Source organism: Trachurus trachurus, assembly GCF_905171665.1.
Source record: "Trachurus trachurus genome assembly, chromosome: 18".
In the NCBI taxonomy this organism is placed as follows: Eukaryota; Metazoa; Chordata; class Actinopteri; order Carangiformes; family Carangidae; genus Trachurus; species Trachurus trachurus.
In genome coordinates, this window is record NC_139909.1 from 4916251 (window position 1) to 5060429 (window position 144179).

A 144179-nucleotide genomic window follows, 5' to 3' on the forward strand; every position below is an offset into this window, starting at 1 on the left:
TAAGAGTAGGGAAGAGGACTTTTAAGTGGCTTAGGAGTTCCCTAAGCAGAGGACAAAATGGTGGACAGAAGAGGCAGGAGAGATATTCTCCAAACACTGGATGACAGTGAATTAATGAAACGCTACAGATTGTTCCTGTTCCTCTGTCCAGTTGGATTTCCTTGTTCTTTTCTTCTCCATTGCTGTTCACTGGTTTGTGGTAGATTTCAAAGCCAACCAACACTGCTTCTTATAGGCCGGTCAGCAAACACAGACACTGATGAAAGCTGAGCCATTTTACCCTTGTTAATACCAAATTGAGTTGGAAAGTTGAAAGTGCAAAAATTACCAGCATGGTAATTAATATAAGCAAATACATCTAAGTTTCACTATGTGAATACTGTGCAAGTTTTCACACATTTTGTAGGATAATTTTAAAGTATAGCATACTATTCATTTAACAGATATTTTCTTTTATGTGAAATATTTTTTACAATTACACAGTCTTAATAAGATTGGATTTTATGGTTAAATGTATCGATTTGAGGGTCCATCCTTTGCCCATTATCACCAAAAGTATATTTTTTATCTAGCTTTTTTTTAAAGTATATGTTTTGGGCATTTTGGCCTTTAATTGACAGAACAGTTGAGAGAGAGACAGGAAATGGGAGGCAGAAAGACATGCAGGATAGGACTGCTCCACAAGGGATTCGAACCGGGGCCACCTGCAGTGAGGACTATAGCCTCAACACATGGGGCGGGTGCTCTTTATCTAACTTTTAGGATCAACCAATCACAGCGTTTGAAATGATGACTCATACCTAGCAACGGGGGTCAACCACACCTCCTCACTAAGATAGGAGTTTCTGTCCACTCCTTGCTCAGAGTTCTCTGAGAGTGTTCTGGAATCACTCCTAAGCTAAGACTCCTTGCTAGGAATTTTTAGGTTAAGTTAGGAGCTCTCTGAGAGGATTCTTAGAATCTTTAGGAATACGGGCCCAGATTTTCTCTTATGAAGCAAAACAATTATCGTAACAAATCACCAACATTTCCATGCTGTCAAGATGCAGAAGATCAGACAGAATTTCTGACATTTTGACAATTCTTGAAATCTGCCTTGACAACTGCTGCCCGGACGGTGACTCCTTGAGTGTATTTGAGAAGCCAAATGTTTGGATTTTGGTTGCATTCCTTCTCTGTACCCAGGAAAGGTAGGGGCTGCCGAGTTGTACAAGTCAACAAAATATAAGCATTAACAAAAAAAAAATGTTTCAGGGAACTTGTTTCATACAACACAACGAACAGTAACTCAATAAGGCCATAATGAGCTCAACGTCTCTCAATGCCGCTGATCTCACTGACTGTTTGTGTTCACAGGCCACATTACAGCTGTGCTAAGATGTGAATTGTTTGCTCCTTTAACTGCTAGTCAGAAAACTGCTTGCTCTCCTGTGTGGATTCTCATGTGCGTCTTCAAAAGCTTCTGCCTGTGGAATGCCGCCCCACAAACATCACAACTATAAGGTTTCTCTCCCGTATGGACTCTCGTGTGGATTGTGAGTTCTGCTTGTCGTGTATACTTATTCCCACAGATGTCGCAAACAAATGGCTTATCCATTTTATGGACTCTCATGTGGATTGTGAGAGCTCCTCGTCGTGCATACCTTTTCCCACAGACGTCACAACTATATGGCTTATCTCCTGTATGGACTCTCATGTGTGTCTTGAGATTTTGGGGATGCTTACATCTGTACCCACAAATATTACAACCAAAAGGTTTCTGTCCTGCATGGACTCTCATGTGGATTGTGAGATCTGCTTGTCGTGCATGCCTTTTCCCACAGACGTTACAAACAAACCCTGTCTCTGTGTGGACTCTCCTCATGTGCATATCCAGATGTCTCTTTTTGTAAAAGTTCTTCCCACAAACTGTGCAGCTGAACACACTCCCTCCTGTGTGGAGTTTCATGTGGACTTTAAGATCCCACTGTCTCCTGAACTTTTTCCAGCACACATTGCAGCTGAAGGGTTTCTCTTCAGTATGGGTCTTCATGTGCCCCCTAAGATGCGCTGATTGCCTAAATGTTCTGCCACACATACTGCAACCATATGGTCTCTCTCCTGTATGGGTTCTCACGTGTACCTTCAAATCCCAGGATGTTTTACATGTTTTCCCACAGTCTAAGCAGCGGTGAGACTTCTTACCAGTGTTCCATTCTTCATCACTAACATGAACAGCTTTACTGTTCAAACCTGACTCAGGTGGTCTCCAGTCATCATCACTGTCTTCAGCTTCACTGTTCAAACCTGACTCAGGTGGTCTCCAGTCATCATCACTGTCTTCAGCTTTACAGAACGACTCTGTGACCTCATCATCTGTATCTGGTTGAAGATCTTCAGGTTGATGTGAGTTCCTGGCTGGTTCAGATCCTCCATAGTTGTCTCCATCAGCCTCTACCTCTACCTCTATATATTCAGCTGAGCTGCTGGATGGAGACTCTGCCTCAGCTTGTCTTTGATGAAGTTGTAGGAACTGAGGTTCCCCCCCCTCATCCTCACTCTTCACTTGGACAGGAGCGAAAAGAGGCCAGGCGTTGTCTCCAAGCTCCTCCAGAAGCTGCTCTCCTTCCTGACTGATCCCCAGGTCACTCCTGTACAGATGCTGAACATCTGCCGGAAGCAATAACACAAACATACACACATAAACACAGGTCACATGGTTTTTTTTATATACAGAATATACATATATATACAGTATATATATATATTTTAAGTATATTCTGGGGGGTCTTTTGGCCTTTAATGGACAGTACAGTTTAGGGGTGCACCGAATGGCATTTTTTGGCCGAAGCCGAATACCGAATAAAATCAAAACGCTTGGCCAAATAACCGAATAATACCGAATACCGAAAGTGGTTATAAAGTTTTTAAATAAAATATTTTTTTAAACTTAATTTTCAAAGAAAGTAAATGTTTATTGACTATTCTGACAGATTTTGAATATTCCAGTTGCCGTTGCTCATCAAAAAAGCACAACAAGTTTAAAGTTTTTCATTTAGGCCTATATCGGCCCATTGTGAGTGCTGAAAGATCTATGCAAGTACATTCCAAAAAAAAAACAAGTGTCTTTTAAAACAGTGGTTCCTAAATTTTCTTGGTCAGATTTTTTTAAATTCATCAATTAGGCTACTAGACATTTCAGGTGACCTCATGTGAATTTCAGGCGACCCAACGTGGGGTCCCGACCCCAAGGTTGGGAAACACTGTTTTAAAAGTTACCGAATATTCGGTGCATCCCTAGTACAGTTGAGAGAGAGACAGGAAATGGGAGGCAGAGAGGGGGGAAATGACACGCTCGATAGGGCCGCTCGGCACAGGATTTGAATCGGGACCGCCTGCAGTGAGGACTATAGCCTCAACACATGGGGCGGGTGCTCTACCAACTGAGCTAAACACAGCCCCAATGTCTTTATATTTAATTAAATAATATTTTGCTTATTACTGCCAAAGGGCTAATGCTCCATGGCACTAATGTTATCCCACGTGTTCCTCTGTCTTCTTAATATTAATATCTCCCGTGTCAAATTTGATTTGCTACTCCTCCCACAGCTTTGAAAGGACTTCCTATATAAAATGTTGAATAAACAAAATAATTATATATCAAAATGTGCAGTTTGATTGGGATCAGTGTGCTGTTACTTTTCTCTATTGAATACCAATTTTTAGCATTGTAAGTTGGGAAAAACTGCTAAAAAAAAAGGAGGAAAAAAAGGAACAAATTATTGGACTTTTTAAAACGTCTGGTATATTTAGTGCGAATGCTGAAAGCATTCACACTATTGTTCTTCCTCTCCGCCATTTTTCTTTATACTTATTATTCTTACTACTTTCCGCGGTTCTGTGGACTGCTTTTTCTGGACATGAGCGGCATTACTTTTCTCTTTTCAACTATTTATACTTTTTCAAATATTTAACTTTTTCTGATTTTTTTGTCCCATTAGAAATACATTGGAACAGTCTTCAAACTCTGAAACTACTGGTCCTACTTTGAACCTCATTTGCTTCTACATACTTTTACCTACAGACTTCATTCAAATTCTGATCTGTAGACAAATGTCTAATGTATTCAACCTGTGTACAACTTTTTCATATCTTGTACTGTTTTTGAGATAAATCCTTTAAAAGCACATGAGGATTTCTGACAAATTTCACACTTTTCAATGAGTGTGTATTGCGTTGGCTAGAGTGAGTGACATCATCCTCAGAGTGCAACAGATCCAAAAAAGCGACTGGAACTTTTCTTCTGAAACTGCCACCAAAGCTACAAATGACACTCTCACTGGGCTGACGTCCTGAAGGTTGCTCATTGTAACTCAGGTCCTCTGTGGCCATACGGTTAGTGTGTCAGGTTACCAGTCATGAAGTTGTGGGTTCAATTCCTGCCTTAGACATGTTTCTTGCATGTCATTCCGCATGTCAATTTATTCTGCTAATTCAGCATGGTTCAGCAATGGCTTTCAGCATTCACACGCATTTTCCGTAAGGAAATGCTGTTTCTAGTTTAATCTAGAGACTCCCATTAAACTTTAAAATATAGACACTGAATGAATTGTAAACATATGTTGCACACTTGGACAAAGTACACTCCCAGGCATGCATGAAGTTTGTGTCTTTCTTTTAAAGGGATACGCCAACTTTTTTTCTTTTTTTTTACGTATCTTGCCTTACTCCCGAGTCCATGACCAGCTGATAGACACCATCCTTTCGACTGTGTGTGCAGTAACAAGGGAGATGCGGGCAGAGCTGGCGCACCGCTAATTAGCTTAGCTCAAACGCCGGACGTTGACGGGTAGTGGTATCCTGCCACCTCCCAAAGTCATCAGAAACACTCTCAATGGACCAATGTTCGTCTCAGAGCTGACAAAACTCTCCGGTAAGGCATCTTGAGCGGCCAAATGCTGGTAACGGGACGAGATCAATCAAAACGGAGGGTTCAAGCAAAGACGCTTTATTTTGGTTCAAGCTAGCTACATTGAGGGTAGGTTAGCTTCCTATTTCAAAGTAAAAGCACTTCTGTATGTAAAGGGCAACGGGTGTTTTATTTTGTGAAAGCAACAGTAACCGGAAGTGCGTTGGTCACAACGGCTAGCTTTAGTAGCACCGAAGCTGATTTCATTTTAGCTCTAAATATATCACTTTATCAACATTTCAAACATTTTTAGGTGAGAAAGTAGCCGTTTAGATCAGCAGTGTGTCGTTAATTTGTCTAAATACCAGCTGTTTACAATTTTGTTCGGACGAATTCAGCACTACTCAAGCTAGCCGTTGTGACCAATGCACTTCCGGTTACTTTCACAAAATAAAACACCCGTTGCCCTTTACATACAGAAAACCATGACGATAGAATTTGTGCTTTTACTTTGAAATAGGAAGCTAACCTACCCTCGACGTAGCTAGCTTGAACCAAAATAAACCGTCTTTGCTTGAACCCTCCGTTTTGACCGATCTTGTCCCGTTAGCGGCATTTGACAGCTAAAGATGCCTTACCGGAGAGTTTTGTCAGCTCTGAGACGAAGATCGATCCGCCGGTTTCCATTTAGAGTTGCTGAAGAGTTTCTCTGATGACTTTAGGTGGAGGCAGGCTAACACTATACACTTCCAGCGTTTGAGCTAAGCTAATCAGCTGTGCGCCAACTCTGCCCGCATCTCCCTTGTTACTGCACGCACAGTCGAAAGGATGGTGTCTATCAGCTGGTCATGGACTCGGGAGTGAGGCATGATATGTAAAAAAAAAAAAAAAGTTGGCGTATCCCTTTAATATCTGACAACACAGGAACACAGACACGGTAAGATAACGTGGTCGCTCTCTGCGGCGCTCTGTTTACTATGGCACGTACACGCCTTCCTTCAATGTTCAAAAATGATTTGACTAATGTAGCGTAACAATTGTTTAATCCTGGTTGATTTAATACGTTTTTTTTCTCTTCCCTGTTGTGTTTGTTTAAATATTCTACTCATATTATCTTATTTTTTGTTTATTTAATGTTATTCATGATTCTTATCTCTGAAACATGATGTCTGCTCTTGTTAAATTTTGGACACAGATATTTGCCTGACTAGTTTTTAAATGCATTTGTTTAAAATAAAGGAAAAAAAACAAAAAAAAAACACGCATTCCTGACCCTGAGGACCCCTAGCTGGACCCCAGGCTGCCCACAGTGCCTGCACTAATCTCTATTATCTGCCTCACATGAACACACACACACACACACTGTTACCGTTACATAAATCAGCATACAGACCAACTACTGTAAATAAAATAATGGTGAATAATAATAATAAAATAAATAATAAATGCAGATGGGGGGTGCCCAGGTTTCATAAACATCTGTAGGCTACTTATGGGTCCCACACATAAAGTATCCGTCAAGTATCTCGACACGGGGCCATGTGTCCTCTTCTTTGGAAATCACACAGTCGAGCATGTAAGCATGTAAAAAAGTAAAAAAAAAAAAAAAAAAAATTAAATTAAATTAAATAAACTGTGAATATGTAAATAACAAATAAACGAATAGCTGTGACATTGATTGATTTAAAACTGAATCACCGACCAGTTTTGTTGTGAACGGACTGAGGCTGCAGGAGAACATCCAGCAGGTTCCTCTGCCGCTCGATCTCCTGTCTGAAGCCCGAAGCCTCCGCCTCGTAGCCGGCTACGACTCTGTCCACGGCCGCTAAGATTTCCTGGGAGGCGGCGGTGAGTCTCTCGGTAACGAATCCTCTCAGAAACTCGATCGGATACATTTTTTTTTTACTCAAACTCCCCGTTGTTCCCGCCAAATGACTCTCCTTCTTCTAGGTTGTACGGCGGTTATGGGTTTCTGAATCGTCTTTGTTATGGTGCATTCCTCTTCCTCTTCTTCCTCTTCTTACTCCTCTTCTGCTGGGTTTGAATGGCGGCATCCAGCTTAAATCTGCATTAACGCCACCTACCGGACTGGATCGTGGTACATTCAATTAATTAGCAGGAAAATAAAGAAAAGAAACAAAACAAGAAATATTGCATTTTTCTTCCAGCTTGGTTACGTGCATAAACAACGTCCGAGTAGAAACCGTAAACACATTTTTTTTTTTTTTTTAAAGGGACAACGAGGAGTTTGTCTTTGGTTATAAAAAAGTCCCACATTAAAGGGACAACGAGGAGTTTTGGAAAAGTGAAGCGTTTTCACACTACATTTATGAGCCTCCACGCGTACCGTGAAATTCTTTGACCGGCGCAAGACGGACTCATGTTTTCATTCATCAAGAATTAAAGTCAGAGGTTGGAAGACGATCACATACAGTAGTAGTTCCGACCATAAACGGCGATTCAGCTGCGTTATTCTCATGACTCGCCACGAAACCGAAAGTAAAGAAACGCTGTTCGGCTCGCCCAGCATTTCCACCACCACTAATAATAACAAAATAACGATAGAGACAGAACGACATATTTATCGAAAATGGGCCCATTAACAAGTGGTAACGTAGATTCATCCACATTAACATGAGACTTTTTTATAACCGAATAGAAACTCCTCGTTGTCCCTTTAATGTGGATGAATCTACGCTACCCACACTTGTTAATGGGCCCATTTTCGATAAATATATCGTTTTGTCTCTATCGTTATTCTGTTATTTTAATTAATGGTGGAAGTGCTGGGCGAGCCGACCAGCACTTCCTTACTTTCGGTTTCGCGGACGCTGCCCAACGGGTCATGAGAATAACGCTGCCGAATCGCCGTTTATGGTGGGAACTACGACAGTATCTGATCGTCTTCCAACCTCTGACTTTAATTCTTGATGAATGAAAACATTCTTGGCAAGACGTCCGTCTTGCGCCGGGTCCAAGAATTTCACTGTGCGCGCGGAGGCTCATGGTAAATGTAGTGTGAAAACACTTAGCTTTCCAAAACTCCTCGTTGTCCCTTTAAATAAGCTAATTTTATTGCCAGGGATAAAAAACAGAGTACAAAGATTAGTACAAAAATAGAAAAAAATAAAACATATAATAGACTAAATGAACTATTGAAAATTACCAAAAAATTGAGTCAGTTTTCAGTGCCTCGTTGTTCTGTAGTTGATTTGATGATGATTCATTTGGTTTTATTCTGTTATTTGCCACTATTTAAAGTAATGGGACTAAAAAAACATTTTCCACATAGAAAAGAAACACCCATAAAACCACTGACAGGACACATATGCATATAGATGGACATAGTTTTCAGAAGGCTAACATTTCTAGATTAAAAATGCTTTAAAAAAATCCTTTGCAATATTTCCATTTTGGAGATACTGATTTTTAGGTCTTCACTGAATGTTAGTCATAATTATTACTATTAAAATAAACTGAATAAATAAAGACATGGGATGTTTCATTCAGTGTGTAATGGACATATAGGCCTAGGCTATATAATGTGTTAGTTTCACTTTAATTGAACACATTCTACATTGCGGAGGCGACGTCTTTAAGGCTTCCTTCACCTCTGAAACGGGGCATGTCCGGTGCACAGCTCCACGGACATGCACCGTTAATATAATACATCCATGACATGCACGGGGGGAAAAACAGCGTCGCCGTCGCACCGACTGCACGCGGATACGCGCCGCGGCTACATTGGAGGTAGGCTGGTATAATCAGAGACAACCATGAATGAGTTCGCCTCAGTTTCACGTGATTGTCACTGTCAGCCTGTTAGAAAAACATTTTACTGACCCCAGCTGAGACGCTGAGACCCCCCCCCCCCCTCCCAAAAACAAAAACTCTTCGGATCTGAATGATTCACACAAGTCACCTAATTGGTCATGAAAAAAGCGAGTTTCGCTTTTCGGCGCGCTGTTTGCATCCCTGGCTGTATATTGTTAAGCCATGGACGTAAAATCTAAAAAAGTTGAGTTCCTGTCAACACATTGAGGTCATCAGGGGCCGGGCAGTGTAAGCTGCCAGCACAATAAGCGTTCTTTTTTTTTTTTTTAATTCCTACCAAACCAACAGTACAGTATGCTACAGTTTTTAAACTTTCACCAACATATAGCCCCAATACTTAAGAAATGTTTGTCCACTCACTCATTACAAATTAATAAGTCTGTTATTTTCAAAAACTGTTAAACTTATTAAACCCATCTCCTCCCACATTTTTGCACAACTGACACCAAAGTTGCTAGAGAGCATCTTCAGACTGTCCTCCACAAGCGATCCACACGGATTTATTAAAAATTGAGCCCACAGTGCATGAAAACGTTTGACTGTAAACAGTACTGTAAACATATATACTATCCAATTCTATCATTTCCATGCTGTCATGATGCAGAAGATCAGATTTTTATTTAGATCACAGAATTTCTGACATTTTGACAATTCTTGAAATCTGCCTTGACAACTGCTGCCCGGACGGTGACTCCTTGAGTTTATTTGAGAAGCCAAATGTTTAGATTTTGGTTGCATTCTTTCTCTGTACCCAGGAAAGGTAGGAGTCAAAAAAATATAAGCATAAACAAAACAAAAAAATGTTTCAGGGAACTTGTTTCACAACACAACGAACAGTAACTCAATAAGACCATAATGAGCTCAACGTCTCTTAAAGGGAAACTTCGCTTTCTTTTTCAACCTGGGCCCTGTTTTCATATGTTTTTCTGTATAGGTGAGTGATGGATAATACTTTTATTGAGGTGGCTCCAGTATTGAACCGGGCAGGCAGCCTGCAGCCCAGCTAACGCTCTTCAACCGGGCAAGTGGCTCCCGTCAAAGTTCGCCCTATAAACGTGCATTTTTTTCACACAGACAGGCTCAGATAGTTACAATGTGTCCGACAACATACTAGAAAGGAGAAATTAACGTAATAGTCTCTACCTTTAGCACGTCTCTTCTTCTTCTGACTGGCAGTAGTCTTATACCCCTTTCCCACTGGCCAAAAAACCCGTTTAAACCCGCTAACAATCGGCTTTTGGTGGCAGTGGGAAAGGCGCACCGAGCCGCGTCGACGCAAACGACTCGGCAAGCGACGCGGGTTAAAATTGCCTCCAATCGGCTTGGCTCCGATCGGCTTGCAGTGGGAACGCCAGACCCGGTAAACCCGCTAATTTACGTGATGACGTTGAACGTTACGTGACGCCATGTCATTGCGCCAGTCGCGTCTCATATCACGTACCAAAACAAAGCTCTGCTCCGCTCTGCTCTCACTCGAGACTGGGAGGATCAAAAGATCAAAGAACACTGACCGAAAACGATTGAAAAAAAAAGAAAAGAAACGACAGTGTGTTTAACTGACGTGTTGTGCCGCGGACGAACCGTCATATGGCCGCGGCGGACTCGCTGTCCTCCGCGGTCCTGGTGCTCCGCAGGTCGTCTTATTTTGGTCAATGGGAAAGGGGCCAAATGCCGATTGTTAGCGGGTCGACCTGCGTTTAAAAAACCTGCGTCGACCCGCTAATTTTAGTGGGAAAACGGCTATAGTTGGGGCTAACAGTTATCTGTGCTACAAATGGATGCTAACACTCCTGTGGATGCACTGCGCTGTCGCTGTGCCGACCACAGGGTCTGCTGTGAGCACTTTGACTGGGCATGACTACTGCCAGTCAGAAGATGAAGAGACGTGCTAAAGGTAGAGACTATTACATTCATTTCTCCTTTCTAGTATGTTGTCGGACACATTGTAACTATCTGAACCTGTCTGTGTGAAAAAAATGCACGTTTATAGGGCGAACTTTGACGGGAGCCACTTGCCCGGTTGAAGAGCGTTAGCTGGGCTGCAGGCTGCCTGTCCGTCTCAATACTGGAGCCACCTCAATAAAAGTACTATCCATCACGCACGTATACAGAAAAACATATGAAAACAGGGCCCAGGTTGAAAAAAAACGAAAATTTCCCTTTAATGCCGCTGATCTCACTGACTGTTTGTGTTCACAGGCGGTTATTGCAGCTGTGCCAAGATGTGAATTGTTTGCTCCAAAATCCCAAAATCTGCAAGTCAAAAAACTGCTTGCTCTTCTGTGTGGATTCTCATGTGCACCTTGAAATGCTTCTGCCTGTGAAATGTCTCCCCACAAACATCACAACCAAAAGGTTTCTCTCCCGTATGGACTCTCATGTGGATTGTGAGAGCTCCTTGTTGCGCATACCTTTTCCCACAGACGTCACAAATATATGGCTTATCTCCTGTATGGATACTCATGTGTGTCTTGAGATTTTGGGGCTGCTTAAATCTGTACCCACAAATATTACAACCAAAAGGTTTCTCTCCCGTATGGACTCTCATGTGGATTGTGAGATCTGCTTGTCGTGCATGCCTTTTCCCACAGACGTTACAAACAAACCCTGTCTCTCCTGTATGGACTCTCCTGATGTGCAAATCCAGATGTTTCTTTTGGTAAAAGTTTTTCCCACAAACTGTGCAGCTGAACACACTCTCTCCTGTGTGGAGTTTCATGTGCACTTTCAGATCCCACTGTCTCCTGAAACTTCTCCAGCACACATTGCAGCTGAAGGGTTTCTCTTTAGTATGGGTCTTCATGTGGTCCTTAAGATGCTCTTTTCGCCTAAATCCTCTCCCACACATACTGCAACCAAATGGTTTCTCTCCTGTATGGGTTCTCATGTGCCTCCTCAAAGCCCAGGTTGTGTTAAATGTTTTCCCACACTCTGAGCAGAGTGGAGACTTCTTACCAGTGTCACATTCTTCATCACTCACATGAACAGCTTCACTGTTCAAACCTGACTCAGGTGCTCTGGTTTCTCTCCAGTATTCATTACTGTCTTCAGTCTCAGAGGACGACTCTGTGACCTCATCGTCTGTACCTGGTTGAAGATCTTCAGGTTGATCTGAGTTCCTGGCTGGTTCAGATCCTCCACAGTCGTCTCCATCAGCCTCTATCTCTACTTCTACCTGTTCAGCTGAGCTGCTGGATGGAGGCTCTGCCTCAGTCTGTCTTTGATGAAGTTGTAGGAACTGAGGTTCCTCCTCCTCATCCTCCCTCTTCACTTGGACAGGAGTGAAAAGAGCCCAGGTGTTGTCTTCAAGCTCCTCCAGAAGCTGCTCTTCCTGTTCTTCTTTGATGTGTGGACTCTCTGGATCCTCTTGCTCCAGACTGGAGCTCCACTCAGGGGGAGTCTCTTCTTTACTCCTGTACGGATGCTGAACATCTGCTGGAAGCAATAACACAAACATATAATCACAGGTCACATTGATATCTTTATATTTATTTATATCTAGATCTTTATATATTTCAGTAATTCTGTTGCTTATTAGTGCCAAAGGGCTAATGCTCCTTGGCACTATTGTTATCCCATGTGTTTGTCCATCTTCTTAATATGTGACGTGATTTAGCAAAATGAGTCAGAGTGACCCAAGTTTCAAAATTGAGATTTTGGTATCAGTGGAAAGCGCTTTAAAATGATACCCTAGTGAAAGTCATACATTGGATGGTTTTCAAGATATGGTCATTTGAGTTATGATCTTCCACTCTCTTTTTCCGATTGAAAACCAGAGAAAATTGCGTTTAAACAATATGGAACGTCTCTGAGGAATACCTCACATCCGTGACTCTGGGGTCTGTTCCTGTACCACGTGATCACACACTGTCACAACTTCAATCATTATTTACGTGCCTTTTCTCAATTATCTGGACTTTGGGAGATTGTTTTTGAATGCAAGAGCGGGTCACATATTATCATCTTCAGTGTCAAATTTCCTTTCAAATCCCAGCCCATTCGTTTTTGGAAAATCTCTCCAGCTCCTCCAGATTTGAGGCCTCCTGGTATGGACCTTGGTGTTCAGTCCACCACACAGATATGATTCATGTGCAGGATGGTCACTAACATTCATTTTGTTCTTCTGGAGGTAGTTATTCATGAGCAGTGACGTTTACTGTCATGGTGGAAGAGACAGAAACAACCCAGAACCAATATTACTGACTGCTTAAGGTTTTCTTTCAAAAATCTTCACATATTCCTCTTTCCTCATGATTCCTTCCACCTTGACGAGGTTCCCAGTTCAAGACGCACTGAAGCATCCCCACAGCACAATACTCCCACTACCAGGTGGGGGCGGGTAAGTCTGGGTTAGTCGCCTCTCCCTTTTTTCTCCAAACATAACCAATGTTTCTATGGGGCTAAAGAGTTCTAGTTTCATCTATCTGATCTGACCAAAGGACATGCTTCCGGTATGCATTATCTTTCTCCTGGTTGTCCTTAGCATACTTCAGCCTGGCTTGAAGGTGCCTATTCTTCAGAAGTGGAGTTTTTCTTGGTCTGCAACCTTGCAGTCTATTCCTGTGCAGAGCTCTAATGATTGTGAAAGTAAGAGGCGACCAACCCAAAGAACACCGTGCCCACAGTGAAACGTGGTGGTGGGAGTATTGCTGTGGGGGATGTTGGGAATCTCATCAAGGTAGAAGGAATCGTGAGCAAAGAAGAATATGTGAAGATTTTGAAAGAAAACCTTGTGCCTGGCGATTCTTTCCGTTGAGGACATCGAAGATATCTACATATTCGGAACCATGATAACAGGTTATCTGCTGATTGGATTAGGCATTGCCCTGGTGTATCGAAAGATACACCAGGGCAATGCCATGACAGCAGTCCAAAGCCCCATGAAGCTGCCCGACATGATTGATGGAGTGGGCAGAGCTGTTAGCGCTCAGACTTTGGTTATAATCCGCAACATGGAAAACATCTTGGAGAAGATTCCGGCTTTACAAAGGCGAATGGATCGATTTGGAGACCAGAATGGACAAACAGAGTAAGTCGAGTCTATTGAAATGCGACTACTCGCCCTAACCCAAACAATCATAATCTAATCTGCATGTCAGCCCCCCGCGCGGCACCAGCCTCGCAACTCCCCCAGGAGATAGCTGCAGTGCAGTGAGACGCTCTCTGTATTCCTATTCCTCCCTCCCTCCCTTCCTTCACGGACACCTGTTGATTGTTGACTCTGGCAACCTGCTGGGTTATCGCAATGACACCCTGCGAACTGAGGCACTGATTGTGAGGCTAGACAAAGCGACTCTCCAGGCTTATGTACACACATGCATCCATGGACACATGCACATATGCAACACACCCCCCTACCCCGCCATCCCACGCCTTCGCCACTTTTAACCTCCAGTGCGACAAGCGGGGTCCGTGGGCTGCTCTGAAGATGGCTGCGGCTGCGCTGGACACCTCCCCCAGAACACTGGAATAAGAGAGTAACGACACGCATTGGTCCAATGGAAGCACCTCCTGGTGGCGGAATATGGGTTTTGCAAAAGTGCCCAAGAACTGACATCTCTGCATTGTTGGTGAATGAGCAAGTGTGGTATTTTCAATAATTTAAGGACATTTATAGATCACCCACGTTAATAGCATCATTGAGGACCCTTTACAGATAAACCTTAACACATAGGCAAGTAAAAAAAACAACAGTTTTCTACATGAATGTTTCAATCTACATTTTATAATAAACAAATTATAAGTGTAATTTGATATGACCAACACACCTAAAAACAAAAACACGGCCGTTTTCATCAATTTACAAGCAAGTGGGCAACACAAACATTGGAGTGAATGGGTTTTCTGGGCTCTTTTGCAATAGCCATATCCTGCCACTCGTGGCGCAAAACCCTTACAAGGGAGTCAATGGTGGTGTCGTTACTCTCTTATTCCAGTGCTCTATCTACTGCCTCCTTTAAAGCAGAAGTGAGTGATCCGGTCGTTTTCGCTAATGCTGCGTTCCAGGCAGGCTTTTGAAATCATAAATTACAGCTTCAAGTCACAACTTACGACTTTGTAGCGTTCCAGGCAACCCACTCATGTTTTTCCGACCTGTTTTACCGGTGAAAGTCACTATAACGGCCACTCGTAACTTCCGACCCGTGAAATCGTACCAGTACGTCTTTTTGTACAGTCTATGTACCAGATCGAACTGGTACGACTTCACAGGTCGGAAAAAAACGAGTTTCCTTGAACGCACCATAACAGTCCTCGTCCCTACGTCGCCACATTCACGGCGTCCCTTGGCTGCACACACAGCCCTGCATGCCGTTCTCTCTCCTCATTGGATAAAAACTGTAGGATACGATAAATGTTTTCTCCTCGACTCAGAGCAGAGCAGAGTGACTGACAGACCCGTGTTTCGGTCCAAACACTCTATGTAGCCTAAGTGATTGCTGAAGATATAACTATTTAAGACTTATATTAACACAAATATATCACTTACTTCTGCTTTAACCAGGAACTCCTGCTCTGGCAAGGCGCTTATATCATCAATGATATATGTAAGAAATGATTCTCCAGAGGTACATTGAATAATTCACACAAGGTGTTTGCTTACTTACTATTTGGATTAAAATGTGTAATGTGTAAAATGTTTAATTAGAACATATAGTTAAAATTATAGGGGTAGGATTTGATAAGTTTATACTTCTTCCTACTCCTTTTCGCTCATGTAAACTGCGTTGCTTATGAGATGTTACTTTTTTTGTGTATACATTTTTGCTGTTCACTTATTTCCTTATTATATTATTATCTTATCTTATCTTTTTTTTTTTTTTTTTTTTTTTTTTTTTTTTACATTGTCGTTTACATGATCGAAATAAAGATATCAATCAAAGATATCAATCAATATCAGTATCATTCAAGTATCTCGAGACGGGGCCATGTGTCCTCCTCTTTGGAAATCAAACTATGGCCACCAGTAATGAGCAATCCTATAGTGTAAACATGTAAATAATAAGTGTAATTATGTAACTAACAAATAAACGAATAGCTGTGACATTGATTGATTTAAAACTGAGTCACCAACCTGTTTTGTTGAGAGCGACTCGAGGCTGCAGGAGAACATCCAGCAGGTTCCTCTGCCGCTCGATCTCCTGTCTGAAGCCCGAAGCCTCCGCCTCGTAGCCGGCTACGACTCTGTCCACGGCCGCTAAGATTTCCTGGGAGGCGGCGGTGAGTCTCTCGGTAACGAATCCTCTCAGAAACTCCACCTCAGACATTTTATTTACTCAAACTCTCGGTTTTATCCGCTGTGATTCTAATCATCCTCAGTGAAAACAAGTAGTGGAAGTTAACTACTCGCATTCCGGTTTGGAGCATAAATGTCGTCCGAGTAGGAACAAAGTGGTTTTTTTTGTTTGTTTTTTAAAGGGTTCCTTTTTCTTATTCCTTCACAATACATGAAGCGTTAATGACATTAAATGAATGAAAAGTGCTATTTCTGTTTTTAATTATGTCCACATTTCTTTCAACGAAGGAGTTAAAAAGTAAAAACGAATGAAATTGTAGAAAGAGTTTAGAAAGTTGAAGAAAAAAAAAGTTCAAAACTGTATCCCCAATAAATACACATAGTTACATTCATTTTTGTTAAATAATATATATTTTTAATAATAATAGCCTAAATTTTATTTGTAAAGCACTTTTCATAAAGTAATCTCAAAGTGCTACAGAAACCAGAAACAAAATAAACAGAATTAAGACTAAGAGAAAAATCAGACACGATTCAAATCAGCAGAAGATAAAACAGCTAAAGGAGGAGATTAAAGTGCAGAGAGAGAATAAAAACATCTAGGAACGACCTAGGAAAGCCTGTCTGAACAGAAAAGTTTGAAGCCCTTTTTTAAAGGTAACGACAGACTAAATATTTAAATATAATTTCCATTGACAAAGTTCTGATCAAACGCTCATCAGCTGAACAATTTTAGTTTTTAATCATCATGTCATTATTACAGTAACAGACAACAACCACAGGGGGGAGCCGCCCACACAGAGCATCATGCTTTGATGTGTATGAATGAACATTGAAAGAATGCAGATTGTTTTCTCTAAAGAGCAAAAGGGTTTTAATCTTATAAAGTTACCCTCTATATGGTGGCTGTTCAAGGCCAAAATTCATGAAGCTGTCTAAGGGTTTCATGTTTCAAAGTTTTCTCTTTTTAACAGTGACGTCAGCTCATCAAGAATTTAACTGCAGCCACAATGTGAGATCTATTTGAAATGTGTAGTGTAAACCAACATGACAGGGTTTTTACCTGAAGTTCATAACTAAATGTGATGTTTTAAAGGGATAGTTCAACATTTTGGCAAATTGGCCCATTGCCATAATCGCTATAGTCATAGCAGTAGGTTCGTTACCTTTAATTGTTGGTGCAAGCTATTTTTAGAACGGCGGAGCAGAGCCGTGAGCTGCTCAGAGCTACGCTACGGAGGCTCATTATGGGATTTCTTGGTTTCCCCTCATCATCAAACTCATCAAATACACAATCCAACAACTCCACAACTCTCTGGTGGACAAGTTGTGAGCTGCACATTCACCACGCTATGAGATAATAACACAACGTTACCAGACAGAGTTGTTTTAGAGGGAAATTCATGCAAAACCACTGATGCGTGTTGCCTTCAGGGACAGTTTTTCATCAAGCAGTCTCTGTATTTCCCTCTAAAACAACTCTGTGTGGTAACGTTGTGTTATTATCTCATAGCGTGGTGAATGTGCAGGTCACAACTTGTCCACCAGAGCGTTGTGGAGTTGTTGGATTGTGTATTTGATGAGTTTGATGAGGGAAACCAAGAAATCCCATGAGCCTCCGTAGCGTAGCTCTGAGCAGCTCACGGCTCTGCTCCGCCGTTCTAAAAACAGCTTGCACCGACAATTAAAGGTAACAAACCTACTGCTATGACTATAGCACGATTATGGCAATGGGCCAATTTGCCAAAATGTTGAACTATCCCTTTAACTTTGTTGCTGAGGGATGAAAAAAAAAACAACCTGCAGAAGTTCAACATTCATCCTCTTCCAAGTTTCTCCTTCCTTCAAGCTCTCTTTCTATTTTCACCGGCATGCTGGACTTTCTGGGTTTCTTCTTCGGCGTGGTGGCTTCACCCGACTCCCACTGCCGCCGCCGCTGCTGCTGATTGGTCCGTCCTCTTTCTCCTTCTCCTCCTCCTCCTCCTCCTCCTAATCCTCCTTCTTGTTGTGGAGGAGCCGGTGCAATGTGGTCCGAGTCGAAGCCGACCAGCTGTTGACGATGCTCTGTTTGCTCCGCCACGGGAACGACCAAGGGGATAAGGGAGGGAGGAGGAGGAGGAGAAAGAGGAGGAGGAGGAGGAGGAGGAAGAGGAGGAGGTGTGACATGGGGTTGCAGATCGGACCTATAGGTGGAGTCGCTCTGGTTCTGGTTCTGGTTCTGGTTTGGAGAAGCAGGAGGCGAGTCAACTTGTGCGAGTGGGTTTTGCCGGCCGCCATTTTGGGGATTTGTATGATTATTATAATTCAACCCATTCCTAAGAGTGTGAATGTGTGTATCATCATCATCATCATCATCATCATCATCATCCTGTTGCCAAAGTGTTGTGTTTCTGTGGATCTCTTTCTCCCGTTTGTGTGGGTCAGAGTGTGTGTTTCTGTGCGTGTGTGTGTGTGCATGTGCGTGTGTGTCTCTGGCGGCCCCGGTGTGCAGACGGGGGTTTGGGTTGGCGCTGTGGCGGTTGCGGCTTCGCAGCGAGCTGAAGACCATCGTGCAGCCGGCCACCGTGCAGCGGTGTTTGATCTTCAGGTGAACCGCGTTGTAGTGGATCTTCAGCGTTCCTGCACAATCAAGAAGGAAGATGACATCCTTGTTAAAAAGTTGGTGCCGAACCGACCCGACATAGCACAGCAACTACTTCACTGGCTATAGGACATATGACGTGGTTGAAAGTTCCCAGATAAACCTGCTGGAGCTCCAAGACACAAGATCAACAGTGGATGCCAATGGAAATTTAGGGCGCTTTCACACCGCTAGTTCGATTATTTAGTCCGCACCAAGGGGGCAGTTGTCGGTCTGAGAAGTGAAGCTCACTTCTGCGTTCAAAAAACTGCAATTCCCTCGGCTTCCTCTGGGGGCTGGTGTCAGAAGGGAGCATTCCCCATAGACCCCCATGTTAAAATAGCCGACTTTACATCCTCAGTAAACATGTTAAAAGCCTGGTGTCAGAACGTTTTTTGGTCTCAATCGATAGTTTCTACCCCCGCACACACTCTGAGGGGGGTGAATTTTTTTTTAACTCTACCGTTTTACTGTTATAAGGTTAAAACTCTGGCCAATTAGGGCGCGGAAACGTTGAGTGACAGGTCCGAGCAGCTCCGTGGACAGCTGCTTCGAGGCCAGTGGGCGGGTTCTCGGCCGGCCAATCCAACATGGCGCTGTTCAGGGCCGCCATATTGGAGTCACAAAAACGACTCCCCAAAACCAATGGGGGACGTCACGGACGCTATGTCCATTCTTTTTACAGTCTATGGTTCACCCATGCAAACGAACTAAAATTAGTCTGAATGACGTTTTGTCATCTTCCGGTAGAAATAAGCGCCAATTTGGACTTTCACAATGGAGACAACACTGTAGAACACTGTACAATTAGCGCTTAGCGGTCAAGCACGACCTCTCTCTCTCTCTCTCTCTCTCTCTCCCTGTGTGGTTGTGTGTGAGTGTGTGTGTCTGTGTGCGCGGTGCGACCACACACGAGAGAGACGGCAGGTGGAGGGGCAGACTGGCAGAGATGATAGATGGTGAAACGCGGTTTCTTTTTTTCCGTGAGAGACTGTGGCGGGCCCAAACACAGCCCACTTTTCATTGAAAATACACCGGTAGACCTGAGTTGGTCCAGGTTCATGTTCACACCGGAGGGACCGCACCAGATGTTGGCATTTGGTGCGGAATCAAGCGGACCGAGACCCCTAACCCCTTTTTGGAGGTCTCGGTCCGCTTGATTTAGTGTGAAGCCGAGTGCGATTGATGCTTTCACATCGACAAAAACGAACCGAACTAAGAGCTTTTGGTTCGAATGGACCGTTTAGTGTGCACCAACTGCTGTGTTGATGTGAAAGCGCCCTTATACACAAATATAGGAGCTCTTGAACTGAACCCTGTAGTCCCCCAGGACAGGAGCATGTATGAGACATATTGAAAAGTGAAAAGGACCTCAACAACTCTACCGGCCCTATTCCCTCTGCAGCCTTGCAAGGCAGTTTAAATGACGTAGAAACACCTCAATGGAGGACCTCTAATTGAACTTTCCTAGGACACAAGATCAGTTGACGACATTAAATTCAACTCATTGGAATCTGAAGGAACATGATCAGTAGTGGGCCTAGAATTGAACCCTGAGGAACCCCAAGACACAAGATAAGTAGAAGACTTCATCACACATAGACTTATAAATATTCATATTTCTATTTCAGGACTTAAAAGAATAGTTCACCCAAAATTCAAATTTCACTCATTATCTCCTCCCCCTCATGTGGACTAAGGGCTGGGAGAAGTTTCAGAGTCCTCCGTGGCTTCTCTGAGTTACAGGGGGTCTCGGTGTAGCAGTGCATGTCCATATAACGGTTGCAAATGGATACCAACTGTCTTCGTAACAAAAAGACCCACCAAAAAAACATCCAAATACCTCCATGCTGCTCGTATGTAATGTCCCGAAATGCGAAATTGTTCCGAAAAAAATTAAATAAGTCTATATTTCAAACTTGTTTGCAGCGGAAGTTCCTCTTCCTGGTCCGTCCAAATCTCGCGAGGTTTGTGCCGTAAATCGTGCTGCAAACAAGCTTGAAATATAGACTTATTTAATTTTTTTTGGGACAATTTCGCATTTCCGGGCTTCAATACAAGAGGGACATTACATACGAGCAGCATGGAGGTATTTGGATGTTTTTTGGTGTGTCTTTTTGTTACGAAGACAGTTGGTATCCATTTGCAACCGTTATATGGACATGCACTGCTACGCTGAGACCCCCTGTAACTCAGAGAAGCCACGGAGGACTCTGAAACTTCTCCCAGCCCTTAGTCCACATGAGGGGGAGGAGATAAGACTATAATATGGTGGACAGACTCTAGAAGACGTTGAACAATCACACTCTCACCTTTGTCGTAGAAGCTTTTCCCACAAACGCCGCAGCAGACCCTCCCCTTCCGACCTCCCGAGGGCGACGGAGAGGTCAGGGAGCAGGGAGTGGGTGGGAGAGGATGAAGGGAGGAAGAAGAGGACGATGGCAGAGGATGGAGGGACGAAGAAGAAAAGGAGGAGGAGGAGGGAAGCGGACAGAGGAAGGAGGAGGAGAACGATGGGAGAGGATGAAAAGAAGAGGGCGCCGAGCCTTGCAACTTCTGGTAAATCTTTGGAGGAGAGGAGGCGGAAGAAGCGGAGGAAATCGACGGGTGGAGCGACGAAGACATGGGAATAAACGAAGAGTTCAAAGAAGGAGAGAGTGAAGAGAGAGTGTTCTCCTGTTTGGTGACGACCCCATGAAGGTCGAACTCGTGGTCGCGGTGGATGCGAGGGCTCAGATGCCACAGCAACCGGGCCGGGTTTGTTGGCTTGTCAGGATCGGCTTTGATCTTTAAAGCTGGTTCCCCTTTGGAAAGATGCAACATCGGATCATTATTCTCTTGTTGTGTTCCTCTTCCTCTGTCCGGCCGGTGTCTCTCAGAGAGTTTGGTCCCATTAGGCTTCTGTAGACACGGCGTCGGCCTCGTAGGGGGAGCAAGATCCTGATCAGAGGAAAACAAGGGCGGAGTTGGGTCAAAGAAAATGATGATGTGTATCAAAAATGTATAAAGAACTTTTGAATACAGAATCCTGTGCAAAGGTTTTGGAGAATAACACGTTTAGAGTCGCATTCATGTTTTAATGTTTTGGCATCAACTATAGCACATGAGTTCAGCCAAAATTGAAATTGCACTCATTATTTCCCCCCCTCATGTGGACTAAGGGCTGGGAGAAGTTTCAGAGTCCTCCGAGGCTTCTCTGAGTTACAGGGGGTCTCGGCGTAGCAGTGCATGTCAATATAACGGTTGCAAATGGATACCAACTGTCTTCGTAACAAAAAGACACACCAAAAAACATCCAAATACCTCCATGCTGCTCGTATGTAATGTCCGTCTTGTATTGAAGCCCCAAAATGCAAAATTGTCCCGAACAAAATTAAATAAGTCTATATTTAAGCTTGTTTTGTAGCGGAAAAATCTTGCGAGATTTGGACGGACCAGGAAGAGAAGCTTCCGCTGCAAACAAGCTTGAAATATAGACTTATTTAATTTTTTTCGGAACAATTTCGCATTTCGGGGCTTCAATACAAGATGGACATGGATGGATGTTTTTTGGTGTGTCTTTTTGTCCGTCTTGTATTGAAGCCCCGAAAAAAATTAAATAAGTCTATTTTTCAAGCTTGTTTATAGTGGAAGCTCCTCTTCCCAGTTCGTCCAAATTTGACGAACCGGGAAGAGGAGCTTCGAGAAGCTTCCACTACAAACAAGCTTGAAATATAGACTTTTTAAAAAAAATTTCAGGACAATTTCGCATTTCGGGGCTTCAATACAAGACGGACATTACATACGAGCAGCATGGAGGTATTTGGATGTTTTTTGGTGTGTCTTTTTGTTACAAAGACAGTTGGTATCCATTTGCAACCGTTATATGGACATGCACTGCTACGCCGAGACCCCCTGTAACTCAGAGAAGCCACGGAGGACTCTGAAACTTCTCCCAGCCCTTAGTCCACATGAGGGGGAGGAGATAATGAGTGCAATTAGAATTTTGGGTGAACTATCTCTTTAATGCAAACTATATGATCATTACTTTTGAAGGCACCCAGGCTTTACTTTCAGTTTCTAAAACCTCTGCACAGTGCTGTACTGTAGGTGGCAGGATGCCGTAAATCCGTCATAATGACCTTTGTAGGAGAAGCCAAACACTGGACTGCCGAGCTGGGAAAATGGAAAGGCAGAAGCAACGACAGTCCGCCCGGAAAGTTTTCAAAATGGTGGTGGACGGGGTCGTTGCGTTCCGGCAAACCGCCTTTCTCCAGGCGGCAGACGCCCGCCGCCAAACACGAATCTCCCACCGACTTCTTGGCCGTCCCCGGCGTTCCTCCTGAGAGGTAGTTGACGGCCGCCAGGCACTGAAGCGTCATCAACTCAACGATCGGGCGGGTTTCGCCAAAACGAAGGAACTGTTTGAGGACGAGCAGCTCTTCCTCAGGAGTCACCATGGTCCAGCGGTCCAACACTTTCCCACTGGGCAACTGGAGAAAAGGAACAGCGTTGACCCCAATTTGAGCTTTGGAAGAAGGCAAAACTATTCAGCAAGCACTGGATTTGATCAAAATAGGCTACAAGTTTGCAAGTTTGCCCTTGGGCTTCTATTCCAGTTTTTTGTCATTAAAACATAACGTAACAGTAAAAGAGCTGGTGCTTATTGGTGTTGAATAATGTCACAATGTCTCATAATAATCAGCACAAACCTATAATATATTAAAGCCCCAGTATGTAGGAATTCCCCCCATCTAGCGGTGCGGTTGCATATCTGAACGTATTCTTGATGTTGCATTCACCTGAAATCGGGCGGATGTCAGACAGACAACAGACGCTGCATGTAACAGGATAAACAAGCCTCTATGGTTGTCATGGTGATGTGGTATTGTTTTACCGTCTTTCTCTGGTGGAGTAAAATGACATCCGGTTGGTTTGCCGACGGCCGTCTGCCTGACTGCACCTGAATGCAACACCAGTGCCTCCGTCCTTCCTCACACTACACAGTGGTGACAGTTTTAACAGGCCGAGCCCACAGCTCCGCTGAGTTTCCGTGGTTACCTACGGTCACGATGCAACATGGCCGCCTCGGTTCGGTGCGTCGCCCACTTATGTATTTGTAACGACTTGTAACAACTCATTCTAAGGTACCAGAAAGCTTTCATTTGTATGTGGGTGTGATTCCACTTCAGTGAAATACGGATTTATGAAATACAGATTTGATTTTTGATAATAAAAAGCCAAATAAGTTACATACTGGGGCTTTAAACAAATTTGTCGTATACACTCAGTATCAGATATCACATTATTGGTAATGTAGTAACTGTACAAGTGTTAACCTGCAGCATGTAGCCTCTGACATAATCTCCCAAACTCCAGCCCAGTGTGTGGAGGATGTGACTGACCTGAAAGACACACAAAGGAGTTACACAGTTAATATAATGTATAGCACTACTAATATACTATATATACGTGTCCTTTAGGATAAATGTGTGTACCTGCTCTGGGGTCAGGATGCTGTAGAGTCGGTCCAACAGTATCTTCAGCCGGACGGGAATGGCCTGAGCTCCGTAGAGAACCAGGGAGCTCAGGTCGAACACCAGCCCAGGAAGAGCCACCTCCACTGGGCCGCAGCTGGAGGACGACTGGGCCTGGAGCTTCTCCACAGCTGCAGAGAGAAGGGAAGACGATAAATTATGCTGTAATTCATTGAATATAACATTAAATATATACAATTTAAACCATATTACCCAGGGGGCAAAGCAAAAAAACAGACACAGAGCGTTGTAAAAGGTTTGACACCAGAAATGATATCTACTGTAGGAACTTCAAGGATTAAAACCTGGGTGGACAACCCGGTCAACTAGCTGCTGGAAAGCTACAGGGGCCAAAACCCCTTTCTTGGGTCATTTTGGTGGCGAAATTATGTAAATGCAAATATTTAGGCACTACAATGGCATAAATAGTCATACAACTATAAAATTTGGCAGAGAGTATCTTGACACATAGGGGAAGGCAGGAAAAAAAGATTGTGGGGTTTGTTGCAACTCGATTTTAAGATATCACCCTCAACATCCCAAAAAAGACAAAAAAAAAATACTGTTCGCCTGACAAATTGTCATGAAAATTATTATTTTTCAGCACTTTATGGAGAATATCTATGCTTAATATATAGAAAACTTCCTTAATTCATAAGCTTCCATTTGAGTCCAAGATAGCCTTTCTACTAGCTACTGGAAAGCTACAGGCTGTCTCCAAACAATGCAACACCTATTGTGAAAAACTACATGTTAACTGACATGATCAGAAAACATTCTATTTCCGGTCTCCTCTAAGTGAACAGATAGATAGAGAAGACCGTTGGCCACAGCAAGTGGGGCTTTGGAGATAGAAAGGCTATCTTGGACTCAAATGGAAGCTTATGAATTAAGGACATTTTCTATATACATGTTAGGCATAGATATTCTCCATAAAGTGCTGAAAAATAATAATTTTCATGAGAATTTGTCAGGTGAACAGTACTTTTTTTGGTCTTTTTTGGGATGTTGAGGGTGATATCTTAAAATTGAGTTGCAACAAACCCCAGAATCTTTTTTTCATGCCTCCCCCTATGTGTCAAGATTATATCTGCCAAATTTTATAGTTGTATGACTATTTATGCCATTGTTGTACCTAAATATTTGCATTTACATCATTTCGCCACCAAAATGACCCAAGAAAGGGGTTTTGGCCCCTGTAGCTTTCCAGCAGCTGGTTGACCGGGTTGTCCACCCAGGTTTTAATCCTTGAAGGTCCTAGATATCATTTCTGCTGTCAAACCTTTTACAACGCTCCGTGTCTGTTTTCCAAAAAACTGGGATTTTGCCCCCTGGGTACTACGAAGTCTGTGTATTGTGAGAAAAATATTAATTATTTACAGTTAAACACGATCGTGGTCACAATGTTTCACAAAGTTCTGACACAACCTGTTTGTTAGAGCAACAGATTTGTTTACCACATATTCCAAACGCCACCTAACAAGACAGGTGTGTGGTGTGTGTGTGTGTGTGTGTGTGTGTGTGTGTGTGTGTGTGTGTGTGTGTGTGTGTGTGTGTGTGTGTGTGTGTGTGTGTGTGTGTGTGTGTTGTGCAGATGCTCCCTCCAGCTGCTCTCTGTGATGCGATGACAGCGACACCTGACTTCATGTCACCGTAGCGACTCTGCACATCTGCACCATGTTTTGGCTGAAGTGTTGCTGAAGTCCGACACTGTCAAACTGATTTTTTATCTACGTCAAGTCAAAAAGGAGTGGATTTTTATTCTATTTTCTGTGTGTGTGTGTGTGTCTATGTGTGTGCACTGCAAAAACCCCAAATCTTTCCAAGAATATTTGTCTTATTTCTTGTCAAAATGTCTCATTTCTAGTCAAAACTAATCTCTTTCCACTTAAAATAAGACTCATCACCTAAAAATGAACTTGTTTTTAGATCATTTTCACTTGTTTCAAACTGATTTTCACTTGAAATAAGTAGAAAAATCTGCCAGTGAAAGTAAGTTTTTTGTGCTTGTAATAAGAAAGAAAAACTTGCCCCATTATCACATTATTTCTAGTGAAAATCAGCTTGAAAGAAGTAAAAAGTGTCTAAAAACAAGCTGCTTTTTATGTGATGAGTCTTATTTAAAGTGGAAAGAGATTAGTTTTGACTAGAAATGAGACATTTTGACAAGAAATAAGACAAATATTCTTGGAAAGATTTTGAGTTTTTGCAGTGTGTGTGTGTGTGTGTGTGTGTGTGTGTGTGTGTGTGTGTGTGTGTGTGTGTGTGTGTGTGTGTGTGTGTGTGTGTTACCGTGTGCCACCCAGCCGTGTCCACAGCGATCACATGACCGGAGTTTGGTATTCCCGGGTCTGAAACACCCACAGCTGCAGCCGGACACGGTGCACCTGATGGACTGGTCAACAGAGCAGCTCATTAATATTCATCTCATCATATTTAAACTAATTAATTTGTATAACATTTACAAAAATGAGTTATAAAATGTGTGATATTTGTGACCTAAATAATACACTGCAAAAAATAAAAATCTTACCAAGAATATTTGTTTTATTTCTAGTCAAAACAAATCTCATTCTACTTAAAATAAGACTCATCACATTAAAAAGTAGCTTGTTTTTAGACAGTTTTGACTTATTTCAAGTCTATTTTCATTTGAAATAAGTAGAAAAATCTGACAGTGGAGCAAGTTTTTCTTTCTTATTACAAGCTTATTACAGATTTTTCTACTTATTTCAAGTGAAAATGTGTTTGAAACAAGTGAAAACGATCTAAAAAAAAGTTCATTTTTAGGTGATGAGTCTTATTTTAAGTGAAAAGAGATTAGTTTTGACTAGAAATGAGACATTTTGACAAGAAAGAAGACAAATATTCTTGGTAAGATTTTGAGTTTTTGCAGTGTTAATGACAGAACACACAAACACATCTGTACCTCCTCGGTGTCCGGAGTCATCCTCATGCCTCAGTCCTGCAGAAACAACAAACACATGAGCTCAGATTCTGATTGGACAAATGAAACTGAACCTTCCTCTGATTGGACGGTTCAACAAATAATGTTCGATTTATATTTCTTTTTCCCCTGAACAATCTCAATACTTTTTCTGGACTTGTTTCTCAGACGCATAAAATACTAAAGGATTCAGATTTAATATATTTTAAATTTTATTTCTACATATAATAATAATAAATCTTATTTATAATGCACTTTACATTTAAGCAATATGATAATATCTAAAGTATTTAGAGTAGACATATTTATTTATTCATTTTATTTTATAGGACATTTTTATTCCTTTGTCATTTGGAATCGTTCACAAAAAGCTTAAGACTCAAACTATGACTTTTTTTGTATTAATATAATATTATATTAATGATTTGACATTTTTATATTTTACACTTACAACACTGCTATTTCATTTTGATCAGTGATTTTGTTTCTATTTTATATACATTGATAATGTAAATAAGAATATAATCTTTCAATCAAGCAGTTTATCAACTTTATTAATATGTAGTTTATATATAAAAAATATATATATATATATACTCACCTTTGTCTTTGATATTGATTCACCACAGATAAAAAAAAAAAACAATCTTCTCCTCTTCAGTTCACTCTTTTTCCTCAATAAATCAACATTTTCTTGAAGTGATTTCTTCCTCTTCTGAATCTTAAAGTTTTTTTTTCCTCTTTTGTCTTTTGTTTCCCGACGTTTCTTCACAAAATCACATTTCCTCCCATAAATCTCCACTTTTCTGTCTCTCTCTCTGTGACATAAACACCGTATATATACACACTCTTTTTTTTTCCTCTTATCCATCCTTCTTCGACTCCTCCCTCCGACTGAATCAGTGTGATTGGACGAGGACGGATGAACGTGGATCTTCACTTCGTTCCCTCCTTTTTTCTTCCTTCACTCTTTTGTCTCCAGTCTCACAGAAGAAGGAGAAGATGATGATGAAGAAGGAGAAGATGATCAGGGCCGGCCCTAGGATTTTGGTGGCCCCCTAATCAAGGTTTTTGTTTGTGGCCCTGCACTCTAAGCACAAACACCAAATCACTGGTTAAAACTGAATACAGACGTGTTTATCCCTCTGAGGTTTGAGGCCATTTTCTCGACTTTTACATATTTTCGTAAATTTATCTTTTTAAGACACTTGCAGATGTAACAATACTCAAGTGTTTTATGTCTTTTTGAAAAATGTCAAATCCCTTGTGAAAACACTCCTTCAGTCATGAGAATGAACTGTTTTGGTGCTTGAAATAGGATATGAATACAGTAATAGATAAGTGTAGAAAACAATACTAAAATGAAATGTTGTAAGATTAGCCTGCTTTTTGAGCACAAATGTTGTCATTCTGCCGTTCTATTTTCACCAAATGTCTCAAATGTGAGATAAAAGAAGCTGAATATTGACTTCACATGACATATAAAGCTCATAGCTGCACGTGCAGACCTCAGGATGTTTAAATGACTTGATGAACCCCGGTACCTTTCTGATCATGTGGCCCCCCACCTAACGGCTGTGGCCCTAAACAACCACAGAGAGGGTTTATGCCAGGGGCCGGCCCTGGGGATGATGATGAAGGAGGAGAAGAAGATGAACAAAAGCAAAAGCTTCAGGTCCTAAATCATCCATCCATAGGTCCAAAACAGAGGAAGAAAAGATAGTTTGTGAAAACATTGCACAGTTTCACATCCACTCTTCCTCAACCACTCCCGAACGTCTTCCGTTCCTTACAATGATGGAGGAAAGATCCTAAAAGTATCTTGAAACAGATATTGCCAATTTGCAATAGCCATTCTACATACAATGCAACAGTGTACAAATAGCTGATAATATAAATACATGTTTTGACATTTTGTTCAATATTACGCCATAAATACAGAGACTGCTTGATGAAAAACTGTCCCTGAAGGCAACGCGCATCAGTGGTTTTGCATGAATTTCCCTCTAAAACAACTCTGTCTGGTAACGTTGTGTTATTATCTCATAGTGTGGTGAATGTGCAGCTCACAACTTGTCCACCAGAGCGTTGTGGAGTTGTTGGATTGTGTATTTGATGAGTTTGATGAGGGAAACCAAGAAATTCCTTTAGCCTCCGTAGCGTAGCTCTGAGCAGCTCACGGCTCTGCTCCGCCGTTCTAAAAATAGCTTGCACCGACAATTAAAGGAAACAAACCTACTGCTATGACTATAGGGATTATGGCAATGGGCTGATTTGCCAAAATGTTGAACTATCCCTTTAATAAACTACTTTTTGCTAAGGGAGTTTAGCACAAGTACTAAAGCTGCACTAAATGTAGTTACAGTTCACCACTGGTGTTGCACTCAATGTCTCACAATTGTGAAAAACAAAAAAAACAAACATGTATTGTTACTGTAAAAATGAAAGAAACTTTTTTGACTAAAGTGGCAAAGTGTGAAAATAAATCAGTGAACAGATTAAACTCGTGTCCTCTGTGTGTCCATGAGCCCCGTGTCCCCGGGGAAACAGCTCCCCCGTGGCAGGAGGTTCCTCCCCTGAGGGTCGGATTGAATCAGGGCGACAGTAGGGCACCTGGCACCTGGCCGGCCGCCACACACACACTCATTAAAACACTACAACACAAGGTTAAACGGATTATAAAATCCAAAATGTCTTTGTCTTTGTGCCTCCACTGTCAAGTTTTCACACATCTGGAGTGAAAACGGCAGAAAAACGTCGTCCGCGAACCAACAAACGAAAAACAAAAGCATCCAGATCAGAGACACCACAACTCCTGTTAGAGATTTTTTATTAAATTACATAAATAAAATATATTTGCCTTTGTTTATCATAACTGTGTGAGTTATTTTCATTAATTGTAATTGTCAGGCCTCTCTATAGAAATGATTCAAACACAACAAAGGACATGATAATTGATTTTCCGTAAGAATCCACCTGTCACAGCCCAAACCTTTGTCAAAGGCTCAGCTGTGGACATAGTCAACCATTATAAGTATTTAGGCACCATCCTGGATGATAAACTGTCTTTTGAGAGCAACTCAGATGCCATCTGCAGGAAAGTAAATCAGAGGTTTGTCCCATCTGCCGTTAGATTCCTCAATACGCTGTAGGCAAACCTGTTGGGAAGGATGTACAGTACTGTAATCTGTGATGACTATATGTATTTATTGTATTATTGTGTGTGCTATGTGAGATCTACTGTGTTTGACTCTGAACTTTTGTTGCAAACCAAATTGCCCTTCGGGGACATTAAAGATTGTCAAATCAATCAAATCAAATCAAAGGGAAAAACTTTCAACATGGGCGATGCGGTTAAATGTGCACAATCCTTGGTTTTAAAAGGATTTCTTCAAATCTAAATCAAATAATTTCAGTTGAAGTTGACATTTTTACACAGTTAATGAATGGAAAGACGATGTTGATCTCTGTTTTGCATATTTTACATTTTAGTCACTGATTCAAACTTGACCCGCTGTCGGACAACGGAAACAGAAAAACACATCAGTGGAAACAGATTTACTTTTATTTAAATACTTTCCTTATCAAAATATTGCATTTGTGAGCACAGAGCTGATCAACAGATGAACCTCTGATATCTTTACATGGATCGTGTTCTCTTTTCAGGTGTTTTAGTTGTTTTTAATCTACCGACTTCAATGTAATTTAAAGGGATAGTTCAACATTTTGGCAAATTGTGCCCATTGCCATAATCCCTATAGTCATAGCAGTAGGTTCGTTACCTTTAATTGTCGGTGCAAGCTGTTTTTAGAACGGCGGAGCAGAGCCGCGAGCTGCTCAGAGCTACGCTACGGAGGCTCATTATGGGATTTCTTGGTTTCCCTCATCAAACTCATCAAATACACAATCCAACAACTCCACAACGCTCTGGTGGACAAGTTGTGAGCTGCACATTCACCACGCTATGAGATAATAACACAACGTTACCACACAGAGTTGTTGTAGAGGGAAATTCATGCAAAACTGCTGTTTTTTGTCGTTACGTTACTTCACATTTAAAGTTTCCTGCAGCCTCGGTGAGTTTCCCTCCGCTGATGTTTCACTGTGTGTTTTTTTGTTGGTGTGACCTGGTTCATTGAGTTTAGTGAAGACCAAGCCAAGAATACAGGACCAGGACACACACACACACACACACACACTCACACACACAGGACAGCGAGGAGGTGTGGTACCGCTGCTGTGTTTCAAATACGACCCCTCTGAGAGGTTCTGCTAAATAAGTGTGTCAACAACGAACAGCGTTGATCACACACACACACACACACACACACACACACACACACACACACACACACACACACACACACACTGTTCATCGTCTGATATTCTAATTAGTACGACATCAAAACAGGAAAGAGGTCCACCAGCTCCCAGAAGACACGCAGTCTGTCCAACAGCCCCACCTTCACTAAGCGTGTGTGTGTGTGTGTGTGTGTGTGTGTGTGTGTGTGTGTGTGTGTGTGTGTGTGTGTGTGTGTGTGTGTGTGCATCTCGTATCAACAATATAAGAAACTTTTCAGGTTGTTTCAGCTCCGTGGAGAATAAAGTCTGTGAGGTCGTCGTTGCTTCCAAATGTTCAGGTTTCATTTTAATCGTCACCACACAAGTGAAAACATCTTTTTGTTCTTGTTCTTGTTTTAACTTTATTAAAAACTAAAAAACTGAACTCTCTGCATTTATAAAAGACTCTGGACTCTGTGTTTTGTAGAGCTGCAACAATTAATAGATACATCGCACAATAATCGATTATTAAATTAACCGTTAACTATTTAGATAATCTAATAATTGGTTTGGGAAAGAAAGAAAAAAAGTCAAAATTCTCTGATTACAGCTTCTTAAATGTGAATATTTCTGGTTTCTGTGTTCCTTTATGACAGGGATGTCAAACATGCGGCCCGTGGGCCAAAACCAGCCCACCAGAGGGTCCAGTCCGGCCCGCGGGATGAATTTGACAAGTGTGAAAACTACATTAAAGACAGAAGTGGCATAATATTGTTGAAATTGCATGTGTTTTTCTCATGAAATTTCAGGTTGTTCATAACATGTTTTGTAAAAGGATAATTCATTTAATGTAAACATCTTAATAATGTACTTCTTTGCACTAAAACAAAGAGAAACATTAAGAATTATTATTTATAGGTTAATTTGCTCTTATTTTACCGGCCTGGCCCACTTGAGATCAAATTGCGCTGAATGTGGCCCCTGAACTAAAATGAGTTTGACACCCCTGCTTTATGACAATAAACTGAGTCTCTCTTTGGTTTGTGGATTTTGAGTTTTTGCAGTGCAAGTGCAGCCTATATACAGTATATATGTATTTTCTTTTCAAATGTAGCTGGTGCGGCTTATACTCAGGTGCGCTCTATAGTCCGGAAAGTACAGTATTCCTTTAGATAATCGACAGATGAATCGATAATGAAAATAATCGTTAGATGCAGCCCTAGTGTTTTGACCTCTGTGGGCCACCATATAAAAACCCACATGGGACTTTTTTCATTAAAACATAACAACAAAAGTTCCTCTCAGTCCTGATTTCATGTGTTTTTTTTTGTTCTGTTTTTGTTTCCACTCTCTAAACTTTTTGCTCTCACGCCCTCGAGCGTTTTCCCGCCGAGCTGTCGTTTCCCCGTCTGTCGCTTTTCTGTCATTTGTCGCCACAAACGTCGGCTTCAGGAGGTGAATTTTACATGACGCTAAAGTCTCTCTGTGTGTGGTGAACATCATGAATCTAACAGGACGTTTTATTAAAGAGTGTGTGTGCGTCCCCCTCACATATGCTTTCTTTTGCTTTCTCAGTGTGTGTGTGTGTGTGTGTGTGTGTGTGTGTGTGTGTCCTCTCTTTCTACCTCCCTCTTCCCATCCTCCCCCGTGTGTGTGTGTGAGATCCCTCCCCCCTTTATATCTGTGTCATTACACCAAGCGGGTGTGCGATGGTTTCTCTTTGTTGCCGCTCCAACTTGGCACCGGCGCAGTCACTGTCGAGGGGAGAGTGTGTGTTTTTAAGAGTGTGTGTGTGTGTGTGTCTGTGTGTGTGTGTGTGTGTTGTCGCAGGTACAAGTAGGACAGCAGGCAGGCAGGGAGGAACAACGACTTCGCCGAGATGAAACAAACGTGAAGTTTTTTTTTTTCTTTTTTGAAATATAAAACGGTGGTGAATATTCATACGGGAGAACCAGAACAAAAACAGGACGCTGACACTTTTTAATTTGTTCTTTTGTTTTTCTTTTCTTTTCTTTTCTTCTCTTCAACTTTTCATTTAGCTAATCACAAAACCAGGTCAGATTCACCCCCGCCATTCAAACTGATTCAGGAAATATGCACGAATCTGCATTAAATTGTCACTTTCGACCTTTAAGATGAAGTTTTGATTGAATAAATCCAATTTAAAGGAAAGGGATAGTTCAACATTTTCGCAAATTGGCCCATTGCCATAATCCCTATAGTCATAGCAGTAATAATAATAATAATAATAAACTTTATTTATATAGCACCTTTCAAAACAAATGTTACAAGGTACTGTACAACAAGGTAACAACAATTAAAATGACAACCAGAACAAGTAAATAAAATCAAATAAAATCAGGAAAGGCTTTCCGATAAAAATGAGTTTTGAGGAGTGATTTAAAACACAACACTGAAGAAGCTGACCTAATGTCCTCCGGTAGATCATTCCAGAGCTTTGGGGCCCGAACTGAGAATGCTTTTTCCCCCTTTGTCATCAGTCGGGCCCCGGGGACAGCTAAAAAACCTTTATCTGAGGATCTCAGAGTGCGAGCAGAAGTGTACACAGATAAAAGGTCAGTGATGTATGCAGGACTAAAACCGTTGAGTGCTTTAAAAGTGATTAATAAGATCTTAAAATCAATCCTAAAACGTACTGGAAGCCAGTGCAGGGAAGCTAAAACAGGCGTAATGTGCTCACGTTTCTTAGTTCTGGTTAAAAGCCTGGCAGCAGAATTCTGCACCGACTGGAGTCTGTCCAGGGATTTTTGATTAAGACAGGTAAAAAGACTGTTACAATAATCCAGTCGTGATGAAATAAAAGCATGTAAAATCGTTTCTGTGTCTTTAAAAGATAAAAAGGATTGAATCTTTGAAATATTTCTAAGATGATAAAAGCAAGACTGAACAGCACACGTCGTGTGCTGTTCAAAGTTTAAGTTGCTATCAAACCAGACTCCAAGGTTTTTTGCGGAGGGTTTGATGCCATCTATTAATGGCCCAGCAGCTGACAGGATTTGTTTAGACATCTGCTGGGACCCAAAGACCAGAACCTCTGTTTTGTTGTCATTGAGTTGGAGAAAATTTTTTGACAACCAGTTTTTAACAGCAGTAATACAGTCTAAAAAAGCACTCAACTTCCCAGGGTCAGTGGCATTTACGGGCAGGTACAGCTGAGTGTCGTCAGCATAAAAGTGAAAAGACACATCATATTTTTGTATTATGTGCCCCAGGGGAAGCATGTATAATGAAAATAGGATTGGTCCTAAAACAGACCCCTGAGGCACGCCGTACTTCAGAGAGGAGGAGGAGGACTTGAAGTTATTTGCTGTGACAGAGAACGTACGATTTAAAAAGTATGAATAAAACCACTTCAAAGCTGTACCTGAAACACCCACCCAGTGCCTCAAACGATTTAAAAGAATCATATGGTCAATTGTGTCGAACGCCGCACTGAGATCCAGAAGTACCAAGACTGAGCACAACCCACTGTCGGCTGCCAGTAAGAGGTCGTTGGTCACTTTTAGCAGAGCCGTTTCTGTGCTGTGGTACTTCCGGAATCCAGACTGAAATTTATCAAAGATAAAATTTTCCTCTAGGGCTGCTAAAAGCTGTAAAGACACAATTTTTTCTAAAATTTTTGACATAAAAGGCAGTTTGGAGATTGGCCTGTAGTTGTGATGCAAGGAAGGGTCTAGCCTTGGTTTTTTCAGGAGGGGGGTTATGCATGCAGTTTTAAAATAGTCCGGGACACAACCAGTAGTCAGCGAGCTGTTAAAAATAGAGAGCAGGCTGGGCCCAACAGAATCAAATACTTGAGTTAAAAACCTAGATGGAATCACATCAGAAGGGCAGGTTGACACTCTAGTGTGTGAAACAACATCTAAAAGTTCAGGTAGCGTTATTGGGTAAAACTGGTTTAAAATGTCCTTTGGGGGATAAAAGGCATCACTAAAAGTATCAGTAAAAGCATCAGTAAAAGAGGCACTGGGTGTAATCGAGGCTCTGATAGACTCCACCTTATCGTTAAAATAAGATAAAAAACGATTACAGTCAGCATCTGATTCAATGGGGACAGAGGGGGGCGGAGTATTGACCAGGGAATCAACAGTCTTAAATAAAATCCTGGGGTTATTTTGATTAATGAGAATCAGATTCGAGAAATATTGTCTTCTTGCCTCTTTTATCATACAGTTAAAAGTAGATAAAAGGCTCTTCATAATATTAAAATGAATCTGGAGACCTGATTTTTTCCACAAACGCTCTGCTTTTCTACAATCTCTTTTAAAACTGCGGATACTTTCATTTAACCAAGGTTGCCTCTTATGTGAGGACTTGGTTATAAGCTTCTGGGGGGCAATAGCATTGAGGGTAGAAAGGCAAACAGAATTAAAATGAGCAGCCAAGTTGTTGGTGTCGGCAGGTTCAGGAGCTGGATAATAGTTGAGGTTGAACTGGGCGCTGAACTCTGCTGGGCTATTTTCATTAAAAACACGGGTACTCCAGGAGCGTGTGGTAGCTGTCTCAGAAACTGGACATTCACTATTAAAAACTATACATTTGTGATCCGAGACCGTGAAATTTAGCACATCTAAAAATGCTAAACTCATGCCAAGGGTAAAAACAAGGTCCAGTGTGTGCCCACGATTATGTGTCGGGCCATGGACATGCTGTTGAAAGTTAAAAGAGCTGGTAATATTCAGGAAATCAGCAGCCTGAGTATTGGTGGGGTCGTCTACATGTAGATTAAAATCCCCACAGAGTACCACTCTGTCAAAATTTAAGACAAGGGAGGATAAAAACTCAGGAAATTCTGCTAAAAAGCTACTGGCAAATTTTGGAGGGCGATAAATAAGAACAAATAAGATTGGATAAGAACCAGCTAGTTTAAAAGTCAGAGCCTCGAAAGAAGAGAACCCGTTAAAATGTAATAAATGGCATTTAAAACTCTTCTTATAAACACAGACTAAACCACCACCACGACCACTGACCCTGGGTTGGTTAAAACACTCATAGTGAGGAGGGCATAGTTCCACAAGCTGGTTACAGTCAGCACCTTGCAACCACGTTTCAGTTAAAAACATCAAGTCCAAATTTTCAGAGGAAATAAAATCATTCAAGATGAAGGTTTTGTTGGACAACGACCTGACATTAAACAATGACATTCTGAGGGTGGTTGCCTCAGGTGTAGCTGATGGGGTATTGGTCATGATCAGGCGAAGATTATTAGTGTTTCTGGGGTTGGAAGATGTACATGACTGTGAAACCCGCGGGGTAATTATTACAGAGATTGAAGAACAAGGAGAAGCAGGTAGTGCGGGAGTAGCAGATGCCTGGGGTGGCCTCTGGGGGGAGCTACTGAGCAGGGAAGAGGAGGGTGAGCAGACATCCTCAGCAGGACCCATACTGTATGGACTGGATACAGTGATGGGAGACACGTGACCCTGAAACAGGTCGTGCTGAGGGACACATCATTGTTTTATGCTAAAAGCTATGTAGTTTATGAAATTTTTTGTAAGTAGTTTAGTTCCTCTTTTATTAAGGTGCACCCCATCTGCTTTGTACATCAAAGGATTGGACCAAAACGAGTCAAAGTTGGCAATGTAATCAAAACCCGTGGCTGAGCAGAATCCCTGCAGCCATTGGTGGAGGCTGTACAGGCGGCTAAAACGCTCTGAGTTCCTAGAAGCGTATGGGATGGGGCCAGAGATGATACACCGTTTTCCCAGGCTCTCCACCGTGTAACACAGCGATTCAAGGTCCCTATGTAATTTGGAGGATTGTCTTGACATGACGTCATTACAGCCTGAGTGAGCAATTACCGTGTGCACGGTCGGGTGAATGTCAAGGAGGGTTGGAACTAATTCGATAAGGTCAGAGGTTTTTCCTCCAGAAAGGCAATAAGTGATGGCTCCAGGAAGTGCTAAAAAGCGCACAATGGAATCACCAAGTATCAGTAACTCAGGGTGTGTAACGTCTGGAGCGCTTTTGTAAACTGCAAGTTTCGGATTAATAGTGTGATCCCATGCTGACGTGCTGTCCAAGTGGGGAGATCCCGAGGGGGCGGGGGGAGGAGGGGGGACACCAGCTGCAGGATGATGATCTGATGAGGGAGAAGAGAGCGCCTCGTTCAAAGCCACAGGTGGATAGTTTTGAGGACGGTGAGGCAGAAAACGGGCGCGTTTGGATTCTGGGGGAGCTGAGGAGGAGAGGGAAGAGTCCTCAGGCGATGAGACGCCGTTAGGTGAGGGACGTTTTCGGACCCGCGGCGCTCCGCGGGCTGGAGGGGAAGAGGCTGATAGCTCAGTAGGAAGCTTCGAGAGGGGGGAAAAAAAGTTGGTGAGAGAGATGTCGTTGGCACTGAAGGAGTCGTAGAGGGGGAGGCCGACTTTTCTGTTGCCCTTGGCCACGCACGACCAGGAGGGAGTGGAGCTTGGGCCAGGAGCATCCGAGGAGGTTGTCGCTGCGTCCGGGAGTGGTGGCCACTCGCTGTCGCGGTGCTCCAGTGACTTCAGCCGGGAACTCAGTAGCGCCTGCCGCTGGAGGAGGTCATCGATGAGCCGCTCAATGGATCGGAGTTCGGTCTGGAGATCCGCGACCTCTGCCGTCGGGGCCATGGATGGGGCTGGAATAAAGGAGCGCAAGAGACCGGGCCAGCAAAGTACACAGAGGAAAGAGGAAAGACCGGGAGCTCCGTAGTTTGACAGTTCAGAAAACCGGGAGCTTCAAGTTAAGAAACTTACACGCCAGGGCTCCGTGAGGAGCCCAGAGCGGAGATATGGAGAGTCAGCAGAGATCAGGTCAGGGAGACGGACAATGGTCTGGTCAGAGACTTACCCCCGAGGGCCCGAGACGGGCCCGCTTCACGTAGATCGCCTCCGGTGAGTATTTCCCACAATCACTTGTTGCTGAGTCAGGCGGCTTCACCAGCAGGAGCAGCTCACTCTGGGGTTGTTTTGGTGGACATCAAGTTGCCGAATTGACCTCAGACGAGAGCCGAAAAAGCCATGGGGGGTTCTTCCAAGAGAGGTGGGCAGCCCAGCCCGTTAGTGTGGATAAAAACAGCAGGAGAGTGTGACTGCTAAAACCGGCGCTGCCTCGATGGTAGTTCGGGTCCGGGGCAGTGGTGACTGAATTAGGTAAAAAACGAGCAATCGGTCTACCTGATTATTGAAACAAGCAGCCCGATTTGTAGAGCACTGTTTAAGAGACGATATTTGTGCCGGGGGACATTCTAAAATTTACAGGAAGTTGTTTAACTCATTGAGTGCCAGACCTTTTATAAAATGGTCAGTGCCAGGTGCCAGCGTTTTGGGGCATTTTGAGTAATATGTCAAGACCCAGAGAGTATTTTGTACTATGACTCTGAAAACACCAAACAGCTCAAAGGAAAGAGGAGACTCTCTATTTAACTAGGGGAAAACCATTTGTTTGTACCTTGTTCCATTCTTGATTTATCTTAAGTTGAATAGAGCCTGGTTGCACCAAAAAGACCACTTTTTTTCTAGAAAGCTGAGAAAAATGCATTTTTGTGAAAGAGAGTCTCTCAAGAAAAATAGTGATTTATCCGTTTTAATTTTGGCTTCAAAAATATGTAAGACATCTGAAAATTTCATTTCACATGTTTTTTTCACCCCCCCCCCCCAAAAAAAAAAAAGACTAAACAAAAAACAAAACAACAACAACAACAACTAAAATACAACAAGTACGAGCAGTTGCTGCCTCTCCTACGCCCCCCTCCCCCTCCCCCTCCACTCCCTCTCCTCCCCTCCCCTCCTTCTCCTCCTGCTGCTTCCCCTCGTCTCTGAAGGAGGGAGGGAGACGTCATGGCGTCTTCAACCTCTTCGCTGGCCGCGGCAGCGACTCACCGCGCTGATCTCTCGGTTCGTCGTCACGTCGGTTAGACAGCAACTGGTGAAACTGACTCCGCGATCCGCCTCCGCTTCGGCATTTTGCTACTGATCATCTATCAGTTTACTTTTCCTGCCTCCTCTGATCACTTCATGCTGGAGCTATGCTAATAGCACCGTGGCTAAGCTTTCCTCCAGCTCCACGTTACACTTGTTCCAGGCTCTGCACGTCGTTTTTCTCTAGAAATAGAAACTTTTTCCGACTTTTTTATGTCCGTACGGATCGCACTCGTCTCCTCCTTCCTCTTCACTTCTTGCTCTGATCTACAGTCTTCTTCGTTCTACACATCCCAGAAGTCCCAAAATTACTCACAGTGTGCGCGAGAGCGTCCCCATTTACCAGCCGCAGAAAAGTGCATTTGACGTCTATGGACGTCAATGGCACTCAAGCGTTGGATTTTGATTGACGTCCATAGACGTCAATGGCACTCAATGAGTTAAAAGGTAGTTTAAGACGAATCAAAATGACGGAGCTCCGACAGACACGTCCGGACGCCACGCATGCGCAGTGAGAATAACGCAGCTGACTCGCAATGGAGGTCTCTTGCAGTAGGTTCGTTACCTTTAATTGTCGGTGCAAGCTATTTTTAGAACGGTGGAGCAGAGCCGTGAGCTGCTCAGAGCTACGCTACGGAGGCTCATTATGGGATTTCTTGGTTTCCCTCATCAAACTCATCAAATACACAATCCAACAACTCCACAACGCTCTGGTGGACAAGTTGTGAGCTGCACATTCACCACACTATGAGATAATAACACAACGTTACCACACAGAGTTGTTTTAGAGGGAAATTCATGCAAAACCGCTGATGTGCGTTGCCTTCAGGGACAGTTTTTCATCAACAGTCTCTGTATTTACCTCTAAAACAACTCTGTGTGGTAACGTTGTGTTATTATCTCATAGCGTGGTGAATGTGCAGCTCACAACTTGTCCACCAGAGCGTTGTGGAGTTGTTGCATTGTGTATTTGATGAGTTTGATGAGGGAAACCAAGAAATCCCATAATGAGCCTCCGTAGCGTAGCTCTGAGCTATACCTTTAAGATAAAGTTTTGATTGAATAAATCCAACTTAAAGTCCAAATACAAGCTTCCTTTCAGTCGTGTCACATGGTCTTCATCCGTCCATCTATATGCATGGTAACAGTTGGAGTCTGGGGCCCTTTAGTTAAAGCTTGTGACTAATTCAGCTAATTCATCCTTGTGTCCGTCCTCCTCCTTCTCCTCTTCGTCCTCGTCCCTGCTCAGCTCTGATTGTCAATGAAAGGACGGCGCCTTCAAAATGTTTAATCCTGTTACATTAAAGTGGAACGAGTCGAGGATTAAAGTCACTTTGGTCTGAGATCAGCTGATGACGCATTTTGAAACACCAACATGGGATTAAGTTGTTGAATTGTCGAATGAAGTCGAGCATCAAGTTCCAAATACTTTTTATTACCGATAGTTTATTTAATCTATCAGACTCTGGTGGTTTGAGGACGAGGTGGCAAGCGAAACGTGGTCTCTGTTGCCATGATTACCAACTTGCGTTTGAGCCAGCGCAATAATTTACAACTGCAATTTGACCAGAACGTCTTTATAGGTGTCCGATAACCCAATCAGGATTGAGTATTCATCCAGACCATAACAATCGAATGTCTTCCTCTTCTTGAGTTCAATCCTCAAGAAACCTTCAATGTTCAGGGGCTGCAGTTAAAGACTGTTGGACTTGGAAGGTTTCTTCCTTTTCCAACGGGTAGATCCTTCATGACCCACGACCAGGGTGTAAAATTGACACCCGCCAAGCGCCAATGGCGGGTAAAAAACAAGTTTGGTCTGTAAAACAAAAACACACACTTGCCAGTGGCCGATGGAAAATTTTGAACTGCAATTCCTTTGCCACAGAGTTTATTTAGTATAAACTCTATAGAGTATATTGTGTCTTCTGTATAATTTAGCGGTTGAACAAGTCTAAATCTGCCACATAGCAACAGCTGATCACCGGCACGACAGCCTCCTTTTATATTAAACAGAGGAGGGACAAAACTTGCCAGGATGTGCAGCTTTTTAAATGTTACTTAAGTTGGATTTTTATACAAAAAATGTAAGGTAATCACTTTTAGTCAAACAAGGAATGATTTTTTTCATTTGGCTGGTGAAAAATGTTTGGCTGGTAAATCTTTGAAGGTCACTAGCCAATGGCTGATGAGCTAAAAAGTTAATTTTAAACCCTGCCCACGACGTATCCCAAGATTCATTGCGTGGTGGTAATAAAAGCCAACGAGTCGGACAAAGAACCGAAAGGATGAAGCTATTAAAACCACTGGCCTTAAAAAACCAGAAAGGTTTTCTATCAAGAAAAGGTTTTGTTGTGTTGAACCCAACGGTAAACGTCCAGAACGACTCCTGATGAGGGTTGGACCGTTTCATTTCTCTTTTCGTCTTCACGGCTACGATTTTGTCCACCACATCCTCTTAAGGACTCGTCTCTACGACCCAACACGAGATTTTAACCAGTCGCTAGAACTGAAGTTTTCAGATCTGAGAGGTCCGACGTCCAGCTCAAAGTATTTGATATAAAACCGAAGTTAAAGGTCCAGTGTGTAAAATGTAAAACCGTGACATCCAGCGTTCAGATTCTGGTTTGCAGCGCTCACTCACTCTTAAAGTGACGGTGGCCTCCAAGGACAAAACAACAAACATGGCGGCGCAAGATGGCGACGCTCTCTAAAGCAAGACCCTTGTTATAAGAAGAATTAAAAGGCTACGAAAACCAAACAAATTTAATTTTATAGCGATTATAAACGTATACAAATATATTCAAGGGTAGTATATTCAGATTTTGCCAATAAACCCTGACAATTATTACAAACTGGACCTTCAAATCCTGATTCCGACACATTTTCTACGTCGACTCATGGACAGATGTTCTGTATAATTAGAAGTTAAAGGACAATTCCAGGCGAATTCAACTCGGGGGTGTATGTTCCTATCATTTTAGGTCTAAAAGAAGGAATCTGAAGATTTTCAGTTTAATTGCTCCTGTTTTGCGGTAGTTGTGTCTGTCCTCGCATCACCACGGCAGCAATGAATGGGAGCGGATGCAAGTTCCGCTGCTTAGGCTGTGTCAGATGGCGACTCAAACACGCACGGAGAAGTTTATTTACTTCAAGCAAGCCGACATGTTTGAAAACTAGATCTAATTCAAAGTCTCGCGCGAGACCCAGTTGCCGTGCGCGGTGTGTTCAGGTGCAGTAGGAGCTCCCGTTTGTGTCATAAACACAGGAATATCAACTCTTGACTTGCTTCAAGTAAAAAAAACTTCTCGGCGCATGTTTGAGTAGCCACCTGACGCTGTCTGTGGAAATGTACACTTCAAGCAAGTAAAGAGTTGATATTCCTGTGTTTATGACACAAACGGGAGCTTCCACTGCACATGAACACACCGAGTGGCAGCTTGGGTCTCGCGCGAGACTTTGAATTAGATCTAGTTTTACAAACATGTCGGCTTGCTTGAAGTAAATAAACTTCTCGGTGCATGTTTGAGTCTCCATCTGACGCTGTCTGTGGAAAAAAATTGTGGCTTTGAGGGATGTAAACAGCCTAAACAGTGGAACTTGCATCCACTCCCATTCATTGTTGCCGTGGCGACGCGGGGACAGACACAACTACCGCAAAACAGGAGCAATTAAACTGAAAATCTTCAGATTCCTTCTTTTAGACCTAAAATGTTAGGAACATACAGCCCCGAGTTGAATTTGCCCGGAATTGTCCTTTAAAGTTAACTTGTGTGTGTTTAAGGTTCAGGGAACGACCGAGCTGAAGGTTTCTGTGTTTTTTTTTGAGTCACTCGAACATGTGATTTGTTTTTCCCTTCATGTTGTTGTCGTCTTCACTCCGACAGTAGAAGTCAGCGTTCCCGTTGTGTCGCTCGCCGCTCGGAGCTCCTCTTTGTTTTGGGATTATGTGTCTTATCCTCTGAGGGGGGGGGGTTCATCATCACGTCTCAGATTTGTCACTGGGGTGCATGCAGGGTCTTTTCTTTCTTTCTTTCTTGCTGCTGCTGCTTCGTCAGGAATTAAACTTAATCTGTCGCTTTTTTTTTCTTTAAGAGCAGAAGGACGAACTCGGACCGGATGGACGAGAGAGGGAGCAGAGCGTCAGGACGGGGCGAAAGGGGAAACGCCAGAGTCAGCGTCCTCGTCGGTGACGCTAAGCTAAGCAAAGCAAAGCAAGTGACAGGAGAGTCAACTAAATAAATAGATAAATAAATAAATAAAAAGAGGTTTTAATCATCGAGATGCAACGGAAAGACGACGGGACGGCAGAGTCTTCAAACAGACAAACAAACAAACATGTGGAAGATGAGACGCAAACAGAACGACCACCAGAGTTTTCACCTGTTTGTTCGTCAGATTTCATTTACAATAAATAGCCTATAGTTTAAGTTACATTGTATTGTTTCAGTTTTTAAAAACAAGTATTTAATCAACCCTCCTGTTGTCCTGTCTGTTCACTTCCTCCATCCTTCATTCTTTCCTCCCTTTCTTTCTCCCTTCCTTCTTTCCTTGCTTCCTTCCCTTCGTCCTTATTTCTTCCTTCTTTTTTGACCCAATCTGTTCTCTCCCTCCATCTATCTTTCCTTCCTTTTTCCCTTCCTTCTTTCCTCCCATCGTTCCCTTTGTCCTTCCTTCTTTCCCTTCGTTCTTCCTTCATTCCTTCCTTCCTTCTTTCTTTCCCTTCATCCTTCCTTCCTTCTATCCCTTTATCCTTTCTTCCTTCCTTTTTTCCCTTTGTCCTTCCTTCTTTCTTTCCCTTCGTCCTTCCTTCCTTCTTTCTATTTCTTTATCCTTCCTTCCCTTTGTCCTTCCTTCCTTCTTTCTTTCCCTTTATCCTTCCTTCTATCCCTTTATCCTTCCTTCCTTCTATCCCTTTATCCTTCCTTCCTTCCTTCCTTCCTTGACCCAGGAGAACAGCAGTTAAACAAACAACATTCACAGTTTCTCACAGTTTAATCATCTACAACCTCCAAATAAATATTAATCAATCAACTCGTCTCTAAAAAGCAACAAAAACAACTCCTCATCGGCTCAGTGCAACTGACTTTTCAACGTTTATCCAGAAAAAAAAGAGGAGGAAGAAGAAAAAAAAAACCTTAAACATTCAAATATGTAAATGAGTTTTTCATGGATGGAAGCAGAAGAGGAAAAAAAAAAAAACTAGAGATGAAGTTTGAAACGTTTAAGGACCAAACGTCTCCAGAGGAAAAAGGAGTTTCCTGTTCAGCTGAATCAGCACAACTCTGTGTGTGTGTGTGTGTGTGTGTGTGTGTGTGTGTGTGTGTGTGTGTGTGTGTGTGTGTGTGTGTGTGTGTGACAGCAGCTTAAGTCGCTTTGTTGACGTCTCGACACACACACACACACACGCGGAGCGGCCTGGGGGTGTGTGAGCGGGAGGATGCTCATTGTACTCACACATTAATAGAAATCCACAGCGGCAAAGCCTGAGGGCCACACACACACACACACACACACACACACACACACACACACACACACACACACACACACGCGGTCGTCGTTGCTGATGCAGCAGAAGTAAAATGTCGTTGTGGTTGAAAAGTTTTCTCACTTTTTTTCTACATTTACAGCATCTTCGGTCACTTTTTTTTTTTTTTTTTTTTTTTTTTTTACACACAGTATTTGTCCTCCATTCAGCTGTGGTGGAAAACAAAAAATCTAAAAAAAAAAAACAAAAAAAACACAAAACAAAAGCAATAATATGTTGAAAAGTGTTTTTTTTTTGTTTTTGTTACAGTTGATAATTTGTATAAATAAAGTTTTGATTGTTTGAATGTTCAGTGATTCACTCTCTTAACTCCGGCTGCTCTTCACCTGAGCTCTGCTGCTCTTCTTCTTCGTTCTGGCCCTGGGCGGTAGTTTGGAGGAGGAGGGGGCGGGGCTTAACTCAGTTAGCGTTTCCATGACAACCAACGGGAAGGTTTCAGGAAACTCAGTCACCTGAAACACGGACGAACAGACCATCATCAATATAATTATTATTAATTGATATAGAACGAATCTCCTTGTTGTAACATTCTACTTCCAGGTAGAAAACCAGCACGTAATTTGAATGAGAACAGTAGTAAAGAACAAGAGTTTAGCTATATATCATATTTTTCACGCCCTATCACCGTTTAGACAAATCTGAAATGATTGAAGAAACATTACTATTTCTGTGTGTGTGTTTTGTGTTGCTATGTGTTGTATTTATTCAGTTTGTGGGGGAATCACAGTGTCTAGAAAGCATCAGTGGCTGCAGCTGACAGGGACAGCTAACGGTAGCTAAGCTAACGGTAGCTAAGCTAACACCAGGACGTCAGCTGTTAAAACCCTCCCGTTGTGGGACACGACATGAAACTACTCCAGTTAGCTCAGTCATGTTGGAACTCAGATATCTGCTGGAGAAAATATTTTTTCATGGAGCGTTTATTGAGTCACTGAGTTATTAAAGTTAAACAGGTAGCTAACCGTTAGCCCGGCTAATCTATGATAACCATGACTAATTACAAAAATGTGCAGACAGAAATAGTAACGTTTGTCCAATCATTGGTTTTATAGACTTTACAAACATCAGATTAGTCTAAACGGTGATATAGTGACATGAAAAATTAGATAGGCTATATATAGCGAAACTCTTGTTGTAAACAACAAGGAGATTGGTCCTATATCGCCGTTTAGACTAATCTGATGTTTGTAAAGTCTATAGCCAAACATTAACATTACTATTTATGTGTGCACGGTTTTGTAATTAGTCATGGTTATCATAGATTAGCCGGGCTAACGGTTAGCTACCTGTTTAACTTTAATAACTCAGTGACTCAATAAACGCTCCATGAAAAAATATTTTCTCCAGCGGATATCTGAGTTACAACATGACTGAGCTAACTGGAGTAGTTTCATGTCGTGTCCCACAACGGGAGGGTTTTAACAGCTGACGTCCTGGTGTTAGCTTAGCTACCGCTGTTAGCTTAGCTACCGCCGTTAGCTTAGCTACCGTTAGCTCCCTGTCAGCTGAGCCACTGATGCTTTCTAGACACCGTGATTCCCCCAAACTGAATAAATACAACACATAGCAACACAAAACACACACACACAGAAATAGTAATGTTTCTTCAATCATTTCAGATTTGTCTAAACGGTGATAGGGCGTGAAAAATATGATATATAGCTAAACTCTCGTCCGTCACTATTGTTCTCATGCTGGTTTTCTACCAGGAAGTAGAATGTAAACAACAAGGAGATTCGTCCTATAAAACCTTACGAGACGTTAGCTGTGCTGCTGCTGCTTACGGGGACGAAGGCCTGGTTGTCACGGAGACAGGCGTCCTGCAGCTCGCAGCGCAGAGCGGTCACGTGGCCGCGGTGGGCGGCGACTTCCTGCTCCAACCAGTCGATCCGGGAGGCGCAGGAGTGACAGACCTGAGAGACGACGGAGAGAAGAGTCTGTGGAGGGGGGGGGGGGGGGGAGAAAATAGAGAGGGAGGGAGAGAGAGGGAGGGAGGGAAAGAAGAGGGAGGGAGAAAAGAGGGAGAGAGAGAGGGAGGGAAGGGGGAGAGAGGGAAGAGGGGAAAAGGGAGGGAAGAGGGAGAGAGGGAGGGAGAAAAGAGGGAGAGAGAAAAGAGAGAGAGGGAGGGAAAGAAGAGGGAGAGAGGGAAGAGGGAGAGAGGGAGGGAGAAAAGAGGGAGAGAGAAAAGAGAGAGAGGGAGGGAAAGAAGAGGGAGAGAGGGAAGAGGGGAAAAGGGAGGGAAGAGGGAGAGAGAAAAGAGAGAGGGAGGGAAGAGGGAGAGAGGGAGGGAGGGAAGATGGAGAGAGGGAAGAGGGAGAGAGGGAGGGAGAAAAGAGGGAGAGAGAAGAGAGAGAGGGAGGGAAAGAAGAGGGAGAGAGGGAAGAGGGGAAAAGGGAGGGAAGAGGGAGAGAGAAAAGAGGGAGGGAAAGAAGAGGGAGAGAGGGAAGAGGGAGAGAGGGAGGGAGAAAAGAGGGAGAGAGAAAAGAGAGAGAGGGAGGGAAAGAAGAGGGAGTGAGGGAGGGAAGGGGGAGAGGGAAGAGGGGAAAAGCGAGGGAAGAGGGAGAGAAAAAAGAGGGAGGGAGGGAGGGAGAGAGAGAGGGAGGGAGGGAAAGAAGAGGGAGAGAGAAAATAGGGAGGGAGGGAAGGGGGAGAGAGGGAGGGAGGGAGAGAAGGAGGGAGGAAAAGAAGAGGGAGAGAGAGAAAAGAAGGAGAGAAGAGGGAGGGAGGGAAGAGGGAGGGAGAGAGAAGATGTGGTTGAGAGAGCGAAACAACGGAGTGATGGAGTGATGGAGGAACAGAAGTGAAGAAGTGAAGGAAGTGAAGTAACCTGGCAGGCCGCCACCTCTGGATCTCCCATGATGCTCTCTGCTCCACTCAGCTCCAGCTGCTGTTGCTTTGGCAACAGCAACGACAGGGGGCGGGGCCGAGCCGAGAGCGAGGGCCGTGATTGGACGAGAGTTTCCCTGACCTGACACACACAGTATGACATCATCACCACACAGTATGACATCATTAAGCGATTATTACAGTGTGTGTGTGTGTGTGTCACCTCCTTGTAGCTCGTCTCCGCCGTCTTCATGTAGCTGATCAGCTGATCTCTACGTCTGCAACAGAATCAACACATGAAGACTTTTTTTTTTTTTAATTTTTACAACTTTATTGACAAATCACAGGACAGTTTCAGCTGTTCATTTTACCACCAGACCACAGACTTCTATCTATTTATAAAACACCACCATAAAACGCACATTCATACATACACACACGCAAAAGAAAAGGAAGAAGAAAAAGAAGAAAGAAGAGGAAGAACGAAGAAGAACAAGAACATAGATCAAAGACAAAGATGAAGAACACATAAAAAGAAGAACGAAGAACAAAGAAGAAGAATGAAGAAGAAAAACGAAGAAATAGAAGAAGAAGAACGAAGAAAGTGAAGAACAACAACAAAAAAGGAGAATTAGAATGAAGAAAAAGAAGAAAAACGAAAAAGATGAGGGAGGGAGGGAGGGAGAAGGAGAAGAGGGAGGGAAGAGGGAGAGAGAAAAGAGAGAGAGGAAGGGAAGAGGGACGAAGGGAGGGAGGGAGGGAGGGAAGAGGAAGAGAGAGAAGGGGGGACGGAAGGAGGGAGGGAGGGAGGGAGAAGGAGAAGAGGGAGGGAAAGAAGAGGGAGAGAGAAAAGAGAGAGGGAGGGAGAAGGAGAAGAGGGAGGGAAGAGGGAGAGAGAGGAGGAAGGAGGGAAGAGGGAGAGAAAAAAGAGGGAGGGAGGGATGGAGAGAAAAGGGAGGGAGGGAGGGAGGGAGGGAGGGAAGAGGGAGAGAGAAAAGAGAGAGGGAGAAGAGGGAGGGAGGGAAAGAGGGAGAGAAAGAAGAGGGAGTGAGGAAGGGAGAAGAAGAAGAGGGAGGGAGGGAAGAGGGAGAGAGAGGGAGAAAGGGGAGGGAGGGAAAGAAGAGAAGATGTGGTTGAGAGAGCGTAACAACGGAGTGATGGAGTCGTGGAGGAACAGAAGTGAAGAAGTGAAGTAACCTGGCAGAGGAGGCTGCGAAAAAGATGGGAAAGAAGAAGAAGGAAAAACAAGAAAGAATGAAGAAAGAAGAAAGAGAACGAAGAAGAAGTTATAAGTTATGTTATAGGTCTATGTCACGGCCCTGCTGGTAGCCGGAAGTACGTTAGGAAATCGCTGAAGCAGTGTACCGTCATTTCGACAGACGAAAAGACGACAGATCTCCCAAAAGTGAGGTCCAAACGATGTGGTGCCACTCGAAAACGAACAATAAAAAGTTATAATAATTGTTATTAATTAATAAAGGTAGAGCGTTTTGTTCGTGCAGTTTGTAAACACTGGCAACGTTATGTTGTAACGGTGTAACATGAGAGCTGTTGTGGTGAGCGGCGGATGCTAACCGCTAGCCGAAGTAAGTAAGAAAGTAAGTAAGTAAGTTTAATTTATATAGCACTTTTCATAGATAAAATCACAAAGTGCTTTACAACAAGGATAAAATGCAATAAAATACAGTACAGAGATCACAACAAAATATACATAACAGCACAATTACAGGTAAACTTTACAGAGGCCCCACAACGTCAACATCGAGCTAACGTTAGCTCACAAAAACAACCCTCATACATGCTAGTTGGGCTGGAGTGGCTACAGTGTTACGACGTGTTTATGTATATTAACTGTCATAAACAAAAGGTTGCCACGGGAAAAATCCTGCTCAGTTTCTCTTTATTTCAATGATTATGTTATAGTTAATATTCAATTTGTCTTCAGCGGTGGGCTGAGTTTGTCCTCCTCCTCCTCCAGCTGAGCCACTAGCACTAGCATTAGCCTCCTCGCACTCGTCCTCACAGTTGAACAAGGCGTAGCTACATTAACCTGATCAAAAACTGACTGCCGATTAATCTGATTCTCCCCCAGCTGCTCCAGGGAAAGCAGCTAAGCAGCTGGTGCAGCACTGAGCAGCCCGGTAACGTTACACTACAACAACACCGGCGAGAAGAGGCTGCCGTAGTTTATTCCGTAACCAGGGTGACTACTGGAAGTGGGTGTACACTGCTTGGCGATTTTTAACGTTCCAGAACCAGGAAGTGTGATATAGGCCAGTTGGAACTATTTTCAGTGGCGGATGACTCCACATCTGTCTCTGTGTGTGTGTGTTACCTAGCAACGGCCCTCAGCTCCTCCTCCGCGCGCTGCAGTCGCTCCTCCAGCTGCTTCTTCTCCTTCTGGACGCCCGACAGGTATTTACCCAGAATCCTCAGCGAGCGCTCCTTCAGCCGCGCCTGGTGCCGCGCCTCCGCCAGCGCCTGTTGCTGCTGTTGTTGTGGTTGTTGTTGTTGTTGTTGTTGTTGTGGTTGTTGTTGTTGTGTGTCTGCCCGGCGCTGCAGCTGCAGCGACAGCAGCTGATTGGTCTGTTCCTGGATCAGAGTCTGAGCCTCCTGCTCTCGGCTCAGAGCCTCACGCAGCTCCACACACACACTGTGGAAACGCTGCACACACACACACACACACACACACACACACACACACACACACACACACACACACACACACACACACACACACACACACACACACACACACACACACACACACACACACACACACACACACACACACACACACACACACACACACACACACACACACAGTGATTTTAGTTATGATGGGAAAAATATGAATGACGTCATCAGCGATTAGTCGACGTCGACTCAACTTTCACAACATTAGAGTCGACTTAAAAAAATCTGAAGTGCAGTGGTTCTCCACCGGGGGCGTGGACACTCTCCTGGGGCGGCGCGAGCACAGGACAGGAGGGTGGGGGTCAGCTACCGGTCGGTAATTTCTCCCGCTAATCACTGAAGGAAAAAAGTAAGATTGTGGAGGATATTTTTGGCACTATCTGGCAACCCTGGCCTGCCTGCACGTATGAGCCCGGTGACGTGACACAGTCCCTCGCTGGAGGCAGTGATCAGCCAAGTGGCGTCGGGTCTCCTGCCCATAGACATATAAATAAATTCTTTATATGTCTATGCTCATGCCGCTGTTGGCACGAGTGGACCTGGTCCGAGCGGACGTGGCGGCACCGCTGCACGGACAAATAGCAGAGCAAACGGGCCCTTGAATGGCTGGTCCAGACCCCTAGATTTAAAACATGAGATTTGTTTTTGCTCCCCACTAGACCAGTTCTGAGTTCAGTTTAAGTTTCATACACTCCAACCATTCTTGCCTTGTTGCCTTACAATGATAGGGACCTCAGTCAGTAGGCCTAGGCTACTCAATGTGCTTTTTTATCTGAAACAAATGTTCCCTTCATGTTCTTCTCAGAGTACACCAGAATGCTTCCTTTCTGTGTTAAAATCACAAGTTTTTTCTGGGGGAGAATGCCCCCAGACCCCCCTACAGGGGTTTGGTGACTCACCTTTTTCACCACTTCTGAGTTTGCAGGCAAAAAATATCCCCCACAATCTTACTTTTTTTCCTTCAGTGATTAGCGGGAGAAATTACCAACCGGGACCCGACCCCCACCCTCCCGTCCTTTGCTCGCGCCCCCCCCGGGACAATGTCCTGGCTATTGGTTGAGAGCAGCATTAGTAAACCACAACAAAAACACATGTAGCCTTTTTTTCTTTTTTTCCCTCATTTTCCCCATTGACGGAAATCCATTGTGGCGACGGAGAACTTTAATCCATGAGAAAAAGAAAGGAATACGAAAGAAGAAGAAAAAGAGTTGTGTCTGTGTCTGACCGTGCTGTGTGTGTGTGTGTGTGTGTGTCTGACCGTGCTGTGTGTGTCCTCTCTCTCTCTCCGTAGTCCTCTCTTCAGATTGGCCGCCTCCAGCCTCAGGCTCCTCCTCTCCACCTCGGCCGAGTGCAGCCGCTGGCTGAAGAGCAGGAAGTGCTGCTGCAGCGTCGACACCACGGCCTGACGGGGTCAAGGGTCAAGGGTTAGGGTCAAAGGTCAGAGGCCGTCAGGGCGACGGCAACATATACACACATGGCTCGTCTAAAACGTGATTTACCATAGTAACTGATAAAATACAGGAAAAGAAGAGGTAGAAGGAGGAGGTGGAGGAAAAGAAGAGGTAGGAAGAGGAGGAGGAGAAGAAGAGGTAGGAAGAGGCGGAGGAGAAAAAGAAGAAGAGGAGGAGGAGGAAAAGAAGAGGTAGGAAGAGGAGGAGGAGAAAAAGAAGAGGTAGGAAGAGGAGGAGAAAAAGAAGAGGTAGGAAGAGGGGGAGAAAAAGAAGAGGTAGGAAGAGGGGGAGGAAAAGAAGAGGTAGGAAGAGGAGGAGGAAAAGGAGAAGAAGAGGAGGAGGAGAAAAAGAAGAGGTAGGAAGAGGAGGAGGAAAAGGAGAAGAAGAGGAGGAGGAGAAAAAGAAGAGGTAGGAAGAGGAGGAGGAAAAGGAAAAGAAGAGGAGGAGGAGAAAAAGAAGAGGTAGGAAGAGGAGGAGGAAAAGAAGAGGTAGGAAGAGGAGGAGAAAAAGAAGAGGTAGGAAGAGGAGGAGGAGAAAAAGAAGAGGTAGGAAGAGGAGGAGAAAAAGAAGAGGTAGGAAGAGGAGGAGAAAAAGAAGAGGTAGGAAGAGGAGGAGGAGAAAAAGAAGAGGTAGGAAGAGGAGGAGAAAAAGAAGAGGTAGGAAGAGGGGGAGGAAAAGGAGAAGAAGAAGAGGAGGAGGAGAAAAAGAAGAAGTAGGAAGAGGAGGAGAAAAAGAAGAGGTAGGAAGAGGAGGAGGAGAAAAAGAAGAGGTAGGAAGAGGAGGAGAAAAAGAAGAGGTAGGAAGAGGAGGAGAAAAATAATAGGTAGGAAGAGGAGGAGAAAAAGAATAGGTAGGAAGAGGGGGAGGAAAAGGAGAAGAAGAGGTAGGAAGAGGAGGAGAAAAAGAAGAGGTAGGAAGAGGGGGAGAAAAAGAATAGGTAGGAAGAGGGGGAGGAAAAGAATAGGTAGGAAGAGGAGGAGAAAAAGAATAGGTAGGAAGAGGGGGAGGAAAAGGAGAAGAAGAGGAGGAGGAGAAAAAGAAGAGGTAGGAAGAGGAGGAGAAAAAGGAGAAGAAGAGGAGGAGGAGGAAAAGAAGAGGTAGGAAGAGGAGGAGAAAAAGAGGTAGGAAGAGGAGGAGGAAAAGGAGAAGAAGAGGAGGAGGAGAAAAAGAAGAGGTAGGAAGATGAGGAGGAAAAAAGAATAGGTAGGAAGAGGAGGAGAAAAAGGAGAAGAGGAGGAGGAGGAAAAGAAGAGGTAGGAAGAGGAGGAGGAAAAGGAGAAGAAGAGGAAGAGGAGGAGAAAAAGAGGTAGGAAGAGGAGGAGGAAAAGGAGAAGAAGAGGAGGAGGAGAAAAAGAAGAGGTAGGAAGATGAGGAGGAAAAAAGAATAGGTAGGAAGAGGAGGAGAAAAAGGAGAAGAGGAGGAGGAGGAAAAGAAGAGGTAGGAAGAGGAGGAGAAAAAGAAGAGGTAGGAAGAGGAGGAGAAAAAGAAGAGGTAGGAAGAGGAGGAGGAGAAAAAGAAGAGGTAGGAAGAGGAGGAGAAAAAGAAGAGGTAGGAAGAGGAGGAGGAGAAAAAGAAGAGGTAGGAAGAGGAGGAGAAAAAGAAGAGGTAGGAAGAGGGGGAGGAAAAGGAGAAGAAGAAGAGGAGGAGGAGAAAAAGAAGAAGTAGGAAGAGGAGGAGAAAAAGAAGAGGTAGGAAGAGGAGGAGGAGAAAAAGAAGAGGTAGGAAGAGGAGGAGAAAAAGAAGAGGTAGGAAGAGGAGGAGAAAAATAATAGGTAGGAAGAGGGGGAGGAAAAGGAGAAGAAGAGGTAGGAAGAGGAGGAGAAAAAGAAGAGGTAGGAAGAGGGGGAGAAAAAGAATAGGTAGGAAGAGGGGGAGGAAAAGAATAGGTAGGAAGAGGAGGAGAAAAAGAATAGGTAGGAAGAGGGGGAGGAAAAGGAGAAGAAGAGGAGGAGGAGAAAAAGAAGAGGTAGGAAGAGGAGGAGAAAAAGGAGAAGAAGAGGAGGAGGAGGAAAAGAAGAGGTAGGAAGAGGAGGAGAAAAAGAGGTAGGAAGAGGAGGAGGAAAAGGAGAAGAAGAGGAGGAGGAGAAAAAGAAGAGGTAGGAAGATGAGGAGGAAAAAAGAATAGGTAGGAAGAGGAGGAGAAAAAGGAGAAGAGGAGGAGGAGGAAAAGAAGAGGTAGGAAGAGGAGGAGGAAAAGGAGAAGAAGAGGAAGAGGAGGAGAAAAAGAGGTAGGAAGAGGAGGAGGAAAAGGAGAAGAAGAGGAGGAGGAGAAAAAGAAGAGGTAGGAAGATGAGGAGGAAAAAAGAATAGGTAGGAAGAGGAGGAGAAAAAGGAGAAGAGGAGGAGGAGGAAAAGAAGAGGTAGGAAGAGGAGGAGAAAAAGAAGAGGTAGGAAGAGGGGGAGGAAAAGGAGAAGAAGAGGAGGAGGAGAAAAAGAAGAGGTAGGAAGAGGAGGAGGAAAAGGAGAAGAAGAGGAAGAGGAGGAGAAAAAGAGGTAGGAAGAGGAGGAGGAAAAGGAGAAGAAGAGGAGGAGGAGAAAAAGAAGAGGTAGGAAGAGGAGGAGAAAAAGAAGAGGTAGGAAGATGAGAAGGAAAAAAGAAGAGGTAGGAAGAGGAGGAGGAAAAGGAGAAGAAGAGGAAGAGGAGGAGAAAAAGAGGTAGGAAGAGGGGGAGGAAAAGGAGAAGAAGAAGAGGAGGAGGAGAAAAAGAAGAAGTAGGAAGAGGAGGAGAAAAAGAATAGGTAGGAAGAGGAGGAGAAAAAGAAGAGGTAGGAAGAGGAGGAGATAGAGATGGGGGATAGAAGAGGGAGAAAAAAGAGAGAGAGAGAAAGAGTGAGAGAGGGGGAAGAAAAAGATTGAGAAAGGGAAGGAGAAAGAAGAGGGAGAAAAGAGACAGAGAGAAGAGGGAGGGAGGCAGATGGAGAAAAAGATAGAAAGAAGGGGGGGGAGATAGAGGGACAGAGTGAGAGAGAGAGGGGAGGAGAGGAGAAGGAGAGAGAAAGAAGAGGGAGAGAGGGATGGGGTTAGAAGAGGGAGAAAAAGAGAGAGAGAAAGAGGGTGAAAGAGGAGGGAGAAAGAAAGAAGGGGAAGGGAGAAAAAAGAGAGAGAGGAGGAAACTGATCGACTGATTCATAATCATAATCAATACGTTTATTGATCTATAATGTTTTAATTGATAAATACGTCTGACGGTGCGTTCACTGACCTTCAGGCTCCGTCGCCGTCGTCGTAGAGGAGGAGGAAGAAGAGGAGGCGGAGCCACCGAGTCCTCGTCTGATTGGTCGAGAAGGTGCCGGAGGAGGCGGGACAAACCGAAGCGAGCTGCTGACATCACGGCGTCCGGGGGGGCGGAGCCTGAGTCGGTGAGCGTCAGCGCCCCCTGAAGGTCGGACATGGAGGACAAGATGGCGGCGCAGAGACGTTTGGAGCGAAGCCAGCGAACGCACGACGCACCTGACCGACCTTCATCATCATCATCGTCATCATCGTCGTCATCTGAAACGACATTAAAACTAAAGTCAGAATATAAACAGATAATCATATTGATTATAGATTAGTTTGATTGAGTGAGGTGTTTTGACTTTGACCTTCAATTCAATTCAATTCAAACAACTTTATTGGCATGAACAGAAATGTGTTGCTGCCAAAGCATTTTACTAAATATTTAAATACTTATTAGTGTGAATGCCTTCAGCATTCACACTATTGTTATTCTGTTCGGCCATTTTGTTTAAACTTATTATTCTTACAACTTCCGCTCTTTTTCAGCAGTTTTCAGCTATTTCAACAATTCATATATCAAAACGTGCAGCATTAGAGCTATTATTTTTCTCTTTTCAACTATTTATACTTTTTTAAATATTTAACTTTTTCTGCAATTTTTGTCCCATAGGAAATGAATTGAAACAGTCTTCAGCATACTTTCAGCTACAGACTTCATTCAACTTTTAAACTGTTCACAAACCTTTAAACTATTCAGCTATTTCTCAGCTTATTGATATCTTCAACAGTTTCAGATATTTGGCAGTTTTAAAATCATTAAAATTTCTGACAAAATTCAAGTTTAACATGGGAGTCAATGGCACGGAATGTTCAGGGTTAGAGTGGGTGACATCAGCTAGAGTGACAGAGGGTCTAAAAATCCTCTGACACTTTTCTCTCTTACCTGTCAGCACGGCCACAAATTACACTCTACACACATCATTTTCGCCACGTTTGTAGACAAGCTCATCCTGGCTCTCACCATGTGCTCAAAAAACCAGAGAGACGAACACAATTTAAACTCGGAGCCTCTGAGTGCGGCCAGTTCCCCCTCTTCCTCTCATTGACTCCCATTCAAAAGTAGGCGCTGATTTTCTAAACGTCCCAAAGTTTCCAACCTGCGACACAATCACCAATTTTTACTCTAGAAACACCAAAGTGACATGGACGCGTTCAGCAAGGTCTTATGGTTCGGAAAATGTAAACCTTTTGCTCGTACTAAGTACAGATTTGTCGTACATTAGATCTGTTTGAGGGTGTCACAGAGCAGTTAAAGCCTATGGTTAAAGCTGCCACCATGCCTTAAAGCCACCAGCCACCAGTTACATGGTAACCTCAACATGGCAACCTCACCATGGTAACCTCACCATGGTAACCTCACGGGGCGGTGCGTGGCGCAGTGGTTAAAGCGGCCGCCCCATGTAGAGGCTACAGTCCTCAACGCAGGCGTCCCCGGTTCGAATCCTGCGTCGGGCAGACCTTTCCTGCATGTCATTCCCCCTCTCTCTGCCTCCCCCTTTCCTGTCTATCTCACTATGTGCTATCAAATAAAGGCAAAAACGCCAAAAAAAATATACTTAAAAAACAAAAACATGGCAACGCACACGCATTCTCTCTCTCTCTCTGTCTGTCTCTCTGTCTGTCGGTCACACCACAACTGATCAAAGCTCTGTGCTTGAGTTAATACCAGCTGCTTGTTGAACCACTGTAGCATTGCTACAGACTCAGCAGAGTTACAAGAACATAAGTTGCTGTTACTGTTGTTCTTTAGCTATTTAACTCATTGAGTGCCAGCCCTTTTATAAAATGGTCAGTGCCATGTGCCAGCGTTTCGGGGCATTTTGAGTAATATTTCAAGACCCAGAGAATATTTTGTACTATGACTCTGAAAACACCAAACAGCTCAAAGGAAAGAGGAGACTCTCTATTTAACTAGGGAAAAAACCATTTGTTTGTACCTTGTTCCATTCTTGATGTATCTTAAGTTGAATAGAGCCTGGTTGCACCAAAAAGACCACTTTTTTCTAGAAAGCTGAGAAAAATGCATTTTTGTGAAAGAGAGTCTCCCAAGAAAAACTGTGATTTATCCGCTTTAATTTTGGCTTCAAAAACATGTAAGACCTCTGAAAATTTCATTTCACGTGTTTTTTCATTGTAGAATTAAAAAAAAAACTAAAATAGAACAAGTAGGAGTCCTACTCTGCAGAGTGATGCCTGCTCTCCTGCTTCTCCTCCTGCAGTTGCTGCCCCCTCACCCTGTCCTATGGCACCAATGGCACTCAATGAGTTAAACTGAAAATACACATTTCCCCATTTTGTTCATGTTGAACACATTGTTTTACACTTCTCTCTCGTCTTTTTTCTTCTCTGTCTGTTATGGCGGCGGTCGGCAGCTTTTCGGCGTGCGACTGTGACACTGCTAATATAAACAGATAATCAGACGTATTGATTATAGATTATAGGTTTGACTGAATGAGGCGTTTTGACTTTGACCTTTCCGTGTTGCCGTGGGCGACGCTCCACAGACGGCGCCGCCTCCTTCCAGACGGATCAGCACCGTCGTCCTCTGGGTCAGCGAGCGCCACCTCCTCACCGCCATCACCGCCCACACGCTCCTCCTCCACCTCCTCCTCGCCGCCGCCGCCGCTCCTCCTCTCCTCCTTCCTCTCTCCTCCAGGGTTCCTACACATTTGAAATTTCCAAATTTTCCAGACTTTTACCAGACCCTAATTTCCAGACTTCTCGGTAAAAAAAATCTAATAATTTGTGTTATTCAAGTAAATAGATAGATAATTAAGCATAATATAAAAAAAATCATGCAATTAATCATTTGTTTTCATTATTCTGAAAGGGTCTGCCATTATGCAACCAAATCATTTCCAGGAGATTGTAGCTAGATCAGGGCCGTTGCTAGGAATTCTGGGCCCCCTTAAAGAATACTAAAGTGGGCCCCTCCCCCTAACTTTTCCTTTTTTTTTTCTTAGACTACGTATGTATTATCGTTTTTTATTTAGCCTGCTTTGTTTTGATGCTAATGCAGCATTACACTGCAAAAACCCAAGTATCTTAGCAAGAATATTTGTCTTATTTCTAGTCAAAATGTCATTTCTAGTCAAAACAAATCTCATTATACTTAAAATAAGACACATCATATTAAAAGTAGCTTGTTTTTAGACACTTTTTACTTCTTTCAAGCAGATTTTCACTTGGAATAAATAGAAAAAATCTGATAGTGGAGCAAATTTTTCTTCCTTATTACAAGCACAAAAAACTTACTTTAACTGGCAGATTTTTCTATTTATTGTGAATTTAAGTGAAAATGATCTAAAAACAAGTTAATTTTTAGGTGATGAGTCTTATTTTAAGTGGAAAGAGATTAGTTTTGACTAGAAATGAGACATTTGGACAAGAAATAAGACAAATATTCTTGGAAAGATGTTGAGTTTTTACAGTGTACTATGAGTATTAGTCAGGGTCTTATGCTGAATAATTTAGTCATACAAATATTAGACTACTGGGGTTTTTTATGGGCCCCACTGGGCGCTGGGCCCCTAGAATTATCATCACCTTTCTCCCCTATACAACGGCCCTGAGCTAGATACAAAATAATTAACCCAAATAACTTCAGATAAGACCAAACCAAGATAAGATAAATAAAATAAATATATTTCCATACAATAGTTTCCATTTTCCATACTTTTACAGACATGGAAATGTATAAAATCAAATTCCATACTTTTCCATACCTTTCATACTTGCGTAGGAACCCTGCTCCTCTTCCTCCTCCTCCTCTTCTCCTTCTTCTCCTCCTCCTCCTCCCAGCGCGGCGGCCAGGCTCCTCACCTCCTCCTCCAGCAGCTCGCGCTCCGCGAGGCGGCGGCTCAGCAGCCGTTTCTGCTCGCTCAGCGCCCGCAGCCGGCGCCGGTCGTGCGTCAGGGCGCCGGCGAGCAGCGCGCAGGCCGAGAGCAGCGAGGACGACTCCGCACGGCGCCGAGAGAGGTCAGAGGTCAGAGAGGAGGCCTGGTCACGGAGGGAGTCGCACTGAGAACGACAGACCTGAAGGAGAGAGAGAGAGAGAGAGAGAGAGGGGGGGGGGGGGGGGGGGATAGATGATTTCTTGATGCTTTGGCAACATAGTTCTTCTCGTAACATTCATGCCAATTAAGCAAATTTGAATTTGATAGAGAGACAGAAAGAAGAGATGGAGAGAAAGAGAAAAAGAAGAGGGCGAAAGTGAGGGAGAAAGAGGAGGGAGAGAAAGAAAGAAGAGGGAGAGAGGGAGAGAAAGAAAAAAAAGAAGAGGGCGAAAGAGAGAGAGAAAGAAGAGGGAGAGAAAGAGAGAGGGAAAGAAGAGGGAGAGGGAGGGAAAGAGAGAAAGAAGAGGGAGAGAAAGAAAGAAAGAAGAGGGAGATAGAGATAAAGAGAGAAAGAAAGAAAGAGAGAGAGAGAGAGAGAGAGAGGGGAGAGACTTCCTGTGACTTTGTGATGTCATAACAGAGCAGTGGCGCTAAGCCCCGCCCCCTCGCCACCTGGATGACATCATCATCCAACAACCTGAAGGATTTGATTTATCTGAGTGTTTTATTCTGAAATTATTCTGAAAAAAGAGAGAGACAAAGTGGGAGAGGGAGACGAGAGAGCGAGAAAGAAAGAAGGGGGGGAGAAAAAAAGAGAAAGACAGAAGGAGAGAAGAGGGAGGGAGTGAGAGAGCGAGGAAAGAGAGAGGGGAGGAGAGGAGAAGGAGAGAGAAAGAAGAGGGAGAGAGAAAAAAAGAGAGACAAAGGGGGGGTAAGAGAGGGAGAAAGAAGGGGGGAGGGAGAAAAAAGAGCGAGAGAAGAGGGAGAGAGATGGGGGATAGAAGAGGGGGAAAATGAGAGAGAAAGAGAGGGTGGGAAGATAAAGACTGAGAAAGGGGAGGAGAAAGAAGAGGGAGAAAAGAGACAGATGGAGAAAAAGAGAGAAAGAATGAGAGGGAGAAAGAGGGGGGAGGGAGAGAGAGGGGGAAGAAAAAAAGAGAGAGATGGAGAGATAGTGAGAGAGAGAGAGAGAGAGAGAGAGAGAGAGAGAGAGAGAGAGAGAGAGAGAGGGGGGGAGAGGAGAAAGAAGAGAGGGAGAGAGAGATGTGGAGATGAAAACACTGAGATGTTTTTTCAAATCAGCCCTTCAAAATAAAAGACAGTGGAGCAAAACATGGAGGTGTATTATTAACTTTTATTTTGAAATGCTGAGCTCATGTTTCATCCTGTTGTCATGGTGTTTCTCCTCTCCACATCAGTCCAGCTGCAGTGTGTGTATGTGAGAGTGTGTGTGTGTGTCTCTGTGTGTGTGCTACCTGCAGCTCCCTCTTGGCGTGTGTGTGTCGGCCGTTCCACGCCTCCTCCCTCCTCCTCTTTTCTCTCTTTTTTCTGCCTCTCCTTCTCCCTCTCTTTTCCCTCTCACCCTCTTTTTCCCTCCCTCTCTTTCTTTTTTCTCCCTTTCTCTCTCCCTATCCCTCTTTTTTCCCTCCCTCTCCCTCTATTTTCTCTCTCTTGTCTCTCCCTCACCCTCTTTTTTCCCCCCTCCCTCTTTCTCCCCCCCCCTCACCCTCTTTTTTCCCTCCCTCTCTCTCCCCCTCTCTCTCTATTTTTCCTCCCTCTTCTCTCTCTTTTTCCCCCTTTCTTTTTTCTCCCTCTCTCCCTATTTTTTCCCTCCCTCTCTTTCTTTTTTCTCCCTTTCTCTCTCTCTATCCCTCTTTTTTCCCTCCCTCTCCCTCTATTTTCTCTCTCTTCTCTCTCCCTCACCCTCTTTTTTCCCTCCCTCCCTCTCTCTCTCTTTCCTCCCTCTCTTCTCTCTCTTTTTCTCCCTCTCTCCCCCTATTTTCCCTCCCTCCCTCTCTCTCTCTTTCCTCCCTCTCTTCTCTCTCTTTTTCTTCCTCTCTCCCTCTTTTTTCCCTCCCTCTCTCCCTCTGTGTATTATTAACTTTTATTTTGAAATACTGAGCTCACGTTTCATCCTGTTGTCATGGTGTTTCTCCTCTCCACATCAGTCCAGCTGTGTGTGTGTGTGTGTGTGTGTGTGTGTGTGTGTGTGTGTGTGTGTGTGTGTGCTACCTGCAGCTCCCTCTCAGCGTGTGTGTGTCGGCCGCTCCACGCCTCCTCCCTCCTCCTCACGCTCTCCTCCAGGCGACGCAGCACACACTCCTGGCCGCGCTGCAGCTCACGCACACACGCACTCCTCTGGTCGCACACGCGCTGCAGCTGCACCACCTGGACACAACAGGTGGTTGTCACGGTTACAGCTGGGTAGTGTGGTTGTCACGGTTACAGCTGGGTAGTGTGGTCGTCACGGTTACAGCTGGGTAGTGTGGTTGTCACGGTTACAGCTGTGTAGTGTGTGTCTGTGAATGTGTGTGTCACCTTTCTCTCTTTCTCTCCCTCTTCTTCCTCTCCCTCTCTCTTTTTCTCCCTCCTATTTCTTTCTCTCTTCTTTCTTTCCCTCTCTCCTTCTTTCTTTCTTTCTCTCCCTCCTACTTCTTTCTCTCTCTCCTTCTTTCTTTCTCTCCCTCTATCAATCTTATTTCTTTCTTTCCCTCCCTCCTTCTTTCTTTCTTTCTCTCCCTCCCTCTTCTCTCTTTCTCTCCCTCTTCTTTCTTTCTTTCCCTCTTCCTTCTATCTTCCTTTCTCTCCCTCTTCTTTCTTTCTTTATCTCCCTCTTCTTTCTTTCCCTCTTCTTTCTATCTTTCTTTCTCTCCCTCTTCTTTCTATCTTCCGTTCTTTCTTTCTTTCTTTCTTTCTTTCTTTCTTTCTTTCTTTCTTTCTTTCTCACCCTCTTCTTTCCCTCTTTCTCTCCCCCCTACTTAAAGTTTGGTTTTAAAAATCAAAATCTTCTTTCTCTTTCTCTCCCTCTTCTTTCTTTCTTTCTTTCTTTCTTTCTTTCTTTCTTTCTTTCTTTCTTTCTTTCTTTCTCACCCTCTTCTTTCCCTCTTTCTCTCCCCCCTACTTCTTTATCTCCCTCTTCTTTCTTTCTTTCTTTCTTTCTTTCTTTCTTTCTTTCTTTCTTTCTTTCTTTCTTTCTTTCTCCCTCTCACTCCTACTTCTTTCTTTCTTTCTTTCTTTCTTTCTTTCTTTCTCTCCCTGATAATAAAAGTTTGGTTTTAAAAATCAAAAATCTATCAATCTTCTTTCTTTCTTTCCCTCTTCTTTCTTTCTTTCTTTCTTTCTTTCCCTCTTCTTTCTTTCTTTCTTTCTTTCTTTCTTTCTTTCTTTCTTTCTTTCTCTCTCTCCCTCTTCTTCTAAAGTAATGGTTTTATTAATGATGGCAATACGGAAGATAAAAGTTGGATGAAAAGTCAAAAAGTCTCTCCCTCTCTTTCTTTCTGTGTCTGTGTGTGTGTGTGTGTGTGTGTGTGTGTGTCTCTCTCTGTGTGTGTGTGTGTGTGTGTGTGTGTGTGTGTGTGTGTGTCTGTGTGTGTGTGTGTGTGTGTGTGTGTGTGTGTGTGTGTGTGTGTGTGTGTGTGTGTGTGTGTGTGTGTGTGTCTGTGTGTGTGTGTGTGTGTGTGTGTGTGTGTCTCTGTGTGTGTGTGTGTGTGTGTCTCTCTCTCTGTGTGTGTGTGTGTGTGTGTGTGTGTGTGTGTGTGTGTGTGTCTCTCTCTGTGTGTGTGTGTGTGTGTGTGTGTGTGTGTGTGTGTGTCTGTGTGTGTGTGTGTGTGTGTGTGTGTGTGTGTGTGTGTGTGTGTGTGTGTGTGTGTGTGTGTGTGTGTGTGTGTGTGTGTGTGTGTGTGTGTGTGTGTGACCTTGTCGTTGGCGCTCTGCAGGTCGCTGGTCAGCGCGTCGGCCTGCTCGGTGATGACATCACACAGCTCCTTCCAGGTGAAGTTTCCCAGGATGCAGTGGGGCTGAGGCAGCAGCACGCAGCCGGCGAGCAGCCGCTGGTACAGGGAGTAGAGGAAGGAGAGGCGGGCCTGAGAGAGAGAGAGAAGAGTGAGAGGGGAGAGAAAGAAAGAGAGAAAGAAGAGTGAGAGGGGGAGAGAAAGAAAGAAGAGGGAGAGAAAGAAAGAAGAGGGAGAGAAAGAAAGAAGAGGGGGAGAAAGAAAGAGAGAAAGAAGAGTGAGAGGGGATAGAAAGAAAGAAAGAAAGAAAGAAGAGGGAGAGAAAGAAAGAGAGAAAGTAGATTGAGAGGGGGAGAGAAAGAAAGAAGAGGAATAGAAAGAAGGAAGAGGGAGAGAAAGAAAGAAGAGGGGGAGAAAGAAAGAGAGAAAGAAGAGTGAGAGGGGATAGAAAGAAAGAAAGAAGAGTGAGAGGGGGAGAGAAAGAAAGAAGAGGGAGAGAAAGAAAGAAGAGGGGGAGAAAGAAAGAGAGAAAGAAGAGTGAGAGGGGATAGAAAGAAAGAAAGAAAGAAAGAAGAGGGAGAGAAAGAAAGAGAGAAAGTAGATTGAGAGGGGGAGAGAAAGAAAGAAGAGGGAGAGAAAGAGAGAAAGAAGAGTGAGAGGGGATAGAAAAAAAGAAGAGGGAGAGAAAGAAAGAAGATGGAGAGAAAGAAAGAGAGAAAGAAGAGTGAGAGGGGATAGAAAGAAAGAAGAGGGAGAGAAAGAAAGAGAGAAAGTAGATTGAGAGGGGGAGAGAAAGAAAGAAGAGGAATAGAAAGAAAAAAGAGAGAGAGAAAGAAAGAGAGAAAGAAGAGGGATAGAGGGAGAGAAAGAAGAGGGATAGAAAAGGGAGAGGAAAAGGGAAAGAAAGAAAGAGAGAAAGAAAGACACACACACACAGAGACAGCGTGAGGCTCAGAGTAATTAAATACTTCCTGGTTAATGACATCACGCTGCTGTGTAACAACGACACACAGAGAGGAGTGTGTGTGTGTGTGTGACCTCCATCACAGACGTGAGGTCATGTAGTCGCGTGTTAGGCCCAATCCCAATGTTCACCCTACTCACTACCACTACACCCTCGAAATGAAGCCACGAGGCGTAGAGCTTTGTAACCTTCCCTATGAGTTGGGACACCAGTTGCTACGCCACTGCATAGTTTACGTTCGGGCACGTAAGCGACTGCGTAGTTACGTTTGCACATGTACGTCGCACCATAACAACAAACCCAGCAGCAACATGGAGTTAACGGTTGCGATTGTTTTTTTTTGTAATTCATCATGACAAATTAAAAATGCTGCCATGTTATATAACTTAATAAAAGAAAAGAAAATGTCATGCAGGCTGATCGTTCATTGCAAAACATTTTATTGATGTAAATGTGGTGATTTCTGTACATACAGAGCCCCGAGGCAGCGCTGCTCTGCTGTCCAATACACACATGAAGCTTCACTTTTCATTCAAACAAACTAATGCGACTGCCACAATTGTTAGATTTCATCAATGAGACCAACATTTATCTCCTAAAAAGAATGTAACTACTCGGCGGTAAACCTCTAAAAGCCTGCGGGTAAGTTAGTTAACGACCGTTTTCTCCCCCAGCATGACGACGTAGTTTGGCCGGTTAACGAGCTCGTCAGCAGACCGGCTGTGGCCTCTGTGATGTCCCGGTCGGTTTTTGTAGGGTTATGGTTATGGTTATGGTTATGGTTATGGTTAGGGTTAAAGCAGAAGTGAGTGATATATTTGTGTTAATATAAGTCTTAAATAGTTGTATCTTCCGACAGCAATCACTTACATAGAGTGTTTGGACTGAAACACGGGTCTGTCAGTCACTCTGCTCTGCTCTGAGCCGAGGAGAAAACATTTATCGTATCCTACAGTTTTTATCCAATGAGGAGAGAGAACGGCATGCAGGGCTGTGTGTGCAGCCAAGGGACGCCGTGAATGTGGTGACGTAGCGACGAGGACTGTTATGGTGCGTTCAAGGAAACTCGTATTTTTCCGACCGTGAAGTGGTACCAGTTCGATCTGGTACGAGTTCACCGGTCGGAAGTTACGAGTGGCCGTTATAGTGACTTTCACCGGTAAAACAGGTCGGAAAAACACGAGTGGGTTGCCTGGAACGCTACAAAGTCGTAAGTTGTGACTTGAAGCTGTAATTTACGATTTCAAAAGCCTGCCTGGAACGCAGCATTAGCGAAAACGACCGGATCACTCACTTCTGCTTTAACCGAATGACACTTAATGACAACGTTATGACATTGACATAACGTTTATGACACGTTCATGACTGTGTCGTGTCACTCTTATGACGATACCTTCAAGTAAAGTGTTACCGAATAAAAAGAAAGAAGAGGAAGAATAAAAGGAAAAAGGAAGAAAAGGAATTAGAAGAAGGAGAAGAAACGTGTCGTCACCTTTGACTCTTTCTGGAAGTGTTCACTTATCCTCCGCACCTCCGCCATCCTCTCCTCCTTCTCTCTCTCCCTCTGCTCCTTCTCTCTTTCTTTCTCTCTCTCCATCTCCTCCTTCTCTCTTTCTTTCTCTCTTTCCATTTCATCCTTCTCCTTCTCTTCCTTCTCTCTTTCTTTCTCTCTCTCCCTCTGCTCCTTCTCTTTCTCCCTCTCTCGCTCCCTCTCCTCCTTCTCTCTTTCTTTCTCTCTCTCCATTTCCTCCTTCTCTTTTTCTTTCTCTCTCTCCCTCTCTTCCTTCTCTTTCTCCTTATCTCTCTTCCTCTCCTCCTTCTCTCTCTCCCTCTCTTCCCTCTCTTTCTCCTTCTCTCTCTCCCTCTCCTCCCTCTCTCCCTCCAGCTGCTCCTGCAGACGGCGGTTCTGCGTCGACCAATCAGATTTCTCCTGGCGAAGGCGACTCAGCTCCTCCTCCAGCCGGACGCACGTCTGCTGACACTCCTGAAGAACGGAGAGATGGAGAGATAGATAGTTAGAAGAGGGAGAGGAAGAAAGAAGAGAGTGAGAAAGAGAGGGAAAGAAGGAGAGATGGAGAGATAGATATTATATTCTATTATATTAGATATCAATATTGTACTGACAGTCGTTTCAATAAAGTTTGTTGAATTGAAATTGAAAAAATTCATAGATGATTTCTTGATGCTTTGGCCACATAGTTCTTTTCGTAACATTCGTGCCAATAAAGCAAATTTGAATTTGATAGAGAGACAGAAAAAAGAGAGGGAGAGAAAGAATAGGGAGAGATGGAGAGAAAGAAAGAAGAAGGAGAGAGGGAGAGAAAGAGAAAAAAAAGAGGGCGAAAGAGAGAGAAAGAAGAGGGAGAGGAGGGAGAGGAGGGAGAGAAAGAAAAAAAGAAGAGGGAGCGAGAGAGAGGGAAAGAAGAGGAAGAGAGGGGGAGAAAGAGAGAAAGAAGAGGGAGAGAGGGGGAGAAAGAGAGAAAGAAGAGGGAGAGAAAGAAAAAGAGAGAAAGAAAGAAGAGGGAGAGAAAGAAAGAAAGAAAGAAAGAAGAAGAGGGAGAGGGGGAGAAAGAGAGAAAGAAATAAGAGGGCGAAAGAGAGAAAGAAGACAGAGAGCAAGAAAGAAAGAAAGAAGAGGGAGAGAGAAAGAAGAGTGAGGGAGGGAGAAAGAAAAGGGAGAGAAAGAGGAGAGAGTGATAGAGAGAGTGAGGTGACTTCTTCCTCCAGATGTTTCTACCTGCAGCCGTCGGCTCTGATCCCAGTTCTCCTGCTGCAGCCGCTCCGACGCTCCCAGCTGATCCCGGACCTGTGGAGGAGACACGCCTCAGTTACCATGACGACGAGGACGAGGACACAGAAGCCGTTTTCCCACTAAAATTAGCGGGTCGACGCGGGTTTTTTAAACGCGGGTCGACCCGCTAACAATCGGCATTTGGCCCCTTTCCCATTGACCAAAATGAGCCGAGTCTGACCCCCCGCTGAGGGATCAGACAGAGCATAAACCAGTCGCCCCGCTCTCATCCGCGGTGCAAGAAACACACACAGACACAGTCATGCCACAGCCGCCCGCCGCGGAGTGTCCGTCCGCCGAGGCAGACTCTCTGGCTGGCTGACCTGGAGCACCAGGACCGCGGAGGACAGAGAGTCTGCTGCGGCCGGATGACGGACGTCCGCGGCACAACACAACACCATCAGTTAAACAGACTTTTCTTTTCTTTTTTTCTATCGTTTTTGGTCAGTGTTCTCTGATGTTTTGATCCCAGTCTCGGATGAGAGCAGAGCGGAGCAGAGCTTTGTTTTGGTACGTGATATGTAGGGCTGCCCCCAAATAGTCGACCAAGCACTGGTCGACCAAAAAATCATTAGCCGACCAAAATTTCATTGGTCGATGGGTCGCAGGAAAAAAAACAAACATTTAGAGCCGTGTCTTGTCAAAATTAAGCCAACATCAATGACTGAACTGTATAGGAAAGGTTATGGGGCTTTTATTTTGAAGGGCCAGATACAGGAAGTCGTGACGTGAGACTTTTTTTTTTTTTTTTTTTACACGGCACGGCCGTCTCTCTCGTATCACCGCTGTCACCATTAGCGGTGCTGTCTGAGCCCCGGTCCCGTCCCACAGCGCTCACCGGCGGTCAGTCTCAGTGTCACAGAGCGGATCCATGATGGTCCCCGCTGCAGTCAGAGACCCGCACCCATAGACATTATGTCTATGCCCGCACCGCTCCACGCCGCGGACCCCCACCCCCGCACCTCCGCCACACAGCCTGAGCTCAGTAACTTTTTACCCTCCTCATCTACTGTGTTTATTGGTGATAAACGGGCATTCTGCCGGTAATAACGGTGAAACCGACCGGCTTGTTGTTGAATCTCGGACCCAACACGGCCGGAGTCACGAGCATTAATTAATTAATTCTCAACCTGACCGCGGGCAAAAAAAAAAAAAATAATAATAATTTAAATTTTTTTTTTTTTTTTTTTTTTTTTTTTCTCCCTCAAGGTGGGGGGTCGATTAGTCGACTAATCGCCATAAGTGACGACTACTGGTCGACCAACAAAATCTTTGGTCGGGGGCAGCCCTAGTGATATGAGACGCGACCGGCGCGATGACGTAGCGTCACGTAACGTTCAGTGTCATCACGTAAATTAGCGGGTTGACGCGGGTCTGGCGTTCCCACTGCAAGCCGAGCAGAGCCGAGCCGATTAAAGGCGATTTTAACCCGCGTCGCTTGCCGAGTCGTTTGACCCGCGTCAACGCGGGTCAACGCGGCTCGGTGCGCCTTTCCCACTGCCACCAAAAGCCGATTGTTAGCGGGTTTAAACAGGTTTTTTGACCAGTGGGAAAGGGGTAAGAGAGGATGAATGAAAACATAGCGTCCACCCACCCGTCTCTCTGTCTCCTCCCGTCTGAGCTGATCCTGGACCAGCGTTGTCTTCAGCAGCTGCAGCACCTCAGCACTACGCTTCCCATCATGCACTGCTGCTGCCCGTTTCCCATCATGCACTGCTGCTGCCCGTTTCCCATCATGCACTGCTGCTGCTGCCGAGCTGCTGCTGTTGTGTTGTTGGAGTGTGTCTCTGATCTGCAGCACACACACACAGACACAATGTTGTGTATTTCAATATCTCTTCTTTCTTTCTTTCTTTCTTTCTTTCTCTCCCTCCTACTTCTTTCTCTCCTACTTCTTTCTTTCTTTCTCTCCCTCCTACTTCTTTCTCTCCCTCTTCTTTCTGTCTTTCTCTCCCTCTTCTATCTCTCCCTCCTACTTCTTTCTTTCTTTCTTTCTCTCCCTCCTACTTCTTTCTCTCCCTCTTCTTTCTGTCTTTCTCTCCCTCTTCTATCTCTCCCTCCTACTTCTTTCTTTCTTTCTCTCCCTCTTCTTTCTTTCTTTCTTTCTTTCTTTCTTTCTTTCTTTCTTTCTTTCTTTCTTTCTCTCCCTCCTACTTCTTTCTCTCCCTCTTCTTTCTTTCTTTCTTTCTTTCTTTCTCTCTTTCTTTCTTTCTTTCTTTCTATCCCTCTCTCCTTCTTCTTTCTTTCTTTCTCTCTTTCTCTCCCCCTCTCAATCTTCTTTCTCTCCCTCTCTCTCTCTCTCTTTCTTTCTGTCTGTGTGTGTGTGTGTGTGTGTGTGTGTGTGTGTCACCTGCTCCAGCAGTGTGTGTGTGTGTGTGTGTGTGTCACCTGCTCCAGCAGAGTGTGTGTGTGTGTGTGTGTGTGTGTGTGTGTGTGTGTGTGTGTGTGTGTGTGTGTGTGTGCTACCTGCTCCAGCAGTGTGTGTGTGTGTGTGTGTGTGTGTGTGTGTGTGTGTGTGTGTGCGCTACCTGCTCCAGCAGTGTGTGTGTGTCGTCGTGTCGTCTCTCCTCCTCCTGCAGCCGCTCCGTGAGGTCGGAGGTCGTCTTCCTCTCCGTTTCCAGGGCGACGCTCAGCTCAGACCGACACTGCTCGTACTCCGCCTGCAGCCTGAACACACACACACACACACACACACACACACACACACACACACACACACACACACACACACACACACACACACACACACACACACACACACACACACACACACACGGAGACATTTATCGTTGTTATTTGTACAGGCTTCCCTGTACTACAAAGGTAACCTGGCTAGATCTCCATGGTAACTTATGCTCTAAGGGGGGTTGTTGTGATATATTGCTTAAATAGCCTATATTTTACTTTTATATACAGTCAGTCACCACTGATAGAAGTTGTGCCCTCGCAGCAGGACAGATAATCAGATGGATAATCGGTAAAGTTAATAATTTCACTTAATGTGGCCATTAATAAATGAATTTTGATGTTTCGCCTGTTATATTTCAGTGTTGCCGAAACGCAAATCTTGAATAAGTCTCCACTGTTTTCACGTTTAAAAAGGTCTTTGTTGTCTTTGTACAGAGACAATATGAGATTTGCTTGTAGCTACAGCACCTAAAAAAAAAACCACTGTTTCCATTACGCACATCCAGCCTCACTTTCAATAAAACAAACACTCATATGCTATAATTGCGATCAGTGAAATATATGAAAACAATATAAAATACAATTTAAAATACAATTTAAAATGAGAGTTGTTGTTGCTCTAGTGTATTTAAGTTAAATGAATAAAGCTTCATATTTAAAAGCAGCTCAATGTTCAGCTGTCAGAAATTAAAAGCAAAGGAGGAGGTGATTCCTGATGGGAAAAATATGAATGACGTCATCAGCGACCCCTCACCGCTGCAGGGAGCGCTCCATGCTGCTGCTCCTCTCTGTCTCCACACGGTGAACTGTCTCCACCCGGCTCAGCTGCTCCCTCAGCCGCTGCGCCTCCTGCTGCGCCTCCTGCTGGTCGCCGCGCTGCGCCGCCACCGCCGCCTCCAGGTCGCGCACACGCAGCTGCACACGTCACATCGTCACACACAAACACACACACACTACGACTGTGATGAAGTGTGGGTTAACACTTTACTTGAATAGGTGTTCATCAGATTGACATAACACTGTCATAACCATCAATGAATACTTCTGACAGCTGTCGTTAAGTGTCATTCTGTAAGTTATGTCACTTTTGATGCAAAGTTGACATTGTTTGAGATGTTTTTGTTCTGACAACTTGACATAAAGACAATTTAAACTGTAGGAGCCGCATTTAAGTTTCCTTAAAGCAGAAGTGAGTGATATATTTGTGTTAATATAAGTCTTAAATAGTTCTATCTTCCGACAGCAATCACTTACATAGAGTGTTTGGACTGAAACACGGGTCTGTCAGTCACTCTGCTCTGCTCTGAGTCGAGGAGAAAACATTTATCGTATCCTACAAGTTTTATCCAATGAGGAGAGAGAACGGCATAAAGGGGCGGTCCTCTCTGTGTGTGCAGCCAAGGGACGCCCTGAATGTGGTGACGTAGGGACGAGGACCAATAGATCCATTGCGAGGGCGGGGGCTGCTAACTCCATCGGCTGACAAGAAGTTATGGTGCGTTCAAGGAAACTCGTAACTCGTGTTTTTCCGACCTGTGAAGTCGTACCAGTTCGATCTGGTACGAGTTCACCGGTCAGAAGTTACGAGTGGCCGTTATAGTGACTTTCACAGGTAAAACAGGTCGGAGAAACACGAGTGGGTTGCCTGGAACGCTACAAAGTCGTAAGTTGTGACTTGAAGCTGTAATTTATGGTTTCAAAAGCCTGCCTGGAACGCAGCATTAGCCAAAACGACCAGATCGCTCACTTCTGCTTTAATTTATTTACATTCTTTGTTTGATTTTGTGTTTGCTCATTAACCTGGATTTTTTGTGTGAGCTCCTCCCTCCTCAGGTGGTGAGGGCAGGACCTACCGAGGTTTCAAATGGGCTGGGGACGGCACAATCATTGGCAAAACTGTCATTGACCGCAGCCAGGCGCAGCATTGTTGATACATTGTTGATTCATAATTAAAGCAGAAGTGAGTGATCCGGTCGTTTTGGCTAATGCTGCGTTCCAGGCAGGCTTTTGAAATCGTAAATTACAGCTTCAAGTCACAACTTACGACTTTGTAGCGTTCAAGGCAACCCACTCGTGTTTTTCCGACCTGTTTTACCTGTGAAAGTCACTATAACGGCCACTCGTAACTTCCGACCTGTGAACTCGTACCGGAAAAACACGAGTTACGAGTTTCCTTGAACGCACCATAACAGTCCTCGTCCCTACGTCACCACATTCACGGCGTCCCTTGGCTGCACACACAGAGAGGACTGCCCCTTTATGCCGTTCTCTCTCCTCATTGGATAAAACTGTAGGATACGAGAAATGTTTTCTCCTGGGCTCAGAGCAGAGCAGAGGGACTGACAGACCCGTGTTTCAGTCCAAACACTCTATGTAAGTGATTGCTGTCGGAAGATATAACTATTTAAGACTTATATTAACACAAATATATCACTCACTTCACTCTTCTGACCTTTTGTTTTTGCATGCGCTCCTGCGCGTCAAGCACTTTGTCCTTTTTTAGTAGCGGCCACAGGAAAATAGGAAAAATAAAGGAAGGAAGGAAATAAGTTCTTTTTTTGCCGCTACATAAACTGTCATAGCAGACCTAATCGCCAAACTTTAAAAATGATGTCAAGTTGTCATAACAAAAACATCTGAAACAATGTCAACTTTGCATCAAAAGTGACATAACTTACTGAATGACACTTAAAGCAGAAGTGAGTGATATATTTGTGTTAATATAAGTCTTAAATAGTTATATCTTCCGACAGCAATCACTTACATAGAGTGTTTGGACTGAAACACGGGTCTCTCAGTCCCTCTGCTCTGCTCTGAGCCGAGGAGAAAACATTTATCGTATCCTACAGTTTTTATCCAATGAGGAGAGAGAACGGCATGCAGGGCTGTGTGTGCAGCCAAGGAACGCCGTGAATGTGGTGACGTAGGGACGAGGACTGTTATGGTGCGTTCAAGGAAACTCGTATTTTTCCGACCGTGAAGTGGTACCAGTTCGATCTGGTACGAGTTCACCGGTCGGAAGTTACGAGTGGCCGTTATAGTGACTTTCACCGGTAAAACAGGTCGGAAAAACACGAGTGGGTTGCCTGGAACGCTACAAAGTCGTAAGTTGTGACATGAAGCTGTAACTTACAATTTCAAAAGCCTGCCTGGAACGCAGCATTAGCCAAAACGACCGGATCACTTACTTCTGCTTTAACCACAGCTGTCATAAGTATTCATTGATGTTTATGACAGCTGTTATGTCATGGTTATGAACGCCTATTCAAGTAAAGTGTTACCAAAGTGTGTGTGTGTGTGTGTGTGTGTGTGTGTGTGTGTGTGTGTGTTGGTTACCTGGACGACCTCAGAGTTGAACTTGGACTCCATGTGCGCCACCCGCTCCGCCTCCAGGTTCAATTCCAGCGACCGCAGCCTCTGATTGGACGCCTCCTCTCTCTCCGCCCGGCGCCGCAGCTCCTCCTCCTCCGCCTCCTCCCTCTCCCTCTTCACCTCCGTCATCCTGCGCTCCGACTCCTCCAGGGCCACCGCCTGATCCTGTGATCGATCAGTACACCTGATCAATAATCAATACTCTGCATACTGACGTACAGATCAATGAGCCAGAGGTGTTTCTGTTTTTAAACCTGAATGAAACAAGATGGGAAGAAGAGGAAGAGGAAGGAGTAGTAGAAAGAAGAAGTAGAAGGAGAAAGAAAAAGAAGAAGAGGAAGAGGAAGGAGTAGTAGAAAGAATAAGTAGAAGGAGAAAGAAAAAGAAGAAGAGGAAGAGGAAGGAGTAGTAGAAAGAATAAGTAGAAGGAGAAAGAAAAAGAAGAAGAGGAAAAGGGAAAAAAGTAGAAAAGGGAGAAGGAGTAGAAGAAAGAAGGAAAAGAAGATAGAAAAAGAAGAGAAGAAGGAAAAGAAGAGGAAAAGGAAAAGGAGAAGTAGAAAAGGGAGAAAAGAGAAGAGAAGAAAGAAGAAGGAAAAGAAGAAAGAAAAAGAAGAATGAGTAGATGAGAAGAAGAACAAGAAGAGGAAAAGAAGAAAGAAAAAAGAGAAGAAGGAAAAGAAGAAAAAAAAGAGGAAAAGGAAAAAGGAGAAACAGAAAAAGAAGAAAAAGAAGAAGAGCAAAAGGAAGAGGAAAAGGGAGAAGTAGAAAAGGGAGAAAAAGTAGTAGAAGAAAGAAGAAGGAAAAGAAGAAAGAAAGAAAAAAGAGGAAAAGGAAAAAGGAGAAACAGAAAAGGGAGAAAAAGAAGGAAGAAGAGAAGAATGAGAAGAGGAGAAAAGAAGAAAGAAAGATAAGAAGAAGGAAGAGAAGATGACAAAGCGGAAAAGGAAGAGGAAAAGGGAGAAGCAGAAGAAAGAAAACGAATAGAAGAATGAGAAGAGGAGAAAAAGAAGAAAGAGAAAGAGAGGATGTAGATAAAGGAGTGTGTGTGTGTGTGTGTGTGTGTGTGTGTGTGTGTGTGTGTGTGTGTGTGTGTGTGTGTGTGTGTGTGTGTGTGTGTGTGTGTGTGTGTGTGACCTGCAGCAGCCTTTGCAGCCTCTGGCCGTCGCTGCTCAGACTCTGGATCAGTTTGTCTCTCTGCTCCACTTCCTGCTGCAAAGCATCATGGTCCTGAAGCGTGATGTCACGAGCTCTCTGCTGCTGCTGCAGCGACCGGAGGAGCTCCGCTGATCGCTCTGAGGACGAAAATTAAATTAACATTTAATTCATTTAGCCCAATAGACCTAAATAAAGTTCACAAAATGTATTAATTTATTTTAACCAGTGATATTTATCACATTTATCAACTATTTCATATGGTTTATCACCATTTATTTCAGAATTGACCGTAGAAAATCATATTTACCAAATCCATCAATTCAAGGAGATGAAGAGATAGTGAATAGAAGTTTTAAATGCCTCAGTTTCATTTTATTATTTTTAAATTAATTTTATCTTTATTGGTGTAGGCCTACATGGTTTTATTTAATTTTTTAATAGGCTAGGTAACTTTTTTTTATAAATATGAATTACATTATTTTATCATTACCTAGCTACATGACGGTGAGTGTGTAAAAGCACCAGCAGAACTGTCTTTTGGACATAAATGGAGTTAATCTTCACCTTAATCCTGCTCCAGACCAGAATTGGCCGGCAGCATAAGTCACCATGGTTACAAGGCTGGCATTCGTGTTATAACCACTTTGATGGAGCGGAGTTGAGGTCGAAGTGTAAGTAAGTAAGTAAGTGTAAGTAAATAAGCGAGACTCGGCCATTTAAGCCATTTGACTTTGAGCTAAGCGAGCTGCACGGTGAGCGTTCGATTCCCGTACGTACCTGAGAGTGAGTGTCTGTCTCGGTGGCTGAGGCTCAGCTGGTACTGCAGCTCCTCCCTCTGAGCTTCTCCTCGCTCCACACACGACCTGAGACGAGTCACACCGGCCTGCAGCTGGCACAGCTGGACAAGGAGAGGGGGGAGAGATAGAGAGAAAAAGAGGAGGTAGAGGGTGAGAAAAGGAGGAGAGACAGAGAGAGAGAAAAGGAGGAGAGAGAGGGAGAGAGAAAAGGAGGAGGGAGAGAGAGGGGGACAAAAGGAGGAGAGATAGAAAAGGAGGGAGAGGGGGACAAAAGGAGGAGAGAGGGAGAGAGAAAAGGAGGAGGGAGAGGGAGGAGGAGAAAAGGAGGAGAGAGGCGAGAGAGAGAGAAAAGGAGGAGGTAGAGGGGGAGAAAAGGAGGCGAGAGAGATAATTAGACGAGAGGGGGAGAAAAGGAGGAGGGAGAGAGAAAGAGTAAAGGAGGAGAGAGAGGGAGGGGAGAAAGAGAGAGAGAGGAGAGAAAAAAGGGAGAAAAGTGGGCGAGAGAGAGGGAAAAAAGGAGGAGAGAGGGGGAGAAAAGGGGGAGAAAGAGAGAGAGAGAGAAGGAGGAGAGAGAGGGAGGAGGTGTCAGGAGTCTGAACTTCTCCTCTTTTATTTATTCTACCTTGTCTATTTCTCCTCCTCACCTCCTGGTTGTGTCTGGACGTCAGCTCCAGTTTCTCCTTCTCCAGCTGGTTCACTCTCCACCTCAGCTCCTCTTCCTCCTCCTCCTCTTCCTCCTCACCGTCTCCTCCTTCTGACGCCGCCCTTCTCCTCCTCCTTCCTCCTCCTCCTCCTCCTCTGTCCCTCCCTCTTCCTCTCTTTCCCTCCTCCTTCTCTCCCTCTTGGCCTCCTCCCGCCTGCTTCACCTCCCTCTGCATGATGCTGATTATGTCTTTAAACCTGAAGGAGACGACGACAACAAAACAAAACCACTATTAATAACACTGTAACTGAATGAAAATGTTGAACTATCCCTTTAAAGCCCCAGTATGTAACTTATTTGGCTTTTTATTATCAAAAATCAAACATGTCTTTCATAAATCCGTATTTCACTGAAGGTGAATCACAGCTGCATACAAATGAAAGCTTTCTGGTTCCTTAGAATGAGTTGTTACAAGTCGTTACAAATACATAAGTGCCCTTTACTAGATAATTCTAGTATTTCTATGTGCATAAACATCAAAATATTGCATGTTTGCGAAGTGGAAATGTTGTAAAATTTTAATAGTAATTTTTATGTTTTCTTTTTTTTTGCTTTGCAATGTATTTTTTCACCACCCAAACACTTTCTTTTTTCCTCTTGATCTCAGGAGGTTATAACCCATCAGTTATTATATAAATGTACAATAAAACATGTTTCACCTCGACAGCGTCTGTTGCCTGTCTGACGTCTGCCCGATTTCACGTGAATGCAACATCGCACTGCTAGATGGGGGGAATTCCTACACCTTTAAATTAAGTTTTCTTTTTTTTTTTCTTTCTTGCAATGTGTTTTTCCACCACCACCACCTCAACACTTCAAAATGTCCAAATCAAAATTTGATTTATTTTTTCCTCTTGATCTCAGGAGGTTATAACCTATCAGTTATTAATAAAACATAAATAAAACATGTTTCACCTTGACAGCTCCTCCTCGGAGCTCCGGGGCTGGTTCCCCCGCGGCTCCTCTCGGCTCTGTCCGCTCTCCCCGCGCCGCCGGCCGCGTCTCCTCCGCTGCGCTGCCTCGGCCTCGGTCTGCATGGCCCCGCTGCTCCTCTAGTCTGGACTGACCCGGGTTAAACTTTAGCCCTGGTTTCACTGTGAAGCCTGGAAGAGGAGGAGGAGGAGGAGGAGAAGCTCCATCGTTGTTGTACCAGGGGAGATGTGGTGCTGTTGTTGTTGCCTTGGCAGCAGATGCACTCAAACCAAACCTCCATTTTCCTCCTCCATATTTTCATATTTTAATAATCTCATAGTTTATCTTCCTCTTCCGACAAAAATATACTTTTTAAACCCACGTAACACAATAAATACCGCTAATTCACACTCTACATCCCCCAAATCGCTGAACTCAATATGTCAACGAAGTCTAGTTAAGCTGTTTTTTACTAACTCCACTTACACCGAATTTACCAGACAGTCATAGCGATTCAATAAATGTGTCAACTTTTACTTTGAAGCGTCTAAATGTTTAATAACAAACTAATAAAACCAAAGATCTTCAGTTTTGTGAATGGAGTTACGTTCACTTATCGTTTTTTACGGTAAATATTCAACAAGAAACGTCTTTGTTTTTACTCCAAACCGAGTGAAACCAGTGAAGGAATATCTAAACTATTAAATATAATTATAATATTGATGAGAAAACCATTCAAAGTAGCTCGTAATCAACTTTTACAAACACTTACTTCGACATTTAATCCGCAGCCGTTTGAATCCGACGCCATCTTTAGCGTCCCTCTCTACGTCACTGCCATACGAGCAGCGGATTGGCTGAAAGACCGACGTGACCGACGTGACCGACGTTCACTGAACGTGCGGGCAACCAGCCCATGGATGTATTATATCAAAGATATTCAATAAATGGAATATTGCATTGGCGTTTATAAACCGTCTTTGATTATATTAACGGTTAATATAATACATCCATGGCGGGCAAAGACGGTTTGTTATTATCAACCATGGATAACCAAGGATAAATAATATAATAGGCTATAATATAATATAATACAGAGTTTAACTACTATTTGCTGTAACCTGCTGGTTGTTTAACTACATTCATATTTTGAGCTGCATCAAGTATTTCAACTACTTTTTGGGTCATTTTAACAAGGTTAACAATGTGAATCTATAGGTACCCTACTTGGTATTGGTTGCTTTGTATTACCTGTGTGTGGGGGGGGGGGGGGGGCAGGGTAAAAACTGGGTAGCCTATTGGGCATTGAATGCACCAAAATTAACTTTTGACAGGATTGATCATTGATTGTTTTTATTGTATTATTAATGATTATTACCTTTTATGTTTAAAAACTGAATTCAGCACATGTTGAAATAAGGAAAAGAACATCTGGCTGAAAATGAATGTCCCATATTACCATAACAGCTGTCTCGTATTACCTGAAACTTGCAGTTTCTAAACAAATACTACAAAAAAACGAACTTTCTTACATCAAACTGAGTTTTTCCTTCTAAAACTGCTACTTGAGCCATGTTACAACCATCCCCGGTCTACAGGACAAAGGCTGTTTGTTTCATCTGTTTATTGGCGTGTGTGTGTGACTGTGAAAGAAATAAACAATAAAAGCCACTAAAATGAAGAATAGATAAAAAGGTTTCTGAGGTTTCTGCAACTTGTTCTAGATGATGATTGAATCCAGATCACAGAGAACAATAAACCCCACGATGGAAATATCACATGAAACCAAACACTTGTATATTATTATAACAAATTAATTGTACAAACAAATATGAATCTATGAGTTACCAACAGTTGAGTGTAGGAGTTGTACTGTAGTTTGGCCACTAGGGGGCGCTGTTAGACAGGGGATGAACTGTGTTTTATGGTTTTTAAAGAAAAGACTGTACAGGAGCCATTTATCACCACAGCAGAGAAGTGAATTTTGTGTTTTGAAAAATATTTCCCGATCATAACTTCAAATTTGACTGTTTGCAAATAAGAAACTATTAATACAACTGTTAATTAAATAAAAAATTAAGCATCAACCCCTTTAGTCTGTTGGTGTTCCCTCTGCAGGACACTGTACGACTCATTACGCTGAGAAAAACAAAGTTATTTATACTGAAGATCCTCATTCACATGAATAAATGAAATTCAACTTTAAGTTTATACTCAAGTCAAAACACTAGTTAACTGTGTCTAGTGAAGGCTGAATATTTGCTCCTTGTAAAGCGTGAGACACACAGGTGTGACCATTTCGGCCAAACACAAACGGAAGAAAATGATCACACAAGTTAGGTTTAAGTTTATTTATTAAGTGCAAACATAATCAACGTTATGAGCAATATGAGCAAAAATAAGGAGATTATATTATATTATTATATTACCAGATTGCAATGATAAAGAAAGAATGTTTCTTTATCATTGCAATTGGCACATTTACACACATTAAACTCTCTCTTCAACCCACATGCTTACAACCTGCATAGTTGCAGTTAATGTATCAACATATTAACAATCTTAAAAAGACAAATATATACATTGAAGTGAGGGAACTTGCTTATTCCATCAGGGATAGTAAATTGACAAAAAAATACAAAATAAAAAAACAAAAACTTCAGAGGGATCATACAAAGTCCACTCGAATCGGGGTTATAAATTTAATCCATTTTCCCCAAATTTGATAAAATTTAACTTTCTGGATTCTCAAACAATAGGTCAGCTTTTCCATTTTGAATATTTCCAGAATTATTCCGTACCAATCCTCAATTGTGGGTGGTGTTGGATTTAACCACTTCCTGGTAATGGATTTTTTTTTACTTGGAGCCAGAAGAGCCTGAAGCAGCTTCATGTCCCTCCTTAGTTTCAAGCACACAATACATGACCCAGATATAGATTTTCAAAATAAAAGGGGTGTTTGGCACTTGAACACTGTATTTAATGTGTTGTGAATGCCGCTCCAGTACTGGTTCAATTTGGGGCAGCCATATACAGTATATTTATCCTCTTAATCTTTTATAATAAACATCAAAATACAGTGTTTGGCAAAAAAGTGACAAAACACAAATTGCACAGTATGTACAGCAGGGTAATTCCAGAAAGGAGGCTAAACAAACTCGACGTCAACAGCCAAGGCAAAGACGACATGCCGAGCTAACGTCCCGAGAGGTGGGACTATTTTACGAGATATTACTGGTATTTTTGAATATTTTTTTCCCCTTCTTCTTTCTGGGCAAACTGAATCATAGGCAACTGGACTTGTATTTGCCTGGGAAGACGTTTCTCCTCTTATCCAAGGGGCTTCATCAGATCAGAATACGTCCAACTAGTGGGACTATTGAGACGAACTGAAGTATTTCTGAATAAAAAACTATATGAAATCTGAAACTGTTTATTCCTCTTTCATATTGCCATTATTGGTAACCGTTTTATAAAAGCAATACATCACTTCAGTCTGTGATTATCTGCTCATTAGAGCACAGCTCAGAGTTTTCACAAAACCCGCTTTCTGGAATACCCACGGACTCAACTCAGAAACTGAACTTACTGATAAAGCAAATACGAAACGTTAAGGCACTCCGACATCCGGTAGTGTGTGTGCATATGTGATGCTTTTTGGTCATGTGCAAAAAATAGGGGGGGGGGGGGGGGGGCGTGAAATTCAGACGGAGGGCAGGAAGTGAAGTGTGGATTGTCATGACTCTAAGCTTCACATGATTTAGCAACGGCTCGGCTGCTGAGACGATTATTATTGCAATTATTGGTGGAAATGACCAATCTACAAGCTCACAATGTGTTGTTGAATTTATAGGTCTGCTATTTTCACAACTTTGTGACACTCTTGTATGATGGAAGTAGGCCAGAGCCAGAGCTGTTTCTTCAAATGGCTGTCCAGCACCGAGACGAGACTGTATTTGCATCTAAAATGGTGTCAAAATTGCCTCTCATAATTTCCATGTTTCAACCGGGGAAGAAGTAGAAAAGGCACGCAATAAAATGCCCCTCAATTACTGAGATGCAGATTCGCACGGGACTAGTTTTACCACGTGGTGAAATACAGTAGGTAATTTGTGGGGGAATTTTTACTTCACAAATGACTGACATGGCGCATTCGCACGGGATTAAGATCACAGATGTCCTCCGCAATTATTACAAATGACCAGAGGTCCCCAGGTAATAGGCTGCTAATCCCGTGCAAATAGGGCTTAAGACTAAATCTAAAATGCCTGCCAAAAACAACACTGGTTCATAGTCGAATCTGACCTCTCAGAATTGAATCATCGAATAGGTGACTATTCGATGATATATTACTTTACATCATAGAGCAATTCTTTCATTAGCATCATCACCATTATCCTTAGTTTTCTGTCTTTTCTGTTTTTTATAGAGCCAATAACCGACAGGAGCCAGGACAAGACCAGCAGCGACAGTGAGGCCTGCCAAGACAAGTCCTATTATCAATCCCAGCTGGCTTCTGTCCGTATGGCTGTGGTCGTCCTCTGTCGTTCCCTCACATCCTCTCTTCTTCCTCCCTCTGCCTTCCCCCTCCTCCTCCTCCTCCTCCTCCTCCCTTCCAGCTGTGTGACCTGTGGAGCAGAAGCAGATTAGCAGATATCAGGGATTCGTCTTTCACAACGTTTTCGAGGTGTAGTGCAGGAAATATGATCCGCCGTGAACACGGTTTCAGAGTGTTTGTAAACTGAAAGCAGATTTTCTAACAGACTTGATGACACCTGTCGTCTCCCTCCCGACGGTTTACACCGAGGGAACCACCACAGATTATTGTAAAAGGTTTGAAAGTCTGAGGCTCGATCCAAAAACGCTTTTACACAGCAGAAAATCACGTTGCTGCTTGATCCGAAACTGTTTAACACAACAAAAAGCCAAACCACGGCATGATGATGTAGTTTGATCCGACACTAGACTGTTGCTCTAACGTGCCGTTTTTTTAATCCTAGGTTAACCGGATAATAAATTCATAATCGGATAGCAGATTGCCTACTCGGGTACCCGGGTACTCGGGTAACCGTGCACATCCCTATTTCAGGGCCCCCAGAATTCCTAGCAACGGCCCTGGGTTCAACCACCACATCAACAACAACCAGTAGCTGCACCAAGACTCTGACCTGAGACATCCACGTAGTAGACGGTCTTCTTGACCGACCCGGTGGCAGAGCAGGCGTACACCCCTGAGTCGTCCGGCTTCAGGTTCTTCTTGACCAGAGAGATGTTACCGTGGCTCATCCGACAGTCCACGGAAACATCTGGCTGTCGGTCCCTCACGCAGGAACAGACCGGACCCTCAGCATCCACGGTCGCGGGAAGGTCACAGGCCAAAGGAACGTCATCTCCAGGACAAGCTGTGATGATCTCATCTGAGAGAGAGGGAGAGACAGAGGTTAAAGTACAGAAGTCAATCAAAAACATCTTGTTTACGTTTCGTTTTTATCTTAATTTAAAGGGATAGTTCACCCAAAATTTAAATTTCACTCATGATCTCCTGCCCCTCATGTGGACTAAGGGCTGGGAGAAGTTTCAGAGTCCTCCGTGGCTTCTCTGAGTTACAGGGGGTCTCGGCGTAGCAGTGCATGTCCATATAACGGTTGCAAATGGATACCAACTGTCTTCGTAACAAAAAGACACACCAAAAAACATCCAAATACCTCCATGCTGCTCGTATGTAATGTCCGTCTTGTATTGAAGCCCCGACATGAGAAATTGTCCCGAAAAAAATAGATAAGTCTATATTTCAAGCTTGTTTTGTAGCGGAAGCTTCTCGAAGCTCCTCTTCCCGATTCGAGGACGGACAAGAGCTTCCGCTACAAAACAAGCTTGAAATATAGACTTATCTATTTTTTTCGGGACAATTTCTCATGTCGGGGCTTCAATACAAGACGGACATTACATACGAGCAGCATGGAGGTATTTGGATGTTTTTTGGTGTGTCTTTTTGTTACGAAGACAGTTGGTATCCATTTGCAACCGTTATATGGACATGCACTGCTACGCCGAGACCCCCTGTAACTCAGAGAAGCCACGGAGGACTCTGAAACTTCTCCCAGCCTTTAGTCCCCATCAAGGGCGTCAGTTTACTTTGAAAAGTTGTGGGGACAATGACCAATTTGCGCATCTGTGTTTTTTCCTTTTTATAACATCTATGCGCATCGAGAGTGAGTGAGAAACAGAGAAACAGCGGGTGCACCAGATGATTGCCAACCGGCAAAAACTGAAACGAGACGGTTATAGAGAGGAAAAACACAGAATATAGCCAACATGTCCAAAAGACTTTGTCCCGTTGTCACAACGTGAGTGAGGAGGGATCGGATGGTCGCTCAGGTTTAGTGATGAGGAACTGTCTCTGTCAGCAGCTGCTCCAGACAGACACGTTACTAACTTTATTTTGAAGGGACAGATTAGATGTTGATTTTGTTAACAGTGACTTTGCACCCAAACATTAAGCATCGGGTGCTGTCTCATCCGGTGCAGTCGACCCCGCGTGGAGGCTCGCGTGCTGCCGCCCTTCAGTTCGGCGTCTGTTCTATTTTTCACGCGAGCGCCGTTGTCAAGCTGGATAGACGCATCGTACCAGACAGGAAGTCGGGCACAGAAAAGGCGAGAGAATCCGGTCAATTTTCAAAATAAAATGATGATTACCGGTAATGAAGTTGTTGCTTGTCCGTCTATAAATATTTGTCAGTTGCGTCTGCACACGAGACACACACACACATCCATACATACAGAGCTTGAGACAGACCTGTGTGTGTGGAAAACCGAGTACAGACGAGTGGAGTCGATGTTTTTCCGGCGCGGAGAGAGAGAAGCTGCTCCCTGTGTAACCAGCCAAACTGCGAGGACGCGCGCAGCGCGCCGCTCCGGGCTGTGAGAAGTTGAACTCTTTAATCGCAGCTACATTGTTGCGAGTTGGCTCCGGCTGAAGCTCTGCGCCGTGCCTTTATATACAGTCTATGCGCCGTGCACACTGTTTCAGCTGCCTATTTTGTCATAGTTTATCAACGTTTTTTCGTCATTCTTCATTAGGATAATGTTAAGTTAATTTTGTGGTGGGGACAAAATTGTTCTTGACAAAAAGTGGTGGGGACATGTCCCCAGCGTAAATGACGCCTATGGTCCACATGAGGGGGAGGAGATAATGAGTGAAATTTCAATATTTTTTTTTATTTAAATCCCTGTAGCCAGACTGATCCGACTCACCTACAACCAGAACTGTGGTGTCCCTGAGGGACTTGGTGCCAAAGGAGGTGTCTGTGACAGAGTGGTCGACCGTCCCATTGGAGACGTGACACTCGTACGTCCCAGAGTCACTTGGTGTCACACTGTTTATGGTCAGTGACACGTCAGTGTTGTTCCCATTCTTCTTCTTCTCCTCCTCCAGGTTCTTCACAGACACGCGTCCTACGTATTGTTGAAGTTGATTCTCTACGTCAGGCCGGTCGCCGCCGCGCCACGAGTAGACGTAGCGCTGATGGTCGCCATCAACGTACCACTCTGCAACTCTGACGCTCCCGGGACCGAAACACGTCAGAGTGACGTCATCTCCAGTGCGAGCGATGATGGTCTCAGCTGACGGAGAGAGAGGAACACAGAGCAGAGAGGTTCAAGTACAGAAGTCAATCCAAAACATATGGTTGATAATCAAATCAACTTTATCGGGTCGAGTCCTGTCGGGACCGACGAGAACGTTACACACAGGCCAGAGCTCGCGCTGGGGCGCCAGCTGTTCGGTGTGCGCCACAGCGGTGGTGCACGTGACGTTTAGACCATAATAACAACAACAAAAACGTGTGTACACTCAAAACTGAGCTGAAAATGAAACAATGAGTCAGTTTTGCACCAATCTGTGGAAACAGCCTAAACGTGAATGAATGAGAACAACAGTTGTATCACTGAACTACTTGAGGATAAAAGTAATGACTATAACTTAATGTTTGTGTTGAGGCATATTTACCATTTTAACTCTGTTTTTACTTCATTGTTAAACCACAGTGGAGGCTAAATATGTGAAACAGTTATTTATTTATTAAATAAAGTAGCCTGATGAATTTAGAAGCACTTTTTTTGTCCTTCTTAAACCGTGGTATCGAATGATAGTCAAGAATCGTGGAAATTTACCACAGGAATTGGCTGGGATGTGTTGTGTTTCGTTAATATGGGGATCGATACCTATTGTCCTGGGCCAGTGATCTGCAAATTTCCCTTATTGTCTACCCCTGTACACACAGAGATACACAAATACATACACAGTACACTCACTCACACACACAGCCATACGCAAAGCCATACACCCACCCGCCCACACACACACACTTACTGTATAAACCTGATCTGGAAAAACATATGGTCCCTGCCCTAAAAATATTTCATTACAAACAAAATCAAATAAGTATCCCTCAAACTCATCCATCATATCTATCCCACCAGTCTATTTATGCTAAGATATAAAAAAAGACATTCTGTAAACAGGCTCCAGAACATCTTCATCACCATCTCTTCTGGTCATGTCCGCACCTGCAGATCTTTAGGAAAAATGTAACCACTTTCATCCATCAACATATTGACAAAAACTTTGTTTTGGACTATCAAAATGTATTGTTTAGTTTCTTTTCAGTCCCGTCCTCCAAAGCTCATATCCACAACCGGAAATTCACTAATCAAACTCTTTGTATTCACCGTTTCAAAAAGGAAGTCAAACAATACATCAATATAATTAGTCAATCTGAAAATAAGAAAGCCATAAAGACCCTGATATTATTCTCCTTGTTTTCATGTTTTTTTAAATGATTTTATTTGTCTAACTTGTAGGATCTTTTTTTTTCTCTCCTGCACTCTATAATGTTATGTAACCCATCTGTAACCCCCTCACCTCACATATTCAATTGTCATGCTTTATTTGTCTATCACAATAATGATAAGTTAGTCCTAAGTTAGCTGGCTCAGGCCTGCTAGCCTGCTAGCCGCGCTAGCTGCTGCCAAGTCTCCTTCTCCTTCTTCTCCTCTCTCTCAGCAGCAGTCAGGACCACAAAGAAAAATAAATACATATACATAGTCTGGGTGAAGCGCTGGAGCAAATACCGACCATCACTGACAACTAAAGACTCAAGTATTGAGTCTTTAACTAGCGTTGTAAGTGAGCTAGCTCGATGCTAACCGCTACGGCATCACACCGTCTTCCACAACACAACAGCATGACAGCATAACGACATAACACCGGAGGCTCCCAGTGTTGTTGGTTGATTAGAAGCTATGATCGATGTACTTAAAGGTTGGGTCTGGAGGTTTGTGCCCAAAAATAAACATATGACGATAGCTAATGACGGAGCTACGAGCAGTATGGGGCTTTCAGGCCTGCTAGCCGCGCTAGCTGCTGCCTTGTCTCCCTCTCTCTCTTTCTCAGCAGTAGCAGTCAGGACCACAGAGAAAAATAAATACATATACACAGTCTGGGTGAAGCGCTGGAGCAAATACCGACCATCACTGACAACCAAAGACTCAAGTAGGGAGCTACTAGGAAGGCGTAATGATGCGCTGGCTCGATGCTAACTGACTACTAGCTGTAGCATCCACAGCTAGCACCGTCTTCCCAGCACAACACACAGCACAGTGGTGTTGTTAGAAGCTATGATCGATTTACTAACTGTTACCTTGAGCGACGATAGATGCATTCAGGCAGAGAATTGCCAGAAAGAAGACGCTGACGGCCATACTACTAACGACAGCCATCGGATTCATCGAAGACCTCTGCAAGTCTGACAGGGAGGCTCGAGCAGCGCTGTGGCCGAAGATGCAACAAGAACGGGCGGCTGGAAAATGACCTTACGACAGAGGAGGGGACTGATACATGGATGGACAGACTCACTTGAAGAAAAAAAAAAACACCTGAGGTGTACTGGTAGTTAAAACCTAATAAGCATTAAACAGGCTCTTAATTTCCCCCGTGATAAAAGGTTGGTTTGCTAAGTTAATTTTTTTCTGATATTGAAGGGACACTGCCCACACATTTTCTACTTCCGTTTCACTTCTTACTGTTCACTACAATTGCTAGTTGTGGTTTAAAATGAATGTTGATTTTTTTTTTTCCTGGCTGTATTTCCTTGAATGCTAGGGGCTTAAGAGATGTCACTAAGAGAAAATCAATTTTTTTTATTTTGTAAGGGCGAGAAAGCAAACTTTATTTTATTACAAGAAACACACTCAAAACCGGATGATGAAAAATTCTGGATTAATCAATGGGGAGATAAAATCTTTTTTGACCATGGCTCCACAAAATCATAAGCGACTCCCAATCAGGATTTAAGATAGATCCATTCACAACAACATCCGTTTGGTGATCGATCTCCTGGATTATAAACATTTAATAGATGATGATGACTTTATTTTATTCCTTGATTTTTATAAAGCCTTCGACTCTATCGAACACCCCTTTATTTTTCAGTGTTTAAAACTTTTAGGCTTTGGGAACAAATTTCGAACCACCATAGAGTCTCTTTATGATAATGCAAATAGCTCCATTTCATTACCGAGAGGTAGGCCTACATCACCAAGATTTGCTATCAAACGTGGGGTCAAACAAGGCTGCCCGATCTCTCCATTCCTCTTTATAATTGCCAGAGAAATGCTGTCTATTTTTATTAAAAATTCAGATATTGCTCCTTTAAATGTTATGGGGCTACCTGTTGTCATTAGCCAGCTGGCAGACGACACAACCATCTTTATGAAACACCTAACTGAGACCCCCAAGATAATACAAGCTATGAATATGTTTTCCAATGCCTCTGGGCTTAAACTTAATTTGAACAAATGTGAGTTGATGCCAATTCATCAAAGTGATTTAACAGAAGCATACAACATTCCTATAAGATCAGTTGTCAAATATTTAGGAATACATATATCTAAAAACCCAACCGAAAGAGAACATTTGAATGTGTGGAGAATAATAACTGAATGTCAAACTAAACGTAATTCCTGGTTGTTGAGACATCAGCTTACTGGGGCGAGTCTTTCTTACTAAGTTGGAAAGCATATCGAGATGTATCTATCCAGCGTATTCGTTGGCCATTCCTAACAGAGCCATGAAGAAGGTCAACCAAATTCATTTTGATTATACATATATATTTGGAGAAAAAAAAAGCACTATATTAAGAGAACAGAAATGACCAAAGAATACAAAGAAGGGGGCCTACAGGCTATCGATTTTGATTTCATCAATGGAACACTGAAAATAAAAACTGATAAAATCTTTCCTTAACAATAAGAGCTTCTGGTATCATATCCCCAGAGAAATTTTCAAGAAGCTTGGTAGTATTGATTTTCTATTCCGGCAGGCTGTACGCTGTCCAACGCAATGCTGCCCTCCACAGGTCATAACCAACAGAACTACTTAACTAAATCCTCTCATACAACCCAGCAGCACTGCCCTCCCAAAGGAGTCTGATTTTCCCCCTAATGTAAAAACACCCAAGAAAGAAATCACAGTAAGACCCAGATCACACAGATCCACAAACAGCTGTCGTCTCTGACTGGAATAGAGGTTACACAAGAAAAAAACACATGAACCACCGTCTCCAATTCTCCACTCACACAACCCATTCTCATGTTTACCTACTTTTAAAACAACTCACCAGACAGCAATGCCCCACAGCCTCAGCCTAGTTAAAACTACTTCATCCTTCCACCCAAACACACTTCTCCATTTTTTTTTTACATACATTTTGCTGAGGGTTGCAAACAATAACAATGCCTTCCCCTCTGCTCCTGATTCCACTCATTCTGCCACTGCAACTCATAGATATACTCACACATTCACTCTTACCCATCAAGACACTCAGATCTATATTTTCTTTAGACAGCGACTCTGTCAGCAACTTCATTTCCCTCGACCCCGAATGCTGTTTGTTATTTCTTTCCCCAACTGCCAGTAAATAGGGTTTCTATAAAACAACGCTACCGATGCCGTCGAGAACAGTCCTTTTTTAATGACTCAAAATACAGCCTTCCAAATGATTACACACATCTCATCCTCCTGTAGCCCACATGCTGCACACTGCTGTATATTAAATGACCAGCAGATGTCAGTACTCCCAAATTAACTCAAAGGAATTTAAATCGAAGGCAACTGGACTTGGTTATTTGTCTACACCAGTCTCAACTAGTCTCACTCTGGGATCCACATTTTCTCATGGTCATTAAGACCCACTATTATAGAATTCAAACCAAGATTTTTTTAAAGCCTTTAAAAACTCATTTTGCTCTTTATTGAGTAAGTGCATGTCAGAGCACATGAATGAAACTGAGGAGTTACCATGACAACTGCATGTACGGAAGTGAATAAAGAAATATCAAACTGCACAAAATGGAGACCAACAAAACAATATATCTGACTTCTAATGCATCTCTGCATTCAGAGCATGTTCACAAAAGTGAATAAATATCAAATTACACAAAATAAAGACCCACAAAACAAAACAAGATTCACTGCATTCAGGCCACATTAATAAGAAACTGATATCTTTGCATTCAGAGCAAATGGAGCAAATAATAAGAAAGTGAGGAGGAGCATTACAACTGCATGTGTTCACGTGTCTCGTGTCTTTCAAAATAAGTTATTTTTCAAAATAAAAGACATGTCCAACATCAGATGTGCATTAAATATTATTTACTTTTTTGACCAGCTGTCCGCGACCCATCCAGAACGGGTCTAGACCCACTTTTGGGTCCCGACCCACCAGTTGAGAACCACTGGTTTAAGACGTTTCACCTCTCATCCAAGAGGCTTCATCAGTCCATGTAGCATCTGACCAGATAGGCTACTATAACTACTATGACCTGGACAAATGAGAATATGCACAGGTTCCCAAAATGAAGTGTTAAACTGGCTTCCTATGATCAGCCCAGAGCGATTTAGTCCAGTTATTTTAAGACAAAATGGAAGTCAACCTTGAACAAACTGCAACAGAAGCAAACTCAACTGATTCTGTGCTTGCCCAACACTGGAACTACATGTGATGAGACATGAGTATCTTGCAGCAGGACTTCCACTTCCCCATGAGGTGTAGTTCAGTTTCGCCTGCTATTTTCAGATTGCCTTCTTCTCTGTCACTGCTAGCCTATCTATCAACCAGATTTGAGTCAAATTAAAGCAGAAGTGAGTGATATATTTGTGTTAATATAAGTCTTAAATAGTTATATCTTCCGACAGCAATCACTTACATAGAGTGTTTGGACTGAAACATGGGTCTCTCAGTCCCTCTGCTCTGCTCTGAGCCGAGGAGAAAACATTTATCGTATCCTACAGTTTTTATCCAATGAGGAGAGAGAACGGCATGCAGGGCTGTGTGTGCAGCCAAGGGATGTGCCTGAATGTGGTGACGTAGCGACGAGGACTGTTATGGTGCGTTCAAGGAAACTCGTATTTTTCCGACCGTGAAGTGGTACCAGTTCGATCTGGTACGAGTTCACCGGTCGGAAGTTACGAGTGGCCGTTATAGTGACTTTCACCGGTAAAACAGGTCGGAAAAACACGAGTGGGTTGCCTGGAACGCTACAAAGTCGTAAGTTGTGACTTGAAGCTGTAATTTACGATTTCAAAAGCCTACCTGGAACGCAGCATTAGCGAAAACGACCGGACCACTTACTTCTGCTTTAAATAAATATATACGCTATATCAGCATTCTGAAAAGAAGTAATCTCCTCCCCCTCATGTGGACTAAGGGCTGGGAGAAGTTTCAGAGTCCTCCGTGGCTTCTACTCGACTCATTTTAGAATCAGTTCCTTAACATTTTTAAGGAACTGACTCTAGTGAGTACAGTCAGAGACGTTCTAATATGAGCACAGTCACTAACTGAGCCATGTGTGGAGAAATGGGACTAATGGTGCGTGCACCATAAGCCCCAGTGACTGTTGCTGTTGACTGAGCAGCGGGTTACGCTTACCCAGTCTACTTACCAAGGCGGGAGAAAAAGTAGTTCCTAAAAACTGCATGTCATTTAGACAAGGTCTCAATAGTTTAGTTACTTTCCACCATGTTCCTGTTAATGATCAATATCCTTTATTTAACCAGGTAAAAATAATAATAATAATAATAAAAAAATAAAGGATACTGAACTGAAAGATTAATTCGACACATTCACGGGGCCTCGTCACTATCACATCATTTCAAACGTTCAATCGACACAAACACGAATAACATTAAACATAAATAACATTAACGTTCATATTTACCCCATTGTGCGTTGCTGCAGAGTCACTTAGGAGAGTGAGTCGTTGTATTCTTCATAATGGCGGACTAATCCAGATCTAGATGAAGGCTTCAGTCCACGCACTCCCAACACAATCACATTTTTCTTCTTCCCTCTGTTCCTTGAACCTTTTTTTTTTGTCTATGAAACGAATAGTCACATAATAATCCATCTTCATATTTTCCAGCCACTGTTTAACAACTCACCATCAGCTCTTGGCCCCTTTTTTTCTTTTCTTTTTTTTAACCGACGATTTTAGAGTAAAATGCTCCCTTTGTTTCTGCTCTCGTCGCATCTTTTCTGTGCTGTACCATTCACCTTCTTTCGTTTCCTCCTGCATTTCGAAAAAATTTGCTAAACGGTCTTCTCTTTTTTTGTCCCCCACTGTGATGACTCAAACAGGCCTAACCGCAGATATTCAGCCTTGCCGACCGCAGCCCAGGCAAGCAGCGCCTTCCTCCTCCGCAGTGACGGTTGGCCCAACTCCAACCCCTCCCCCACACTCACGGTCTGACTCACAACAATTATTGTCGAATGACTTGCTCTGCTCTCTGTTGCTTTACTGTGTCTGTGAACATGTAGGCCTACAGGAGCAAAAGAAAAGAAAGAACAAAAAGTTTAAGAAACTGAGAAGTTTACTGTGTTTTGAGTCCGTCCCCCTCATAGTAGTAGGCCTACACCTTGTGCGTGTTGAAAGTAAACGGTAGCCTAAATTATCGTTTCAACAACATTTTGTTGTCAAGGTAACGTCGTCTATTCATATATGATCTGGACCCTCACAGACTCTCACACTCTGTGGCTTATTTAGGTCAGTGAGCGTTCAGGGCTTGATGCTGTGTTCCTTACAACTCGGAGCTCGTGTTTTCTTGAACGCACCATGAGTGGAACTGGGCCATAGATATTTATATATGGGCGGTGTGACGCAGTTAGCAGAGTTGGCCTTCTGATTGGTCTGCTGTTCCACCAATCAGAGCGCTTCTCCCCATAGACGATCTAGCCTTGCATCATCCCTTTCAGAAGGTAGGCCTACATGTCCCAGATTTAAAGGGATAGTTCAACATTTTGGCAAACTGGCCCATTGCCATAATCCCTATAGTCATAGCAGTAGGTTCGTTACCTTTAATTGTAGGTGTAAGCTATTTTCAGTACGGCGGAGCGCAGCAGCTGGCTGCTCAGAGCTACGCTATGGAGGCTAAGGGAATTTCTTGGTTTCCCTCATTAAACTAATCAAATACAAAATCCCAAAACTCCACAGCGCTTTTGTAGACAAGTTGTGAGCTGCACAACCACCACGCTATGACATAATGACGGAACGATACGAAACGGAGCCGTTTTCGAGGTAAATTCATACAAAACCGCTGATGCGCGTTGCGTTCAGGGACAGTTTTTCAGCAAGCAGTCTCCGTATTTACCCTGTATTTACCTCAAAAACGGCTCCGTTTCGTATCGTTCCGTCATTATCTCATAGCGTGGTGGTTGTGCAGCTCACAACTTGTCTACAAAAGCGCTGTGGAGTTTTGGGATGTTGTATTTGATTAGTTTAATGAGGGAAACCAAGAAATTCCCTTAGCCTCCATAGCGTAGCTCTGAGCAGCCAGCTGCTGCGCTCCGCCGTACTGAAAATAGCTTACACCTACAATTAAAGGTAATGAACCTACTGCTATGACTATAGCGATTATGGCAATGGGCCAATTTGCCAAAATGTTGAACTATCCCTTTAAAATAGAAAGGGGAATAAGACAAGGATGCAGTATTTCACCAGTTCTCTTTATTGCAGTCACAGAATTATTAGCTATAGCTGTTAAAAGTTCTAACATTGAAGGTTTAGTCATTAATAACAACAAGTTAATTATAAGTCAGCTTGCTGATGATACAACACTCTTCCTAAAAAACAAGGAACAAATACCACTGGCTTTAGAAACAGTAGAGCAATTTTCCCAAGCATCGGGTTTGTACTTGAATTTGAGCAAATGCGAACTCCTGAGTATTCATAACTGCTCTGATTCCTCACTATATAACATACCAGTCAAAAATGACATTAAATATCTAGGTATTTGGATTTCTAAAGGGTCAGACACTAGTGATAAAAAGAATATCCAAGACAATGTTGATAAATGTCGAAAAACATTAAATAATTGGCTACAAAGGGATCTAACATTGTTTGGAAGAATAATGTTAAAGTAGAAGTAAGTGATATATTTGTGTTAATATAAGTCTTAAATAGTTATATCTTCCGACAGCAATCACTTACATAGAGTGTTTGGACTGAAACACGGGTCTGTCAGTCCCTCTGCTCTGCTCTGAGCCGAGGAGAAAACATTTATCGTATCCTACAGTTTTTATCCAATGAGGAGAGAGAACGGCATGCAGGGCTGTGTGTGCAGCCAAGGGACGCCGTGAATGTGGCGACGTAGGGACGAGGACTGTTATATGGTGGTAATATGGTGTAACCATTCTCAATATTTAGGATTTTGATCAATATTTCTACTGTCCCACTTTAGGAAACATGCCTTCCTAAAGCGGGACAGGTGGTTCTTCCTAATGTGGGACAGTGCTTTTCCAGGTAAAACTAATAGGTTGAACAATGACAATGGTTGTTTACATTGTTTTATTGTTATAATGCATTGTTTTGAATATTTTACAACAAAAGAAAATTATATTTATTAACTGGAAGTGGTCATAATACTGTTAAAGGGGTAAATGGCTCTGAATTTTTTTCTTTCTTGTTTCTAAATCTTGTCTTTTTTGATCATGTTCATGAAAAATGTTTGAGTTTAGAAGTAATCAAAGGATAGCACATTACTGATTAATTAAATTATATATATTTCAGATCACAGTGGAAAAGAAGAGTAAGGCAATGAGACAAAATCAGGGAAAGAAAACATGGGAAAAGAAAGGAAAAGAATCAAGCAAGTGAACTCAACCAGTGGAAAAAAGACAGGATGAGGGGAGACATTACTGAATAGGGAGATCACTGAGGATGGTGGTGTCCCACAATTGAGGTTGTTGACCAGGGCTGGGAATGACCCTAAGTCCACTCTTTAGCGAAGGGTCAAAGGTCACCTCCACCACACAATTGGTAGAAAACCATTAAAGCAGAAGTAAGTGGTCCGGTCGTTTTCGCTAATGCTGCGTTCCAGGCAGGCTTTTGAAACCGTAAATTACAGCTTCAAGTCACAACTTACGACTTTGTAGCGTTCCAGGCAACCCACTCGTGTTTTTCCGACCTGTTTTACCGGTGAAAGTCACTATAACGGCCACTCGTAACTTCCGACCGGTGAACTCGTACCAGATCGAACTGGTACCACTTCACGGTCGGAAAAATACGAGTTTCCTTGAACGCACCATAACAGTCCTCGTCGCTACGTCACCACATTCACGGCGTTCCTTGGCTGCACACACAGCCCTGCATGCCGTTCTCTCTCCTCATTGGATAAAAACTGTAGGATACGATAAATGTTTTCTCTTCGGCTCAGAGCAGAGCAGAGTGACTGACAGACCCGTGTTTCAGACCAAACACTCTATGTAAGTGATTGCTGTCGGAAGATATAACTATTTAAGACTTATATTAACACAAATATATCACTTACTTCTGCTTTAACACTATAGAAGATGAAGCAGAACTAGGACAATAAGTGATATTATTGAACACTGGTTTGCAATCTAGCATTTATCATGTAAATTAAGATGACTTTTAAACAGACTTTTTAGTGTCCCACATTAGGAGCATGACTGTCCCACATTAGGGAACAGAGATTGCCGCAAAAAACTTTGCAATCAGAGTTGAAATATGTATGGTATTTCTTTTAGGAGTGTGATATCAGAATTTTCTCTTTGGATTCCATTAGATCACAACCTAAGGATTTCAGAATGGTACAGGATGTAGATTGAAAGTGTTTGCTTCATATCACAATATAGCCTACACCAGAAGTCTAAATTGCAAAAAATGTCCCACATTAGGCGAGTTCACCCGCATCAGACTTCGTGAACTGATGCTGCTGCGGCATGTTGGCCAGGGAAACTTAGTCTGGTCCGGAGCTCTGTACACAATCTCTTTTCCTAGTTGATTCTTTTATAAATACATTTTGGAAAATTTTGTAATTGAAAGTCTCCTGCGTACTTCATCAAACGAACATGCGAGTTCAAGGACTGGAACTCTTCATTATCGTTTCAACAACATTTTGTAGTCAAGGTAACGTCGTGAGAGTGAGTCTATCTATTCATGTTTACAGCATCTGGACCCTCACAGACTCTCACACTCTGTGGCTTTATAGTCCAGGCAAAATAGCGTTTTACGACAGTCTAATTGTAACAGAATGTTTTTCACCACACATCATTTCTTTGAGGTGTCCAGAACAACATACTAAAAGTCCTAAGAAATCCTAGTTGAGGAAATATGTTTAATTCTCAAAGGAAGAAAATAAGCCTATCCGGGTGTATTTTGGGCATATTCCATTAGTGTATTGCTCATTTGCATATTCAAATTCATTTTCCAAGAAACTTGTAATACAAAAATTTTTACTTTTAATGTCTATTTTCATTGTGTAAAATTTCATTGTGGTAGGAGTAAAGGAAAAAAATAAGCCTATTCGGGTGTATTTTGGGCATATTTGATTAGTGTAAGGCTCATTTGCATATTCAAATTCATTTTCAAAGAAACTTGTAATACAAAAAATGTTACATTTCATGGATACTTTCATCATGTAAAGTTTCATTGTGATAGGAGTAAAGGAAAAAAAATAGCCCCATTGGGGTGTATTGTTGTCGGCACCATAGACTTTATACAGTAAATAATGATGCAAATTAAACATATTTCCCCAACTAGGATTTCTTAGGACTTTTAGTATGTTGTTCTAGACGCCTCATAGAAATGATGGATGGTGAAAAACCTTCTGTATGTGTGTGTGTGTGTGTGAGAGAGAGGTGAGTCAGCTAAGGGTTTTTTTTTTGTGATGAACTCATGAGTCATCATCCCTTGTGGTGGCAATCTAACCACAAAAAAAGTCATCTCCAACTCGTGGTGGTGTGTAAAAAATGAAACACCCTAGGCCCACAAAAGGGGTACTACTACTATATAAAGGGGATTCAAATCGATTTTATTGCAGCCCATGAAAGTTGTCATAATTTTTATTCCTGTTTGACATTTAAGAGATTTCATGAATATTTTAAATTTGTTAATGAAAACAATACATTTGGGGGATGATTTCAGAACTCTATTCTTGTGGATGAAAAATTTGGCTAGACAGAGTTAATCATTTCTGTTTTCCAAAATCATACCAAAAGTGACATCGTCTCTCGAGATAAAAGCTGGAAACAATACGATACGATCTTTTCAGTATTCGAGTCTATTGAAGATGGAAGCATCAATCAGCTTCTTCTGATCAGTTTGGGACATAAAATCCCTTAATTCTGGATAAGATTAAGTTGATAAAAGGCTGATTTAGTGGCTGGTGGCTGTTGAAGGTCAGGTCTGAGCAGTGAGCACACCAAGTAATGTAAAGTAAAGTAGTTTTGGAAGTTTTGGTGAGTCATCGAGCCTAACTAGGTTCTTTGTAACTGTAGAGACTTCCTCCTCTTCCTGCTGCTGCTGCTCACAGGAAACGCTGCCATGGCCCAGTTCCAATCCGCCACCATAAAACCTCAGGCTGACTCACTGACTTCAGGACCAGAAGCCGTTGGAGATGACAGTGCCCAAATATTTAAAAGTGCAGACTCTCTCCACACAGGCACTGTTAAAGCGGAAGTAAGGGGAATGTTTGTGTTAAAGCGGAAGTAAGGGGAATGTTTGTGTTAAAGCGGAAGTAAGGGGAATGTTTGTGTTAAAGCGGAAGTAAGGGGAATGTTTGTGTTGAAGCGGAAGTAAGGGGAATGTTTGTGTTGAAGCGGAAGTAAGGGGAATGTTTGTGTTGAAGCGGAAGTAAGGGGAATGTTTGTGTTGAAGCGGAAGTAAGGGGAATGTTTGTGTTGAAGCGGAAGTAAGGGGAATGTTTGTGTTAAAGCGGAAGTAAGGGGAATGTTTGTGTTGAAGCGGAAGTAAGGGGAATGTTTGTGTTGAAGCGGAAGTAAGGGGAATGTTTGTGTTGAAGCGGAAGTAAGGGGAATGTTTGTGTTAAAGCGGAAGTAAGGGGAATGTTTGTGTTGAAGCGGAAGTAAGGGGAATGTTTGTGTTGAAGCGGAAGTAAGGGGAATGTTTGTGTTGAAGCGGAAGTAAGGGGAATGTTTGTGTTGAAGCGGAAGTAAGGGGAATGTTTGTGTTGAAGCGGAAGTAAGGGGAATGTCTGTTTTGAAGCGGAAGTAAGGGGAATGTCTGTGTTAAAGCGGAAGTAAGGGGAATCTTTGTGTTAAAGCGGAAGTAAGGGGAATGTTTGTGTTGAAGCGGAAGTAAGGGGAATGTCTGTGTTAAAGCGGAAGTAAGGGGAATCTTTGTGTTAAAGCGGAAGTAAGGGGAATGTTTGTGTTAAAGCGGAAGTAAGGGGAATGTCTGTGTTAAAGCGGAAGTAAGGGGAATGTCTGTGTTAAAGCGGAAGTAAGGGGAATGTTTGTGTTGAAGCGGAAGTAAGGGGAATGTTTGTGTTGAAGCGGAAGTAAGGGGAATGTTTGTGTTGAAGCGGAAGTAAGGGGAATGTTTGTGTTGAAGCGGAAGTAAGGGGAATGCTTGTGTTGAAGCGGAAGTAAGGGGAATGTTTGTGTTGAAGCGGAAGTAAGGGGAATGTTTGTGTTGAAGCGGAAGTAAGGGGAATGTTTGTGTTGTGTTGAAATATACTTCTCTTCTGCTTTAAAGCAATTCAAGAGAGACTGGATACGTTAGATGAGAACACCAAATTGATTTGAATAAAGCAAAAATTCACATTTCCTTTTCATTCATGATCCTCACACACATTGGCCTGACAGATTCCAGATCATTTGAGTCCCTTCTGACGTTTCACCAGTGTTGAGAAAAATAACAGCAAATTGACTGGTTGCATGTTTTTTGCACGGTCTCAAATTTTAGGGGCAACATGCCTCCATTTAGGGGCAGACTGGAGACCTGGTAAAATAAAGAACTGCAAAAAACAAAACAAAACAAAAAGTAGAAGAATTTTCACAACTCGGAGCTCGTGTTTCCCAGTTGCCCTGAACGCAGCATTGCAGCTGTTGTGAGTTGGTTAGACATGTTCAAAGTATGCTCAAAGATAATAACCGTCTTTGGTATGCGGTTTGTAACACAGCCATGAGCACTACACTGGAAAGCGCCTCCTGGTGGAGGAATATGGGAATTGCAAAAGTGCCCAAGAACTGACATCTCTGCATTGTTGGTGAATGAGCAAGTGTGGTATTTTCTTTTTTGTCATTTAAGTGTTTATTTATCTTTCAACAAATAATAAAATACATACAAAAGACAACAGCAAACAGATAGAGAGAAAAAAAAATATAGCCTATATAAAAATAATAAAAAAAGATCAAAAAACAAAAACAAACAGGCAGTCAAAACAAAACTACAAGGACAACACCCCTCTGTACCTTTGTATGTTTGTGATTATATCAATTATGATGTGATTCAACATATGCTTATTGTGACAAGTCCTTGATGTATCGAAAGAAATAGTCCCATACTGCAAGTGTGGTATTTTCAATCATTTAAGGACATTTATAGATCACCCATGTTACAGTTTTTCTCAATTACTTTGACACAATTCCTGGAACAACTCACCATTTTCTCAAATCTTCACACACAATATTAAAAACTCAAACCCAACAGTACAAACATCTAACTTCTGGGTCCCAATCAGTTTTTACCCCCAGACAATATACACAGAAGCTGTCCAAACACAGACTACATGAGTGCTTGTTACACACAGGAGGGATTAATTCAACACACTGCCACCAAAATGTCAAGTATACTTGCAGAAAAAGGACCCTGACGTGAGTTGTGAGTTTTTTTTTTCGTTTTTTTTTTTCAGAACTTTATTAAAATTGTGCAAAACAATAGAATTCAACACGACAACAAATATTATCACCAGGGGGTTACATGCATAAAGGCATTTTTTTTTTTTACAGATTGCATTATAAAAATATGTTGTAGAGAGCACATAGGTTTAAGGTCTTGATAGCTTTTGTGTTATTAGATTTTTCAATGGTTTTAATACACTGCTTGACTTCGTTCTTACAGTTTTTTTCAATTGCTAACAAGCAGTGGTCGAAACTGAAGTCACATTTTCAAAACTCTTAACACAGTTTGCAAAACACAAGTCCATGTGGACCAAACTGTGAATCACTTTTCATTGCTTTCACACTAAATGCATTCAGTGACCACAGTCACCAAAATGCATATGGACTCTTTTCTCAGTTACTAGTTCACCACCTGCAAAACACTAGACTTTTACAACACATTTTTCAAATACTAACACACTTTGTTCAAAACAGTTCAAAACACAATCAAAACAGAATGATGGGTGGGTGGGAGGGAGGGGGGGGGGCATGGGGAATTTCTGTTGCAGGAACATTGAAATATATAAAACATCAAATCAAAAATATTGTATTGAATACAAATAAATAAAAATATTACTGTATATAACTCCAAACACAGGTGAGGTTAGTTTCCAGCTCAAGACCGATCCAGGTGATCTGTGTTTGGCCTCATTAGAAACCCTATAAAAGGCGGAGCGTTTCTGGTTGTTTTTTATTTGGAAATCTGGATCAAAGAGCACCAGTTGAGGTTGGTAGAGAGAGAAGAGTGGCCAGGAGAGGAAGAAGAGGAAGGAGAGGAAGACCAAGAGTTGTGTTGTGTTGTTTTTTATTTACATTATCTCTTGATTTGTGTTCTATATCTCTGGAGATTCTGCATTTTGACGTAAATTGCTGCATTCCTGATTCATTCTTGTTGCAATATATTATCTAGAACACTCAAAGTGCAAAGATATTGCAGTATTTATTTTTATAATAAAACTGATTTACTGATTTTGAAAAAAAAATCATTCAAACTTCAAAGATCAAATTTATTTCAAGTAATGTTCTTTGTTGTTAGTGTTTTGTAGTTCAGTGTGCTAAGAGTGACAGTGTTTGTTTCCAAAGTGACACTATGTGCTAGTGTTGTGGTTGAATGAGCTTATTTTGAGACATGTATGAAGTGTTTTGTTGATGAGGCACCGTTTTGTGGTTGAGATGAACTGTTTAGCTGAGATGCCTGATGGAAATGCTGGCTGTGTTAAGAGTTTTGAACATGTGACTTCAGTTTCGACCACTGCTTGTTAGCAATCGAAAAAAACTGTAAATGTAAGAAAAAAAGGATTTTGATTTGTGTATCTACATTTATGAATGTGTCATTTTGATAAAACTATAATAAGATTAATAATGATGTAGTACTGTCTAACTTTGGTAAATGGAAAGACAGTGAAGCCAAACAGTACATTTTCAAAACAAAGGGAAAAATCTGGCTCAATAGAAAGAGAAATCAAATTACAGACATCTACCCAGAAACTGGTAGGAAAAGGGCAAGACCAAAACAAATGAAAGACATCTTCAGGGCATCCCAAACAAAAAGAGCAACTTGTATCTGTGACCTTTTTAAAACGTGAAAAGAAGACTTTAGAAGGTAAATTCTGTGGATTATTGTGAGTTGGTTCAGAGCACTGGAAGAAGAGGTCAACAAGCGCCTCCTGGTGGAGGAATATGGGTTTTGCAAAAGCACCCAAGAACTGACATCTCTGCATTGTTGGTGAATGAGCAAGTGTGGTGATTTCAATAATTTAAGGACATTTCTAGATCACCCACGTTAACAGCATCATTGAGGACCCCTTACAGATAAAGACGAGTAAAAAAAAACAACATTTTCTACATGAATGTTTCAATCTACATTTTATAATAAACTAATTATAAGTGTAATCTGATATGACCAAGACACCTAAAAACAAAAACACGACCGTTTTCATCAATTTACAAGCACACACATAATGGGCTCTATCCACAGCTCCACTACTTCCTGAACTTAAACCAGCTCCTTTATTTCCTGTCTTACATTATTGGACCAACTGATTAATCCAGGTGTGTCTGACCATCGTTGTGAGGTCAGACACACTATTAATACAACTGTTAATTAAATAAAAATAAGCATCAACCCCTTTAGTCTGTTGGTGTTCCCTCTGTACGACTCTTAATGCTGAGAAAAACTAAGTTGTTAATACTGGAGATCCTCGTTCACGTGAATAAATGAAACTCAGCTTTCACAGTTTATACTAAACACAGTTAAGTGTCTGTCTGGTGGAATAAAGGCTGAACATTTGTTCCTTGTGAACACGGTGACGACACACAGGTGTGACCACTTCATCCAAACACAAACAGAGGAAAACAATCACATGTTGTATAAATGTTTATTTTATTATAAATAAACATTAACAATACAGGCTTTGGCAAAAAGAAAGAAAACTTTACTTAAACTCAATTTGAATTTGGTTCAGATATATAAAGTAATACTTCATCTAAAGGCACGTAAAAGTGTGTGTGCATATGTGGTGCTGGCGTAGTTCTGCATGATTTGATGAAAATGTGCGATTGCAATTACAGTAGAAAATATAGCGATTACAATACTGTGAATGAACAGTGTCATGAGTGTCCTTGCTTGATTGTCAAGGACAACAGAAAACAATTCCTCAACTCAAACGCAGCCTACACACATTAGGCAGCATTTTCACAGTATACAACTGCTTTCCAAATAACTTACTATTTAAAATAGCCTCAATAAATAAATAAACACAAGTACCTATGGTCCAGTGTGGAGGGGGGGGGGTGCAAATCGCAATCGCTTTTTTGCGATTCTGTACAGTAATTGCATAGTGATTCTATCAGTCATGCAGCACTGAGGTGGAGTCAGTGCTCTCTGGTCCTCTGACCGTTAAGTGTCAATGTGCAAAACAGCTTCACACAGTGTGAAACCGCCGGTAATTTCATTCTGCTGGTCGCAGCAACATGGACAGTGCTGTTTGTTTTGTGCGTGTAGGTGCTGCATGATCGATAGACAGACAACGTCCCTTAGTCCCTTAGTTTAACATTGTAAATAAAACTTTTGGCTCGGACTGATGCGTGTTTTTGTTTCATTCTATAAACTGTAACAATTTCTCCCCAAAAATGACAACTGGTCAAAAACATAATGCAAAGCAAACAAGTTGATATTATAGATTTTCTTGGTACGATTGTTGTCGGAAATAATCAATTTTAAATTTTAAATCTGCAGCAGCACTGATTGTTTACTTATTTATATGTTATAGTTCTACGATTTTCTACTAAAATAAAGTCAATCATGACTTTTTCTGTGTTCCCTTATTTGGAAAAGTATCGAAACACATGTTGGTACTGGTATCGATACCAAAATGCTGGTATTGTGACAACACAAAGTCACATTTTGCAGCGAGGTTGATAGTTGAATCAGACCTGTTGGTATTGGAGGTCACCTTCTACTTTACATCACAGAGCTTCTTCTTCACCACCATGACGTTGTGCTTCAAATCAGGTTTTCCTGGGGTCTTCTATAGTACCAACAAGCAAGGACACCAAGAGCAACAACAAGTACCGATGCCAGCAGCCCCCACCGACTTCTGTCCGTGTTGTTGTGGTTGCCATCGTCACCTGGTTCAGTCTCACATTCTCCCTTCTCCCCTGCAGCTGTGGAGCAGAAACAAACATCAGGATCAGCTGTTAGTGAGCAACAGAACAGACTCTCTAACAATAAACGATTAATAAATTAATTGTCAACTATTCTGATAATCTATATAGTGTCATTTTTTTTAAGTGGGGTTGTATGATCTACAAATAGCCCCTAAGTACTTTAATTGCAGTAGAAGACTCTCTGCACTCCTCCCGTTAGCAACACCAGCCCATAATAGCCCTGCCCAGAGATTTACAACATACAGACCCAAAGAAACGGCCTATTTTCACGGCCTAAAAGACGTTTTACCTGAAAACAAATACACAGTTCCATTGTTCGCTATAATATAATTTTTTCCAGCCCTTCAAAGTGCAGGAAAAACACAGTTTTTATTTGGAGCTAACCAACTGCTGATCGGTGGCGCTAACCCTGGGCGGAGGGATACGTGAGTTGGTTAGGTCCAAATAAAAACTGTGTTTTTCCTGCACTTTGAGGGGCTGGAAAAAATTTTAACTCAGAAACACATTATGCCCGATTGATGTTCATCTTGAGGGTTCTCGTCACCGGGTCCGAGCAAAGTGTGGCCGGCAGTTATCAACTGGGCACATCAACGTTTGTGCAGCACCGGTGCGCGTTGAGTCTGCATGGTAGTAAAGCTTTGCACGGACACGTCTGCGGAGCCCGTTCCGCCCGACTGACTGACTGTCTGTTATGAGCAAAACTGCAAGACACTCACAGTGTTCAGTCACAGCCATCACACTGACACAACTGCAACAGTTTTGCCTTCTGATGCTGCATGAGATAGGAGACAGCTGCAGCTGCTGACTGAGAATTTTGCCAGCAGCACACATTACAGTTCTTTCTGAAATAGGCTACTGATAATGTTGTAACTTGCATGAAGCTTCACTTGATAAACACAACACTTAATACTGCAGTGGTTCCCAAGCTGGGGGGCGCATGGCCATTGCAGGGGGGCGCGGTAAACCGGCTGCGGAATCGCTGCGAAGCTCCGAGCAACGGAGATCATGTGGAGCCGGAGCCCTCACATCATTACATTTGTCAATTACTCATTTCAATTCGATTCAACCGGTTTTTTTTTTTTAAATTAGGGGGGTAACACCAGCAACATATTAAAAAAAATTGACAGCAGAGAAGAACACCTCCTTTAACCCCTGAGCAAGTCAACAGTTAACCTGCAGGAGCTGCAGTTAATCTGTCATCATGATAAAATAGGATCTCCATCTGGTTCTTGATGAATATTTAGCTTTTTTACTTATTGCTCTGACTCACAGTTCACGTCAGCTCAGGTGATCTGCAGGTTGTTGTTTCACGTCAATGCTACGACGTGCGCCCCGTGTGTGCGTGTGTCTGTGTACAGCGCACACACACACACACACACACACACACACACACACACACACACACACACACACACACACACACACACACACACGCGCGCGCACACACACACACACACACGCACACACACACACACACGCTGCATCCACAGCAGCCGGTCCATGTTCTTCACGCCGTAGACCAGTCAATATATGCGTATTACCTCAGAATAAACGACACAAGCAGCTCAGTGTTTCCACAGTCGGAGTTTTCTCCTCCTTTCTTAGCGGAGTGACACCAGGTCGCTCTGACACTCTGCTCCACAGCAGCTACATGAAGCTGCTGGAGCCTCCTCTGTCTCCTCACTGACCTGCTGCTCCTCTGGACACTCAACCCTCCGCCTCCGACATGAATTAAAGTACTTTGCTGGGTCTCGGTGCGAGGCTTCTAACACATGACGACCCGACACAGGCGAACGGACCGGGCCGGACTCGTCTCGCTCCACACGCACCGTCAGGCCGCGTGCAGGGCTCCAGACTGCGACTAAATGGTCGCATTTTGCGACTAAAATTTGATACAGTGCGAGTAAATTTTTCATCTACTCGCGCATGTGCGACCAGTAAATTTGCAGATTTTATTATTTTTTTTAATGACCACTGTGATTGGCTGTGTGAAAAGAAACGTGTTTCTCTTCTCTACATCTCGGAGCGGAGGAGAGGAGGGTCGACGAGTTTGATGCCAAGGAGGAGTCCGTGCACATGTGGCTCAGTCAGGGTCAGCAGACAAGGAGGCCAACAAGGGCTGGCCTACAGGATGGGGGGGGTCTGTTCTAGGATGAGTTTACCACAAGTGGTGTGTCTACTTGTTCTGTTATTGGTCAGTGTAGCCTAAACATTAACTTTATATTTTCAATATTTAAACTGTTGCACAATAAAATGTGAATTTAAAACATTATAGTTTCTGCATTTATGCAGTATTTATCAGTAATACAGTGAAAATTAGAGGAAATGTGCAAATTTACTTTGCAAGTCGATTTCGGTGTGCGCCCCTAAATTTTCTGCTTGCGCTCCTAAAATTTTAAGTTAGGGGCCACTGTGCTCCTAGTCAAAAAAGTTAGTCTGGAGCCCTGGCGTGTCGGATTTGATAGCGCGGCGGTGCGGAGAGACGCTGCTGAGACTCGCCGCGGCTCGCCCGGTCCAAGTGCTGATTAGAGCGGCAGGGATCAGCTGCGGTGACCGCCGTGTAGCGGTTCTGTTGCGATGACGGACCCGGTGGAAATTGGGGGGTGACAAGCTTCTGTGGCGGCAGTGTCATTATTACGTGACGCTTAGGGAGACGTTCAAAAAGTAGCGATAAGAGTACCGTTAGTCCAGAATCTTAACGGTACTCTGGTACCGACGCAATTATGGACCGGTACCAAAAAGTACCAGCCCACGGTATACATCCCTAGTCGACAAGCGCTTCTGCGCTGTGTGTGTGTCTCGCGCGCGCTGTTTAGAGACTGACAAAAACGCACACACAAGCTGTAAAGTTGGCTCGTCTGACAGCTGTCATTTGGGAGGTGAAAGCAGGGTTTTCTCTTAATTGTCCTGGTTGATGGAATCACTACGAACTGTAGGAATATTGTTACACCAAAAAAGTTTGGGTGCTTGAAAATACAACGAAAAGAATACTGGTACAGTAAAGAGAAAAAAAAGAGAAAAAATGTTCATATCAGCCAAGAGAAAGTTTGGGAACCACTGAGTTAGTATGATCTGTTTTTTCCCTTTATTGTTTACTATTAACAAATTTCCTCATAGAGATGGGAAATAGGCCACATGCCTTATTTTTTGTGATGGACTGAAATTAAGTTATGAGAATGAAAAGTATAATGTGAATTATTAACAAGACAGGACAAGACATCATTCATGAAGGTTAATCGATTGTGAAAATAATGGTTAGTTGCAGCTCTAAGAATCAAATCAACAACCAGGAAGTGGTAGTGCACCAAGACTCTGACCTGAGACCAGTACGTGGACTCTCTTCTTGACCTCAGAGTATTTGTTGGAGTTGTCCAATGTCCCACTGGCGATGCGACACTCGTACACGCCAGAGTCGTTTGCCTGCAGGTTCTTCATGCAGGAATAGACGGGGTCCTTGTGGCCGTATTTGTTCCAGTGCAGAGCATCGAATGGGACGTTCATGGGAACATCACAGGTCAGAGCGACGTCGTCTCCAGGACAAACTGAGATGATGTCATCTGAGAGAGAGAGAGGTTAAAGTACAGAAGCCAATCAAAACATCTAGTTTAGATGTTTCATGTTCATCTAAATGTAAATCCCTGCAGCCAGACTCATCTGACTCACCTACGACCACCAGAGTGATGTTCTTCATGGACTTGGTGCCATAAGAGGTTTCTGTGACAGAGTGGTCGATCGTCCCGTTGAAGATGTGACACTCGTACGTCCCAGAGTCGCTTGACCTCACGTTGTTTATGGTCAGAGACACGTCAGTGTCCTTCCTCTTCCTCTTCTCCTCCTCAAGATTCTTCACAGACACGCGGCCTTCATACGATAGAAGCTGGTTTTCTGTCTGAGGCCGTTCATGCTCACGCAATGAATACACATAGCTCTTATATTGGCCACTCCTGTACCACTCCACAGCTTTGATCGGGATGTGGCCAACGCACGGCAGAGAGACGGTGTCCCCAGGAGAGGCTACGATGTCTATGGTCACTCCTGATGGAGACAGAGAGGAAACAGAGCAGAGAGGTTAAAGTACAGAAGTCAATGTTTCCCAAAGGAGTCCTCTCCTAAGTGCCTCAGTCGCAGAGATTTTGGTTCATGCTTTTGTTTCATCCAGATTAGATTACTGTAATATTCTCTTTTCCAGCCTACCACACCGTAGCACACACAAACTACAACTTGTCCAAAATACAGCTGCCAGAATACTTACCAAAACTAGGAAATTTGATCATATAACCCCAGCTCTAATCTCACTCCACTGGCTCCCAATCAAATCCAGATCAGATTTCAAGTTACTCCTACTGGCCTACAAATCCCTACATGGACTTGCACCTCCATACCTGTCACACCTACTCATCCCATACACTCCCACACGTGCCCTCCGCTCACAGAACTGTAACTACCTCATGGTCCCCAAAGTCAACAAAAAATCAGCAGGTGGATGAGCATTTTCCCACCGTGCCCCACTCCTCTGGAACCGGCTCCCGCATTCCGTCAGAGATGCAGATTCCATTACCACTTTCAAATCCAGACTAAAGACCCATCTATTTTCTCAAACATACGGTATAGCCTGATAGCACATTTTATTTCTGTTCTGTTGTTCGTTTTGTTTTTGTTTCATTTTTGTTCTTGTTTCGTGTCACTATCGTCACTGTTTCTGTTGTTGTTGTTGTTGCTGTTCTGTCATGTTGGCCTAATTGTCATCTCTAATTCTCTTCTGTGTGCGTTGTCCTGTAAAGTGTTCTGAGACCATGTTTTGGTGATTTTACACTTTAAATAAAGGTGAATTGAATTGAATTGAGTTGAATTTCAACATTTACATAGGCTAGGCCTACATTAAATTACACACCTTCCTTAAAGCAGAAGTGAGTGATATATTTGTGTTAATATAAGTCTTAAATAGTTATATCTTCCGACAGCAATCACTTAGGGTGTATTCACACCTGTTTAGTGCGCACCCTGGTGCGCACCAAATGTTAAAATGATACATTGTTTCATTTTTCAGTTAGTGCGGTTGCGTTCACACCTGCTTTGTATCACTCGGGACCAAACTTGGTGAGCGTCACGTCTCCATGACTACCGGTTGGAATCTGGAAGCGCTGATTGATAAAACTTTCATGATGGAGACTCCAGTAGGGCCGGTTGTTAGTAGCTCTGGTCATTTATTTCTATATTGTTTGCATGTATAACTCTGTTTGGTACTTCCGGCTGGTTTCCGGTTGCGTTCACCCAGCTCGGTCCCGTTAGTTCCCGGACGGTTAAACGTTAAACACGGACCTCCGCTGCTCGGTAACCAGCTGCTCCGCGGACCCGAGGGACGGACCCGCCGACCTGAGCGGACTCAGCGGACACACACCGACCGGCTGCCCCGCTGCTGCTGCTGCTGCTGCTTCGTTTGTGGGGACAGAGCTCCGCAGCACCGGGCGGTCTCCCCGCTGCGTTAACCCGTTGTCAGCGACTACGGGAGCCCTTTTAGCTCAAACTTGTTGAGTTCGCCTGGCAGTTGGCTCGCACCAGAGTGCGGTTGCTTTCACACATCAACTAGTGCACCAGAGTTCGGCTGGAGCCGAACCGAGACCACCTCCTGAGGCCGCACTAGTTCTGGTGCATTAGAGTGCGATTTGCTTTCACACCAACCCAAACTGGACCAAATTTAGTGCGCACTAACACTGCAGGTGTGAATACACCCTTACATAGAGTGTTTGGTCTGAAACACGGGTCTGTCAGTCACTCTGCTCTGCTCTGAGTCGAGGAGAAAACATTTATCGTATCCTACAGTTTTTATCCAATGAGGAGAGAGAACGGCATGCAGGGCTGTGTGTGCAGCCAAGGAACGCCGTGAATGTGGTGACGTAGCGACGAGGACTGTTATGGTGCGTTCAAGGAAACTCGTATTTTTCCGACCGTGAAGTGGTACCAGTTCGATCTGGTACGAGTTCACGGGTCAGAAGTTACGAGTGGCCGTTATAGTGACTTTCACCGGTAAAACAGGTCGGAAAAACACGAGTGGGTTGCCTGGAACGCTACAAAGTCGTAAGTTGTGACTTGAAGCTGTAATTTACGGTTTCAAAAGCCTGCCTGGAACGCAGCATTAGCGAAAACGACCGGATCACTCACTTCTGCTTTAACACACTGGTCAAGAAATTTCTTGGTAAGGATTCACTTTACAGATTTTCATATGTTGCCCTTACTAAGTGGTGTGTGTGTCAGCGCTGCACACACACGGGGTGCAACGTTGGAGCAGTGAAGTGAAACAACAACCTGAAGATCATGGGAACTGTGAGCCAGAGCAATAAAACGAGTAAAGAGTAAAAAAGCTGTGTGTGTCATACAGACTGAGCCAACACAGCTCGCTCTGCTTACCCACTTGGTGAAACATGCATGACAAACGTTTGTGAACTCTCTTGTTGACTTTTTAACCAGCAGTCTAACATCAGAGGGTGAAAGCAAATGCCATTTTATCTGATGCACTTTTATCTTCCACTGGCTCCCCTCAAGGTTGTGTCCTTTCACCACTGTTATTCATTTTATACACAAATGACTGTCGTAGTCAGCATCATAGGCACATTCTTAAATATGTCGATGATTCTGTAATTGTCTCTCTTTTAAACAACCAAGATTGTACCCACGGCCCAGTGAAGATACTTTATTCTTGTTTTATCGAGTCTATTGTAACCTTTTCTTTTACCTGTTGGTTTGGGTCCCTCACTGCTAAAGATAAAAAAGGCTCAGTAGCACAGTGAGGATGTGTGGCAGGATTACAGGGAGATGCTTGGAGGAGCTCTGGCGATAGGAAAGCATATTGTTGCCATATGGCATACAATATGCAATCGTGTAAAGTCCCATAAAATCAACATTTTTGACCAAAAACTAATTTTATTTAAAGCAAAACTCAACAAATCCATCTAATATTTAACCAAAACTAACAAACAAACACTTATACAATAAAAACATTGTATAAGTTCAACAGTTATCTAAAATGTCTGAGAACCTGGAACCCGTCTCAATGAAGTACATTGAATCACTCATTTTTTATTTCATTTCATTCAGTTATCTAGAAGATATAAGTGCAAGTTCATTTAGATAATATGTGACAAAATACCTTTAATCACAAAATATAAAAGATAGAATGTTTTTACCTTTGAAATATAAGAAAAGGTTGTAAACATAGTCTCAGGGTAGGTTCATGCTATGTAAGTCAATGGGACTCCACTGCGTTGAATGCACCAGGAATTTTCCATATTTGCAAACTGTTGCCATATGGCAAACTGCTCCGCTCTGCGGCTATTTCACGTCCGACGTCTATGTTAAGCACATGATTGTAGCGTCCGACCCGACAGCTCTCACTTCTTCCTCTTTTCCTCCATACGCCCAGACAGAAACACACACACACACGCGACGCGTGCACTGTCTGCCTCACACTCACCCCGGCCCCTCAGTTTCTCACCCATACCCTACACCTGTCCGTACCATACACATTCACCGTCAGTCAGAAATCACACAACTTAAACAGCATAACAACAACATTACTGCGGGGTCGCTACAATATTTTCAGTTGTGCAGTCGGCTATTATTTATTAATAATGAGCGATGATGTGCGCACCAGTGTTTGTAGAGCCCGGTGTAGATGGGGTGGGGGGGTATAAAATAGCTACATATAATATAACCTTCCTACAAATTAACTCCAGTAAAAGGAAATGTATTCAAGTAAGAGTAATCAGTACCAAAGAAATCTAATACTCAAGTAAAGTATAAATCCTCTGGATATGTAGCTACTTAAGCACACCGTTACTGTCCACAGGTGTTATCGATGTTACACAGCTTGCCAGCCTTGTCTTTAATAACTAGAACCAAATCAACACAACTGATTAATTAATGGTGGATTAATGTTACTTACGAGACATAGCGGAGCTTATTGTTAGATAGAGGAGGCAGAGGGAAAACAAATCCATGATGCAGAGAGTCGACCTGCTGAAGGAGCTGCTGCTGGGTGAATGTATGGGATGTTCCCTCTGCAACTGCAGTGAAGTTAGTTTGAAGTTGGATATTTGACAGACATTCGCTCGCTCGCCTCTCAAAACATTAAAAATTCATATAAAATATAAGATGTGTTCAAATGCAATAAAAACAGGTGGGTATCATAGAGGAGACTTAGCTGTTGATTTTGAGCCAAACAGGTCACATGAATTTTTTATTTTTTATATATTTTATACAGTAAATATGAGCATTATAGTTCAATAACTCCCAGGTCATGTGACCTGTTGACTCAAAATCAACACAGGATGGTAGAGCTAAGCCTCCTCTATGATACACACCTGTTTTTATTGTATTTAAACACATCTTATATTTTATATGAATTTTTAATGTTTTTTATACTGTAACTATGAGCATTATAGCTCAATAACTCCCAGGCCATGTGACCTGTTGACTCAAAATCAACACCGGGTGGTAGAGCTAAGCCTCCTCTATGATACTAACCTGTTTTTATTGCATTTGAACACATCTTATATTTTCTATGAATTTTTAAAGTATTGAGAAGGAGCGAATGTCTGTCAAATATCCAACTTAAAACCAACTTCACTGCAGTCCCTCTGCACTGGAAAAGAGAGCATTATGCGCCCCGAGTGGCAGGATATGGGTATTGCAAAAGCGCCCAGAAAACCCATGTATGTGTGTTGCCCACCTGCTTGTAAATTGATGAGAACTGCCGTGTTTTTGTTTTTAGGTGTCTTGGTCATATCATATTACACTTAGAATTTGTTTATTATAAAATGTAGATTGAAACATTAATGTAGACAGCTGTTTTGTTTTTTACTCGCCTACCGTATGTGTTAATGTTTATCTGTAAAGGGTCCTCAATGATGCTTTTAATGTACGGTGATCTATAAATGTCCTTAAATGATTGAAAATACCACACTTCCCCATTCACCAACAATGCAGAGATGTCAGTTCTTGGGCGCTTTTGCAAAACCCACATTCCACCACCAGGAGGCGCTGCCATTGGACCAATGCTGTCGTTACAGTCTATGGTCGTTACTCCCTTTTCAATAGACATAGTGGCATTGCCGACACTTTTACAGAACCTCTGTTTTTTCAACCACTGTCTGTCTATACAAATGTTTTCCAACCACTTTCAAACAACTCACCAGCATATGGTAACGTCTCAGTCCACATCAACTCTTCGCCTTTACTTTTAGGGTGAAAATGGATCTTTCTTCCTGATCATTCCCCCGGGACCGTGGCCGCCATCTTGTTTCTTTGCTACGCTGTAACGCCATTCCTTCTCCAACCACTGGTACATCCAGAAAAACCAAACACACTCGACATCCTGAGTTCTCCATTCTTGATAGAAAGCACAGGACCTCCAGAACCAGGTTAGGACGCCTAAAACTGAGCATTTTCTGGTCACTGTACTGGTGCAGTACCACACGGGTGTATCCTTTGGTTGGCTTCCCTGTGACACAACATGAACCGAGCATGCGCAGAAAAACACCCCCCCCAGTCCGGGAGCCACCAAAGCCTGATTTTTTGATGAACCTTGTTTCGTCTGATAAAGTTTTTTTCTCTGCTGTTTCTTGTAGCTGGGGGGTTCCTCTTCAAAATCCAAGAGGGTGCCCGGTGATATCCCTTGAGCATTTTTAAGTTGATGCCCAGGGCGCCAAAATCCTGGTAAAAATACTGTAAGCCCTGATTTAGTTATGACAAATAGTCATGTATGATATTTGGTAGGGAGTATCATGAAACATAGGGGAAAGTAAAAAAAAAAAAAAAAAGTTTCTGGGACCTGCGGCCATGCTATTTAAAAAAAAATCACCCACAATTTCTCCAGAAAGACAAAAAAATTACTGTCCGTTCAACAAATTCTTGTCAAAAATGACATTCTTCTACCACTTTATCTCAAACATCACTGCTTCACATGTATATAGAAAACTTCCCAAGTTTGTAAGCTTCAATTTGTGCCCAGGATGACCTTAAAAGTTGCACTTGCTATGGCTGGAAATTGTCACTATACCTCAGATCAAACAAAACGGAATGTTTGGTCTGATGGTCATTCCAAGTGTCACTTTCCAATGGTTAGTAAATAATAATAATAATAAAGTTGGTGTAAAGCAGGATGTAAGTTAACCGGAGTTACGCGCTAAGACGCAGCCTAGTTACACTGTAAATGCACGGGGGAAACGGGGGGGGAAGTGAGCCGCAGTTACTCAGTACTTGTGTGAAATAAGGGGCAACCTACGCGGAAAGAGAGAGGTAGGTAGGTAGGCTCAATGTCACACCGGAAGTAATGGCGCTGTGCTGGGTTTTCTGTGCTGGGTGAAGCTCATGGATGGTGGAGCTGTGCTGGGTAAGCCCACGGGACAGACTGAACCGGAAACGATGCAGGTTGATCAGCTAGGCTAGAACAGCTAAGAGCTAGCAGGAAAACAACATGGCGGCCTCCACAGAGCACGTTGAAGCCGCTTCCGCAGATGTAAAAGATGAAGAAGCAGCAGCAGCATCGACCTCCAGAGACCCTGAGGCTGTAGACCAGGACCCGCAGCAGCAGCAGCAGCAGTCCGGGTCTGGTTCTGGTTCTGGTGAGGATGAAGATGGTGGTTCATGCTTTTATCTCCAGTAGACTAGACTACTGTAACTGTAACTGACTGGTCTCCCCCAAAGAAGCATCAAACAGCTGCAGCTCATTCAGAATCAATCAATCAATTAGTTTATTTCGGGCGTCAGTTTAAATCATCATCATCACACTTCATCTTAGTTCAGATAGCCTAATACAATACACATGGCCGAAAGGGAAAGCGGGAGAAGCTAAAGCTGATCTAGTCCCGCCCCCAGTACCCACAGAATAAAGATCTTTATCATAATCTTTTCTTTTCTTTTCGCTTTTTTTTTTTTTTTTTTTTTTACATTTTGATATAACATTCTTAAGTTAGTTTTAACCAGAACAAAGAGATCAGATCACATCAGTCAGCTACAGACTGCAGTGAAGTTAGTTTGAAGTTGGATATTTGATAGACATTCGCTCACTCACTCGCTTCTCAATATATTAAAAATCCATATAAAATATAAGATGTGTTCAAATGCAATAAAAACAGGTGTGTCTCATAGAGGAGGCTTAGCCCTACCATCCTGTGTTGATTTTGAGCCAACAGGTCACATGACCTGGGAGTTATTGAGCTTTAATGCTCATATTTACAGTATAAAATACATTAAAAATTCATATAAAATAGTAAATGTGTTTAAATGCAATAAAAACAGGTGCCATTCTGTGTTGATTTTGAGCCAACAGGTCACATTGATTTTTTATATATTTTATACAGTAAATATGGGTGTTAGAGCTCAATAACTCCCAGGTCATGTGACCTGTTGGCTCAAAATCAACACAGGATGGTAGATCTAAGCCTCCTCTATGAGACACACCTGTTTTTATTGTATTTAAACACATTTACTATTTTATATGAATTTTTAATGTATTTTATACAGTAAATATGAGCATTAAAGCTCAATAACTCCCAGGTCATGTGACCTGTTGGCTCAAAATCAACACAGGATGGTAGGGCTAAGCCTCCTCTATGAGACACACCTGTTTTTATTGCATTTGAACACATCTTATATTTTATATGGATTTTTAATATATTGAGAAGCGAGTGAGTGAGCGAATGTCTGTCAAATATCCAACTTCAAACTAACTTCACTGCAGTAGCTACAGAATAGATTTTAAAGTTCTGCTACTGGTTTACAAATCACTGAATGGTTTAGGTCCAGAATACATGAATGACGTGTTAGTAGAGTATAAACCCAGTAGAGCTCTGAGATCTACTGACTCAGGTCAGATAGTGGAGCTCAGAGTTCAGACCAGACATGGTGAAGCAGCATTTAGCTGTTATGCTGCAACAACTGGAACAAACTACCAGCAGAACTGAAATCAGCCCCAACTGTAAGCACTTTTACATCCAGGTTAAAAACATTTCTCTTTTCATGTGCTTATAGCTGAGAACTTAAAACTTTATCTATTTTCTTCTCTTTTACTTTTATTTGCTCTTGCTTTTAACTCTGTTTTTAGTGTTTGTTTGTTTTTATTCTGTTTTATGCTTCTTTTTTTAATGTTTAGTCTTTATGTAAAGCACATTGAGTTGCCTTGGTATGAAATGCGCTAGCCTATATAAATAAAGATGCCTTGTCTTGCCTAGATGAAGATGAAGATGGTGATGAGCCCCCGGCGCCGCGGGTCCGTGACACCCCTCAGGACCTGGTCCTGGAGGCGGCGGCCAACAGCGTGGCTCTGCACCCCGGCAGAGAGCTGCTGGTCTGTGGGGACGTGGACGGGGACGTCTACGCCTTCTCCTACTCCTGCACCGAGGGACAGAACAGAGAGGTCTGGTCCTCTGGACACCACATGAAGTCCTGCAGACAGGTAAGATGCTGTCTTTCTTTCTTTCTTTCTTTCTTTCTTCAAAATGTTGTTAAAGCAGAAGTAAGGTGAATGTTTGTGTTAATATAAGTCTTAAATAGTTGTATCTTCCGACAGCAATCACTTCTATAGAGTGTTTGGTCTGAAACACGGGTCTGTCAGTCACTCTGCTCTGCTCTGCTCTGAGGCGAGGAGAAAACTTTCCTTGTATCCTACAACCTTTATCCAATGAGGAGAGAGAACGGCATAAAGGGGCGGTCCTCTCTGTGTGTGCAGCCAAGGGATGCGCGTGAATGTGGTGACGTAGGGACGAGGGCGGGGACTGATAACTCCATCGGCTGACAGGAAGTTAGACAAAACCACCGGATCGCTTACTGATAGCTTTAATAAATCAGCCTTATCTCTACATGCTGCTATGGCAGCCATCGATTCCAGTGTCTATTGAACTCCAACACAAGCACCTCACTCTACTGAGCTGGTCACGTTTTTTTGGTGGAACATCCAATAATACCATAGCTGTATAGACCGGTGTTATGCCGAGAAGTGCCTGCTTGCCGAGATCTGCACGCCACACAACAAATGTGGAACTGGATCATTCATTCATTACGGGGACGGGGATGCAGTATTCGGCACAGCAGTTTTTGGACCTGCCCAGATTTGCATCCCCTGGCTGTTTTAGCCAAATACACTACTTGCTACATATGTATGAAATGCATGTTCATATGTATAAACAGTTAAACACCTAAACCGTACAATGTGCGTAACCCCAGCAGAGCAGGCACTTCTCGGCATGTGTTGAAAAGTGCCTGCTTGCCGAGATCTGCATGTCGCTCGTGGAATGCCAGGGGATGCAAATCTCGGTAGGTCCAAAAACAGCTGTGCCGAATACTGCATCCCCCATGTGTTTCACTGCAGATACCTGGTGGTCAAATGGGGTTATGCACATTGTATTTAGGGGTGTTTATGCATTTGAACATGAATTGCGTAGCAGTGTAATTGGCTAAAACAGCCAGGGGATGCAAATCTTGGCAGGTCCAAAAACTTCTCGGCATAACACCAGCTGGGATAACCCTTCACTTTTAGATAACAGGATTCGTCCACTCACTGATTGACAAATCTCTTAATAGCCACATGTCATACTTTTCATCAACCAGGTGCGTTTCTCCAGTGACGGGCTGAAGCTGTACAGCGTGTCCCGGGACAAGGCCGTCCACATGCTGGACGTGGAGCGGGGCCAGCTGGTCTCCAGGATCCGCGGGGCTCACGGAGCTCCCATCAACAGTCTGCTGGTGGTGGACGAGAACATCCTGGCTACCGGGGACGATGGAGGAACGCTGAAGGTCTGGAGACTCAAACATCTGTCTGACATCTAATACTGAGGTTAAGATGTGGTCAGGTGGACCCAATGTCTGGTTTTAATCTGTATTGGTACCAAAATCATCTAAAAGTGTGTTCTGGGGGTTGATTTACACTTAAATGTAAGGGATAGTTCAACATTTTGGCAAATTGGCCCATTGTCATAATCCCTATAGTCATAGCAGTAGGTTCGTTACCTTTAATTGTCGGTGCAAGCTGTTTTTAGAACGGCGGAGCAGAGCCGTGAGCTGCTCAGAGCTACGCTACGGAGGCTCATTATGGGATTTCTTGGTTTCAAACTCATCAAACTCATCAAATACACAATCCAACAACTCCACAATGCTCTGGTGGACAAGTTGTGACCTGCACATTCTGCATACTGATGCACGTTGCCTTCAGGGACAGTTTTTCATCAACAGTCTCTGTATTTCCCTCTAAAACAACTCTGTCTGGTAACGTTGTGTTATTATCTCATAGCGTGGTGAATGTGCAGGTCACAACTTGTCCACGAAAGCCTTTTGGAGTTGTTGGGTTGTGTATTTGATGAGGAAAACCAAGAAATCCCATAATGAGCCTCCGTAGCGTAGCTCTGAGCAGCTCACGGCTCTGCTCCGCCGTTCTAAAAATAGCTTGTACCGACAATTAAAGGTAACGAACCTACTGCTATGACTATAGGGGTTATGGCAATGGGCCAGTTTGCCAAAATGTTGAACTATCCCTTTAAGGTGACCTTTGACAGACCCGAAATGGTCTTGTCATGGTCTAAGCATAACCCTTTCGTAGACTGTAATTGGTCATAGACTGAAATACTGATCAGAGTCCAAGACATAGTTTAATCCAGACCCCGACAACCTTCGATGAAATATCAATGTTGACATCGAGGTTGCAGGTCCAGAATTCCTATTGATTGATTGATTGATTTTCTTGTGTGTGTTTTATTTTCCTGAAGGTGTGGGATATGAGGAAAGGGACGGCCATCATGGACCTGAAGCAGCATGAGGATTACATCGCCGACATCGCTGTGGACCAGGCCAAGAGGATCCTGCTCACAGCCAGGTAAACGGTTTCCAAGACAACCATGTTTAGCCCCAGTCAACAGAAATTATTGTGTATTTAACATCATGGTTTTAAAGCCAGCCATGTTTTTGGTGGTTTCAAGGATGCCACAAGCTTCTGGCCAAATGGTCTCAGCAAATGATAAACTGGTTTTTGATGGTTTTTGATGGTCCAAAGATGGTGTCTTGAAGATCTTAGCTGGTTTCTGATTGGTCCATGCTGTTTTGGTGAACTGGATTCTACATCCTGACTTTTTGATTGCCCAAACTCATCTTCTAACAGTCCAATTTTTTCGTGCGATTGTCGAAACTGATGATTTTTGTTGTGGTTTAACAGGGTTCCCATCTGTCCTGGAAAACCTGGAAAATAGTTGACCAATTATCCAGTCATGGAGAACACATGGAAATTGAGAAAAAGGGTTAAAATGTTCTGGAAAAGCTTTGAGTTGTCCTGGAAAATGATTTATCACATGGTGACGTCGGCTACCAGAGCTCCATTTGACTTCTTCAGATCCCGCTATAAGGACTTCTTTTCCATAGATGTGCCCAGTGAGAAAAGGCAGCTACTTTAGGTGTGGTTTAAAAACAAAAACTACATGTCTTTACGTTGTTCTATGATAAATTTGTCTTAATTTCTGAGCACATAAGATATTATTTCATAAATAAGTTAGCTGGTTTCCGATTGGTCCATGCTGGTTTTTCAATGGCGTAAGATGGTCTTATGGTAACTGCTCTTAAGGGATGAACCAGGTTTTACATGTGGCCTTTGACTGCCCCAACTCATCTTCTAATGCTCCAACTTTTTAAAGGGATAGTTCAACATTTTGGCGAATTGGCCCATTGCCATAATCCATAGCAGTAGGTTCGTTACCTTTAATTGTCTGTGCAAGCTATTTCGGAGCAGAGCCGCGAGCTGCTCAGAGCTACGCTACGGAGGCTCATTATGGGATTTCTTGGTTTCTCTCATCAAACTCATCAAATACACAATCCAACAACTCCACAACGCTCTGGTGGACAAGTTGTGACCTGCACATTCACCACGCTATGAGATAATAACACAACGTTACCAGACAGAGTTGTTTTAGAGGGAAATTCATGCAAAACCGCTGATGCACGTTGCCTTCAGGGACAGTTTTTCATCAACAGTCTCTGTATTTCCCTCTAAAACAACTCTGTGTGGTAACGTTGTGTTATTATCTCATAGCGTGGTGAATGTGCAGGTCACAACTTGTCCACCAGAGCGTTGTGGAGTTGTTGGATTGTGTATTTGATGAGTTTGATGAGGGAAACCAAGAAATCCCATGAGCCTCCGTAGCGTAGCTCTGAGCAGCTCACGGCTCTGCTCCGCCGTTCTAAAAATAGCTTGCACCGACAATTAAAGGTAACGAACCTACTGCTATGACTATAGGGATTATGGCAATGGGCCAATTTGCCAAAAATGTTGAACTATCCCTTTAACATGATTGTATGAGTTTCTAAACAGAGTATTGACCACCTAACGAGCTGAACGTTTCTCTCCTGTGATTGGCTACAGCGGCGATGGGACGATGGGCGTGTTCAACATCAAGCGGCGGCGCTTCGAGCTGCTGTCGGAGTACCAGAGCGGAGACCTGACCTCGGTGGCGCTGATGAAGCGCGGCAGGAAGGTGGTGTGTGGCTCCAGTGAGGGAACCATCTACATCTTCAACTGGAACGGCTTCGGGGCCACCAGCGACCGCTTCGCCCTCAAGGCCGAGTCGGTGGACTGCATCGCCCCCATCACCGACAACATCATGTGCACCGGCTCCATGGACGGCTACATCCGGTGAGTCGGGTTGCCATTGGTAACCATTGGTAACCATTGGTAACCGTTGGTAACTGTTGGTAACCATTGATTGGATGAACTGACCTCAGAATTGACCTATGGCTAAGCCACGCCCCCAAACGCGATGAGCCAATCACAGTGCGCATAGCTAGCCCATACACTCGGACATTCTCTGCTTCCACGTCCATTGAAATGCATTGCAGTTAGTCAGTTTTCATTCGTTTTTATATGTTTTTTCTTGACATTTTAAGTTTAAAATGGTCAAACGGTGTGCATGGGGTACATGCAGCTCCGACACTAGGTATACTGAGAGGCTGGGCGACGGGGGGGATTTTTTTTAACCCTTTCCCAAGTCACATCTCAACCGAGAGAAGTGTCTGCTCTGGATAAAGTTATGCAGTAGACCACAACACCAACTAAACGTGGATAAAATTAACAAGGATGTCTACATCTGTTCTAAGTTAAGTCAACAACGTATTTGAGGCAACATATTGTCAGAGATGTTTAGATGTTAGCCAGTATCACAACTAAGCATAAAGTCTGCTAGCTTAATGCTAACGTATAATGTAAAACTCCATAGACAGGCTAACAGAAATTAGTCGCTATCGTTGTTTCGCGGCAAACGGCAGCCATAGCAGTAAAGCTAAGTGAAGATTTGGTGACTTCCAGATGATATTTAATCTTTCTGTCTCCAAAAATCATCAATTGCCTCCTGTGAAATGTCTCTACTGTGACAGCTGCCATAGCAACTGTCACCGAATGTTGACTGTTTGTCCGAGTGAGTGGAGGGGGCGGGGCTTAGCCAGAGGTCAATTGGTCACATACCTTTTGAAGAATAATTAATAATTAAGTTTACCTTATTTCTAGCATAAAATACGATCATTTCCTCACCCAGATAACTTTGGTGTCATCAGGGGCGTAGCACCAAATTCTGGGCCCCGTACACTCGTAATGTCAGTGGGCCCCTGTCTCTCTACCCATGCCAGTGCACGAAGCGTAGAGTTGTTAAATGTGAACAACAGGAAAGACATTCTCCTAGGGTGCATTTCACAAGAGCCACTCATTATCTAATCTATTACTGTTACTAAACACCTAATCCAACATCTTTATATATCTATAAATGTATGTGTGTCTTTCTCTCTTATAGCATCTACCTTCGATTTGTTTACTTCTGAGCAAAACATGTCCATAAAGCAGAGCACCAATTCACACTTTCCTTCAATTCCCAAAAAAGGGCACACATACAAAGAAGAACATAATACATGATGTTAAAGCTAAAACTTCAGGTGGATAATACACTACAAGGTAAATTTATAAAAGGCCGCCAAAGCGTGTTTCCGTCGGGGGCAGTTTTTCGGCAAGCAGTCTCTTCTCGGCACTACAGTATACTGGCTTTGCATTTACCTCGAAAACAACTCGTAACGTTCTGTTATTATCTCATATCATATCTCCGCCAATCTAAAAATAGCTTGCACCGACAATTAAAGGTAACAAATCTACTCCTAAAACTATAGGGATTACATTATGGCATTGGGCCAATTTGCCAAAATGTTGAAAACATAAACAAGCTAGGTCCAGAATGTAAAAAAAAACTGTATATATACAACTTTCAGCATTTGCTTGATCTGGTTCCTGTTCCTCAGTCTCAAACCTTTACCCCCCGTTCTGTGATTCTCTAACCTCATGAAGTTACCAACATGTTATAATAATAATAAAGTGATGTTGTTGTGTCTGTCCTCCCTCAGAGCCATCAACCTGCTTCCTAACCGGGTCGTCGGCTGCATCGGGCAGCACGTCGGTGAACCCATCGAGCAGCTGGTCAAGTCCCACGACAACCGCTTCCTGGTCAGCTGCGCCCACGACCAGCTCATCAAGTTCTGGGACATCTCCGCTCTGCCCGACACCACCGTCAACGAGTACCGCAAGAGGAAGAAGAAAGACGGACGCATGAAGTCGCTCAGCAAGAAAGCCCACGGAGACAACGACTTCTTCTCAGGACTGGTAGAGGAAACGGAGAAGAAGGAGGAAGAGGAGGAGGAGGAGGAAGAGGAGGAAGAGGATGGTAGTGATAGCGACAGTGGCAGCGATTAAAAGCTGCTTAAAGGGATAGTAGCATTTTTTTTTTAAAAGTGGGGTTGTTTGATCTACAAATAGCCCCTAAGTACTTTAACTGCAGTAGAAGACTCTCTGCACTCCTCCCGTTAGCACACTGCAAAAGAATATTTGTCTTGTTTCTTGTCAAAATGTCTCATTTCTAGTCAAAACTAATCTCATTCTACTTAAAATAAGACTCATCACCTAAAAATGAACTTGTTTTTAGATCATTTTCACTTGAAATAAGTAGAAAAATCTGCCAGTGGAAGCAGGTTTTTTGTGCTTGTAATAAGGAAGAAAAACTTGCTCCACTATCAGATTTTTCTACTTATTTCAAATGAAAATAGACTTGAAAGAAGTAAAAAGTGTCTAAAAACAACCTACTTTTTATGTGATGAGTCTTATTTTAGGTAGAATGAGATTAGTTTTGACTAGAAATAAGACAAATATTCTTGGTAAGATGTGCAGGAAAGTGCAGGAAAAACACAGTTTTTATTTGGACCGAACCAACTCACGTATCCCTCCGCCCAGGGTTAGCGCCCGCCGATCAGCAGTTGGTTAGGTCCAAATAAAAATTGTGTTTTTCCTGCACTTTGAGGGGCTGGAAAAAATTATATTATAGTGAACAATGGAACTGTGTTTTTCTTTTTCAGGTAAAACCTCTTTTAGGCCGTGAAAATAGGCCGTTTCTTTGGGTCTGTTCACAACACTGTATGTTGTAAATCTCTGGGCAGGGCTATTATGGGCTGGCGTTGCTAACGGGAGGAGTGCAGATAGTCTTCTACTGCAATTAAAGTACTTAGGGGCTATTTGTAGATCATACAACCCCACTTTTTAAAAAAAATGATACTATCCCTTTAATGTTTCTGGTTTGTCATTATTGTGCCTTTTGGACACGTTTTAGTCCTGAATGCTCAGTGCTGTCATCCTAAGTGCCTCTAAAGTGTGAACATTATCACTAGAAGGTGCTGAACTTCCAATCCTGGCCCCCTCATTTTAGATGGGACCAAGAAACCAACCGCCATTGGAGACTCAGCGAATGGAAATGTGGTGGGATGAACAGTGAATATACCAGAGGATTAAACACTGAACTGACTGTTGATGGAGCAAATGTTATTACAAAGGATTCAATGCTGAAATAATAACTAGGCTATGTAATAAATCAGCTCAAAATGTTGATTTCACTTTGGCAAAAACTCTTGTGGTTGCTCATGCTTACACAACATTTGGGAATGTTGGCTTTTTTTCTTTTTTTTCTATGTTTGTTTGACAAAAATTCTCAATTTTGTAAAGAACTAAACCAAACAAACTGTAGTTTTGGTGTCGATACCAAATGTCAGGTATATATGTACAGAAAGATTTCAGCCCTGTGTCATACAAACGGGTAACAAAAAGGACATTCTGCCATTGTCTAATAAATCCTGGCTAAATTTGTATAAAAATGTATTTGTATGAAATAAATATGTTCTTTAAATCTATCCAACATGTCAGTCCCTGAAATGTGAAAAGAGATGAAGAATTAAAGGGGTTTAATTTAGCATTTTCACTTACATTGTCCTACCTTTTTAGTTTTGGGATAAAAAAAAAAAGTTGTTGGCTTTCTAACTTGCCCTAAATGTTAATGGCAGGTTTTTGTTCATGTAGTAGTAATTGAGTGAAGTGGAATAGTCACTTGGCTTGACAGAGAATTTACAATAATTATGATCACAGTCAATTTAAGCAAAAAAACATCACCTCTTAAAGGAGCATTACAGCAAATACAGCACTAATAGCAATAAAAAAAAACTGAAATATGCAATAAATAGGTCGAGGGAAGCCATAACTATATGTAGCTATACAAAATATAGCCCACAGTGTAGTGTCTGTGGAGCAAATGCTGAATTTATTTTTGTCATGAGACAAGCCGGCCTGAACGGCATGCTATGTAGGATGTTTACTTCAGATACGCTGCACCACCGGCCCCATCTAGTGGCAGAAACAAAGAATTATAATTTGTGATAATGCTCCTTTAGGATTTGTTTTTTGTATCTTTGACCATTCAAATCTATTCTGAAAACACAGTTTCTGTCTGGACAAAACTCTGAAATGATAAAATACTTATGCGGATTCAATAAATCCATATTGGTGTGGGTGGGCTCATAGAGAAACACTGTGATCGACTCAGACACACAGACCGTTACAGTAAAGTAGACAGTTACTGATAGCTGAAAACACTGTTTTTTTTTAAAACAAAGTTTAAAAAAAGTTAGTTTTAGTAAAACAAATCAATATTTGTTGGTATTTTGGAACAATCAATTCAATCAAATCAAAAATCAAAATAAACTTTAATGTCCCCAGGGGGGAAATTGTCTTGGACAATCAATGCTGTAGGCTACATCCTGCATACAGATTTTAAAACCATACACCATTTCACATACTCACACACACAACCAACAGAGATCACTTACAGACAGTACGACTAAGTTCATAGTTCATACAAGTAATAATAATTATTGTAATAAATAATTATTGCACTTTCTCCTATATATATTGCATCTTGCCTCAGTATTGCCACAGTCTCTGGGTCTAAATTGCACATTTTGTATGTGTGGACTCCACCATCAGCATCAATTTAAAGGTGCCGAAGGAATAGTATATGTATCTATTAAAAAAAAAGAAAGAAATTTATATAACAATTAAAATGATGGATATAAAACAACAAAACCCTTGAACATCATTTTACAGTACACAGATAGCTAATAACCAAATACCTAATATAAAAACACATATGATCCAGAACTGGATAGCAAGTAGAATAGAGTGAAAATAACCAAAAAAAAAAAAAAAAAAAAATTGATTATCAAAGAAATGAACTGTCAAATGTTTTTTTCATATTGAAGATTATTGATGATTTACATCCAAACAATCACAATTAATCAGCTAGAGTAGCTCTCTCAGTTTTTGTTTTAGGGATTTCACTTCAAAAACAAACAACCAAAAAAAAGGGTACAATTTGACCACATTTTACGTTTTCCTCCGAGATGGTACAGTCGCTCCCACCCCCCCTCTCTCTCCCTGAGTGGTACGGTCCAACTGCAGGCGGGAAAGCATCGAGCGTCACGTGACAAGAACGAACCGAGCCAACATGGCGACCAGCAGGTAGTCAAGGCTGGTAGCTTAGTAACAAGAAGCTTCTTCCTGCTGCAGCGACCAAACACAGCGGCGACAGCTCACGGAGGACAGTCGGTTTGATTTCGGTAAGTTTGCGCTTTTTAATCGAATAACTGACAAAAACCAACGCAAAACTGAGATTAAAAAATAAACCTAAACGTTAATATTTTTAGACGTGAGGTCCCGACCGGCCTAGTGCTAACTGATGCTAACACGGCTGCTAGCCTATTTGTAAACAGTGGGTGAAACGTGCTGCTTCAAAACGAAACCACTGACACAATGAGACACATCTGCCCTCTAGAAATGACTGTTATCGATTTACGATCACTTTTAATTTCGATAGTGTGAGTGACAGTGACCAGCTGGAAGATTAACAACAGTAAAGGTTGGAAAACTGTGTGTAAATCTGTTTAACGGTAACAGTTAAAGCTCCTCTGATCAATAGCTCTGTGTTTCACTCCATGTAAAGTTTAAACAATGCAAATAAATGACACACTTTGACTTCAGTTGTGTGTTTTCTAAATGAAACTAGAAAAAGCATTTCCAAGAATGAAAATGGTGTGAATGCTGAAAGCAGCTGAACGCTAGTGCTGAAGCAATGCTGAATAAGCTGAAGAAATCATTGAAACAAAGTTGAATAAGCTGAAGAAACTGCTGAAGAACTGTTGAAAAAGTCTGACGCTAAAGCTGAAACATATAACTTGAAGGCTGAGAGATTAGGTGCCTTTATTATAAGGGCGAAAAGCAGTAGAAATGTTATAAAGGTAAGAAGAAAATGCAAAAATCCTGCATGTTTAAGATGTTTAACAGTGGAAGAGTTGAAACCTGCAGCTAGCCCAACAGGAAGGAAAACTGAAGCAACAAGTGAGAATAGATTAAAAAGTTTACTTTTAATTTCGATAGTGTGAGTGACAGTGAAACGTTTCCACCCAACAACACAAGACAGAGGCAGCTGATCATCATTAACTAACCGTTTAATCGATTAAATATTGAATATCACTACTTTTACTTGACAAATTGGTTAATTTTAACTTTATATTAAAGTATGACAAAGAAAAGCAGCAGATATTCTGAGTTAAAAGGGTGAAATCTGCAAATATTTGTCTTTTTTCACAGCGTCTTTACTTTAAAAAAAGACTGAAATGAATATGACAATCCTCAATTGTGTGTTTTTACAGATTATATCATAATATATTATAGTTATAGAAATGAGTTCAGAGTGAAAACATGGTTTAATCGATTCATTATTAAAATATCACTACTTTTACTTCACAAACTGTTGAATTTCAACTTTTTTTAAAATACAGGAAATCTGTAGAAATCTGCAAATATTTGTCTTTTTTCACAGCATTTTTACATTAAAAAAACGACTGAAATGAATATAAAGTAATTAAATTAGATCAGAATCCATATACTTTCTGCTGTAGGTTAATTATAACATCCATTTACTCACTATTTTATGGTGTTTTATTTGTTAAATCAAGGTAATAATAGGCCGATTGATTGAAACTGAAACTGTTATCTGGTGATTATTTTGATTATTGAACAAATTAAAATGTTGACAGCAGTCGATGGTTTGAACCTAAAATGAATCTTCTGTTTTATTTTTATTTCAGTTGTGTTTCCAGTTCTGTGTGTGTTTGTGCTGTCGGGCTTCGAGGCAGCGAGATGCCCGGGAAAAGCAGCGACACGTTCAAAGCCGGTGACCTGGTCTTCGCCAAGATGAAGGGTTTCCCACACTGGCCTGCAAGGGTATGAACGACAACCATGATGACAACTACTACTACAACAACTACAACAACCATAACAACTGAGTATTTAATGTTTAACGTGACGTTTGTGTGTTTGTTCAGATCTGTAAGTCGGACGACGGATACAAGAAGCGAGTCCCCGTCTTCTTCTTCGGGACTCATCAGATGTACGTACACGAGTTTAATAAAGGGATAGTTCAACATTTTTTGGCAAATTGGCCCTCATTGCCATAATCCCTATAGTCGTAGCAGTAGGTTCGTTACCTTTAATTGTCGGTGCAAGCTAATTTTAGAACGGCGGAGCAGAGCCGTGAGCTGCTCAGAGCTACACTACGGAGGCTCATTATGGGATTTCTTAGTTTCCCTCATCAAACTCATCAAATACACAATCCAACAACTCCACAACGCTCTGGTGGACAAGTTGTGACCTGCACATTCACCACGCTATGAGATAATAACACAACGTTACCACACAGAGTTGTTTTAGAGGGAAATTCATGCAAAACCACTGATGCACGTTGCCTTCAGGGAAAGTTTTTCATCAAACAGTCTCTGCATTTCCCTCTAAAACAACTCTGTCTATAGGGATTATGGCAATGGGCCAATTTGCTGAACTATCCCTTTAACATACAAGGATTTATATGTAACAGCATTGATTGATTGATTGATTGATTGATTTGTGATTGGTTTATAATTTTCAGAGGAAACCTTCCGCCCGAGAACGTGGTCCCTTACGTCGGCAACAAGATGAAGTACGGCAGCGGCGTTCGCATCAAAGGCTTCACGGAGGGGATGTGGGAGATCCAGAACACACCGGGACTCGGGAGCAAACTCAAGGTCGGAAAACAATTTCATCTCTGTTTTATCTGAAATTATTGATCCATAAGAAGAAGATTGAAAAGAAAAAACACTGGATGGTTTGGTTCTATTCTAATCTATACCTCATATAATTACTAAGTGTAGGTCTATTTCAGTGCTCAAATGTAGACTTAAAAATGTTCTACTATTAGTGACTGTATGTTAATATTGGAGTGATTTGAGTTGTCTCGTTTATTAATATTACTGTTGCACCTATTTTTTTTTTGTCAATGTATTTTAATGTGTCCTATTCTTGTTATTCTGTATTGGTGCAAATAAATAAACTAAACTAAACTATTGCAGGGTATCTGCGGGGTCTTAAAAAGTATTAAAAGGTGATAAATCAATTTTGGGAAATTTAAGACCCTTAAAAAGTATTAAAAAGTCTTTTCACGACTTTATAAAGTCTTGAATTAGCTTTCCAAGAGTTTGAGTCCTAAAAAACATTGTAAAAGTGTGTGAATTTATTCATTTTATTTAAAAAAAACATAGATGAACCGATAAAATAGAAAAGAAGATTGTTGTTTTTGTTTTTTGAGAGTGGAGCAATGGGTTTTTTTAAAATTTTTTTATTATAAACTTAGCCTTTTATTTATTATCCTAACCTATTTTGAATTCTGTAGCATCATAGTGGTCTATAGTCTTTATCACAAACTAGAACTGTTCAGTTAAAAGTGTCACTGGTGTAAATGGTTACAGCTTGAAGTGGCGGTGAGGTATTAAAAAATATTGAGAAGTTCTTGAAAAAAGTCTTAAAAAGGTTTTAGAATTAACTTCCAGATTCCTGTATAAACCCTGTTTTGTTTTGTTTCCTTCAGATGCCGACAAAGACCAACGCTCAGGCGCCGCCGGTCAAACCGACTCCATCTCCCAGAACGACCAACGATAAAGCGAAGAGCTCCACCACCGCCGCCGCCAAGTCGACGGCCGGTAGAACAGCAGCTGTGAAGTCCGTCAGTAAAACAACTCCTGCTGCTAAAACTCCCACCAGAGCTTCGCTAAGATCTGCTCCAGAGAAAACACCAGAGAAAACACCAGAGAAGACTTCAGCTGCAGCTCTAGAGACGACGACAGCGACGACGACGACGGCGAGGAGTCGGAGATCGGAGTCGAGGGCGGCAGCAACAGCGGTGGTGAGCAGCGATCCACCTGCAGGAGGGAGGAGGAGCAGCAGAAACACCGTCACCGTCACCAGCAGCAGCAGCTCGACAGCAAACAACGAGAAGGAGGTTTGAGTTCATGTGTCTAAAATCTTGAACTTTTATTGAACAAAATTACTTTTTTTAGACTTTTTATTTTTATTTTTCCGCTTTTTAAAAAAAGTTTTCTGACTCTTTGTTGTGAATCGCGTCTCAGTTTCTCCGGCATCTGAGAAGAATCGATTACATTCAGCCACACAGTCAATATAATGGTTGTTTGGCTTAGAACAGAAAGGAAAATGCTTTAAATTAGTGTCATCACCATGAAACTTGGGAAGTTTCATGGTGATGACACTAATTTAAAGCATTTTCCTTTTTCACATGCTTTTCATGCTTTTAATTTTTTGACAAGGGCCAGAATTTTTCTTCACCAAGTCTTCTTACAATTTACTGCTATTTCTACGCAATCAATCGTTATTTCTCGACATTACTATGAAATTGACCAATATTTCTCGACATTATGACACAATTACCTGTTATTTCTTGGCTATTTCTTGACATTATCACATAATTAACAGCCTGTAAATCAAAGGGTTACCAAAAATGATGTTTCAATGCCGTATCTTTATAGATCTAAAACACGATAAACAAATCGTTGAGTTGTTTTCTCCTCTCTCTCTCTGTGTCTCTAGTCGACGGCCGACAAAGCCGAAGCCGAAGCTGAAACCAAAACTCCGGCTGTGACCGAACGAGCTTCAGAGAAACCGCCGTCGGCCGCAGAATCAAAACCCCCGGGAAGTCAAACCTCCACAGAGTCCGACGCCGCCGCCGCCGCCGACACTCCGACCACCAGGAGCAGAGCAGCAGAGTCCAAGGTAACCGGAAAATAATAATAATAATAATAATAATAATACATTTTATTTGTAAAGCACTTTTCATAAAGTAATCTCAAAGTGCTACAGAAACCAGAAACAAAATAAACAGAAGACTAAGAGAAAAATCAGACACGATTAAAATCAGCAGAAGAGAGAAAGAGAGAAACGATAAGAGAGGAGGAGGAGGAGGAGGAGGAGGAGGGATGATGTCATAGAGGAGCCGTAGCGTTGATCTAATTCTAATTGGTGCGTTTGTTTTGTTTCAGGGGACGAGTTCTGCTGCGACATCGCCAGGTAACACACACTGCCAGTAATCTTTCAAATGTTTTTATTAGAGCTGCATTGTAACATTGTTATATTATCTACATCATACACATCCAAGAGTATAATGTATATCCATATAGAAATGTGTGTAGTTAGGACATAGGCTACTGTCCTCTTTTTGTTTTTAAAACACATAACAATGGTAAATGAAGAACAGATAAACATGTATTACAGAAACATAGATGTGAGATAGTGAATGAGAGGTGACCAAATGTTTTCAAAGTGTGTGAGTTTATCCATAAGAGTTTATTTTATTCTCTCTAAGTGGAGAGTGTTAGTGAGATCACTGAGCCACATCTTTGTGGTGGTGTTTCTTTCTTTTTCCAACGCATGAGAAGAAGTAGCTTCTTTGCAATAATGAGACTATGTGTCTGTCAGTAATCAATAATCAATAATCAATCCTCTTTATAATGAAACTGCATCAAAGTTAAAAAAAAAAAAATATTTATTTTTTATTTTTCTTCCGTTAAAGTTAAAAAAGTGAAGACGTCAGAATCAGAGTCGAAGAACGACAGAGCAAAGAGCGACCGGATGGAGGAAGAGAAAGAGAAGACGGAGGAGAAGAAGGAGGAAGAGGAGGAGAGAAAGAAGAAGGAAGAGGAGGAGAAGAGGAAAAAGGAGGAGGAGAGGAAGGAGGAGGAAGAGAGAAAGAAGGAGGAGGAGATGGAGAAAGAGAAGAAGGTGGAGGAGAGAAAGGAGGAGGAAGAGAGAAAGAAGGAGGAGATGGAGAAAGAGAAGAAGGTGGAGGAGAGAAAGGAGGAGGAAGAGAGAAAGAAGGAGGAGATGGAGAAAGAGAAGAAGGTGGAGGAGAGAAAGGAGGAGGAAGAGAGAAAGAAGAAGGAGAGAAAGAAGGAGGAGGAGATGGAGAAAGAGAAGAAGGTGGAGGAGAGAAAGGAGGAGGAAGAGAAGAGGAAGGTGGTGAAGAGGAAGAGAGAAGAGAAAGATGAAGAGGAGGAAACAAAAGAGGAGAGGGGGGAGTCGGGGAGCGAAGGAGTGAAAAGAAAGAAAGAGGAAGAGGAGAAAAGCAAACGGGATGAAGGTGTGGAAGGAAAGAAAGAGGAGAAGACGGAGGAGAAGACGGAAACCCGAGGGGTGAAGACGAGGAGAGCGGAGAAAGAGGAACAGAAGGAGGAGAAAAGGGAGGAGGAGAAGGAGGGGAAGAAGGAGGAGAGGACGAGGAGAGAGAGCGAAGGAACGAGGAGGACGAGAGAAAGAGAGCAGGAGGCAAAGAAAAAGAAAGAGAAGGAGGAGGAGGGAGAAGGAAAGAAAGAAGAGAGAGAGACAGGGAGAGGGGAGAGGAAGAGGAAAGGAGAGAACAGAGAGAAGGAGGTGCAGAGGAAAGTGAAGTGGGTGAAGATCAGAGAGGAAGAGGTGAAGAAGATGAAGGAGGAGAGGAGGAAGAGGAGGAGGAGAGGGGAAGAGCAGAAGGAGGAAAGGAAGGATGAAGGAAAGGAGGAGGAGGAGGAGGAGGGGAAGAAGAGGAAAAAGAAAGAGGAGGAAGAGGAGAAAGAAGGGAGGAAGACGAGGAGGACGGAGAGAGAGGAGCAGAGGAGGAGAACGAAGGATGAGGAGGAGGAGAAGAAGAAAGATGGAGGCTCCGTGGACGAAGAGGTGAGATGAGTTTTATTTGATCATGTGACAAAACAGGAAGTTGTTGTCACTTTTATTTGATTAAAAAAATCGATTCATGTAAAAATCGCGATGGTTCCTCACAGGCTTCCGTAGCCAAGACGCTAAGATGCTCGTTAACCGATTAACAACCGTTCCTCTCCTCTCCTCCTCACCTTCTCTCCTTTTTCCTCTCCTCTCTTCTCCTCCTTTCTCCTCTCCTGCTCTCCTTCTCTCCTTGCTTCTCTCCTTCTCTCCTTGCTCCTCTCCTTCTCCTCTACTTCTCTCCTTTCTCTCCTTCTCTCCTTTCTCTTCTCCTCCTCACCTTCTCTCTCCTCTCCTCTCATCTCCTCCTTCTCTCCTTTCTCCTCCTCACCTTCTCTCCCTTCTCTCCTTTCTCCTCTCCTCCTCACCTTCTCTCCTTTCTCCTCTCCTCTTCTCTTCTCTCCTCTCCTCCTCACCTTCTCTCCTTTCTCCTTTCTCCTTTCTTCTCTTCTCTTCTCTTCTCTTCTCTTCTCTTCTCTTCTCTTCTCTTCTCTTCTCTTCTCTCCTCTTCTCCCCTCTCTACTCTCCTCTCCTCTCCTCTCCTCTCCTCTCCTCTCCTCTCCTCTCCTCTCCTCTCTACTCTCCTTTTTCCTCTCTCTTTTCCTCTCTCCTTTCTCCTCTCCTCTTCTCTCCTCTCCTCCTCACCTTCTCTCTCCTCTCCTTTCCTCTTCTCTCCTCCTTCTCTCCTTTCTCCTCTCCTCTTCTCTCCTCTCCTCCTCACCTTCTCTCTCCTCTCCTTTCCTCTTCTCTCCTCCTTCTCTCCTTCTCCTTTCTCCTCTCCTCTCCTCTCCTCTCTCCTTTCCTCTCCCCTCACCTCTTTCTCCTCTCCCTTTTCCTCTTTCCTCCCCTCTCCTCTCCTCTCTCCTCTTCCTCCTCTCCCTTTTCCTCTCTCCTCTCCTCTCTCCTTCCCTCTCTCCTTTCCTCTCTCCTCCCATCTCCTCTCCTCTCTCCTTTCCTCTCTCCTCTCCTTTTCTCTCTCTCTCTCATCCGTCATTTGAAATGAGGAGCGGTACCGCCGGTCCATCGTTTTAAGTCGTTTTAAATGTGATGTCGTCGTCTTGTTGTGATGTCATCATGATGTCATTGTTGTTGTTTCCTGTCGTCGCAGCGACACCGACGTCTGGCGGCGAGGAGGGAGAGTCTGCTCAAATCTCTGAGGGGTCTGCTGAAGGCCGGGGGCGGAGCCAAGAGCTCACCGTGAGCAACACACACACACACACACACACACACACACACACACACTCTCTCTCTCTTTACTTTAGCATTCAACATTTTTTCCCTCCTTCATCTCACCATCTTTCTCCTCCCTTTCTCCTCCCTCCCTCACTTCCCATCTCTTTACTCCACCTCCTCCCTCCTTCCTCTTCCTCCCCTCCATCCCTCCCAGATGCCCATCTTCTATTTTATTTTAACCCTGTTTACTTCTTCCTCCCTTCTTCCTTCCTCCTCTACTTTCTTTTTCCTCTCACTCTCTTTATCCCCCTTTTCTGCTTTTTTTTCTGTTTCTTCTCCCCTTCCCCACTTTTATATCTCTCCTTCTCCTTCTCCTTTTATATCTCTCCTCTCTCTCTCTCTCTCTCTCTTTACTTTAGCATTCAAAATTTTTCCCCTCTTCATCACACCATCTTTCTCTTCCCTTTCTCCCTCCCTCCCTCCTCTTCCTCCCCTCCACATATTGTACTTCTCCCTTCCTTCTCTACTTTCTTTTCCTCTCACTCTCTTTATCCCCCTTTTCTGCTTTTTTCTCTGTTTATTCCTCCCTTCCCCACTTTTATATCTCTCCTTCTCCTTTCCCTTTCTCCCTCCTCCCTCCTCCCTTCTTCCCTTCCCTGTATTTCTCCTCTCCTACTTCTCTTCTCATCTTTCTCCATCCTCCTCTCCTTCATCTTTTATCTTTTACTTGATTCTCTCCGTTTGTGTTTTGTTCAGGAGAGACGGAGCGAAGAAGAAGACGATGGAGACCAGAAAGACGACGGAGAGGAGGAACCTGAAAAAACCGATGGTGACGGAGAGGAAGAAGGTGACGGAGAGGAAGAAGAAGAAAGAGGAAGAAGAGGAGGAGGAGGAGGAGGAGAAAACGACAGAGCGGAGTCGGAAAGGAGAGAAAGACACAAAGACGACGGAGGAAAAGAAGACGAGAGAAAGAGAAAAAGAAACGGGGCAGAAGAACGAGAAGAAAGGAGAAGAGAAGAACAGCGAGGAAACGAAAGAGCAGAAAGAGGAAGAGAAGAAAGACGAGAGGAAAATCATCGGGAAGATCGTCAAGGCGACGGCCGGACAGGGGACGAAGGTTCAGGTGAAGACGATGATGGGAGGAGCCATGGCGACGGCGACCATGGCAACGGTGACGGAGGAGGAGAAGAAAAAGAAAGAGAAAGAGGAGAAGAAGACGGAGAAAGAGAAAGAGGAGAAGAAGACGGAGAAAGAGAAAGAAGAGAAGGTGGTGGAGAACAAAAAGGTAGAAGAGAAGAAAAAGACGGAGAAAGAGAAAGACAAAGAGAAGAAGGACGGAGAGAAGAAACCCGAGGAGAAGAAGACGGAGAGAAGCGCGGCGGAGGTAGAGAGGAAGTCTGAGAGAACGAGAGGAACAGCGGGAACAGCGGCGGAGGTGGAGAGGAAGTCTGAGAGAACGAGAGGAACAGCAGCGACGGCGACGGCGGCGACGGACGACAAGAAAGACAAGAGCACGGCGGAGGGAGAGGAGAAACGAAAGAAGAGCAGCGAAGGAGAGACGACGACGGCGGAGAAGAAAAAGAAGAACGAAGAGGAAGAGAAGAAAAAGAACGAAGAGGAAGAGAAGAGGAAGAAAGAGGAAAGGAGTGAAAAACCTGAGAAAAAGAAGGAGGAAAAGAAGAACGAAGAGGAAGAGAAGAAAAAGAAGGAAGAAAAGAGTGAAAAATCTGAGAAGGAGGAGAAGATAACAAGTGCAAAAACAGACGAAGTGAAACCAAAGAAGACGAACGACGGCGAGATGAAACCAGAGAAGACGAGTGCAGAAGAAAAGGAAAAGAAAGAAGAGAAAGAAGAGAGCGAGTCTTTGGACGGACAGAAGGAGGAAGAGGAGGAGGAGGAGGAGGAGAAGAAGACTCGGACCATGACGCTGACGGACTCGACTCTGCACCGTATCCACGGAGACATCAGGATCTCCCTGAAGAGCGACAGCCCGGTGAGGTCATGACGTCATCACCATGACATCATCAGGGTCAATTTATCCTTTTGATGAAAAAGTTGTAGCTATGACCTTTAAAAAAAAAATAAATAAAAAAAAAAGTCAGTAGGCAGTAGACTGTGAAGACTTTTCGGCCCAATCCCATTTCCCCCGAAACGAAAAGCTGTTTTATTTCTCACTGTAGCGCTGTTATTACGTCACTTTATTAAGTTTTAATATTTTTTCATGCGAGAAAGTAACTGTTTAGGTCCCAAATGTGCGGTTAGTTTATCCAAGTGACGGCTGGTTAGAAGTTTGCTCTGACGTTTTTTTTGGAGAAGTGCTCTGCAGAGCTGCTCGGCCGGCCAAACTACGTCGTCATCCCGGGAGAGAAGACTTAACTTATCCGCGGGTTTTTAGAGGTTTACCACCGGCCGGTTACATTCTTTTTAGCATTTAAATGTTGGTCTCATTGATGAAATCTAACAATTGTGGCAGTAGCATTAGTTTATTTGAATGAAAAGTGAAGCTTCATGTGTGTATCAGACAGAAGAGCAGCGCTGCCTCTGGGCTCTGTAGCCTACGGACATTAATCACCACATTTACAAAAGTAAATAAATGTTTTACAATGAACCGATCAGTCTGCATTAAGTTTTTTGACTTTGACTTTCAACCCCTACCCCTTGTGGCTCCGTTTCAAGGGGCAAGGGGTAGGGGTAAAAAAAAGAGAAATGGGATTCTTCTCCTTTCCTCTCTCCTCTCCTCTCTCCTCTTTCTCCTCTCCTTTTTCCTCTCTCCTCCCCTCTCCTTTCCTCTCTCCTCTCCTCTCCTCTCCTCTCCTCTCCTCTCCTCTCCTCTCCTCTCCTCTCCTCTCCTCTCCTCTCTCTTCTTTCTCCTCTCCTTTTTCCTCTCTCCTCTCCTCTCCTTTTCTCTCCTCTCCTCTCTCTCCTCTCCCTTTTCCTCTCCTCTTCTCCTCTCTTCTTTCCTCTCCTCTCCTCTCCTTTCCTCTCCTCTCCTCTCCTTTTCCCCCTCTCCTCTCCTTTTCTCTCCTCTCCTTTTCCCCCTCTCCTCTCCTTTTCTCTCCTCTCCCCTCTCCTTTCTCCTCTCCTTTTCCCCCTCTCCTCTCCTTTTCTCTCCTCTCCCCTCTCCTTTCTCCTCTCCTTTTCCCCCTCTCCTCTCCTTTTCTCTCCTCTCCCCTCTCCTTTCTCCTCTCCTCTCTCCTCTCCTCTCTCTCCTCTTTCTCCTCTCCTCTCCTCTCTCCTCTCCTCTCCTCCTCTCCTCTCACCTGTCCTTTTCTCTCCTCACCTCACCTCTCCTCTCTCCTTTCCTCTCTCCTCTCCTTTTCTCCTCTCCTCTCCCCTTTCCTCTCCTCTCCTCATTTTTTATTGACCCAACAACTAATCGATTAATCATTTAAATATTCAACAGATCAATAGATCATGAAAATAATCGTTAGTTGCAGCCGTAGTTCTGACGATTAAAGTCAGGTGTAAAACTCTGGGATGTTTTTTCTTTTTTTACATAGTTTTATTCGTATATTTCATGCGTACATTGACAGTTCAGGTGTCGTTCAGTCATGTGTCGTCATGGAAACGTGTCATTGGTTAAAGTGTGTGTGTGTGTGTGTCCAGGACGTGTCCAAGTGTCTGACGGCGCTGGACCAGCTCAGCATGGTCTACGTCACCTCGCAGCACGTCCAGAGGCACAGTGAACTCATCGCCACGCTGAGGAAGGTATCTATCTATCTATCTATCGTTCTATCTATCTATCTATCTATCTATCGTTCTATCTATCTATCGTTCTATCTATCTATCTATCTATCGTTCTATCTATCTATCTATCTATCTATCGTTCTATCTATCTATCGTTCTATCTATCTATCTATCTATCTATCTATCGTTCTATCTATCTATCGTTCTATCTATCTATCGTTCTATCTATCTATCTATCGTTCTATCTATCTATCTATCTATCTATCTATCTATCTATCTATCTATCTATCGTTCTATCTATCTATCGTTCTATCGTTCTATCTATCGTTCTATCTATCGTTCTATCTATCGTTCTATCTATCTATCTATCGTTCTATCTATCTATCGTTCTATCGTTCTATCTATCTATCTATCGTTCTATCGTTCTATCGTTCTATCTATCGTTCTATCGTTCTATCTATCGTTCTATCATTCTATCTATCGTTCTATCGTTCTATCTATCTATCGTTCTATCGTTCTATCTATCTATCTATCGTTCTATCGTTCTATCTATCGTTCTATCTATCGTTCTATCATTCTATCTATCGTTCTATCTATCTATCCACCCCCTCTCTCTGTCTCTTTCTTTCTTTTTTCTTTCTTTCTACCCCCTCTGTCTTTTTTACTTTCTTTCTTTTCCCCTCTCTGTCTGTCTTTTTCTTTCTTTCTTTCTTTCTTTCTTTCTTTCTTTCTACCCCTCTCCCTCGCTCTATCTATCTATCTATCTATCTATCTATCTATCTATCTATCTATCTATCTATCTATCTATCTATCTATCTATCTATCTATCTATCTATCTATCTATCTATCTATCTATCTATCTATCTATCTATCTATCTATCCATGATGTAATAATTGTTTATGTCCTCTATGTGTGTGTGTGTAGATGCGTTGTTACCGTGCCAACCAGGCCATCATGGACAAAGCCTCCATGCTGTACAACCGCTTCAAGAACGCCTTCCTGGTGGGGGAGGGGGAGGAGGTGGTGAGCGCCGCCTTCCTCCGCTCGCTGCTGGAGGAGAAGGAGCGGGAGGAGGAGCAGAGGGCCCAGCTGTGGAGGGAGAAGGTGAGGAGGAGAGGGGGGGGGAGGAGGAGGAAGAGATGAGAAAGGAGAGCGGGAGAGGAGAAAGCAGAGAAGCTGGGGAGGAGAAAGGAGAGGAGGAGGAGAGAGGAGAGGAGGAGAAAGGGGAGAAGGAGAGAGAAGGTAAGGAGGAGAGGAGATGAGAAAGGAGAGGGGGAGAAAGGAGAGAAGGGAAGGGGAGAAGGTGAGGAGAGGAAAAAGGAGAGAAGGTGAGGAGGAGAGGGGAGGAGAAAGGAGAGGATGAGAGGAGAAAGGTGAGGAGAGGGAAGGAGAAAGGGGAGGAGGAGAGGAGACAAGAAATGAGAGAAGGGGAGAAGGAGATGAGAGAGGAGAGGAGATGAGAAGGGGAGAAGGGGAGGAGAAAGTGAAGAGGAGAGGAGAAAGGAGAGAAGGTGGGGAGGAGAGAAGGGGAGAAGGAGAGGAGAAGGTGAGGAGAAAGTGAAGAGGAGAGGAGAAAGGAGAGAAGGTGGGGAGGAGAGAAGGGGAGAAGGAGAGGGGATGAGAAAGGAGAAAAGGGGAGAAGGAGAGGAGAAAGGAGAGAAGGGAGAAGGAGAGGAGAAAGGGGAGAAGGAGATGAGAAAGGAGAGAAGGGGAGGAGGAGAGGAGAAAGGGGAGAGGGAGTGAGGAGAGAAGGGGAGAAGGAGAGGGGAGGAGAAATGAAAGAAGGAGATGAGAAAGGAGGGAAGGAGAGAAGGAGATGAGATGAGAAAGGAGAGGAAGGAGAGGAGATAAAAAGGAGGTCATATATCACCAACATAATGTCACATTGTATTGATCGTTTTCTAATCAATTTCCTAATCAATAACACATCAACCCCCCCCCCCCCCCCTCTCCTCCAGCTGCAGTGGACTCTTCCTGAAGCTTCTTCACAGTCTGGACCGAACCAACTCCCTGCTGAGGGGGGAGGCCCTGAACCCACCTCCCCCTCCTCCCCCCTACAGGCTCAATGACACCGTCCACACACACACACACACACACACACACACACACACACACACACACACTGTTGCTAAGGCCACTTCCCTAGCAACAGCAGCTGAGTCCATTTTTAATTGATAATTTCTCACATGTTTATAATCGATTCAGTAAACTCAAACTACAGCAACTTTATTATCACTGTCACTTCACTTCACTTCCTGGTTGTAACTTGAATCTACCTCTGTTATATTGATCGTCTGTTATTGATCTACTGTTCTGTTATTGATTGTTATTATTGATTATCGAGCTGGAACGGTTTGTTTTTATCTTTATCTTTATCTTTATTTTTATTTTTTTCGATGATGGCATTAACTTAAAAACATCCGGTCACGTTGTCACTAAACACTCCTGGTTAATATTAATAATAAAATAAAAAAAAGCTACGTCGGCCATGTTTCTCCCCGGGGCTGATGGGAAATGCAGTTTTTTCTTTCCACAGCATTAAAACACACACACACACACACTCTCACACACACTCCCTCTGCTGCTGCTGCTCGGTGTTTCCACTCACATGTTTTTATTGTGACGCAGTGATAAGATGTTTCTATTCTTTATTTTTATTTTAAAGTTTACAGTTGTTTTGTTCGGTGCCCGTCACTTGTTGTGTAAATATGTAATTTTCTTTCTTTTTTTTTTTTTTAAATCTTAAATTTTTAAAACACGACCGTTGTACAAAGTGGATGTGGCGTCTGGAGTCGGATTATTTCTGTTCTGTTTTTATCAAAAGTAAAAAAGAAAAGAAAGAAAAGTGACTTTTTCTTGTTTATTTGCAGGTTTACTCAGAGTGAATGAATGAATTAAATTATTATTATTGCCTTTAATCAAACTTTATATGTTTTTTATAACTTTATCAGCAGATTACAGCTTTTAAGTATTGAAATATTGATTTTTTTTAAATATAAAACAATGACAAATCTACAAATATTGACCTTTTTAATTTAGAGAAATAACTAATATATTATATAATATGTTAAAAAGTCAGATTAAAACATCAGTTACAGGATCTGTCCTCTACATTTGACTTGATTTCTCTTAATACACTCTACTCAGCATCTTATTTATGTTTACATAATGTACATTTAAATAAGTCTAAATGTGTGTAAATACTTAAAGGGATAGTTCAACATTTTGGCTAATTGGCCCCATTGCCATAATCCCTATAGTCATAGCAGTAGGTTTGTTACCTTTAATTGTCGGTGCAAGCTGTTTTTAGAACGGCGGAGCAGAGCCGTGAGCTGCTCAGAGCTACGCTACGGAGGCTCATTATGGGATTTCTTGATTTCTTGGTTTTCATCAAACTCATCAAATACACAATCCAACAACTCCACAACGCTCTGGTGGACAAGTTGTGAGCTGCACATTCACCACGCTATGAGATAATAACACAACGTTACCACACAGAGTTGTTTTAGAGGGAAATTCATGCAAAACCGCTGATGCACGTTGCCTTCAGGGACAGTTTTTCATCAACAGTCTCTGTATTTCCCTCTAAAACAACTCTGTCTGGTAACGTTGTGTTATTATCTCATAGCGTGGTGAATGTGCAGCTCACAACTTGTCCACCAGAGCGTTGTGGAGTTGTTGGATTGTGTATTTGATGAGTTTGATGAGGGAAACCAAAAAATCCCATAATGAGCCTCCGTAGTGTAGCTCTGAGCAGCTCACGGCTCTGCTCCGCCGTTCTAAAAACAGCTTGCACCGACAATTAAAGGTATTATGGCAATGGGCCAATTAGACAAAATGTTGAACTATCCCTTTATAATTTATAATTTATTCATTTAGAAGTCAGGACAATGCACATTAATAAAACATGTACCGTAGTACCTGTAAATGTGCCAGATTGTAGCCCGAGGGCTAATTTCCATCTGGAGTCCTCTAGGCAGGTTGGTGTTACAATACAAGACAAAAGGTTAGATACATTTAAATACTTAACTTAAACAACTGTGTTTTTTTTCATTTTATATACATATTATTATGACTTTTAAAGTAATTTCTTCTCAATAAAAAACGAATTGAAATAAAATAAAGTATTTTCTTCTCAAAATAGTAATGTTTACATTATATTATATTGATTTATACATGTATATTTATATTCATGTGTTTTTTCCCCTTAAATACATTGAATAAGTATCAGTTGGAATTATTAGGTTGGAAATTTGACATATTTTCATTATTATCAATAACTTCTAATTGGCCTTTACTCAAAAAATATTAATATTTATACAATGATGATCTAAAAAGAAAAGAAAAGAATGAATGGTGATAGAAGATGAATTGTAGCTACAGCTGGTTATAGAGTCTCTCTCTCTCTTTCTCTTTCTCTCTCTTTCTTTGGGGGGCGGAGAAACGGAAATACAGGAGGTGTGTTTTCTCCAGTGTGTGTGTGTATGTGTGTGTAAACGTAGACGGGTTTTTTCTCTTCACGGAAGAGAGAGACGGAGAGAGAGAAGGAGAAGGAGAAAGAGACGCAGCTCGACCGACCGACCGCAGCTGAAGGACGAACCGCAGCAGGAGAACCAGAGCAGCGGACTGTTCCCCGGAGAGAAGCCGGGCTGGAGGCACCGGAGAGCGGATACAACAGGCATCATCTACCGCTGAGCTGACGGAGGTGTCCGGCTGCAGATAGACAGACAGAGGAGTGTGTGTCTGTGTGTGTGTGTTAGTGTGTGTTGGTGTGTGTGTGTGACAGAAATGGGAGTGTGTGTGTCCTCCTGGTAGCAGAGGGACAGTGAGGAAGCTGCGGACCTGAGGGAGGACAGGCAGCAGGCAGGCAGCACCGGGCTCGGACTCGGACATGGCCCACGTAGGCAACGGAGCGACCGCGGAGGAGGAGGTGGGAGTCACACACACACACACACACACACACACACACACACACACACACACACACACACACACACACACACACACACACGACACACATGTACTACACACATCTACACACCGCCAACCACATCACTGCCGTGTTTCTTATAGTTACAGTGCACGTGATGTGTATTTCCTGCACACTGCCGTTCATACAGTCTTATCATTGATGTAGCTATATATTTATATTGATGCATAAATCTCCTCCTATACAGAGAGTTCAGTGACTTTACCTCCAGTGTTTCTATCATATTACATCATCACACTGTTTTATATACAGTTTTCATATAAATCTATTAATTATTTACCCGTTTGATGCCAAATTGTAGTTAATTTTCATTATAGTGTAGGAGGTCTTTGTGTTGTAACGTGTTCCCATACTGACCTTTTCTTTTCAAAATACAATATAGGCTACCACTCACTGCTACTGCAGCTTTAATAAGGTGCATGTACCTAATTAAAGGTGAATAAGTATAGTCTTTATCTATAATACTGTATGTAAAGACTCTAATTCTTAGTATTATAGATAAAGCTTCCTGTCAGCTATAGGCTATCATTACATTAAAGACATTACAGCTACATTCAATCCATAAAACTCAATACTTTCCACATATATCTTCTTATATAACAGCAAATAGATACTTTTCTTTTCTTTATTCTACATTTATTCAGTGTGACAGACAGTCTAGTACAAGTGGTTTGCAACAAGATGGGAATAAGTTAAGAAACTTTTTCCTGTTCTTCCCGTTTTCTTTCTTTAGAAATCCTGGAAGTTCTCACCCAACCCAGAATCTGTGATTTTAACTTAAGTCATCCTCCTTTGTTTGTTTTAGAGACTGAACTTCACAGTCATTTTTGGCAGCAGCAGTTTTGTTTGTTGTACTTTTTGAGCTGTATTGATCTATTGAAAGATAAATCCCCATTCATGTTTCATTCAGAGAACCAGGCTGTAATGTTTCTGTAGGACCGAGTCGACATGGTAACGTCTTCATGGTGCGAATAAACTGCTTCTCATTGTGTTAATGTGACGGTCGGTAAGGCCTAATCAGGTTTAAGTGAGGCGATGGCGATGCTATCCGTCATGAGTGTGTTTGTGTGTGTTTGTGTGTGTGTATCCATGCAAATGACAGATCTAATTTCAACCACAGCCCGATGCCCGATGCACAACAAACACAGGAAGCTGGATGAGAATGTAAAGAGAGCTGCTGCTGCTGCTGCTCTCCGAGACGTCCACACACCCAACTGTGTGTTTTATTTACTCTGAACCAAAATGGCCGAACGGTTACATCACCAACGTCTGAAGTACGTTGTTGTACGGTCAGACAACAATCAGTGCAGAGGTTTGATTCTTTGTGACTGCTGTAACACGTTGTAGACAGAGTAAACTGAAGCCGGCAGAGTTTACGTTTAACCTTTATAGTCTTGTAAAACCTGACGCTCCGCCCCGTTCACCACGCAGAGAGGGAGCGTCCCACTCCTGGTGGTTCAGCATCCAACTGGGCTCTGAGGAACCAAGGTGGAGGTTTGGGTCTAGAGGCTTTTTATAGAGGAAAAACCCTAAAAAGGTTTGGTGGGATGAATCACTGACAAGGTTTGGTGTGTTGGTCCTGGGAATGAATGAGGTTCACTGGGTCATTGAGGTTCTGGAAATCTTTCAAGGCTCTTTTAGAGTTTCTACAACTTTTCAGGATGTTTGAAGAGATTCAAGGTGTTTTCTTTGGGGTCCACTCTTCAGGGTGTGAGCATCTATCGACTATGTAGTTTTTACTGAAGGTAGAAAATCATTTTTTATATTCTGTGCACCTGTAACTTCAAAACACTAAGCAGAACGATCTTAAACGTACCTTCTTTTGTATCATTAAGGCCATTTAAATCCTTAATCTTATCTCGTTTTACCACCAACTGCTTCTGGTTTAATTGACTCATCTTGCTGATTGTCAATTTATTTCTAATGTGATCTTCTGTTACTTGTGTTGATTGTGTATTTTGAATGAACTTCTTTGTCTCGGCCATATTGTAAATGAGGTTGCTTCCTCAATATATTTCCGAGTCTAAATAAAGGTTATAATGAAAAGTTGTAGAGAGTACAGAGGAGGTTTCATGTCTCATTTAGTCAGTTTGTAGAATCGGTGTAGCCTTAAAGAACTCCTAGATGGAGGAAGTGGAGGTTGTAGATCTTGTTTTGGAAGGTCTTTGTGGTCATTGAGGTTCTTTACCATTTCAGGATGTTTGAAGACACATGGGATGTTTTCTCTGGAGGTATGAGATTATATCAGTCATGGTATGGGTATCAAGGTATCTTTGAAGAGGTTCTAGGGATTCTTGAAGGAGTCTTGGATTAGGATTGTGTTTGAGGTGGTTTTAGTAATCCTTAAGGGTTCCCTATGGACTCTTTAAGGAGATACCGTTAATTTAAGTTATCCTGGAAGGGTATGAAATGTCTTAAAGGGGTATTTCCAGATATTTTTGGTGTTCAACAGGTCGTAATGAGTTCTGAATGTCTTGAATGTCTTAGGACTCTGTAGTGGACCCAGTGGGACGTTTTAGGGCTCTGGGGTTTCACCTGATTAAGTACTAGTGCCCTTCTTTTCTTTCTTTCTTTTTTTAAACTTCTGACAAACACCCAGGATCTCTAGAGGAAATAACTTCAGCTTGACTAACACTTAAGGAGATTGTTTCTTGGTATCGTTTTCCCTGCTGACTTTCCAGTGACTCTCTGTTTTCATTCACCAATGACGACGTTAAAGGGATAGTTCACCCAAAATTGAAATTTCAACTCATTATCTCCTCCCCCTCATGTGGACTAAGGGCTGGGAGAAGTTTCAGAGTCCTCCGTGGCTTCTCTGAGTTACAGCGGGTCTCGGCGTAGCAGTGCATGTCCATATAACGGTTGCAAATGGATACCAACTGTCTTCGTAACAAAAAGACACACCAAAAAACATCCAAATACCTCCATGCTGCTCGTATGTAATGTCCCTCTTGTATTGAAGCCCCGAAATGCGAAATTGTCCCGAAAATGGAGGTATTTGGATGTTTTTTGGTGTGTCTTTTTGTTACGAAGACAGTTGGTATCCATTTGCAACCGTTATATGGACATGCACTGCTACGCCGAGACCCCCTGTAACTCAGAGAAGCCACGGAGGACTCTGAAACTTCTCCAGCCCTTAGTCCACATGAGGGGGAGGAGATAATAATGAGATAATTTCAAGTGTTGGGGCTTCTCCTGCGTCATTTCTCACCAGCCTCATCTCCTCATCTGAGCTGACTGACATTCCTCTGTCAGCCTCCTTCAATCTAAACTCATCACATTACGGAGGAATTCAGCTGACTCCGGGCCGAGCCGCGAGGAATTTAGAACAAGCTGTGTTTATAAAAAGGCCTCGACACAGTGAGAAGGTTTATCACCGCTCAGCAACAACACAACACATTTATAACACAACCACGCAGACGGGAAATCATGTCTCATAATCAGACGGGAACACTGTTGACAGCAGCCAATGAGGACGTCGTGTTGTCTCCGACCATTGACCTCTTTCTAGGGACCATGAAGCCAATTCTGTATTTCTGTCTTTCTGTTAAAAAACCCACAGATATGAATGGAATGTAACTAACAGTTATATCTCTATTTGTTTCCTTTATTTATCCTGCTTCACACTCGATACACTACAATCCTCCATTGTTGGTCGCCGAGCAGCTCAAACTTTAAGGATTAAGAACTTGG

At 42.8% G+C, this 144179-nt stretch overlaps 7 protein-coding genes across 7 annotated transcripts in view; 4 read left to right on the plus strand and 3 right to left on the minus strand.

Annotated features, from left to right (window-relative positions):
* Positions 1-6823, minus strand: part of LOC311001558 (uncharacterized protein) — a gene marked incomplete at its 3' end in the record, with an annotated part of 13399 nt that extends 6576 nt beyond the window's left edge. Inside the window, exons 1-2 of the mRNA XM_083992642.1 lie at positions 6591-6823; positions 2444-2649 (exon numbers count right to left, since the gene is read on the minus strand). Of these exons, the coding sequence (XP_083848768.1) occupies positions 2444-2649; positions 6591-6783 (399 nt within the window). The 5' untranslated portion in view covers positions 6784-6823. The remainder of the gene's footprint in view (positions 1-2443; positions 2650-6590) is intronic.
* Positions 6824-45080: 38257 nt separating this feature from the next.
* Positions 45081-76322, minus strand: ccdc171 (coiled-coil domain containing 171; the record flags this gene model as incomplete). Its single annotated transcript, XM_083992643.1, has 23 exons — positions 45081-45227; positions 46560-46712; positions 47603-47743; positions 47825-47879; positions 49937-50265; positions 51557-51700; positions 54953-55242; positions 57502-57631; positions 58801-59064; positions 61098-61253; positions 62780-62947; positions 65272-65418; positions 65656-65763; positions 66517-66585; positions 68165-68266; positions 68300-68362; positions 69099-69237; positions 70013-70173; positions 72595-72795; positions 73765-73922; positions 74563-74683; positions 75227-75482; positions 76201-76322. The coding sequence occupies 23 exons, from the start codon at positions 76320-76322 to the stop codon at positions 45081-45083; spliced, it is 3624 nt and encodes a 1207-aa protein (XP_083848769.1).
* Positions 76323-81127: 4805 nt separating this feature from the next.
* On the minus strand, positions 81128-106660 carry LOC311001560 (uncharacterized protein; the record flags this gene model as incomplete). The annotated part of the gene is made up of 6 exons (XM_083992644.1): positions 81128-81614; positions 83452-83820; positions 102057-102125; positions 105446-105685; positions 105792-106163; positions 106633-106660. The coding sequence occupies 6 exons, from the start codon at positions 106658-106660 to the stop codon at positions 81331-81333; spliced, it is 1362 nt and encodes a 453-aa protein (XP_083848770.1). The 3' UTR covers positions 81128-81330.
* A 3463-nt stretch (positions 106661-110123) lies between these two features.
* On the plus strand, positions 110124-120882 carry wdr55 (WD repeat domain 55; the record flags this gene model as incomplete). Its single annotated transcript, XM_083992645.1, has 6 exons — positions 110124-110160; positions 114356-114579; positions 115731-115916; positions 116882-116988; positions 118522-118791; positions 120537-120882. The coding sequence occupies 6 exons, from the start codon at positions 110124-110126 to the stop codon at positions 120880-120882; spliced, it is 1170 nt and encodes a 389-aa protein (XP_083848771.1).
* Positions 120883-124014: 3132 nt separating this feature from the next.
* LOC311001562 (uncharacterized protein) lies at positions 124015-128972 on the plus strand (the record flags this gene model as incomplete). The annotated part of the gene is made up of 7 exons (XM_083992646.1): positions 124015-124121; positions 125696-125787; positions 125889-125953; positions 126488-126623; positions 127463-127873; positions 128476-128658; positions 128925-128972. Exons 2-7 carry the CDS (start codon positions 125704-125706, stop codon positions 128970-128972), a joined length of 927 nt encoding a protein of 308 aa, XP_083848772.1. The 5' UTR covers positions 124015-124121; positions 125696-125703.
* Positions 128973-129843: 871 nt separating this feature from the next.
* Positions 129844-138274, plus strand: psip1b (PC4 and SFRS1 interacting protein 1b; the record flags this gene model as incomplete). Its single annotated transcript, XM_083992647.1, has 6 exons — positions 129844-130593; positions 131744-131832; positions 132565-133801; positions 135415-135516; positions 136421-136600; positions 137455-138274. 6 exons carry the CDS (start codon positions 129844-129846, stop codon positions 137563-137565), a joined length of 2469 nt encoding a protein of 822 aa, XP_083848773.1. The 3' UTR covers positions 137566-138274.
* A 1862-nt stretch (positions 138275-140136) lies between these two features.
* Positions 140137-144179, plus strand: part of ttc39b (tetratricopeptide repeat domain 39B) — a 33856-nt gene continuing 29813 nt past the window's right edge. The window contains 1 exon segment of the mRNA XM_083992383.1: positions 140137-140426. Within this exon segment, the coding sequence (XP_083848509.1) occupies positions 140388-140426 (39 nt within the window). The 5' untranslated portion in view covers positions 140137-140387.